The following is a 144,179-nucleotide window of genomic DNA, read 5'->3' on the forward strand; positions in this document are numbered from 1 at the left end:
CCAGGGAAACCAACAGACGGGCGGGCACGCCCCTCACAGCCCCTTTGGTGAGAACAGTCACCAGCTGGGCCTGCGGCAAGTGTGGAGGGAGGTCAGTGAGGTGAGTAGGGTGCAGGTGAAGCAGGTGCTGGTCAAGCAGGGGACACGTAGACACAAGAGGACAGCAATCTTGACTGTCCTGGCCAGACCCAGCATCACACTGATTTCTTGACTCTCTGAACTGGAGCAGCATCTCAATCTAGCTGGTAGTAATTAAAATGCCATACATCTAGCTATCTGACGGGCAGCTTTTACATTTGATGTACATTACTGTACAACCACTACCTATGAATGAATTCCATGTGCAAATGGCAAAGTGAGCTTGAAGAACTGATTTGGGTAAGTCCTTTTGAATCTATTACCCCGAATGAAAGCCTCAATGACATTGTCTGCAGCTTAGTATTTTAATTATTTTTGTAAATTGGAAAGACAGTCTTTCCTGAAACTAAGTATTGTCTGCTTCTCAGACTGGAGGAAAGAGTGCTGCATTTCTACATGGATGAACACCTGTGCCCACAGTGATGGGTTTGGCTGTGTTTCTTTTCTAGTCTTAATTTTGTTATTCTCGATTTTATTTTTCACCATGAAAAGAACTTCATATGTTTTCAACTAATGGAGATAAAAGTAAAGTTTTTCAACTGGATCCAATTATGAACATAATTTTCATGGTACAATTGAATTTAACTTACAGTGTGTTTTAGAGTAGGGAAAAATAAAATACAAAGAGAAATTTTTTTTTTTTCTAGAAAGTTCCTTTCTTTCTCTGTTCTCTCCTTTAGTAGAAGGTCTATTTTCAAAAGTTAGAAGCCTCCTATGCCTTAGATATTCTTAAAGGAGCATATCTGACATTATGAATAAAGAAAAACAGCCAATGCTAAAGGTAAACAAATTTCATTTTGTCTTATTTGCACAGTGAATTTCTCTAAGATCAGAAAGTCTGTGTTTACTGTTTGTTGCTGTTTCGTTTTAAAAGGTCATTCATCATAGGCTAAATTGACTTCTAATACCATGAAACTCTTGTGAATACCTGCCACAGAAAAGGCATTTTGTAACTCTTTATTATGAGATGGCTAGATGGCATCACCGACTCAATGGACATGGGTTTGGGTAAGCTCTGGGAGTTGGTGATGGACAGGGAGGCCTGGCATACTGCGGTTCATGGGGTCACAAAGAGTTGGACATGACTGAATGAACTGAATTGAACATGCAGATGACACCACCCTTATGGCAGAAGCTAAGAAGAACTAAAGAGTCTCTTGATGAAAGTGAAAGAGGAGAGTGAAAAAGTTGGCTTAAGGCTCAACATTCAGAAAACTAAGATCATGGCATCCGGTCCCATTACTCCATGGCAAATAGATGGGGAAACAGTGACAGACTTTATTTTTTGGGGCTCCAAAATTACTGCAGATGGTGACTGTAGCCATGAAATTAAAAGATGCTTGCTCCTTGGAAGAAAAGCTATGACCAACGTAGACAGCATACTGAAAAACAGAGACGTTACTTTGCCAACAAAGGTCCATCTAGTCAAGGCTATGGTTTTTCCAGTGGTGATGTATGGATGTGAGAGTTGGACTATAAACAAAGCTGAGTGCAGAAGAATTGATGCTTTTGAACTGTGGTGTTGGAGAAGACTCTTGAGAATCCCTTGGACTGCAAGGAGATCCAACCAGTCCATACTAAAGGAGACCAGTCCTGGGTGTTCATTGGAGGGACTGATGCTGAAGCTGAAACTCCAATACTTTGGCCACCTCATATGAAAAGCTGACTCATTGAAAAAGATCCTGATGGTGAGAAAGATTAAAGGCAGGAAAAGAAGGTGATGACAGAGGATGAGATGGCTGGGTGGCATCACCAACTTGATGGACGTGAGTTTGGGTAAGCTCTGGGAGTTGGTGATGGACAGGGAGGCCTGGCGTGCTGCAGTCCATGGGGTCACAATGAGTCAGACATGACTGAGCTACTGAACTGTCTGAACTGAAAAGGGTGAACAAGTGAATGAAGCCTTCCTTGAATTTACTGTATGATTTTGATATGAGAAATTATTAAAATCTGAAGGGTGAGCACCACATTATAAAATTTATAGCTTGAGGTACCTTTAAAAATCAATACTCAGTGCTACACTGACTTTCAATGGAAACAATTATAAATTTTATTCTTAAATAACAGGTTTATGGAATTAGACCTAGGATGTTCTCCTGCTTTAATCTTTTCAGCAATCAGAATTGCCAACCTGAATATGGTAACGTTCAAGGCAACCATGAATCTTCAAATATTTTTAAAGCGTTTCTTTTTCTCAAAAATTAGTTTCGAGCACTTACTATGTGCCATTGTGCTCTGTCCTAAGTCGTGTCCGACTCTTGCGACCCCATGGGCTGTAGCCCTCCAGTCCCCTCTGTCCAAGGTTTTTTCCAGGCAAGAATACTGGAATGGGCTGCCATTTCTTCCTCCAGGGGATCTCCTGACCCAGGGGTCAAACCGTGTCTCCTACATTGACAGGCGGATTCTTGACCACTAGTGCCATCTCGGAAGCCCTAAAGGCAATGAATTGAGAAGGGAGTCATAGAAGCAAGATGTAAGTCTCAAACGTAACATTCTAGTAAAGGGACGTAGGTGATAAGTAGAAAGTAACATGTAGGTATCAGACAGCCACGAGTGGTGGGGAAAAACCCAAAGAGGAAAGGGAGATGGATATGAATTAACATATTGTAATTAGGAAATGCCCATTGAGACTGTGGCATTTGGGAAAAGAGCCGAAGATAAAGAGGAAATGGGCCGAGGAGAAATCCAGGGGGTGCGGGAACCCGAGCAAGAAGGTACAGTAAGGAGTACACAGGCTCTGAGGCAGAAACGTGCAGAGATGTGAGCAGGCCAGTGAGACTGCGTGGAGTGAGGGAGGGGGCAGTACGAGAGGTTGGGCTTCCCCGGCGGCCCAGTGGTAAAGCATCTGCCTGCCAATGCAGGAGACCCTGGGTTCGATCCCTGGGTCGGGAGGATCCCCTGGAGAAGGAAATGGCGACCCAGTCCAGTATTCCGGCCGGGAGAAGTCCATAGATTGTATAGTCCATGGGGTCGGACACGACTGAATGACTCCCTTTCACTGGGACTAAAGGGTTGTATTTTAGGTCTAAACTGGACCCAGATGACCTGCGTGTATTTCTCATACTGATGATCATCCTGCAGACCCCAAGAAAGGCTCCTTGGTGCAGGAGGTGGGGTAAAGAGGCGGGCAGGAGCCTGTTTCCATGTGTCCAGGCCTTCTTGCTAGTGCCAGAATCAGAGCTGACCACCACCTGCTATCTGACTTTTCAGGGAAGTCTGGAGACCAAGGGGAAGGAGTGCATGCTCGGCAGTGGAGGCGCCGAACAGGGAGATTGGTGTCCCCTCCCACTGAGCCCTGGAGCCTGGACTTTAGAAAAAGGCACTGCTGGGGCCCCTGTGTCCCAGCACAGTTACAGAGTCAGTGTGGACAAGAAGTTTCTGCCTCAAAGGGGTCCACAGACCCTTCCCTTCAAGTGAAATGATTTGCATTTTGGGTCATCTGCAGATGGTTTCTAGTATTTTTCTTATTCAAAATGGAAAATAGAACAGTTTAGATTTAAACACATGGAGAAACCTTTTTGGTCCAGAGTGCTTATGGCCTGAGTATTGTGGCCAATGCTAGATTAGTCAGTGTGAAGAACTAGCCTCATAGAACACAATTTTTTTTAAAGCATTTGATAATGGATTGAAAAAGTATCAACTCAGCTCCGAGACTTATTTTACTTTCTTACAGTTGTTTTACTACATAGTAGTGTTTCTATTTTTTATTCTATATAGAAGGACACTATACATTTTTAGGGCTAAATTCTCTGACGAAAGTGCTTCTTGCCTGACCCGATCTAACTTATGTTCCTCTTTAAAGCTGCAAAATTTTTGTGGATAACCTAGTGATATTAATACATAATGCTTCACAGTAAGAAATTTTGAGATCTTGAGCTGATCAGATTTTGAGTTGCAGCAGTTGGTGGAATGGGAACAAGATAATGCTGCAAGAAAGAAATAGTTAAGCAACTTCTGTTGAGAATACAAAGGTGACAGAAAGGATCTGATCAACACTAATTGATGGTTAACAGTGAATTCATTTTCACTTATTCATTTCACTTATTAGTTTACTTACTGTTTATTAAATATCAAACACTACAGTGAGAAAATAATCTCAAACTTCAACATTTCCATCATTAATTATTATCTTTGTGTAGAATCAAACACCTCCTCAATTGTAAAACTATAATTTTAGGTGAAATGAAAGCAAAACAAAAGAAATCTCATGATTAATCTATAAACACTACCAATGCTAAAAAACACTGACTTTGGAGATGTTAGAATATTAAAATATGCATGCCTTGGAATCAAGGAAACATGTAATTAAGTAATTCATCTGACTAAAAGTACCACAGATCTGCGTGCCAGGTACTCTGAGAGTCCTGAGAGGAGCTCCAGTCATAACACACAGAACTGATGCGAAACAATCTCTGTCCCCAAGCTGTCACCGTTTTTTGCAAATTCAAAAAGTAACAATAAAGTTTGGACACTGCTTTTATATGGGAAATACAGTTTGATGCTTGAGCTGAGGCTCAAATAATATACAGATTCTATTCACATAATATGTGGTGGGTGCTAGGAAGGAGGTTCTAGCTAAACAGAATAGATAGACCAGAGGATATAGAGGGAAAAAAAGGATGGTGTTGAAAAAAATGTAGTATTACTAGAACACACTGTTTAGCCCATGAAATTTAAGTGTCAAGAATGCAACTAAAGAGACCAAAAGATACAAGTTCTTGAAGGGTTGATAAGGAAAGAGTAATAGAAAGTCACAGTTAGACTTATAGTAGCTATTGTTTCATACAGTCAGGATCCTAGTCACCCTGAGTTCATCTTCTACTTGAGATACCCTTTTTCCTTTGGAGTGAATGGAATTAAATGTTTGTGGTAAAGGAAATGTTTACATGGAGGATCAACCTCTAATTAACAGAAACTTTTGACTTGAGGCTTACAGATGGGCATGTGGAATACACCTTAACACATGCAGAGAAATTTCATGCTTGCATTTGGAAACCTGGAGGCAGGATGTCAGCTGAAAATTATTCAAGTATTCCAACAGACAGGCTATTTGAAATTTATGTTCATAGAACAGCATACTAAATAGTAGTAAAAATAACTCACATAGTGCCTACATGCATCAACATAAACATAGACCATACCCATATCGTGCTTAAAGAAAAATCCATCGGTAGAATGATCAAGTATGATTCCACTTTTACTGAGATTAAAAGCATGCACAATAAACGGTATATTAATTAATAATATAAGCATATAGTAAAATTATCTTAAAAATCAAGGGTTCGTATATTCTATTTTGTTGTGAACATGCGTTAATATATATGTTAAGGTTTCTAGTGACAAATAAGATGATTATGAGAAACTAGCTCCTTTGCAACATTTGTAATACCCAGTGCCCTAGGGCACAGTACATCACACATTCTTCTCACCAGTAAAATTATTTTCTATTAACTATCACATCTTAGCATATCTAGGTGTCAGACTCTTATAAGGGTGTGATTGTTTTCTCTGGTTTACAGGTAGCTTGAAAAGTAATTTCATGGCAAATAAGCACAAGAGCCAGGCCGGGCTAAGTCTTTTGTCTACAGCCCTGGAGTCCTTCCTGCATAGACACAACACAACAATTATTGACTGTGAAAGTCGCCCACAATTTATCAAAGAAGAACTGTGTGGAGCTCTGCTCTCCAAGTCAATAGTCACGAGCTCTGTGTTGCTATTGAACACTGTAAAGTGGTTCAGGAAAATCTTTGAGCTCAATATCTTGGGAGGAGTCAACCTATGTGTCCCTGATATTTTTGCCACCTCAGTTCAGTTCAGTTACTCAGTAGTGTCCGACTCTTTGTGACTCCATGAACCTCTGCACGCCAGGCCTCCCTGTCCATCATCAACTCCTGGAGCTTACCCAAACCCATGTCCGTTGAGTTGGTGATGCCATCCAGCCATTTCATCCTCTGTCATCCCCTTCTCCTCCTGCCCTCAATCTTTACCAGCATCAGGGTCTTTTCAAATGAGTCGGCTCTTCACATCAGGTGGCCAAAGTATTGGAGTTTCAGTTTCAATATCAGTCCTTCCAATGAACACCCAGGACTGATTTCTTTAGGATGGATGTGTTGGATCTCCTTGCAGTTCAAGGGACTTTCAAGTCTTCTCCAACACTACAGTTCAAAAGCATCAATCTCTGGTGCTCAGCTTTCTTTATAGTCCACCTCTCACATCCATACATGACTACTGGAAAAACCATAGCCTTGACTAGATGGACCTTTGTTGAGAAAGTAATGTCTCTGCTTTTTAATATGCTGTCTAGGTTGGTCATAACTTTCCTTCCAAAGAGTAAGTGTCTTTTAATTTTATGGCTGTAATCACCAGCTACAGTGATTTTGGAGCCCAGAAAAATAAAGTCAGCCACTGTTTCCACTGTTTCCCCATCTATTTGCCATGAAGTGATGGGACCGGATGCCATGCCATGATCTTAGTTTTCTGAATGTTGAGCTTTAAGCCAACTTTTCACTCTCCTCTTTTACTCTCATCAAGAGGCTCTTTAGTTCCTCTTCACTTTCTGCCATAAGGGTGGTGTCATCTGAATATCTGAAGTTACTGATATTTCTCCAGGCAATCTTGATTCCAGCTTGTGCTTCATCCAGCCCAGCGTTTCTCATGATGTATTTTGCATATAAGTTAAATAAGCAGGGTGACAATATACAGCCTTGATGTACTCCTTTTCCTATTTGGAACCAGTCTGTTGTTCCATGTCCAGTTCTAACTGCTGCTTCCTGACCTGCATATAGGTTTCTCAAGAGGCAGGTCAGGTGATCTGGTATTCCCATCTCTTTCAGAATTTTCCAGTTTATTGTGATCCATACAAGTCAAAGGCTTTGTCATAGTCAATAAAGCAGAAATGGATGTTTTGCCACCTAAGGACCTGATTTTGATAAAACAAGTCTTGTTGGTGAAGAGTTCTACATTCTTTGAAGCTGGGTTCTTCAGATGGCTAAGTTTTGGGCTAGGTCTTCAACTTTCTCTGGCTTTAAAAGAATGCATCTGTCTAAGCTCCTAGGGAGTCCTTTTATTTATCACTCATAATACTTTTCAACTGCCTGTCAATTAGACATTCAATCCCACTGTCCACTGTCATCTAAATGAATTCCCCCTCTACCTCTTACTGGAGTTAGTATGTTATCTGAATTCTCCAGGTGGCAGAGAGTTCTACATCAGCTACCTCATGGTCTTAAAAAATACATATTTATTTATTTAGCTGTGCTGGGCCTTAGTGGTGGCATGTGGGACCTTTAGTTGCAGCATGTGGGATCAAGTTTTCTGACCAGGAATTGAACCCAGGCCCCCTGCATTGGGGAGGAGTTGTCTTCACCACTGGACCACCAATGAAGACCCCAAGTGCTTCTTTTTTAAAATTTTTATTTATTTTTTATTTTTTGGCCATGCCATGAGACATACAGGATGTTAGTTCTCCAATCAGGGATCAAACCCACACGCCCTGAAGTGGGAGGGCAGAGTCGTAAGCACTGGGCCAGCAGGGAAGTTCCATATCAACATCAATGACTTCTGATGAACTGTTTTTAATCCCTTAGCTCACATCTATGGCCTCCTAGGGAGTTCCCTATGACCACGTGACAAAGGGAAAATTCTGGTCTGGTTCTCAGATGGGCCAGCCTACCAGTCTGATGTAAGCTGCAGATACCTGCTGCAGTTCCACTCAGCCTAGCTACAGCTCTACAGGTCAGTAGTGCGAAAAGACCCTCCCAGTGGGCAGAGCTGGGGGTAGTATCACTTGTCATTCATTTTGCCGAATTGGGACCTAGACAGACAAAGATTGGAAGACAGAAGGAAGGAAGACCGGAGTATTATATGCTGAAGGATTTGGGATAAGGTACAAGGCTTGTGGATTATTGTATGTCTCACATTAATGTCTGGCAGACACAAAGCCTCTTTGACAGAAGAGAATTTCAGCTGGAAGGTGGACAAGATGGCCCGCCAGTCAGCTTACTTCTCAGCCAGCACATTGTTTGTATAATGGGCTGATGGATAGAGTGTCCATTAGGGCTGAGAGGGAGCTATGTGTGAACCCAATGGTGTGGGTTCCCTCTCACTCTGGTTGTTAGCTATCGTGACCGCACTGAATGGATAAACTGTCAATGGCAGCAACCAGGGCCCTTGGTGGGAACAATCTGGCCCTCAATTTGAACTTGGAGGCACGTTGAAATTAGACTCTTTCAACCTTGGAGGAGGCAGCGATTTAATCTTACTAGCACTGACACAATTTTGGATATGGATTTGCTTTCCCACACACAGTACTGGGCCAACCTTACCATCTAGGCTCTTACAAAATGCCGAATTCATCAGAATGAGATCATACAAACTTCCTCCTGTGCACAAGACAACTTATGGCAAATCTACTTGTCTCATTATGCACCTTATCACCACAAAGTGTCAAACTAATGGGATGAGGGGACTACCTAGTAACTGTTAAGAGAAATGAATGCTCAGAGCCTCAATACCATGCAGGTTTTGTCTGCTGTCCTTGAGATGTGCCTTATGTGTTAAACTAATTGCCGTTATTCAGTGCAGGGTCCCTCATATCTATAACATCAGTTCCATAAGCAATATAAAGATACTATTGGCTCTCTCCCCATTACCCTTGTCAATCCACTTTGAAAACTGTATTTCATGTACTCACAATTTAGGCTCTTTTATAAATTTTTATTTTTATTGGGGAAATGTTTCTTCTGGGGAACACAGTAAAGATCTCAATGAACCGGAAGCTAAAAACTAACACCTCATGGAATTGGGCTGCTCATGCCAATGAGCCAGAGGTGCTGATGCTGGCAGGGTATTGACACTGATCATGACAAAGAGTCGGCGTGCATGCTGTTTGTTGGGGAAGGAGGAGGGCTTGTCTGGGACCAGGAAGATTCACTGGACATGTCATGGTGTTTCAGGGCCCAGAAATAAACCTGAGTGGATAATTGCAGCCATTTAGGTCCACCACACACTGTCGGACACAACTGAAGTGACTTAGCACAGAACACAGGTCTGCCACAGCCAAGTCAGCCAAGTGCCGGACTCCTTGAAGGCTGGGTCACCCCTTTGGGCAAGAAACCCACACGAGCTGCATGAAGGAGCTCTAAGAAAGGAGATGATGAATACCAGTTATGACTTGGAACTGTTTACACACGATAGAACTATAGCTGCAAAACATCTCCCCACGTAAACTCTTCTGTAAAGCTTACAGCCAGCCAGCAGTTTGGAGAACTGCATGCCGCTTGGGTGCTTTTCTAGCATATGTTTCACCTGTGGGAGCTAGCTGAGAATTCATGTGTGCAACTCAGTTCAGGGAATTTACGACTTATAAAGGGACTCTCAATGGGAGACAAGATCTGATGGGTAATTGCTGCTTCTTTACATTCCCTGAACCCTGAGATCCTTACCATAAATTTCCGCAGATAGTCCAAGTGGGATTACACACTCAGTATTCACAGAAGTCAATTTGAAAACATATATTTTATATAGGCTTTTTTTTTCTCCTTTATTGTTACACTTTCCCCACATCTTAGCCCATTCAATATGCTATGTGAGTGTTTTTCAGTCAGTTGTGTCTGACTCTTTGCGGTCCCATGGACTGTAGCCCACCAGAATCCACTGTCCATGGGCTTCTCCAGGCAAGAATACTGGAGTAGGTTGCGATTCCCTTCTCCAGGGGGATCTTCCTGACCCAGGGATCGAACCTGAGTCTCCTGCATTGTAGGCAGATTCTTTATCATCTGAGTCACTAGGAAACCAAATATAATAGACTAGGTGGCTGTAATAGAATAGAAACCAAATACAATAAACAACAGGCATTTGTTACTCACAGTTCTGGAGACTGGGAAGATCAGATTCAGACCACTAGCAGACTGGTGTGAGGTGAGGGCCTGCTTCCTGGTGCAAAGATAGCCACCTCCTTGCTGTGTCCTCATGAGAAGCTGAGGTTAGAGAGCTCCCGGGTGTTCCCTCTATCAGGGCACTAATCTCTTTTATGAGTAACCCACCCTCATGACCTAATTACCTCCCAGAGGTCCTCCGAATACTGTGACACTGGGGATTGAATTTCAACATAGGAATTTTGGAGGGATACAAATACTGAGTCTGTGGTACCCTGGTTCCACACTTCTGCTTCTTGGGAGCATTTGTCCATTTGACTATTTGCACTAAAATCCCTTTGAGCTATGTTTTTAAAAGAACCTAGGCTGAGACGGTACTGCATCTGCCTACAATGCAGGAGACCCAGGTTCGATCCCTGGCTTGGGAAGATCCCCTGGAGGAGGAAATGGCACCCCAACCCAGTACTATTGCCTGAAAAATCCCATGGACAGAAGAGCGTGGCAGGCTACAGTCCATGGGGTCACAAAGAGTTGGACACGACTAAGCAACTTCACTTTCTTTCTGTACTGTGAATATGACATACATATGCACATTTTTGTATGAATAGAGTCCTTAATTTTATTTCCTCCACATGTCCGTACATCTTCTGTTTTACAAAGCAACCGACTAGATAAGATCTCTAGGGGTGTGGAGATTAAAGAAGACAAGAAAAATCCTACTGAAACACATTTAAATAAGGATGTAAAAAAAGGAGCCCACAGAGAAAGAAGGTGTAGTCATTCCCTGAGAGGTAATGCTAGAAGGCTCACATTCCACATCTTGGAAAGTCTAGGCGCATGGGATTTTGAAATTCTGGCATTATCCCAAAATCAATCTTAAAATTCACGCTAATTTGGAAACATGTACTGAAATGAGAGGAATAAATCACTTTAAAAAGTCATTACTTGGAAGTAAGCACAAGATGCTTTCTTTCATGTGCATTCCTTCAAGCTGGAAACAAAGTAAATATTGAAACAGGGACATTTGGAGGTGGAGGCTTTTGTGTGGTGGATAATTTCAAAAGGTCTGTGGTTACTTGGTCTTGGTAGTGAGTGCTTGTTTTAGGGTGAATTTCAGCTTTATTGAAACTTGTAATTCAACAAGGATTCTGGGGAAATATGGTCAGGAGCCGGGGTGGAAACTGTGTTATTTCCATAAGCAAGGACTGTTGACTGTTTTTGTTTCTTAGGGTAATCGTTTCTCAATCTGTCTAGATTACAAACACAAACAAACAAAAAACCCACAGCTAGATTCTGTTCTTTGGGTCATCTGTGTTAATGGAGTATTGCTTGTCTTGATTTGACCACCTGACTACAAATCACACTCAAAGTAGCCTGTGTCCTCTGCCTGGCCCCCGCTGTGGTCCCCTAACTCTCTGGGCACTCTCGGAATAGAATCCGTGCCACTAAAGGATATGATTATTTATTTTCATGTTTGTTTCTTTCATCTAAATTTTGATAACCATGAGGAAAGGCATTCCTCATGTTTCATGGAATGCCAGTAGGGAGTATTACTTTATAAATGTTGAATAAATGTAACTATTTTATAAGATAAATTCTTTTTAGATAATACTTGCATATTTTATATAATACTTGCAAAGATAGACATATTAACAGAGTTTATACACTCACATAAAATATGCCATTAGTGTCTGTAGAATTAAATAGAATTACCCCGTAAATGAATGCCTATGTATTGATAAAAAAAAGTGGGACCGAGAACCATGAATACAGATGATTATTCTAACAACTCACAAGAACACTAACAATTATAACGATGTCCATTGTCCATAGAAAAGTAGAAAATATGCCTACTTTTCTTTTGCTAAGCCTACTTTTGACCTTTGAGAGCTCAGCAAATAGGGTCTTACTAAAAGCCCGTATTTTCAAAAAGAAAAATCTTGACTTATTAAGAGTCTTCAGAAACATTTCTTCATATATGCACATGGTAAATATCACACATCGGAGCCTGCACCTCGCTGTGATTGTTCTGTACCTGGGAGACAAATGATGTATTTGGACATGCCGACCTCATGCCCAATCACGGAGATAACGCACATCAAACTCGAAGCAGAACAGCTCTGGAGGAAGTGCTCTTTCCTGGAAACATCTGCTGCCAGCCGAGTGTGTTTACATTTTGGCAGCCCCGGCAGATGGGTTCTTAGACAGCCCACCTGTGTGCGGATGGAGGCTGGAGCGACGGAAGCTGGGCGGGCAGGACAGACAGCAGAGAGACCGCTTTCTGTGATGCACTGAGTGGTTCTAGAAAATGCAAAGTAGCGCCTCAGAGAAGGCTTTTTTTTTCCCCTTCCTGTGCTATTAACGTTTCAAAGCTAACTAATTTGTGTGTTGTCTGGAATGAGTCATAAAGTTTAGGTTTGAGACTGCTTAGGAATGTAGTAGAATTACTATTACAGAAAAGAGAATAACTGCTAGTAAAAATTAATATAAAGAGAGTAGAGAACAAATATATGCTTAAAATAGTTTCCTGTTTGAAAATATTCTTCCAAACGACTTTACCCAATGGGAAAAGAAAAACCACTGCGGGTAAAGGAAGCATCAGCCTTTCTAACCGAGGCTCTTATGTTTTCTCTGTACTGTTATTTATATATTCATAAGTGTTATCCAAGAAGCTGTTCTGAAGAACACAATTTCATATTTAATAGGATTTTTATACAAATTATGTATGACTTTTCAACAACAGAAATTTCTTCCTTTATTGCAAGATTTTGCCGATCTTTTCCTATGTTAATATATGTTCTGCATCTCCAGGGAAGAGACAGGCATGCAGAGCCGTCATCCATCCAGCACATTTATGTGGTGTGAGTCCTGGACCAGTGTTCGCTTGTGTTTACCTGAGAAATTCCACGTTGGGGACTGAGTCAGAAATCAGAAATCTGGAAGCAAAAATATTTTTAACAGCAAGATACTTATGTTTGCATTTCATAATTTGTTGATTGAGATTTCAGAAATTCAGCACCTACATGACCGAGATCTATCTTTTAGGAACAGACTGAACAATGCTGATATTCTTCTATCTGAGATCTTTTTATATTTTTGCTTTTATGGGCTTGTGCATGATGAAGCCAGTATGTAGGGGAAATCATTAAACTGCTCCTTAATTTGGAGACTAGGTTACTTCCATTCTCAGGAAAAGAAGGAAACTAATAAAAAAAAATCAATATAAAATGGACAAACCTAGTCATTCGCAGAATTTCAACCTCAAGATATTTATGTAAATATTTAGTGCTAAATTGTTAATGGAGAGGAAACACTCAGATTCAATCAAAATGTTTGTATAGAAATCTCATAATTAGACTTTAAATGCAGTGCAATATATTTTGTGATACATAAAGTCAAATTCTAACATAAGAGTAATCCAGCTTCCCTGGAAAAACATAGGAAGCAAGAATTAACAGTATTTATGAAGAACCATACAGGAGACACTGCCCTGGAAGGTACAGCTCTGTCGCTAGAGATGATCATTCCTTTTTCACTTATTAGACTGCTCCCAAGTCTAAATTATGATGCTGCCTATATGACCCTGCCTGTAGTCCGTGAAGAGTTGGACATGACTGAGCGACTGAACTGAACTGATAGACTTACCTCAGCTTTTAATCTGTGCTCACTAAATAATGACTTACTTGCAAACTAAGTTTCCAAGGGAACTTCTTGCCAGTTAAAAAGTATAGGCATCAAAACCTGATGGTTAAGAATGTGTACACTGAAGTCAGACAGACCACTTGAATTCAAATCCTTGTTTTCTCATTTCTGGGCTTTGTGACCTTTAGCAAATCACATAATCTCACATCTATAAAAATGGGATATTGCAGCTTGCATCTCACGGGCTCATGTTGAGGTCTGATTATATCCCAAGAATAAACAAGGATTGCCCACTGTATATGGATCTTTGAAAGAAAAAAAATTACACAAATACCAACGAGATTGATATTCACCAACCCTTGTTCATGGTTCACTGTTGGTCTCTAGCAAATGTTTTAAAATTACAGAAGGCAAAAAGTGACCTCATGAAACTAAAGTTAATAATTTCTGGAGAAAATAATGCAGTCTGAAAACAGACCAGTCAGTTCTAGAAAGCCATGAAAGCTTTAAAAATGCGGTTTTTAGGATCATCCTTTGGAAGATGAACTGCAAACAAGAGCCAGTGGGTGCAATAGCATTTGCAATCACAAGTCACAGGGCAGCCGTAAGAATGTGTAAGGACCTGCTGGCTTCTTCGGCCATGAAGCTGGAGTGACTCACTGATAGCAGTCACTGGGAGTACAAATTGGATATAAATGACTGTAGCTTATGTAACATTCCATTCCCTCAACTACAAACGCAATGCACCACACACACAAAAACTGTTCAGGATTTCCGGATGTCCATGAGGGTTTTGATATTGTCCATATTGCTCTGAATACACTTTAAAGAAATGACTGGCTAAATTGCAAATTGCTGGGGCTGACGGGGAGGGGAACCAGGAACCCTAGGTAAAGCTTGTTAAAGCTGGTATCATCTTAGGTTGACATGCAAAGTGGAATAAACCTTGTAAATATAAGAGATAAGAGAAAGATGAAAAAAAAAGGGGGTTTAATTTATTTTACAGTTTTACAAATGATAAAACAATAACACCCCATTGCTATACATAAACAAAAGGGAAACAGTGTTGAACAGAATGAACTTGACAGAATAAACCTCATCTTTCAATTCCACAAATGATATAAGAAACAGTAGCAATTATTCTGTGCAGCAGTACTATCTCTGTAAACTCTTTTTTTTCCACCCCCTGCTATATACATTTGAAACTCTTGTGCTTTTGCCTACACAAAGAAACAGTAATTATTAAAAGGTGCTACTTAAATGCGGAGACAATGGTTCTGGAGCCACAATCTGAAAACTGCAATTCAAATACATTGCCAGCTTGAAGACTTTTTTTTTTTTTAATTTTTTTAAAGATTTGGATATACTAGACCCTCATTGTAACTCTAGGTATGAACAACATAGAATTCAGTTACAAAGTAGATCCCTTTAAAGCAGGTTAGCAACTGAAGTTTCAAAACAACTTCTTTATTCTAAAGAGGTTTTATCTCCAGGGTGCTTCACATCGCAAACCCTGAAGACACGAGCGTAACACAAATCCAGTGTGTGTATATTACAGACTCTGTGTATACACACAGACACACATATATAGCATTGTATATATGTATCACACGTCTATTTGTACTATGTAGATATATCTATAGCACATATATAATAAAATATCTATTTCTAGGTGGGCTTTATTTGGATTTTCTTTCAACAAATAGGAACAATAACCCTCTCTCACTCAACTTGTCAAACATTGGTATACTGATCATGTCTGATGGGGAAACTCTCAAACTGGTAGAGGTCACAACTAACTATACATAACTCTTCCTACACCCCTTCCACAATTATAGATACTCCCAACAATAACCACATAAAACAACTCTTTTATGAACCAAATACCACACTGTGTGTATTATGACTAACTGGCTCAATCAGAAATAAATTACTCTGTTCACCCTTTTCCTGCGTAGTAGCTTAATAACTAGTTGGTATGTACACTACCTACAGCATTATTTAAATAAATTGCTTCTGTAAGCATATATGTAGAAATTCCCATTAGCAACTGATATACATTTCATTTCATATACAATACATAAACACATTTGAATGCCCAGCACCTTCTTTCAGACAGAAAAACTTCCAGTCATTTCATCAGTCCTGTGGGCTCAATCATCAGATCTGCCCAGAAAAATCTGTTACTGATTTATTATTTTTTATTCCAGCAACTTAATATTAAGTATAGAACAGGCTGGGTAATAATGATGAAAATGTTTCCATGGCCTCTTCATGTCAACAGCACAGTAACAACCATGTTCTCAAAGGGACAGGAGTGTTTCACAGTCAGCTGCCTGAGTGTTGCCAGGTACAGGTTTAAATCATGAAAAGGAAATAAAATATTAAAGCTGTGAACATAGTATCAGAGGAAAAAAAAACACTCAAATATTTCAAGTATGTACTTCTAATTTGATTTCATCATGATCGCTTTTGCCCCCTGATTGGTTGGATCGGAATTCTTTTTCTTATTCTTGCCTTGAGCCTTCAGTAATCTCCCTGCCCCACCTCTGTAAGAAGGCCACAGTGGATGGTGAAGGGGGAGGGGAGATGGAAAGCGCTACAATAGGGAATGGACTGGTCTTGTACAGGCTGTCTTCTTTGAACACCAAACGCCTTTAATTGAATTCATTCTTGAGTATTGAAAGTTCCCTGAGATGAACACAAGTAGTCTCAGTCGATACTGAAGCCCTTTTTATATGCTGAGAATTTTGAGACTGGGCAACGTATTTAGAGAACATAAAGTACAGGGTACCAAAGCAATGTGAAGCTAAAAAGGCACTACCCAATGCGTTTATGAGATAAACATCAATGCGCGGAACAGTGCGTGTCTGGGATGCTTTTCTGTGGCCTTCAAATTGTCTCAACACATTTGTTGAAAGCACAGTCAAAATGGCAAGGTACCTTGATGCTACTTTTTACCTTCAATGAGTTCTGAGATGTATCTTATCTAAAAGAATTGACTTGTGACTTCAAAATTTTTATTGAATTTAAATTAAAGACTACTCAAACAGCTTGTCTGCAAGTCCAAATTAAGTAATCACCTACTTTTGATTAGTTGGGTATATCAGACTTTTCAAGTTTACATTCAACATATGGACTTAATCCTTTAAAAACTTCCAATAATAAGAGGTTCAGTGATAAATTACATTATATTCTATCAATTTTTAGCTATGTATCTCCTTTGTGGGTTCTATTTTGTTTTATTAGAGACACATAAATTCTCAGAAAAAATAATCTTCTATATCCCAAGGTTCTATAATATTTTTAAAAAGAATACCACATATTATTAATATATTGAGAACTGTATTACTATGAATATCCTTTTTTTGATAACATATATATATATATGTATATTCTTTATGCTATTTATTCTTTTTCAGGCCTTCTTCTCCAAGAAACAAAACATATATATTCCTCATACTATTTCTTCTTTTCACAGATTGCCTTCCCTCAGAAACAAGAAGTAATCTATTTTGTTTTAGGGCAAGAGTAGAAGTGGGAACGTAGCACTTCTGCTTTCTAAAGAAACAATTTACCATCAGAATTACCTACCAGTGTAGTAATTACCAGAAATTGGCCTGTTGGTCAATTCTGTTATATGTTAAAATTTTCAAAAATCACTTTATTAATAATTTCATGTGCTTCTCTGACAACACATTAATGTGATAATGTGAATAAATTTAACTCAGAAAAAATATTGGTCAATTTAATTAATCTGAAGTTCAAAATACTGACATACAGTCTCATTGTTAAACCTCTTAAAATTATCTCTGTGATGAAAACAGCACTCTATTAATCATTTCTGCATGAAGAAATTTTAACAATCATCTACAGAGCAAGTCAATCTTTCCATCTGAATTAACAAGTGGGATATCAAAGAACTGGAAGTCACATTTCAGACCTACCAGTCAAACATTTACTCTAATGGGCAAAATGCTTCCACAAAATCATTATGAAATGTAGAAGCCATGGAATCTCCTTTTAAACAAAAATGATGTTTGAGTTTGGAAAATTTAAAATACCTAGAGACAATTTTAACATTAGTAGCATCCTAATATACTAATATGTTATTTTCATGAAAGGAGACTGGTTTCTCGTGTAGACATGTCAGTATAATCTTTGGTACCAAAAGTAATTTTTTTTTTCCTGCTAATTTTACCATCTCAGATGACACAGAGTTTGTCTTCCCTTTAGAATGGTTCAAGATTGCTGAGTGATACAGTTTAGCTGGTACCTTCTACACCATTCCTGGAGAAGGAAATAGCAACCCACTCCAGTACCCTTGCCTGGAAAATCCCATGGATGAAGAAGCCTGGTAGGCTACAGTCCATGGGGTCGCAAAGAGTCAGACACGACTGAGCGACTTCACTTTCACTTTCACTTTTTCTACACCACTGGAAAAAAAACTGGGAGGTTTACAGTTGTGCAAAACAAAACTTTTTTTACAAAGTTACTGTGTGATACCTGTTTAAAAATATAAGAACTTTAAAAACGATCACTTAAAGATTACTTATCTCATTCATATTTATCTCAAAGGATTTCAAAGCACCCCGAATACCCAAACAAAAAGAGACTCCAGAAGGCAAACAAGAACAGAAACAAAACATGAAGTTCATCATGATCAGACTCAGAGTCCTGACTGAAGGCATTTCCTTGAGTTGTTTGACCTCACGGATTTCCCTGCTCAAACTGTTTCCATCGTGGTTTCTGCTGACAGGACAGTTCGGTTTCCCCAAGGGCTGAGTGGTGTCCCCGGCTTCCTCTTCTCAAGCTTGGCGTTGCAGTGCCAGCCCAACAGTGATGAACGTTTTTGCTTCGTTAACTCATGATGAGTGCATTGTTGGATCTTGTAAACACTACTGATTATACATTCAAACTGTGTTCTGAGTGGAAGTGGCACTTACTAAGGACCCTTGAAGTCAAAATACTTAATTTTTAGAGCACTTTGCAGGTATTTCGTCAGCTGGTAGTGGATTTCTCATGAATGTCCTTTAATCACCTTTCAGGTAAGTGGTGGATGCTGCAACCCAGTCTTGTATTGGATCCTGTTTTTCAAATCTTAGGAAGCATCTTCAGAAAAGAAGTGCGTATTCAGTTTGTCTGTATGTTTTAGGCGTGCTTTATTGCTTTATGCACTTTCCTGTTGTCAGTTTCAGAGCTCCTCTATTATGTAGCACATTTAATGTTTTGAATTCTAATGGCATTCTATGAGGACTTGCATTGGAAAAGTACCTATATTTTAAGTCATCATAGTAATGATATTTGACAGCTTTCCCATTCAAATCCTTAGGGAATGGCCAGAATCCATACAGGTGAATTTCGTCACAGAATCTCGTGGCAAGTGTATACATGAGTAGACCTGTGCTGGGCCTTTTGATGGGGACTTTGTTTGTCAGCCAGTAACTGGGAAGAAAAAACATACACACAAGAGAAGAATTTAGAGAAGCATTCAATATAACCTATAGCAAGCATACTATGTATAAAGCAAATGAAATGTGAAAAGTAACTGTATAAGTGACATTAAAAAGTTGCTGAAGAAGTAATATATTTCTCATGCATTTAGAAAATTGAATGCATTTATTTTATCTTTCTTATCCTTTATTTTCTTGCTTATTTTGAGGTCACATGAATAGCCAAGGGGCCTGGAATGTGAGTAAATATTACTGGGGAATCTTGTATTAAAAAGAACTAGAAGAAAACTTTTATAGAACCTCCAGAGTAGAATCTTCTCAGAAAGGGTTAAACATGACTGCAAAAGCCATAGTAATTGGGCAGTGATTAAGCAATTTTTTCAGAAAAAGAGGATTTGAAACTATGCCTACAGGTTTTCAAAATCTTTCATATTTCAATTAAAAATCCAAACACAAATGGTTTGCCTGTACTATACTTACTTATTCAACTCCAATTTCTAAGTCACATTTTACTAAAGCTAATTAAGAATACTGCCTCAACCCACAGAAGAACAACAACATAGAACAAGTAACAAATATTTGTAAAGCGTTCACTGCTTATGTTGTTTAAAATTTGATTAGATAGAAAAATATTTTTCAATGCTGGTAAGTATTTTATACTATTCTTTAAAAAAGGCAATAAAATACTCCATAATGTTTGATCCACTTTTGTTGCCAAGCTTTGTTCACCTGAAAAGCATGCACACTCACAAGTTAATCATCATCTCAAACAGGAAAGGAGGTATCCCAGCCTTCTTGCCACAGTCATGATCTTATATGGGATCAGCTAAAGTTAAGTACTCTTGCCTGGAAAATCCCATGGATGGAGGAGCCTGGTAGGCTGCAGTCATGGGGTCGCTAAGAGTCCGGACACGACTGAGCAACTTCACTTTCACTTTTCACTTTCCTGCATTGGAGAAGGAAATGGCAACCCACTCCAGTGTTCTTGCCTGGAGAATCCCAGGGATGGGGGAGTCTGGTGGGCTGCCCTCTATGGGGTCGCACAGAGTCGGACACGACTGAAGCGACTTAGCAGCAGCAGCAGCAAAGTTAAGGAAAAATGTGGATTTTCTTTGATATAAAAAGTTGTCTAGTTACACTGCCAGAGAACTCCTAATCCCAGGAACTATTAATTAGTGAGAACTTCCACAAAGGACTATACCTGCATACAAAGCTCATTAGCACCCAGCTGCCAACGGCACCCCATGCAGGACGCCTCTCCCAAACAACAAGCAAGAAAAAAACCCAGAAGCAGTCATCAGCAGATGGGATTCCCACAGACACCCCAAACCATACCACCTCACACAGTCCTGTCCACTGCAGGGGAAAAAGATAAACTCACCCCCTCCCACTAGAATGCAGGCACAAGTCACCCCCAAATCACTGGGCCAACCTTACCCACCGAGGGCAGAAACCAAAAGGAAGAAGGAATACAACCCTCGAGCCTGGGAAAAGACCTCAGACGGAGCAAGTTAGGGGAAAAAAAAAGACAAGACAGAAATATGGTGCAGATGAAGGAACAAGGCAGAAACTCACAAGATCAAAAGTTGTCTAGTTACGAATGAATTGAATACATTTTGTTTTTATTTTTGTTTTTATTATTATTTTCTATTCAAGGAAATATATAACTGGATATCCAAATATGCATGTAAGATTGTTCTATTCTGGTCATTGCTGTGCTTAAATCCTTTCCTTAGATTTTACATGATGTTTTCTTTTTCTTTTCTAGAAAGTAATTTACGATGTTTTCCTGGCCGGATCAAATACATCTACACTAATGAATACAAAAACCTAAATTTTGTTTCACTTAATTTGGTTAAAGAAATATTGGACTTTCAAACCTCACTACAAACATCCAGAACAGGGAAAATATACTTAGCCGTTATGATTCCTGTTTTTCTTTTTTTTTTTCCTTCTTACCCGCCCCCACCCCCCCGCCCCTTTCTTTGAACCAGTATTGACCTTTTACATTTTTTATTTTCTTGTTGGGTAAAGGGCACCTGCTGAATGTGGTGAGAAACGTGAAATGCGTTATCAACGTTCTGTTAACGCAAGTGTTTTGAGAAAGCATATTCTCAGTAAAGAAGGTTATTAAGGAATTTTTAGAGAAGAACATCTAAGAATTTTCTCAAAACCCAAAGGCATGATCAAACCCTGTAGCACATATACTGCTAACATCATGAAGAAACCACAGAAGGATTTCGTGCAAGGAGCATAAACTACAGCTTTGAAGAAACTTTGATACAGCCTGCAGCTCTCAGCTCTGAGAAAGCAGGTGTTGCTAAGATGAAATGGTTATTACAGGAAAGTTTTGTGAGCATGACTTGTGTGTGGTTACAAATGTCAGCTGAGGCAGTTGGTTAGTTTAAAAAGTGCGTTTATAAATTTTTTAAGTGAGTGAAGTAAGTTCAGTCAAAAAATAAATAATAAGATCATTTCCATCAGGGAATGTCAATTACGGGAAATAGTTTGGCCATATATGGGCTTCCCTGGTAGCTCAGACCGTAAAGAATCTGCCTGCGATTCAGGAGACCCAGGTTCAATATCTGGGTCAGGATCCTCTTAGAGAAAGGAATGGCAACCCACTCCAGTATTCTTGCCTGGAGAATTCCATGGACAGAGGAGGCTGGCGGGCTACAGTCCATGGGGTCACAGAGTCAGACATGACTGAGTTACTACACTTGGCGGTATATTGGTCATGCTGAATTACCTTATTTCTAAAGTGGGAGAAAAATAGATAGGAGAAGAAAATGTAATGCTATAGCATTTGTACGGGACATCACGGTCACATTATGTGTAATTACAAGATCATATTATAAATAACCTTTGTGATGTTTGGCTTACAACAATCTGAATAATTTTTTAAAAATTGACATTTTTTGAGAAATAATGAAAATAAATAACATCTTATTGACTTCTAGAAAGAAATCACAGGGAAAAAGGCCTTAATAAATGGCATCAATATGTAACAGATAAATTGAAACAAAATCATCTAAAGCAGGTCAAGAACTAAAGTCATAATTATTATAGTAACATTCTGTGAAATAAAAAAAAAAAAACATAAGGAGCCAATCCAAACACAATCAGTAAAAATTTGCTGAGTGTTTAATATAGCTCTAATGTTATGCTTGAAATTGTTTAGGCCAACCTAAGCTATCAAGATTCAGTATTTGTCCAGGAACACAGTACAATTTTAAAGAATCTGTTGAGTATTTACTTATATACAAGCTGGCATTTAAAAACTATAAATTTCTTGTGAACAGTTCATCGAAATAGACTGTTAAGTTTTTAACTCTAATTAGGAAAAATGATGGAAAGCAATTAACTGATAAAATAATGAACTATTCATACTCCAATTCAGTACAAGCTGTTCTAATTTTTATTTCAAATTCATATCTATTATAGTTTAAAATTCAGCAGTGTTTTCAATTCACCAAATAATCTAGTTTCCATATATCTATTTCTTTGAAATGAATGCAGAAGAAAAAATATTACCTATACTCCAAACACAAATTGGTAATTACTGCCACAAGGTGCTGAATCCTTTTGTTTCCCTAGCTGTTTTGAATCAATATGTATTAAAACCATTCATAGACATACATAGGATATTTTCTATCAGCTAGGCTCAGTTTTATTTCAGAAACTATTAATCCCCCTTTCCCTCCCTTCCTTTCTACTTTAATATTCTAATGCTCTGTCTTGTATGAAACAAACTCACCCTGGATTTGCCGTGTAACTTTCTATAGATGTAAAACCTTCCACAGTTTTTACTCCTTCCCAGGAAGGTATCTAATCTACTCTTCCTCCAACACATCAGTCCCATTTCTTATTTCAAACAAAGACAACTTGAAATGCCTTTACTCATAACATTGGTGTGCTATATAGAAGGCCAAATTTATTGTCAGAAGTTATGGGTGTGAATCCGTAATATAATGCTTATGAGTCCTTGGGAAAACTACTTTACTTCTTCAGACTTTGGTTAATACTATTTAACATATAGCATCATTATAGCTCAGATGGTAATAACTGCAATGTAGCAGATCTGGGTTGGTTTGATCCTTGGGCCAGGAAGGTCCCCTGGAGAAGGGACGGTCTACCCACTCCAGTACTCGAGCCTGGAGAATTCCACAGACAGAGGAGCCTGGTGGGCTATGGTCCATGGGGTTGGAAAGAGTTGGACAGGACTCAGTGAGGAACACAACATTGTTAGGATAGAGTGAAGAGGCAGTGAGGACATAAGAACACAGCATAAAGCTCGACACACAGCGGGGGTGGTGGTTTAGTCACTAAGTCATGCCCTACTCTCGCAACCCCGCGGACTGTAGCCCGCCAGGCTCCTCCATCGATGGGATTCTCCAGGCAAGAATCCTGCAGTGGGTTGCCATGCCCTCCTCCAGGGGATCTTTCCGACCCAGGAATCAACCCACAGTAAGGAACAGTAGTTGAACTTCCAGGTAGCCCACAAAACCCATTCTTCAATCCCACGCCCACAGACTACCTTCTCCCGGCAACATCTGAAACTACAAATGGGTTGGATGTGTTATTTCATCTCAGTGGTGTGTTTCCTTAGCTGAGAAAAAAAACCATCTGACCATATATATGGCTTTAGGGTTTCCTCTGTTTGTAAGATTCGATTGCTGTTTCAAATCTTCTCTCTCCGAGAAACTGCGTGCTCCCTGAAGCCGCATGAAACTCTTGTTCCAGCTCTAGCTTCCTCCTCCCCATTCTGTTCCCGTTACTTTCTTTAGTGTTTAATATACTCAAAGCAAATGCATTTGATGACCAATTGATATTATAATGGGTAATCACAAGCTTAAAATACGGAGTTGAGAGGTCACTGCGGATCTGGTCTCAGACACATCTCTGCACCACTGAAAACGTCAACTGTCTCTGAACTGTACCAGGCCCACGCTCACCACCAGCTGTGTTCTGAACAGCATCTGCCAGCTGCAGCCTCCAGCTCTCAAGGTCTCTCCCTGTAACTACGCAACTATTTCGGATGCCAACCAAGCTTTACTTAACAAGCACCCTTACTTCTTGCCAGGTCCGATTATAATGATTGATAAACAACTCATGTAACTAGGGGCTTCCCTCACAGCTCAGCTGGTAAAAAATCTGCCTGCAATGCAGGAGACCAGGGTTCAATTCTTGGGTCGGGAAGATCCCCTGGGGAAGGGGATGGTGACCCTTTCCAGTGTTCTTACCTGGAGAATCCCATGGACAGAGGAGTCTGGCGGGCTACAATCCCTGGGGTCGCAAAAGTCAGACACGACTTGGTGACTAAACCAGTGCCACTCATGTCACTAACTGCAACCTTGAGGTTTTTGCCTTTATAAGCTCCCTCCATTGTATAGTTCTGTGGGACGCAAATCAAGTGTTTCTTGAATATATGTCTCCTGGGCCACAGTCCTAACAGATAACACCAAATAAACACCTTTTTATTTCAATCAGGTCTCCGTTTCTAAAATTCTGCCTAACATACTTAATAGATGCCTCTTGATTTCAAAGCCCGCAACAGGTTCCATTTTATCTCATGATCAATTAGATAATAATCACCTCAGGAGCCAAAAAACACGATTGTTTTCAGAAACCCATGTTTTTGAAATAAAAGCAAAAAATATTACATTCAAAGTAGTATTTAACATGCTGATGATAGCTCACACTCAACACACTGGCAAACAAGGAATATTAATTTGTATTTATATCTAAACAAAGAAGCCAAAAAGTTTAGAAGTAATATCATATTTTTTTCCTCTTAAAATATTATTCTTCCTGAAATCAACCAAGAAAATTTCTAGAAGAATTTGAACATAGAGAATGAATTCCCACTGTGCCAACAGATTTAATATTATATTATATGCAAAATATCCATTCAAGAGTCCAGAAATTATTTTCTCTGGGATGGGAGCTGGAGTGCACAGTCCAGGGTGCCTGTGCATTCTGAGTTCCAATGAATCTTCTGTTTTCTCCACTCATACTGACCTTTCCGCAACCAAACCTGGAGCTTGGCTCCAGAGGAAGATTCTGTTAAAGGTAAATAATGTGGCTTCTGGCTGTACAATGTCTGCAGAAATCTCAGACATTATAAAAGAATTCGTCTTCATCATCTTTGCAGAAGATGTTTGCATCTTACCAATTCTACACTCCACTCCCCTAAAATAATTCTTTTATAATATCTGAATATTGTATTCAGGATTGTGTCTTCCACGCCTATCATTATTTAAGTTCATTGTTAGGAGGAGTATGTGTGTTCAGATTATAAAGTTTAAGACTTCAAAGCAATCATCCCTAGGCATACTGAAATGGAATACCGCTGCTGTTTTATTTTCAACTATTCAAATTGTCCTTTCATTGTATTCCCAGTCTGCAGCATACTATGTAACATGATTCGATTTTAAAAGGGCATAAAACTTATTTTTTTCATAAAACTCTTGTAACCTTCATGATACCTTTTAGGATTATTGAGATAGCTTGGCTTGTCACAAAACTAGGGTTGGTGATCATTTCTTAAAAAGAAAAGCACTTCACTGAGTTCTCACTGTATTCATTGAGAATAATTCAGTCCGCCATGAATTAATTCCTCTATTATTTCAGAGAAGCAAAAAGTGATGGATCTTATACCTAATTCTTATGTGAGGAAACAAAAGGACAGAGTAGTATATTTAATGAGATTTGGCAAGATAGGAGTTAAGCCAGGAGTAAGCGATTTATTAAAAGGTAGTAACAGTAGTAATAAGTTGTTATTTATAATGTGCCAGAGACAGTGTTAAGAGCTCCACATATGTCGCCTTCTTCCTTTAACCCCCACCACAAACCTGTGCATGTATGTCACAGATGAGGACACCAAGGCTTGGGGAGATTCAATCACCAGATTAAGGTCATAGAATTTGAGGATGACAAGCCCACATCTATCTGGCTATGATGATTTCAATTTCAGCTAAAACAGAATAGGATTCCTTAGCTTCTACAAAGCCTTCATCTTGGAACAGCAAGCCCTTAGGAAAATCTGCAACATGGAGTTCACATCAGGAAAATTAAACAACTGCATGGTGTTCTGGTGATTGACAGTCTAGTTTCAATAGTGATGTGCTTTATGCAAGGAACTTTCTTGGCTTTCTTTGTTTTTTTCAAAGGTAAATAAGAGCTGACCAGTATAAAGCACCCACTTTTCCACATAAGCACTCTCAAAAGTGTTTGAAGTCAGAAAATGATTTCGTAGTTTCAATATGTAACTTATTTAACCACACTGAAAATGCCAAAGGCAGTGACACTGAATCAAAGGGTAGGGATTTTCATGCAGATTTGAATAAGGCTTCTTAAAGTATTTTGAAGTGTCATTAAAATGAAAGCAGGAATTTGCAACCTCAAGAGGTCAAATTTTTTCTGTGTGTCCTTTATATGCAGAGCTCTGTGCTGAATAGGTGATAAAAAGAAGACAGAAAATTCTTTCTGCTGAGTATACAGTAGTATATGGAGTATACTCGTAGTATACATACAGAAAATATTTTATCCACCTTCATAAGTCTAATTCATCAGAGGCATAGAGAACTCAGAGTTTGTGAAAGGAATAGGGTTACTATTTTTGGCGAATAATCTACATTGTATTCGGTACCTATCTGTTATTTGATGTGTACTATAGGAATCAGTCTTTTGCCTGATTCTTTGACTCTGAATTCACTCTTCTTTTCATCTGGCCAGGTACACTGTCAGGTTGAGCGTAAATATGGGGTAAGAAACTCTAGATCCACTTACACTACACTGACTTTGCCAAGAGTCTCATGTTTTATCACTGAATATGCAACTCTTATCATTGTGACATTACTAATTTCCCTTCATACAGTTTCAAAGAACTCTCACATGTTCCACTTAAATCCTGCAACAGATGCTATAGGATATATTACTATCCCTGTTTCACACAGGTGCAGTTAATAGCTCAAGAAGTAAAAATAACCCATCCAATTCTGCTCAGTGAATGCTGGTGTTGTTCACCAGCCTGTTGGTAAATGTTTTAAAGCAGACACTGGCTAGAGGAGAGAGAGAGTTGCATTTTTGTAGTGCCTGCCAATTTCTGTGGTGTAAATATTCCCATCAGGGCTAATTGCAACCGACTAAGCTGACATCATACTGTAGGGTCCGTCTAGTCAAAGCTATGGTTTTTCCAGTAGTCATGTATGGATGTGAGAGTTGGACTATAAAGAAAGCTGAGCACCGAAGAATTGATGCTTTTGAACTGTGGTGCTGGAGAAGACCCTTGAGAGTCCTGTGGACTGCAAGGAGATCCAACCACGTCCATCCTGAAGAAGATCAGTCATGAATATTCATTGGAAGGACTGGTGCTGAAGCTGAAACTCCAATACTTTTGTGAAGAGCTGACTCATTTGAAAAGACCCTGATGCTGGGAAAGATTGAAGGCAGGAGGAGAAGGGGACAACAGAGGATGAGATGGTTGGATTGCATCACTGACTCACTGGACAAGAGTTTGGGTAAACTCCGGGAGTTGTGAGGGACAGGGAGGCCTGGCAAGCTGCAGTCCCTGGAGTTACAAAGAGTTGGACACGACTGAGTGACTGAACTGAACTGAAGCTGACATCAGTTAGCACTGAGCTGGGGGAGGGATGGCAAAATCAGCTCTCCCAAGGCAACACAAGCCAGCTTCACTGCACTACTGATGGTAGAAGAGAGACGGAAAATAGTCCTCTAGACCTGCAATCTCTTTCCGTTCGCACGATAAAACTCAACACTAAAGAACCTTGCTTTAGAAGGAGTCCCAGGTAGTTATTTATATCCTATTTTCAAAGAGAGAAGGTGGAGGTATGACGTGTATCTTTGTAAAGATAACCAGTATATCGTAAGAGGGAAGTGTAACTTTATTATATAAAGCACAGTGCTCGCTTTCTATTTTGATCGCGTTGTGTTTAACTCAGTGCTAGACACACACTGAGTACTTAGTAAGTGCTCACTTAATGTATTACTTCTGGCCCCTTACAGATCTGCAGTGTTAATGAGATGGAGCATGCACGTGCTTTGGCTATCTCCGAGTGACAACAGTCATCAGTGGGAAACTGCACCAAATGTTGGTGTCTTGGCTTTGCTTTGTGTTCAGCAAACTATGTGGTCTTGGGCAAACCACTTAAACTTATTCAGCTTTGGCTTACTTACCAGTAAAATGAGATTCTACATACGGCTTCTCCTACACTTAAAGCTCTCATGTGTAAAAGGTCACAAATAATACCTGAAATCTGCCTAGGAACATGAGTGTTTACCCACTAGTAGCAGCAGCCCAACCTTTATGTCTTGCTATTAACTATTAATCATTCCGACTTTGATAATGTGTCATGTGACAGATATGCAGCCTCTTCCTTCAACAACATTACCCAGCTCTTTTATAAAAGTCGTCCCTGCTGAAAAAACAACATCATTTCTAGTTTCCTGTAATAGTTGTAATGAGGAGCAGACGGTTTTATTTGCTCTCCAAATCACAGTAAAATGATACTTGTTATCTAAAAATTATAAAATCATTCAGCACAATTTTAAGCACTAATGCTTAAAATCTTGAACTGGCACATGGAGGCTATGGTAAAAAAAAAATAAAAAAAAATAATAACATGGACATAATGTTACAGGCTTTAATGAGTTTCTATTATAACCCAACTGATTTCTGAAAGACAACTGAATATATAATCTAAACTGCCAGAATGAGGAAGTGGTGACGCCCAAAAGGTGAAATATTGGCAACATAGAAGAGGGACAGTCTTTTGAAGTATGATGAAGGAATTAAATGAGGTTAACGCTAAAGCGCTTTGTGAATGGTCCTTTTCATGAGGGATCAGGTGACTTTTTGAAAATGAAAAATTACAGAAAGTTTACATTTCTCCTCCTAAAATTAAAAGGAAGCCGTGAAATCATTTCTCATAAGACAGGGAGTCTTACAAGAAAAGAAAGAGGAATTAAGGGTAAGTAGAGTAGGTAATCCTAACACTTATCAAAAATGGCTTAGATACTGGCAGGTGAAAATGATAGCAGTGATTCATCCATGAGATTTTCCCCTTTACATAAACATTTACTCTAAGCAGGCACTTAGAGATCACACTTCCACATTCCCCAGCCAACATAAGTGAGGTTTCTCAACAGAAGTCCATTTTGCTCTGCTCCAGTAACAAAATGTAAACAGCTCTTCTAATGGCCTGATGATCTTATTTTAGCTTCATTTGGACTATTTACAAATGGATACGCCCAGTTTACATCAATAAGTCAGGTGACATTAACCTTCCAGATAGGTCTGGTGCTCAAATCTATTTTAAGAGGAGTAAGGAGCAGCAAATGCAGGCTATGATCCATTCAATAATAATGTGATCTATAATCCACTAAATAATGAAAAATGCTTACTACCAAAGTGTACAAACTAAACATCAGCCAAAGATCAGAGTTCTTCTCAAAACCCAGTGCGAATCAGAATCAAGATAGTCATAAGCAAGTTCAAAGAACTTCTTTTCAGCTTTCTCAGCAAGTATAAAAACAACAACATCTGGGGAAGGTAGTCAAATATAGATCACTATTCTCTATTTTTACTCCTGTCATAAAGTGTGTGACGCTGAAGAGACAGACCATTTAGAAAACAACCTTGTCCTTGGCATGACGTTATCACTCAATAAAGAACTTTCTACGAGCATGTAAGTTGAGAAAGGGGTTTCTGGCTGAGAGAGGAGTCCCATGAAGGAATATTGCTGAGACAATGCCAGCAAAGCAGGATTTATGGCCTGTGGTGGTGGCAGTGGTTTAGTTGGTAAGTCATGTCCATGTCTGACTCTTGCGACCCCCATGGACTGTAGCCTGCAAGGCTCCTCTCTCTATGGGATTTTTCAGGCAGGAATACTGGAGTGGATACCCATTCCCTTCTCCAGGGGATCTTTCCAACCCAGGGATCAAGCTCAAGTTTGATTCTTCACTTGGAAGATTCTTTACTACTGAGGCAGAATTTTTTTACTACTGAACCACCAGGGAAGCCCAATATGCTAAAGCTACCTGTCACTAGAAATACTATTGCTGTAATTCTGTTCCACAAGTTTAATTAGGAGATAATTTAAAATTTTTTTTAAAACTTTGAAGGCAATAGGGTGATAAATAATATTTTTCATTATGTCAAATATTAATAAATATTTGGGGATTTTATTCCCTCCAGACGTCAATGTGCAGTTGATGAAAAGTCCAATCTAATGGAATCAATGCTAAGTGTCCTATATTTTCTTTCTTAGTCTTACTTAATGCTGATTCCTTCAACATATTTATAGGCAGAATCACTAAACTTATAAATCACATTTATTAAATAGTTGCTGAATAGAAGACCATTAGTAGATATCAAAAAGATAATGTTCTTCTGAGGAAATAAAATAATCAGAAACTCAGCTGTAAACACAATTACATTATGCAAATACTATTCTTTGCAATGGAAAAGTGCAAAAGTGAAAAGAGCATTACAAAATCAGGCTATTGTGCAACAAATTATACCTTGCCTAGGACTTCCCCTTATTATAATGCTTGTCATAATATTCAGTTAAAGCGCAAGGCTGAAAAAACGAAGCTGGACCCCTCCATCATACTACATGGAGGAAATAACTCAAAATGGATCATAGACTTAAATTTCTAAAACTCTTGGAAGAAATATAGAATTAAAATGCCATGACCTTAGGAAAAGCCTTCTTAGTTATGATACAAATGCTCAAGCTGCAAAAGATAAAACAGATTAGATTTCATCAAAATTAAAATTTTTTTTTGTGTGTGTGTGTGTTGCTTTACCATTATTTCTTTTTTTTTTTCCATTTATTTTTATTAGTTGGAGGCTAATTACTTTACAACATTGCAGTGGTTTTTATGCCTCAAATGAGGCCATGAAAGTTAGGAAAAATCCCACAGAATGGAAGAAAATATTTGCAAATCATATATGTGCTGAGAGGCTTGTATCTAAAACATAAATAACTTCTACAATTCAGTCATAAAAAGATAAAAAACTCAGTTTGAAAAGTACGTAAAAGGATAGCCGTTTTTCCAAAGAAGACATACAAATAGTCAACACTCACACAAAAAGGCAATTTACATCATCACCCATTAGGGAAATGTGAGAGAATCTTGCAGCAACTAGACGGTTACAATAAAAAAGACAAATGATGATACTGTTGATGAAGATGTGAATAACTGGAACCATCACAAATTGCTAGTGACTATATCTGAGAGGACAGTGAGATAGCCTCTTTGGAAACTGTCTGCAGGGTCCTCATGTTAATATGGAGTTATCTGATCATGCAGCAATCGCCCTTCCCTCAGCTAGGCCTCTACTTTCTGGCTTTCTGTGCTCATCTTTGGTGAGGCCAGCTTTAGCAAAGACCCTGCCAAGTTAGTTTAGTGAGCATCCCTCTATCACTGCTATTTGACCACCACCCACACCCCAACTTTGATGTCCAAGTTCTTGGCCTAGGTTTAGCAGGATCTCATTAAGCCTATCAGGTAAGAATTACCTCCCTGAACCCCTTGTCTTCTTTTAGAATTTTCCAACCCTTACTCTACTCAACGGCTGTAAATGTCTACTTTTTTCTTTTTTTTGGCTGTATTCAGAACTACGCTCAGTTTGATTCTGAAGTCTCTTTTCCCTTATGGCAATAGTTTCTGAATAAAATCTGTTATCGTTTTGGCCAGTGTCTGTCTGGCTCAGTTTCTCTTCCATAATTATCAAGAGAACAGAAAACATTTGATCATATAAAAATTTTCACACAGATATTCAGAGTAGTAGTGTTCATTACAGCCAAAAAAATGAAAACAACCTGTATTTTCATCAGCTGATTAACAGATAAGTAAAATGTGGATCAATCTATACAGTGGAATATTACATGACAAATAAAATGAAATACTAAAACATGCTACAAAGATGTGGATGAGTGGTTGCCAAGATCTATAGTTGGGGGTTTAGGGGGGAATAAGTATTGACTGTTTTGGAGTGAAGAAAATGTCCCCAAATTGATTGTGATAACAGTTGCCTGAATCTGTCATTATAGTGATTTAATTGTATAATTTAATGACTGAATTACCTGGTATGCGAATTACGTAGCAATAAAGCTGTTATAATAAAAAAAATATATAATAATGAACATCTATACCTCATATTGGGAAGGAGATAAAGTCCTAAGTCAAAAATTATTTTCCTTTAATGTTATTTATATAAATTATTCACAACTCAAAAAATTAAAGGGTAGAGAACTATAAGTCTACAGGACGTAAATAACAAATAATTTAAAATTACAGTATCTATCCTCTATTTGGGCTTCCCAGGTGGCATTAGTGGTAAAAACAAACAAAAAACCTTCCTGTCAATGCAGGAGACACAGGAGATGTTGGTTTGATCCCTGGTTCCGGAAGATCCCTTGCAGGAGGAAATGACAACCCATTCAAGCATTTTTGCCTGGAGAATCCCATGGACAGAGGAGCCTGGTGGCTATAATCCGTGGTGTTGCAAACAGCCATACATAACTGAGCACATAAGCACATCATCTATCTCAAAACAAGAAATGGGAAAAAAAAGCTCAGAAGCAACTATGAAGCTGATCTTACTGTGCTGTACAACCATGCTGCTTTGGAACTACGGAAACTCCGAGGACTTGAAACAGAGCCAGCTGTCAGAGTGTGTTCTGCTCAAAGTGGAATCTGCTTTGCGAGATTCAGCTGCTGTTTGTCATGTCTGTTTCTGTTTCCTGTTCTTCAACTTTGAGCTAGAACATCTTACCTTCTGGGAATATCGGAGAAATTGAATATGATACAAATAAGTGTTCACCATGAACTCATATACAAATTAATTTTAGGACATTGCATGTGTGCTCAGGTGTGTCCAACTCTTTCCCAACCCTATGGACTGTAGCCCACCAGGCTCCTCTCTCCATGGGATTTTTCAGGCAAGTGTATTGGAGTGGGTTGCCATTTCCTCATCCAGGGGATCTTCCCCACCCAGGGCGAACCTACATCTCCCGCATTGACAGGCAGATTCTTTTCCATGGATCTACCCGGGAAGTCTTATTATATTGATGTGATTGTATTAGGCAAGATCAGTGACATTACCTGTGCACACACCTAAGTAACACTCAAGTTGAGTTCAGTTTAGTTTATTTTGTTTAAAGAACTTGTTGAATTATTGCCTGCATTGTACAACTAGGACTCAAAAAGCATCTAGCAAAACAAAATAAAACAAACAAACAAAAAACCCAATAGTTACTTCCTTTAAACTTGATAAATTTTAAGAGGCAGGAAGAAGTAATCATTAGGTTTCCATCCAGAATATGAGCTATACAATTCAACTGAATATAGCAATCATGAAATTCACATAAATTTAGAGGTACTGCCTAAGACAAACATTTATTTCCCAAGATTTGTTTTCTTTTAGACATACTGATATAATAGAAATTCAGGAATGAGAGTCACAAAACTTTTCTTTTCACTCTTTAAACAAGAATATAAGTTGATGGAGATAATTACCTCAGACTTCATAACAATAAACTTATCAAGAGGGTGAAACATAACTCTCTTTAAAATGAAAATGTAATTGAAATGCCTTTTTGTTGTTGTTGTTGTTCAAGAGGAATATTTCCATAATAAAGAATCTCAAATCACTTCTCTGATGATTGATTCTACTTGGGGGGAAAAAAAGTCTCAAGATAAGCAATCTGTGGGGGTTGACTTACAAAGCATGTATACAGTATTCCCGACCATCTGCTTCTCTTTGTGTTAACACATTCATGTAATATTGTTTTGTAGGCTGACCTAAGTTGCATTTATAAACTTCATTAATACATGAAACACACATAGAGTGCAGAAAGCAAGAGATGAATCTGGGGAATATACAGTTTCAGAAAGAGAGTAGGCACTTCTGGAGATAAATTACATTTACATTCTGGAATAAGTGATCAAGCTGAAAATATTGAGAAATCTCACACTGAATCTCTAATGGTTTTGCTTAACAAATAAAACATCCTTGAAATGTCTCAGTTGCTATCTTACTATTCATCCTTTCAAATATGGAAGATAAATGAAGTGCAATCCCAGAAAGGCTGCAAATCATTAAAATTCACGGAGACTCTGTTGTAAGAGCTGTCCAGAAGGTCCTTCATTTTGTACCGGCATGAACACAAGCCTTTTCATCCTTGGTCTAACAACGGTATATGAAAGCAAACTCAGGAACTCAGGGACTGAGCAATATATCTGAGGAACACTAAATTAGGTTAAATAAGCTAAATAAGCACTAAATTATAGACTCTAAGAGAACAAAAGGAGTCAACATAGGGCATTCTGGAGAGTCCCTCGATTAAGTAAGAAAATATACCTAATGAGTTCTTAAAAATGTCAGCTTACATGAGAGACTTGGTAAATAAGATCTTTAACCAGCTTCATTAGAACCAGTGATTATTCACGTAAGAAGGGGAAACAGGTAGATTTTTGGAGTGAAGTGAAAATAGGAGATTAATAAATATTATAGTTGTTTTGACTTATGGTTTAAGTCATACCATTTATTTTGAAATTGCAAATATAATTACAGGGCATGAAATTTTGTGGGTTTTAAAAGGGGACAAAGTTTAAAAATGCTTTGAGGGTTGTCTACACATTCTACCTAAAATATTTTACTATATTAACATTAAGCTTCCTAAATGATTTTGAAATGTAGTAATAAGCACAGACACAAAATGTGTATGGATAACTGTCTTTGATAACTGGAGCTCCCAAATTCCTAAGCATTTAAGTATTCTTAATCCTCAAATCTAGACCGATTTCTAATTAATTTAGTCTCAAAGACCTTAAAGAAATTTAAAAACATTCATTATAATTTTTCTTCTTATGGCAAGAACTATCAGGTCAGAGACAGGCTCTGGAAGTATAGGAACGTGACTGAATTCCAGACATTATAAGGGCTTTTTAGGCCCAGCAACTGACTATGGTGAGAAAAAGAAACTATACTGTTTGCAAATGCATGATCAATGTATAGATACATATGCATTTTATAGCTATAGAATTAAGACCTGTCTTAATAGGTAGATTTTTAAAATTATTTTTTTACAAAAGTATATTTGATTTATAGTTTGTGAACAGCTTTTCCTGAAACTGGGTTGCCAGTAAGGCTCAATTTAAGTTGACTATATTAAGGTCAAAACATAATTTTAATTTGTATAGTTTACTTAAAATATAATTTGGCAAAATAAATCAAATCCTTGCCAGAAGGATAGTTCATTTCCTTTTCTCTTAACATTTCATCAGCACTTTCTGCATTTCCAGAACTCTAGTTCTTTCAACAGTATTTTAACCAAAGAGAAAAACAGGCAATTTTTACACTAGCTAAAAACCATCTTTTCAAGATGTAATAGAAGTGTGGTTAGTCTGGAATGACCTGAAACTCTTTTTTACATGTGGTTCTATAGACGAAAGAAACTGGAACTGTGATGCAATGCTAAGTGATGATCTTCCAGATTTTAGTCACATACTCTGACCAGTTTTCCTGTTGACTGTATCTTGTCCATATTTAGGAGATGACTACATATTCCAATGTGGGAAAACACTATTCTTTTTCAAAAATGAAGTTCTACTCTAAATTTTAATTTTCAGTTGACTTATCAAAACAAAGCTGGTTCAGAAAGGGGAAAAATTATAAATTTCTTACATCTGCTCAACCTAAAACATTATTCATAATTTGCCAGTGATGATGGCTAAGCCATCTGGGGAATATGATGGGTACTTGGGGGAAAAAGTCTGTCACAGTGCAATGAAGAAATGACATACGTGAAGGTCTTAAAGTTACCTCATAGTTCAGTGATGGAGTTCAGGTATTTTGGAATAGACAAGTTCTGAATTTATATACACACAAACCACAAAACATTTATCTATTCAACAATTTTACACAGTAAGCAGGGACATATTTGTTAATAAAATGAGCTATTGGAAGCAAGAAATAAGTGAGTGAAACAAATTAATATAGGTTATGATTGGGAAATAGGACATTTTACTATAATTAATAATGTGAATCTCCCTACAAGTATACTATTAAGTATGGCCATATTATTTATATATGTATATATATATATGTATAGTTATATGGTGCATATTACACTTACAATACAATTATACATTAATATGTAGGAATGCACATGTAAATAAACATATATACATGAGTATGTGTAATATGCATCATTAGTTTACTATGCAAAGATATATACATACAAATATCTCACATGTGTGCATGCTAAGTCACTTCAGTCATGTCTGATTCTTTGTTACCCTATGGACCACAGCCCGCCAGGCTCCTCTGTCCATGGGATTTTCCAGGCAAGAATACTGGGGTGGGTTGCAGTGCCCTCCTCCAGGGAATCTTCCTGACCCAGGGATCAAACTCGCATCTCTCATGTCTCCTGAACTGCCAGACAGTGCCACCTAGGAAGCCCACAGACATCTCACAGGTACATTAAATATCAGAATATGCAGATGACAATATTGCCTTAAAATAAAAAATAGTTCGAGACAGCAAGACATTTGAACTCTAGTATTAGTTGCATCAAGTGTTTCTCTCATTTCCTTTTTGCTGTTAGAATGAAGCTTGTTAGTTGACAATGCAGATCTGCATAATTCCTGATAAAACTCTGGCACTTTTGTTATGAGACTCACTTCAGCCAGTTTTATCAAGAAAATGACCCTATTTCCTACTTTTTAGAAGCTTTAAAAATGAAATTAAAAGAAAAGAAATTTGCTCTAAAATTGATTTACTGTCATCTATTTAGATACACTTGAGGGACCATGCATGTTAATTCCCTATTAATAAAATGCTTATATATAATCACTCATCTTACTCACTGAACTTCTCTTGACATTAATGGTACGAGTGAGAAGTTTGCAAACCCTATTTTAAGTTTTGGTTTTAGTACTATAAGTTGATAAAAACGTTGACAGATTAAGTTCCATATCAAGGAATAAATATGAAATAATTCTTTAAAATCTGGGTTATGGAATCATCTGTTCGGCAAACATTTCTTTAAAACACCTTGGGGGAATCTAGCAATTTTGTCTTCATTGAAGAAAGAAGGACACCAACGTGTATTTTAAATCTGTCTGGCTTCCAAACACTGCCTAACCCTCTCAAATACAGATGGAGCGAAATACTGAACAAGTCTGCCTCCAGAAAACGCTCAGCAATCAGAGATGATAAGAGGCACTGGGGTCACTTCTAGCCATCTGCATATTTAGTGCAGACCATCCTGTTGGAAAAAAAAAAAAAATTCACATTCAAAAGTGACGGAGCCCTGCATTTGTATTCATTCCACCATGGAAACGGTTCGAATGCTTTTCTCTGGAGACTTATGTGTCTCCGTGACAGCTGCATTGCCACAATATGCTGAAGTGGCTCATCTTGACAGGTCATATCCTCGATTTCACATTCTGAATGGCAGCTGGGATACCAGAGTTTTCTCGCAGTGGCTCGGCCCTGGCTTTAATCAGACCCTCCCGAGCTTCTGTGACAAAGCTGCACGTGCGGCTACAGGCCACTCTGAGAAGTTCAAGATGTCCCTTTTTCATTCCCTAAATAGCAGGGACGTTATTAGAGCCTTAGAGCCTGCTAAGCGTCTTCTATCATCACGGATTTCCTGTGTCCCACTGTAGCGCTTTTTCCTGATACCACACGCACACTGTTGGGAGAGACTGGTTAAGCGATTCAAGTTTCAAACTGAAGTCTGTGCCCCACATCCATTTATTTCTGTCTATACAGAGGTATAAAGAGAAATTAAAAAAAACAAAAACAAAGCATCTTAATTTAGTTCTGAGACACCTTGCCAACCACAGCAAATCGGTGATTGTAATAACAAAACATGAGTCTCCCCCCCATTCACGGGAAAGAACTACATGAGTCTTTGCTTCCTTCACTCCTAGAGCTCCTTACCAACTGGGGACTGCATAAACTAACCACGATGCAAGACCCTAATGCGCCGATATATTTAAAACACACTGAAGAAGTATTACTCTCAGCTTCTCCGCCCCCACTTTGGGCCTGAAAGGCAGCAACCTCTTTGAAAACCTCTCTGAAAGAGGCTTGTAAGGGGAAAAAATAAAAAATTTCTATGTTAGAGGGGAATGTAGGTTGAATTTCTGATTTTGAAGCACATCTTTGCAACAAAACTCCTTTTGGGTCAGAAGTCTAGCCTGGGTCCTAGTTTTTCTCACTTGAGGGACTCCAGAGACATCTAAGGCTGTATTTCATGATTAAACGTGCAGTTTGCCTGTGGCAGCTCTCGGTAGATGGCTCCCACATCCGAATAGAAAGGATGAGCAATCTGCACGGGGTGTGAAAGATGCTTAGTCCACAGGTGTCAATTCAAGTCAGCAGAGGTAAGGGGCTTCCGTTCACGTGAAAAAGTGAAAGTCGCTGACTCCTGTTCAGTTCTTTGCGATCCCGTGGACTGCAGCCCACCAGACTCCTCTGTCCATGGAATTCTCCAGGCAAGAATACTGGAGTGGGTTGCCATTTCCTTCTCCAAGAGATCTTCCAGACCCAGGGAATGAACCTGGGTCTCCTGCATTGCAGGCAAATTCTTTACCGTTTGAGCCCCCAGAGAAGCCCCTTTCGGTTCACACCTCTCCCTAACTGAGCAAAATATGAGAGCTTGTGAACCGAGAGTTCTTGCCCGGTACTGTCTCTTTTCCCCTTCAAAGCCATTATCTTCAGGCTTGAGGCTCTCTCCTGTCTTTTTTTTACCCTCTCCTGGATTAGAAATTAAACCTTAGTCTTTTTTCAAAGAAGCACATATATCCTGTTTAATCCATTTTTCTTAACTCCTCCCAGCTACTGCCTAAATGCTTTGATAAATCTTTTCATTTACTTGAAGCTTTTCTTTGCCTTAATTCTATTTTAGAGTAATAAAGAAAAGGTTGAAAAGCAAAAGCTATGGACAGTGATAGATCTGTAATAGGGAAAGGAAAGTCATAAGTTAAACAGAAAATGGACATAATAAATCACTTATGCTCCTGACCTCTAAAATGCTTGAGCATACCTTTCAGAATTACCACAATGCTTCTATCTAGCAACATATTCTCTGTTAGGCAAAACTAATCTTTCTAAAGTGCAATTAGAAAAGGAAGATTTATATGGTAGTATCTATCTATTATTTATGCTGTATGTACTATTGAGCGCAAAAATATAGACACAAATGTAAATTAAAATTAATTTTTAAAAGAGATACAGACAAATGATTTCTACCTAGGATTAAGTACACAGTCATATGTATTTATATAACCATACCTGCATATGACTTCAAATCTAAGTATTAAATTCTATTACATTTGCTTAGGTTGTAACTATGTAAGTAGTGTTTCAAGAACAAAATGCTAAAATACAGTAAGGCCATTAAGAACATTAATTCTTAAAATTTAGACCCACTGTTTCTCAAAATAAATCTTACTGTAAATACAGATAGGACTGACTTTGAGTTACATTGACAACTCTCTTTAATAATATAAACTGAAATTGAAGTTGCTGATTTTACTAGTGGATCATTAGTAACATTACATAATTATATTTTAAATTTAATGTTATAAATTACTTTTGGAAATATTTCTCTTTTTTGCATTTTTGCTCCAGTCCTTAAGTAACCACTTAGCTCTGATGGTCTACTATCTTCCAGGTACTCTGCTGGGGAGCAAGTATAGAACAAGGTGGGCTCTTATCTTAAAAGGAGACCTATAAATGCATGCATTATCCTATTATGAGGATTAAATGAGAAAATAAATGATCAATAAACAGTTATTCTTATGACTGTTGTCCTTCTTCCCAGGCAGAGACACACACTCTCCTCCAGCATATTTTCCCATCTCTCGACCTGGTTCATCGTATCCATTTTTCCTTCCTTCTCTGCTCGTCTGCTACCTAACCTTCCACTGGAGGTGGAGTCCAGTTATTAGCTAGGTAGACTATAAGGAGATCCAACCAGTCCATCCTAAAGGAAATCAGTCCTGAACATTCATTGGAAGGACTGATGCTGAAGCTGAAACTCCAATACTTTGGCCACCTGATGTGAAGTGCTGACTCATTTGAAAAGACCCTGATGCTGGGAAAGATTGAGGGCAGGAGGAGAAGGGGATGACAGAGGATGAGATGGTTGGATGGCATCACCGACTCAACGGACATGAGTTTGGGTAGACTCCAGGAGTTGGTGATGGACAGGGAGGCCTGGCATGCTGCAGTCCACGGGGTCACAAAGAATTGGACACGACTGAGCGACTGAACTGAACTGAGAGTGCTCCGAGATGGGTGAGATGTGACCATTTTTGAGGGGACTACCCAAAAAAATCATTTTACTTAAAAAATGCTCATCTGACTCAATGTAAATTTTCTACATTTTTTTGAGGGGGGTAGCTGGGTGACATAGGAATTAAGACATAGTAGGAAACTATATATGCAAGCGAAAAATATTTGAGTACACTCTCAGGATCTAGAGCCAAAATTCTGTTTAAAACGTTGATTCCTCAAAACACTCAGAATTTATCTTTGAGCTCTAAACAGCAACTAGTTTTGCCTAAAAACAACACTTCATACTGGTCTACACAGATACCAGTTATCAGTAGCGGAGACTTCCTATCTAGATAAGTTAAATGTGCTGTGTTCATTCACACTTAAAACAAGAGCTTGGATACAAATCAGTCCACACTTTGGGTTTTAGCTTGCTTTCTTTTTTTTTTTTTTTTAAAGTTAATTCCACATGGACTAGTTTTTCCTTTCGAGGCTCTGTGGGCGCACCACAGTTTTTGCAATTAGACCTCAAATGTGCTACTGTATATCTGGGACATATGCCTGAGGGAAGCCTTCCCAATTCTTAAAAAATATTGAAGATATTTCTGTATCACAGATGTTTCATAATTGAAGATATTTCTGTATCACAGATGTTTCATTTTCAAACATGCTTTGGACCACAGTAACTATAATAATAAGAGGAAAGATTTGCTCTTCTCATCAATGAAGTGAAGGAAATTGTTCTTATTTTCAGTGTGACTCACTCTCTTTCAGATAATATAGGTTAATGTACTGAAACGTATCACAGTGTTCTAAAAATTCAATACATCCTTAGCTAAGTTTCACATCTGTTTCCTTCTCGTATTTATTGGCCTTCTTTAGACTATTGGAAATTTGCACACAGTTTAACAAAACAGCCTTTAAAATATTCTTATAGGCTCTGGTTACCCAAAACAAGGCTAATTTTATGAAAATACTGCTTTGATCTGATCAGTTCTCGCTCACAAACCTGGGCTGATTCTCTACTTTCAAAAGAATAAATTTCTTTGTTACAGGATTCGAAGCTTTCTAGAAATTTACTTTAGTCAAACTCTCTTGTACATTGTCTCACTCTCTTAATTATTCTCCCACTGTTCTTAGTTATTTCTACTCTAATGATTTTGTTCATCTCCTGTATCAAGCAAGTTGGTTTCTTTTGTTTTTTTCTTTTTTACATTTTTTAGAGATTGATCTAACCATCTCAGATTAGGGAAATCTAATTCATACTTCAGAGCTCAAATGCTCCCTTTTAACTAAACAGTTCATGATTTACACCAATGAAAGTAATTCTTCCCTTTATAACATATGGTTATAATCAGTCATTCTGTGTTTAATCAGATGTTAGACATTGTATGGTGAATTCAAAGGTGAATAAGGCAAATTCTCCGCCCTCATATCACACAGGCGTCTATTTGGTTGCATTTGTTGTAAGTCTGATATACTGTTTTTAGTTAACATCTCACTTCCCTGGGCAGAACTGAGAAGCCCTGGAGAGCAGAGATTAAATGAATTGTGTCCCTCGGTCCTACCAGAGAACATTGCATGTGGAGGAAGACAGCAGATCTTTGTGGAAGTGAAGTGGATTCTTGTTCTGTTATGGATTTCTGATTCATAAGTGACACACGGACTTTTTGGTGATTCATATTATTTTAGCTACAGTGAATTGGTCTCTAAAATAATTGTACTGGTTTCATTAGATTCCAACATGAATACCTAGCATACTAAATTAAAACTGAATTTTAATGCCTTTCCAGTGTAAAAGACACTGAACAGTACAGATTATGAAAACAGGCTGCATGACTTGCATTCTGGCTCTGCCTTTGAGTCGTTGTGTAAACTTGAGCAAACTTCTTACTTTCTCTGTTTCCTTATTTGGAAAATGAAAGAAATGGTAGAATTAGCTTAGTGGATTGTTTACATAGTGTAAAAATCACTTGTAATAGTGACTGGTACATAGTATTACATGAGTGTTGTAATATTATACAATGAAATAATTGCAACAAGGCATCTGTCTTTACACATGTCATTTTCTCTGCCTGAAACACCCGCCCCCCCATTCCTTTCATTAACCAACCAATTTCAAGGCTTCCCTGGAGGCTCAGTGGTCAATAATCAGCCTGCAAATGCAGGAGACACAAGCTGGATCCCTGATCTGGGAAGACCCCACATGCTGAGGAGCAATTAAGATCTCTTGTGCCACAACTATTGAGCCTGTGTTCTAGAGTCGGGAAGCGGCAACTACTGAGCCCGTGAGCTGCAACTGCTGAAGCCCCCGTACCCCAGGACCCTTGCAAGGCAACAGCAGGAGCCACTGCAATGAGAACCTGTGCGCCGCAGCTAGAGAGGAGCCTCTGCTTCTCGCAGCTAGAGAAAACCCGGCACGGCAAAAAGAAATAGATCATTAATTCACTAATAAATAAATGAAGCACCAAATTCTCCAGCAGGTCTTTCGCTTGTCATCAAGCTCCCGTTCTCATTTCTTTTAGAAGTGATCCTCCCACAGCGTCCTTACCTCCCCTTGCCATAGCTCTTGTTACATGGCAATATAATTACCTGGTACTGATATAATCATGAAGACGAGAAACTGTATTTCTTTAGTCCAAGTTTGAAGCCTAGACTGAGCAAAGAACCTAGCATATAGCATATGTTCAATAAAAAAATGAACAAATAGGTGAAATTAGAAAAGACCGTTAAAGTTTAAGAAATCATCTTAGTGAGTACTAATATAGCAAAAAGGGATATTAGTATAAGATGCAATCTAAACATATAGACGTGTACAAAATGTGCAGGTGAATATAATATTGATGTCTACTTTTAACAGAATTACAAGAGTCAAAAAAGAAACATAATAAATAGACATGAAACATGAAATCCTACAGTGACAAAAGGAGCAATTGTTAATCTGTGGGGCACAAAAAGAGTAGAGGGACTTCTCTGATGCTTCAGTTTTTAAAGTGGCCTCTGATGACTCAGTTCGCATTTGCCTGCAATGCAGCAGCCGCAGGAGACATGGATTCGATCCCTGGGTAAGAAAGATTCCCTGGAGGAGGGCATGGCAATCTACTCCAGTATTCTTGCCTGAAGAACCCAATGGATAGAGGAGCCTGCTGGGCTACAGTCCAAGGGTTGCAAATAGTTGGACACAGCTGAAGGAAGCTAGCAACACATGCAGAGAGAATAGAAGAGCTTAGGATTCAGCATTTCTTAAAACTTTACTTGGATATTTAACAAAGCAACCTCAGGGTTGCTATCTCACATAAAAGAGAAATGTGCTTAAACTTGACAATGCCTGTAATTTGCTATCTAATGAGGACATTTCACAACAAACTGTAGAAAATTCTTAAAGTGAAGGGAATACCAGATCACCTTACTTGCCTCCTGAGAAGTCTGGATGCAGGTCAAGAACAGTTAGAACTGGACATGGATCCTGGTTCAAAATTGGGAAAGGAGTACATCAAGGCTGTGTACTGTCACCCTGCTTATTTAACTTAAATGCAGAGTACATCATGAGAAATCCTGGGCTGGAGGAAGCACAAGCTGGAATCAAGATTTCCAGGAGAAATATCAATAACTTCATATATGCAGATGACACCACCCTTATGGCAGAAAGCAAAGAGGAACTAAAGAGCCTCTTGATGAAAGTGAAAGAGGAGAGTGAAAAAGCTGACTTAAAACTCAACATTCAAAAAACTAAGATCATAACACTCAGCCCCATCACTTCATGACAAATAGATGGAGAAACAATGGAAACAGTGACAGACTTTATTTTCTTGGGCTCCAAAATCACTGCAGATGGTGACTGCAGCTATGAAATTAAAAGACACTTGTTTCTTGGAAGAAAAGTTATGAACAAGCAAAAGCATATTAAAAAGCAGAGATGTTACTTTACCAACAAAGGTCTGACTAGTCAAAGCTATGGTTTTTCCTGAGAGTCATGTAAGGATGTGAGAGGTGAACCATAAAGAAAGCTGAGCACTGAAGAATTGATGCTTTTGGACTGTGGTGTTGGAGGACTCTTGGGAGTCCCTTGGACTGCAAGGAGATCCAATCAGTCCATCCTAAAGGAAATCAGTCCTGAATATTCATTGGAAGAACTGATGTCGAAGCTGAAGCTCCAATACTTTGGCCACCTGATGTGAAGAACTGACTCATTGGAAAAGACCCTGATGCTGAGAAAAGTTGAAGGTGGAAGGAGAAAGGGACGACAGAGGATGCGATGGTTGGATGGTATCACTGACTTGATGGACATGAGTTTGAGCAAGCTCCAGTAGTTGGTGATGGACAGGGAGGCCTGGCGTGCTGCAGTCCATGGGGTTGCAAAGAATTGGACATGACTCGGTGACTGAGCTGAACTGAATGGGGGCATAAAAACATATTTGCTGGAGGAATTATTGTGACTTACTTAATTTGATGGCTTTGAATTTTCTGAATGCTTAAATGTTGTTTTCTCATTCTCAAGTGATGATTCTTGATGAAATTGACCTATTCTTCTTAAATTAATTTTTAAAGGCATAAACAAAGAAAAATGGGAAGAAGTCTTTCAATTCATATTCTTTCATGTATAGCTATAGCAATTTTGCATCTTATGCTAACTCTGCATACATTTTATCAAAAGTGAATTCAATTGTTGGACATATCCTTGGTGTCCAAGGAATTAGAGAACTGGTCATTCGTATCAGAAAACACTCCAGGGCATACTGTGCAGGGAGTTAGTCAATTGTTTATGGAAGTGTTAGATATTCTAACAGCCAAGCCTGATTACTTATTTTGAGTGATGTTGCCATATTCCCCAAACATAATCCAATTATGTGGGTGAAGAAATAGAAAAATACATGGGAAGACCATTAACTTTGAAAAAAAAAATGTTTTTCACTCACAACCTATGTGGCCAGTTGAAATTGGAACACGTATGATGTTACGGAAGGTAAACTCTGGACAATGTGCTTCCTGCAGAATTGAAATTACTACTAGTTGAAGCATGCTTCACATTTATTCTTACTAAATGTTGCATCAGAAGTTGTATTTGTCACTCATGTGAAAGGTCTAAGATGAAGTTTAAAATGGAAAAAGACGTTATGGATGCGCTGGTTGCCAAATAGTATTTCAGAAATAACATAGAAAAGATGAGAGAGGTTTCCCAACAACAAATGCAGATCTGTTTCACCTGCCAAGTTTAGAAGAGATGCATTTCTCCACTTAGTATGCAGTAGACATATTCATCCATTATTAATATTCACCAGAATGGAAAGATAAACATCAGTTAACTTCAAACCAAATTGAGGGAGTTATAGAAGTGGAGAGGAACACAAACACAGACATCTGGAGTACCGTACATTCTGATATCAGGGTAAGGCATAAGATGTATTAATAATTACAGGATCTCCTATTATTTTAGCTAAAGATTTTCATTTATTTCAATATATTTTATTAGAAATACCTGCTATTAATTTAAATAAATCAGCAGAAAGAAGAGGTTGGAAGCAAAGAGAGGGATATTTGAAGAGACAAATAAGCTTTTCTTTACAGCAAAGGAAACCATAAACAAAATGAAATGACAACGTACAGAATTGGAGAAAACATTCTCAAAAGATGCAACCAACAAGGGCTTACTTTCCAAAATCTGTATACAAACAGCTCATTCAACTCAAGAACAAAAAACAATCCAGTTGAAACGTAGGTAGAAAGATCTAAATAGACATTTGTGCAAAGAAGAAACAGACACAGACAATAGACACATAAAAGATGCTCAACGTCACTAATTATTAGAGAAACGCAAATCTAAAGTACAATGAAGTACCACCTCATGACAGCTGGATGACTATGATTAAAAACTTTACAAATAAGAAATGCTGGAGAGGATGGAGAGAAAAAGGTACCCTCCTACACTGTTGCTGGGAATGCAAATTGGCACAGCCATTATGGAGAACAGTACAGACGTTCCTCAAAAACTAACAGAATTACAGTATGATCCAGCAATCCCTTTCTTGGGCATGTAACTGGACAAAACGAATCTAAAAAGATGCATGCACCCCTATGTTCAAAGCAGCACTATCTATAGTAACTCAGACATGGAAACAATCTAAATGTCCATTGGCAGATGGATGAAAAAAGAAAATGTGTGCACATGTACAATGGAATACTACTCTGCCGTAAAAAAGTACAAAATATGCCATTTGTAGCAACATGGGTGCAACTAGACATTATCATAGTAAGTGAAGTGAGTCAGAACGAAAAGGCAAATACCATTTGCTATTGCTTATATCTGGAATCTAAACTATGAAACAAATGAAACCACTTACAAAACAGAAATAGACTCATGGAAATACATAACAGACTTGTGGTTGCCAAGGGGAAGATGTTAGGGGGAGGACTGGAGAGGGAGAATAGGGTTAGCAGATGTAAAATATTGTTTACAGAATGGAGAAACAACAAGGTCTTACTGTATGGCACAGAGGATACATTCAGCATCTTCTGATAAACCACAATGGAAAAGAATATAAAAAAAACAATATGTGTGTACACACACACACACACACACACACACACACACATATAATATATATTTACATATAAAAATTTAAATAATTGAATTTATATAGATTTATATATAAAAATAGATAATATATATATATATATATATATAATTGAATCACTTTCCTGTACAGCAGAAATTAACAGCACATTGTAAATCAACTATATTTTTTTTCCAACTATACTTTAATAAGAAACAAATAAATGTTTCTTAATTACCCAAAGGGTAATTTATTGAACCTGTTTTTTGGGGATCTTTTAGTTAGAGCCAAGCCTTGTTTAGTACTTACAATGTGTCAGGTACTAATCTCTATGCTTTACATATAACTCAAATGATTCTCTCAGCAATGTTATAAAGTAGATATTCTTAATAGCCCCATTTTACAGATCTGAAACCTGAGGCATAGATGAGCATGCAACATCAGCCCAAAGAGTGAGCTGGTACTGGGAACTGGGAAATAACAATCTCCCTTCAGAGTTTGTGCCCTAGAAACTAGGTTGAGCTGAATCTTAGTAAAGCTATTAATCTGGCCAAGCCATTTTTAATTGGCATTACATCAATTCAACTGGAAATAAAAAAATTAAATTACTAAAAAGTAAAATGTGTCTGAGAGTCCTATACTCATTCCATGTTAGAACTGTTGTGGGTATTATTCTGAGATTAGTTCGTAAGTATGTTACATTAACTTATAAAATGCAGAGAAGTAGGAATACTTCTAAAATCTAGCATAGAAAAATAGGTCAATGTGCTTTTCTTGGTTAAATATATGGCACTCTTATTAACTGTAACCTAGAATTAAAAAAACTTTCACTTTTCTATGGCAAATGTTAAATTCTAAGTTTACTTTATACTTGTCAAAGTTATCATTCTATATCTCTGAAGGGGGCAAATAATTTTAGGAATAAAATAAACAATATATTTGAACTATGCATAATTAGAAAAACATTTTCTAGGAAGTTATTTTATCATCTCTGGATTTTATTTTTACTTAAATTCGGCAGCAGTAACATTGACACTTGAAAAAGAATAAAATCCATCAGAGAAAACTGCCACTGTTTTGCACTGACATTAAAATGGAGTACTTTGGAGACCGACTCTCCAATTTCCAGGCAGAAACACTCCCATGTCAGTTATTATCACTATTGACTTTACTCACAGGAGCTCTAATGGAAGTTCAGGGAATTTTGTCATTAGTGCTAAAACACACACACACACAAACACACCCATTATACCTGAGGGAAATAAGAGGTCATTCTGACTATTAGCTCTCCTTTCACTTGGAAAATCCAAGTCATCATGTTAGAGGTACTTCGGGAGTCAAGGCTGAATTGGTTTACAAAGAAAAAAAAAAAAGAGATAGGGCAGGTATAAGATAGATAGACAGTTTAATAGATAGATGACAAATAGGTAGGTAGAGTCCTGCAGCTTTATTTTCAATATTTTCATCAAATTTGGGGAGAACACATAAAACACAGTCATAAGCCAATCTGTTTCTTAGTCTTATGTATCCAAGTTCTGTCTTGAAGATAATTCTAAAATATTAAAGCACAGGCAATTTTACTTTTCTTTTATGTATTTTTCTTTCATATATTGTTCACCCCAAACTCAAAATCCTAACCCTCTCCAATGTGTGTGTGTACATGTGTGTTGAGCAAAATAAATTATTTACTTTATGTGATAAGTGAAGAACTATAAATAACAGAAGGTGGTAGAGGTCACCAACTGGGCCAAGAGAATCTTCCAGCACAGTACAACATACACCACAATGCGTGCGCACACACACAAATAGACACGCACGCACGTTCTTCCATTTGCCAGCGTTCTCCACAGAAAAAAATAAAATAAATGGCATCCATAGGCCCTGTAAGCATCAGGAACATTTCACTAGGGTTTACCTGTTCATCTCCAAATGCTCTGTTTCTTGCTTTCCCTAAATCAAATACTATGTCTGTTGCTCCTTATTGCTTCTTCATCAGCGTAAAAACAATTAATGGAACAAATGGCACGTATCTGTTGTCTATAACATTTACCGGTTCTATGGCATTGAGCAAGCCCTCTCCAGGAAGTAGCAAAATGTTGGAGACGCGATAGTTACAATGGAACCACATTTGAATGAATTTAAGAGGTCTTTAGATAAAACACCCACTATATTATTTTCCCCGAGCATGCTTGCTTGCATGCTAAAGTTGCTTCAGTCGTGTCCGACTCTATGTGACCCTGTGGACTGTAGCCTGCTAAGCTCCTCTGTCCATGGGACTCTCCAGGTCAGGATACCGGAGTGGGCTGCCATGCCCTCCTCCAGGGGATCTGCCCAGCCCAGAGACTGAACCTGTGTCTCTTACCTCTCTTGGGTTGGCAGGCGGGTTTCTTTACCACTAGAGCCACCTAGGAAGCCACTATTTTGCCTGTACAGCTCTATACAGTCAGTTTTTTGAGAAAAAATCATCCTCCTCAATTAAAATATTAAAACTTCTAAAAAGAGAGTAATGGTGAACTGATGATTTCAAGTATTGGAAAAGGTTTGGTTATAATTCTCTTTACTGAGAAGCTTTTATTATGAAATAAGAAGAAAACAATATTTCAGTTTCTTAACATAAAAATCTCTGAAATAAATAACTAGTTATAGTAAATCATAGATTAAACGAAATATTTTTCCTATAAATATGAACTGCTACTTCACACATAAACTTTTTTTCTATTGTCAAATGAGTCTTAATCTGTATTAACAATTATTTCCATAGAAGACTGCATTAGACTCCTGGAATATCTAATATAGAATTGGAAGCACAGTTACATGCACATATATATTTTAATCGTGTATTATTATATCAAGTATTAAAACTTACTTCTGCTTTCTTTATAATATTTTTACCCAAAACTATCTTCCTGTATTTTTCAGTTATAACTAAAGGAAATGACAATAAAATTTTACTTACTCAGGTTGTTCTCATTTTTACATATTATCTTTGTTTTCATGTTATGTCATTAAGAAATCAGAAATTTCAAATTATGTGTAAACAAATCTCTTACTTATGAGAATCAATATCAAAAAGCAGTATAAAATGGAAAATTTTGACTCTTGTCAAAATACTTTAAAATATTTACAGTAGAGAAACTAGAACATAAGAATTTTGCCATATTGTAGCTATCACTAATAAGATTAGGAGTTCTTACATTAAAAAAACCCAATATTTAGATAAATAATAAAAAGTTTAGAGTACATATTCATTTCTGACAAACAAAATAAAATTGAACGCCATTCAAAGCGTTTAGCCAGACCAAACTCAATAGCAGATAAAGAACTCGAGTAGTTTTTCCTTAGTCAATAACATTCAAAGACTCCACTTTAGAAATTATCATATAAATGATCCATTATGCATGCTTATATTTGGTCAGAATAATAAACCAAAGAGATGAATTATATAAGAGTGATTGATTTTGCTTTTATATGTATCAGTATTGTCAGCGAATTTCCACTAGCTGATCTAAGCCATGATAACAGGTAAAATAAAAAAGAATATATTTTCATAAGTGAGACAGAATTTTTGATAAGGGTTGCCAGTGTAATAGAAAGGACTTTGTTTAATAAGCATGTATGTTAGCCACCTGAGTTTCTCTAATATACACAAGATCCTTGAATCATACATGTATTCTGGAGGGCTGGATGTGGCTCAGTGATTGACAACAGCTATTGCTAAATTTTCTCGAATTTTATAAGCTGGTTGATGCCTCATCAGTAGCTTGAAATTGAACACGGTGGGATTATTTACATTATCAGCAAATGCTATAATCCAGGTTTGTTTTCCCATAGAGTTGATATTAAACATTTATTCACACACACTGCCTGAAAAGAAATTCTACTGGTGAAATGCTAAGTAATTTTCTGCAACTATTTCACAACCAGTTTCTTAAGATGGTGAAAAGGGCATGATATTTAGTATCAATAGATGGATAGTTGAGACTAAACTACTATCTATATACAAATCTTAGCAAGCCATCTAACCTGTCCATATATGCATCAATGTCATTACTTTTAATGAGAGTTTTGGTTAGATGACATGAAAAGTTTTCTCCATTTCTAAGATTGCCTGAATCATGGCCATATATGCTTACATTTCATTCTCCTCCCCCAAAGTAGCACAGTGAAACTAATGGTTAAGAGCTGGATAAAGCTGAAAACTGTGATAAGTGAATCAGGCTGTCAGGTTGGAAGAGACAAGGGCCAGTGTGAATGGTGAAGAACAGGACAACGACCTCTAGACACGGAAGACAACAGTTCAGTGCTGGCTCACAGCCATTCTGAAGAAATGAAGGACCACGTATTGCCAGATTTTATAAAGAATCAACAGAAATCAAAATTTGTATAGGATAGTTCAAGGATCTTAAATATTGGCAACAAATTTCATTTTAAAATATCTGTGTTGTTAAACAGATCAGTAGACTGGAATCAAATTGTTAGTCATCAGTTTGATATCCCTCGTCCATAATCCAAGAAGAGGAACAGAAAGAGTGATAGGGTGTTTCTACAAGAGAAATTAAAGAAAGGAGGTGTTTTAGTGAAGTATGAAGTATGAAAGTTGCTCAGTCTTGTCCATCTCTTTGCGACCCCATGGACTTGTAGCCTACCAGGCTCTTCTGTCCATGGAATTCTCCAGGTCAGAATACTGAAGTGAGCCGTTCCCTTCTCCAGGGGATCTTCCCAACCCAGGTGTCGAACCCAGGTCTCTCACATTGCAAGCGGATTCCTTTACCATCTGCACCACCAGGGAAGCCCAACATTATATTACTGATACTACTAGCAAAGAGATGAGTGCCAAATAGATACCATAACAATACGTTAAAAAAAATCTGCTTTGACCGGAAATAATATATAAACTATATTTTCCTTATTCCAGTCCAAACATTAATAACAAATTATGTTGGGTGCACTAGAGAAAAAACCTGCCAAATCACACACTAAAAGAGAAGTCCCAGCGTAACTTGCCATTTGCTTATTTATCTATAAGAATTCAGTTAGTTTAATCTGAATTTCAAATAAATACAGACTTGAGTCCAGAGACTTAGGTTTAAGTCATCAACATTGCAGCTACTGAGAATACAATCTCTGACAATTGTCTCAGGTATATCTTCATGAATGATTGCTTTGTAGGGAATGATAAATGTATATAATAGAAAACACAGGTCGTCATTGGGTATTTTCAGTCAGTTGTGAAACAGTGTCATCCACAATAAGCTTCCCAGCAAAACTGTTTAAACCATGTGAACAAAGCTAGTTAAAAAAAAAAAAAACAGATTATTTTTTGTTCCTATAGCCTTTCACCAATTTAGAATATGTAAGATGTGTTATTTACTTATGATACAAATTTCACTGATTCTCTAGGCAAATAATTTTAAAGTTCCTTAACGGGTTTCAAATTTTGCTTAAAATATTTCAAATATAGATGGTTTGAGGTTTACAAATAATATGGCACAAAATCATTCAGTTTTATAGAAGAGATCTTGATTTTGCTCTGCAGAAGTCAGCTGAAAGCCTGGGTAGATAAATGAAGTTCAATTTAATGAAATGCTTCAGAACCCAGCTATAGGATTTGTGTTATTTCTTTAAGAGTTGGAAAAAAAATGGAATTCAATTTTAGGATTACTTAAGAACTTGTGTCTGAACTTTGGCGTGTAAATCCTCAGCAAAACAAAGTTTCCTCAGTTGTTTCCTCTTTTTGTCTATGAAAAATAACATTCTTTTATCTCTGGCCAGGAAACACAAGTCAGAAACAGTTCAAGATCTGTGACAAGATATAAATAGGAATGCACTCACTTTTTGAATATCATTCTGGCAAAGAGTACAAAGCTACATAAATTAACAGTTTTATTATAGTCAAAAATCATACATTCAACAGGAATGATAAAATGGTGTAATATTGCCAATAAAATATTGTCATGCTAATACAAAGTGACATTCTTCTATAGAGATATTGCTGGGAAGCGAGTTGCTGGAATCAGCAATACAGGTTCTGTCACTAATTGAATATCTACAAGTAGTCTTGGATCAGACTGGGTTTCAGTAGTCTGCTCTATAAAATGAGGGGTTTATAGCTCAATTATGTCTAAGGATCAGCCTCTTTGATATATACTAATTATCTATGTATAAGGTATCTCTATATTTAAAATCATATTCTGCCTAATCTTTGATAGGGTTGTTTGATTTGTTTGTTATTGAGCTGTGTGAGCTGTTTATATATTTTCCATATCAAGCCCTTGTTGGTTACATCATTTACAAATATTTTCTCTTGTTCTGTAGATTGTCTTTTCAAATATTTTTACCACATCTCAAATCTTTTTAAACTATTCCTGATCCGGAACTTTTAAAGTGTGGTTTTATCAATGACACACAACAAAATTTTTCTGATGCGTGAAATGACAGTCTGAAATGCTTTTCAAATGAGTTAAAGTTTTCTCAGCGGTTATGCATTTCCTCACACCTTCTTTAACATTTTAAAATATTTTCTACTTATTTTAAGGAAGACTATAGTGATATTTTTAAAGAAATACAAATCAGAGGATACAGTTGCTTTAAGGTATGCATATAAATGCATGGCAATTTTAGAGGTTCCTTTAGACTCTTGAGAGTCCCTTGGACTGCAAGGAGATCTAACTAGTCCATCCTAAAGGAGATTAGTCCTGAATATTCATTGGAAGGACTGATGCTGAAGCTGAAACTCTGATACTTTGGCCACCTGATGCAAAGAGCTGACTCATTTGAAAAGTCCATGATGCTGGGAAAGATTGAAGGTGGGAGAAGGGGACGACAGAGGATGAGATGGCTGGATGGCATCATGGACTCAATGGACATGAGTTTGAATAAACTCCAGGAATTGCTGATGGACAGGGAGCCCTGGCGTGCTGCAGTCCATCGGGTCACAGAGTTGGACACGACTGAGCAACTGAGGGTAAAATATGGGGGATTTTCAAAGAAACTACAAAACTAGTTTTCAATATATTACTCTAACAGAACGAAGAACAAGTTATGAAATTGTTCCCTAAAATCATCAACCATTAGCTTGTTGAGAAAGTCCCCAATCAAACCTAAGTGTTAAAAGGTCCAGAAGATTGAGTGAGGATGCCAAATTCCCCAAACAGTTCACTTCATCGTGAGTCACAGGCTTGGGCAATGCAGAGTCATTTCCTAGCACACTAACTGCTGGGGAGGAAACCGCACGGCTCCATCATCTCCTGGCCAGCTGGGACAGCATCACATCTGAATAGTTCAGTCTGCTTTCAGTCCCCTTCCCAGACAGGCTATGTTTGTGTTTGTGATTTCCCTGTCCCCAGGAGTCTTCACAATACAAGAAAACCAGTCTACAAAGATTTCCTATTATTTAGATCCAAAAGAATAAAGTGAGTGAAAATAGTGGGGTGCCACTTTTTTTTTTTTTTTGGTAATTGTTTCTTCCTCTTCTGTTTTCCAGTAAATCTCTGCCCTCCATGTAATCTGTTTGCAGGCCCAGTATGCCTCCTCATCATATTTAGTGCCTGGCATGCTGTGAAATGGGCTTCCCTGGTGGCTCAGAGGGTAAAGCATCTGCCTGCAATGCAGGAGACCTGGGTTCGATCCCTGGGTTGGGAAGATCCCCTGGAGAAGGAAATGGCAACCCACTCCAGTATTCTTGCCTGGAAAATTCCACAGACAGAGGAGCCCGGTGGGCTACAGCCCATGGGGTCGCAAAGAGTCAGACATGACTGAGCAACTTCACTCACTTCACTGCTGTGAAATATCAATAACCTCAGATATGCAGATGACACCACCCTTATGGCGAAAGTGAAGAGGAACTAAAAAGCCTCTTGATGAAAGTTAAAAAGGAGACTGAAAAAGTTGGCTTAAAGCTCAACATTTGGAAAACTAAGATCATGGCATCCGGTCCCATCACTTCATGGGAAATAGAAGGGGAAAAAGTGGAAACAGTGTCAGACTTTATTTTTCTGGGCTCCAAAATCACTGCTGATGGTGATTACAGCCATGAAATTAAAAGACACTTACTCCTTGGAAGGAAAGTTATGACCAACCTAGACAGCATATTAAAAAGCAGAGACATTACTTTGCCAACAAAGGTCTGTCTAGTCAAGGCTATGTTTTTCCAGTGGTCAAGTATGGATGTGAGAGTTGGACTGTGAAGAAAGCTGAGCACTGAAAAATTGATGCTTCTGAACTGTGGTGTTGGAGAAGACTCTTGAGGGTCCCTTGGACTGCAAGGAGATCCAACCAGTCCATCCTAAAGGAGATCAGTCCTGGGTGTTCATTGGAAGGACTGATGCTGAAGCTGAAACTCCAATACCTTGGCCACCTCATGCAAAGAGTTGACTCATTGGAAAAGACCCTGATGCTGGGAGGGATTGGGGGCAGGAGGAGAAGGGGACGACAGAGGATGAGATGGCTGGATGGCATCACTGACTCGATGGACATGAGTTTGAGTAAACTCTGGGAGTTGGTGATGGACAGGGAGGCCTGGTGTGCTGCAGTTCATGGGGTCAAAAAGAGTCGGACATGACTGAGCGACTGAACTGAACTGAACTGACGCTGTGAAAAGTCCATGGACTTAGATCCTGTGCACACCAAGTGAAATGAGAAAACCAGAGCAAGGGAAATGTCAAGCCCACCATATATCATTGTGGAGAAAGAAGAGAGACACATAAATCTATTTGAATATAATTTTGTTCTGTCACCTTGAATTATTTCTAAACAGGTAACTCTCTTTAGTAGTTGTATGCATGCTAGTCGCTCAGTGGTGTCCGAATCTTTGCAACCCCAAGAACTGTAGCCCGCCAGGCTCCTCTCTTCATGGGATTCTCCAGGCAAGAATACTGGCGTGGGTAGCCGTTCAGTTCTCCAGTGGACCTTCCTGACCCAAGAATCGAACCCCAGACTCCTGCATTGTGGGCGGGTTCTTTCCCGTCTGAGCACCAGGTTCTATACCTATTTCCTTTGACACCTTCCATCCCTTTCTAGAAAAATATTTAGTGTGTGGAATCACTGTTTAGATCTTGCAGCTTTTTGTAAACTGGGATTCTAATTAATAGTCTTTCATTAAAAATCAAGCCATAACGTATTGAAGTCTTTCTATTTATTTCTCTCGAAAGAGGACTATGATGCAGTATTTAGCTATCAGACAATTAGAGAACAGGCCCTCCTGTGAATTCCTGGTCTCTTCTTTCCCAGTTAATGTCTGACCCTGCTTGGAAACTGTTTTGTGCATCCCTGCTCCGTGAGTCCATTCAGCCCATGTATCCCACTGGATGTTCCAGGCATCTGCCAAATTCGCGAACTACCATGTGTCTTCCTTATATGAATCTCTGGATAATGCAGGCGGGGAATCCATCACTAGAGGAAACGCACACTTCTGTTACTTTCTTTGCAGTTTCAGACCCCACCCAGCTCCTGGAATAGGTTGCATCTATAATCGTTGAATGGGTAAACATACAGAAACACATCTGTTCATATCTTCCAAATGTGGAATTATGTGATATAAAGTATTTTGCTACTTTAATGTAAACATTTTAATGATAAATTTTGTATTTCATTTTTTGTCCAGTTTGATAGGAATGCCATGTTTTTTGCATTACTAAAATATTTGTCTGAAACATATTTTGTGTTAATTATTTTCCATGAAATAATCAGCTTACTAATTTTGAAACTGATAGTTAATACTGTTGTAGGCATCTGTTCTAGGGGATTAAGAAAGAAAATATCTTCCAGCTGAATAAACTACAAAATGTGCTAAACAGCACTGATTTTGCCTATTAGTGACTTTTATCAATGGAGACTTGTTGATAGGTTATATGACTACATCTCTGTGAATTCTACAAAGTGTCAATTTCTTTTGTTGTTTTTTCTGGTGACTACCATGAAGCAAAAAGAAAGATGAGAGTTTTGGGAAACTGCCAATTTTCCACTCCAACTGTTTCTTTAATTTTTTATTATTTTAAAATAGATACTGCCAAGTATTTATAATGACTGTACAATTTTCCCAAACTCTACTGAAAAATAGATACTTTAATATAAGATCAGGTTGTCATATTGTGAAAATTTTATATATAGCTATAAAGTAATTTCTGTACAGAGTTTACAAAATTCTGTTGATATGAGTAAGATGATTTAATGAAATAAAATGCAAAATCATGACTTTAGCTATAATAATTTTGCTTTAAGCAAGATTCACTGAAGCAAAGGAGAAAATGAAGTTAGATTCTATTAGACTAAATCATCAAAAAGTATTAACATAGAATCCCTCGCATTCTAAATCATGGCAAGAATATCCAGATGTCACATGATTGTTTAGCTATTTAATTTCACCCAAGTGTGAACTGAAAAGACATCATATGGGGTACCTGAAACAAGGAAGCTCTAAATCTGAACTCAGTTGCTTGGAGCTACAGCTTCATTAATTTTGGCCAATTTCTCTGATTTTCTGATAAAGGCCAAGGAAAGTCAGTACATATAATTCATTCAATGGAATCTATACAAGCTAAGTATCCAAGAATTCCTAGTTACTTTATTGCACTATTCCCTAATTACATTTTATTTATCTTTTAAAGGAGAAATGGATTCTCCCACTGATTTTACTATCTCTAGAATGACATCAAAGGGTGATATTTTCTTCAAAAAGCCTGCTTTAAATGAGTTATTCGAGAATAGGACAAGCAATATGACCCATACTTCAATTATGGTGAAACAATTTGGTGTTGAAAATGGAAATGTATACTGCCTGAAATAAAACCTGTTACATGTTTAGTAAGGAATTAATGATAAGATAGCAACTGCCAGCCTAATCTCTGTAATGCATTTCATTTGACCACCACCATGGTCGTTGAATGATGGTTTTGAGGATAAACGTTAAAGCACGGTGAAAGTGAATGATTGTGAGTCCTTAATACACTAGTATTTGACTGATACCCTCTCCAGGAACATTTAATCAGGGAATATAGCTAAATAATGCCATTGCTGTGGTTACAAGGTCCTGAGCTGAAAACTCACACAAAAGCAAGAATGCAGCAGCTATTTATCCAATACAGAGCAGTGACTTGTCACCGATAGTTTTTTGTACTAACCTTAACTGAGAGATCTACCTTCATGATCCAGTTGGATAAAGACACACAGACAGGCTAAGAGCAACAGGAGCACAGAAATCTCAGCACCGCTGCCCCCACTGTATATTCACTGGGCCTTTATGATTACTTTCCTTTAATCCTGGGGCTTCCCCGGTGGTTCAGACGGTAAAGCCTCTGCTTGTTATGTGGGAGACCTGGGTCTGACTCTGGGGCGGGAAGATCCCCTGGAGAAGGAAACAGCAACCCACTCCAGTACTCTTGCCTGGAAAATTCCAGGGACGGAGGAGCCTGGTAGGCATGGGATCACAAAGTTGGACACGACTGAGCAACTTCACTCGTTCCTTTAATCCTAACAATTTATTTGCCATTAAGTAAAAATTACTTATCAGTTATGTATACCTTACTGTTTATCTAAGCTGCTCTCTCCTGAATATCTTAAATTTAGGTAGCTATTTTTCTTTGAGACAAAAATCTGTTCAAATTGCACAGAAGTAAAATCCTTTGAGGGATGAGGAATCCTCATGGCATATACAAAAATTATACCAAACAGAATTTTACTTTATGGATGAGTCATAACAATAGTGTATTAGGCTAAAATTCTTAGGAGATGATAAAAACTGTTTGTAAGAATGGAGAAAATACTTTAGGATTTTATCTTCACTTAGGCCCACAAAGTGAGAGTCCCAATACAATATCAGATGGTGAAGAATTTGCCTGCAATGCAGGAGACCCAGTTTGATCCCTGGATTGGGAAGATCCCCTGGAGAAGGAATGGTGACCCAATCCAGTATTCTTGCCTGGAGAATTCCATGGACAGAGGAGCCTGGTGGGCTACAGTCGATAGGGTCCCAAAGAATCAGACACAGCTGAGCAGTTAAAACGTTACCACTTTCAAGAAACTGTATATTTTAAAAGATTTATGGGACACTTGATTCAGTTATATTCCTCAGCAAACTTAGATAATATATAGTCATACTGCTTAAAAATTTATTATATATTTTCCTTTTATTTAAAATTCACAACTAATTTTTTCATGTATATAAGAAGTCTCTGAATGTAGTTACTGCTAGATCACTTGAACTTAAATTAGAATAGCTTTATGCAGATTAATTCAAGACAAATTTTGCATAGTGATCAGTGTTCTTCTTTTTTCTTTAAAGGTCAGAGAAACAAGGGGATTTCTCATATTATTTATGTGTTTTCTACCACTCATTACAAGCCTGGGTTTTCAGAGTAGAAAGGAATAAAAGAACTAAAAGCAAGTAATGAATACAACCTATGAAATAAATTCATGAATGTTCTGTGTAGCTCTTAAAATAGCAGAGAAAACCTTTGTTCTGAATACTAAGTGTCAGTATAGGAATTTTTAAAAATTATGAAAATAAATTTATTACCTTCATTACAGTGTGTAAAATAAACATTTTCTTCTAGAAAGCATCATAAACAATAATAGACATTAATATAAATACACATATATATATATACATACAGAGAGAGAAATATTGCAAAACAATAATCAAGAGATAACATTAAGTTACTAAATTATGGAACAAAGACAATATTCCTCAAGTGACCAGGATGAATTTGTAGATGTGCCGTCTGAATGTTCCCGTGTTACACTTCATTATTATGATCCATTTACTTTTTAGTTAGAACTTATTCTTATATCTTCATTCTAACAACAACTTAGGCAGGTAAAATTTAGTAAGCATTGCTTTCAGAATTTTGTGAATACTGAGCACAAGATGGTCCTTGATGTGTACCAGTTGATTAATTAATAAATCGTAGGAAAGACAAGTTATTCTAGTTTTAACCTCATTATTTGAGTTGCAAGCCTTCCTTATTTCCAAGATTTCCTTCTATTTTAAAATAAACTGAATGGCTAATGTGATTCCCAGTGGTATTCAGATTCATATTTAAAAAAGTCATTTCCTCCTTCTGCTTGCCGCTTTACTTCTTTGCTCTAAATAATGAACCTTAAACAAAACTTCAAAGTCTTTTTTCAGCACAACTTGGCCCTTTTTCGTGAGTCCATTCTCCATCCCCTTGCACCCAGGCCCCAGGCCCCAACATAATGAACACAGGGCTTTCATACTTTTTCCTAGGTATACAACGGGATGAATAAATCAACCTTTTCTTTCATGAAATATGCAATATAAAGACACAGAACAATATAAAAAATAATCATACATTCTGAGGATTGTTCTATTTGAAATATACATCCCTTCTGAAGAGAATACAGAGAAAAGACATCCAGGTTAATTTCAGAGAAAGGGACAAGATTGAGGAACTGTGTCCAACCGGCTCTTACCTTTAAACTGAAGAAGCAGAATGTTCTAGGTGGAGAAAAGAAAAAAAAAATGCCTATCAAGGAGAAACTCCAGGATATGTCAATATCAGTGAGTGCCATGAAGGATTCTCAACTCCCAAAAGCACTCTAGACACTCTGCAAAAGCTTTAGTCTCAATGAGAAGAATCAAGAACTGGAAAAGAGGCTGGCTGAGGGCAACCTGGCAACTGTCTCCCACAGGGTCCCGTTGAGCCATGCACCTATGAATGACTCCTCAGATATAAACTATTTCTACTGTCACATTCCAGTAAAATATGAATGATGGAAGCTGCCAGAAAACAATACCACGGCTCAAGGCCAACTAGATTAAGATATCAAGAAATCCTGCAATGCGGAAGCGTGGATATCAGAGTTGCTAGTAAGAGAAGAAATATTCCATCATGGAAATATCATGATGTTTAAAACACCCATTAAGCAGTTTCTAGCTGCTCAAGGCATTAAAGAAGGATACATACTTTACAAAGAAGTATTACAGCTGCGTTGCTCATTAGTCAAAATCGAAACCATATGGAAGTGTTTTTGGCATAAAACTAAATTTAAAACAAGTAAGCCATTTTCAGAAAGTGTTTGGAGTGAATATCTCCATTTTCAAAGTTGTCTTTTAAAACTGCTTTTCCTTATACAATTTTGAGTTGATTCAATACTCTAAAATAATCCACTTGTATAACAGCGGTAAACTCAAGTTTCCTGAAGTCTATCTAGTATTGGTCTATGTCAGTGTATTTTGTTACCGACAATTCTGTTGGAAGCCTGGTCTGATTCAACTTCTTCTGCAAGTACATGTCATTCACATGAGTTTAGCCTGCAGAGGATCAACCGAATTTCATATAGCCTTTTATCTTCACACTCATTTAAAAATGACAGATTTTAACATCTAAAAGATAAGTTCAGGAAATAAAGTCATTGATATGGTATTTTTGTGTTAGTCTTACTGGAATAGACATTGATGCTGAAACATGTATGAAAGTACAACATGTTTATTTTTAAGAACCATTAAGAAACATACATTGTAAGAAAGGAACTAATATGTGCTTCTTTTCATAGAAAAGTATACTTGAGCAATGAAATAGTTTATAACAGAGAGAGAGCTACACAGATAAGGGGTGAGTTAGACATGTCACTTGATATCATTTCTGTAAGGTGTATTGTTCCTTCCTACATTGAAATCCACAAACTAGGAATTATGACTTTACTCACTGCATTGGGAATTAAATACTCAGCTATAATAGCTTACAGGCTGCATGCTAATAGAAAACATTAATGATTCAGCAAAACTCTGAGAAACTTGGGAGGTTATATTAAGTGATATCCCATTGTTCACCATAATATTATTTAATAAAAAATGAGGAAATAAGTTTACTGATCATGAAATATACAGATAAACTAGAATATATCTTATATTCTGAATAATAAGAAAAATTCAAGTTATTTATACACTTACAGTAATAATGTAATAGAAATAATGCAAAGAAATAGAGGAAAACAATAGAATGGGAAAGACTAGAGATCTCTTCAAGAAAATTAGAAATACCAAGAGAACATTTCATGCAAAGATGGGCACAATAAAGGACAGAAATGGTAGGGACCTAACAGAAGCAGAAAATATTAAGATGAAGTGGCAAGAATACACAGAACTATACAAAAAAGATCTTCACAACCCAGATAATCATGATGGTAAGATTACTCACCTAGAACCAGACATCCTGGAATGCGAAGTCAAGTAGGCCTTAGGAAACATCACTACGAACAAAGCTAGTGGAGGTGATGGAATTCCAATTGAGCTATTTCAAATCCTGAAAGATGATGCTGCAAAAGTGCTGCACTCAATATGCCAGTGAATTTGGAAAACACAGTAGTGGCCATAGGACTGGGAAAGGTCATTTTTCACTCCAATCCCAAAGAAAGGTAATGCCGAAGAATGCTCAAACTACTACAGAATTGCACTCATCTCACATACTAGCAAATTAATACTCAAAATTCTCCAAGCCAGGCTTCAACAGTACAAGAACTGTGAACTTCCAGATGTTCAAGCTGGATTTAGAAAAGGCAGAGGATCAAATTGCCAACATTCGTTGGGTTATCGAAAAAGTAAGAGAGTTGCAGAAAAACATCTATTTTTGCTTTACTGACTATGCCAAAGCCTTTGACTGTGTGGATCACTGCAAACTGTGGAAAATTCTGAAAGAGATGGGAATGCCAGACCACCTGACCTGCCTCTTGAGAAATCTCTGTGCAGGTCAGGAAGCAATAGTTAGAACTGGACATGGAATGAAAGACTGGTTCCAAATAGGAAAAGGAGTATGTCAAGGCTATATATTGTCACCCTACTTATTTAACTTATATGCAGAGTACATCATGAGAAATGCTGGGCTGGAGGAAGCACAAGCTGGAATCAAGATTGCCGGGAGAAATATCAATAGCCTCAGATATGCAGATGACACCACCCTTATGGCAGAAAGGGAAGAAGAACTGAAGAGCCTCTTGATGAAAGTGAAAGAGGAGAGTGAAAAAGTTGGCTTAAAGCTCAACATTCAGAAAACTAAGATCATGGCATCTGGTCCCATCACTTCATGGCAAATAGATGGGGAACAGTGGAAACAGTGACAGACTATTTTGGGGGCTCCAATATCACTGAAGATTATGACTGCAGCCATGAAATTAAAAGATGCTTGCTCCTTGGAAGAAAAGTTATGACCAACCTAGACAGCACATTAAAAAGCAGAGACATTACCTTGCCAACAAAGGTCCATCTAGTCAAAGCTATGGTTTTTCTAGTAGTCATGTATGGATGTGAGAGTTGGACTATAAAGAAAGCTGAGTGCTAGAAAATTGATGCTTTTGAACTGTAGTGTTGGAGAAAACTCTTGAGAATCCCTTGGACTGCAAGGAGATCCAACCAGTCCATCTTAAAGGAATTCAGTCCTGAATATTCTTTGAAAGGACTGATGCTGAAGCTGAAACTCCAATACTTTGGCCACCTGATGCAAAGAACTGACTCATTGGAAAAGACCCTGATGCTGGGAAGGGTTGAAGGCAGGAGGAGAAGGGGATGACAGAGGATGAGATAATTCAATAGAATCATCGACTCAGTGGACATGAGTTTGAGTAAACTCTGAGAGTTGGTGATGGACAGGGAGGCCTGGCGTGCTGCAGTCCATGGGGTTGCAAAGAGTCGGACATGACTGAGCGACTGAGCTGAACTGAACTGAGTAACAATATAGAAGGAAAATTAGTCCTCCAACACAAGATGAAATTACTAGAAATAATAAATTCAAGATGGCACAATAAATGCCAACAATATAAATACAGAATAGGAGACTGCTCTATATTAAGCAATGTAAGACAATGTATTATTGAGTATTGTTTGACACACACAAGGTCTAGCAAAGCAACCTGCATGGAATAAGTTGTTATATATGTATTATTAGTATACTGTACTTTATATCTGTATATATAAAAGTGTATTACACACTATTTAGTCAGTAAATATATGTAAGGTATTAATAATATATTAATACATTTTAATGTATTATATAAGAATGTACTTTGTGAGAATGTATATGTAGCATATATGAACATTACTTTTATTTTTCATATATGTAAGAAATAAACACTTCTCCAGCAATAATTTTCCATAATTTGCATTTATAGAAAGATCTATGCTTTTTAACAATAACTGCAGAAATCAAAGAAGGAATAATTCAATAGATAAATGGCCCCAGAAGAAACATATATAATTATCTCTTCTATATTTGCATATATGCACATACATATTTATGTGTGTATATTAATGTGTTTGCATGTGTGTAATATTCTGATGAGGATCTTAACTAATTTTGGTCTTGAAAGGCATGAAGAGTCTTTAAATTCCTAGACAAATGACTTTAAAACAGGAATATTTTAGAAAGCTACCTCAGTTACTGTGAAAATCAAAAGTTAAATGATGCCTCCCTTAAGGTTATAGAGAGGATATTCCTGAGGATATTCATGAAAATTCAGTACAAATGTTTGTGGCATTTTGAATATTCATGTGAGTAAGAAAACTAAAGAACAGAACCAGTGAAACTCAAAGCCCATGGGATCTCAATGATTATTTATGTCAACATCCACATTTTATAGAATATAAACCTGAAGCTCAAGATTGTAAACAGTCTAGTCTATGGTCAGAATAAGAAAGGTTTGCTTTGACTGTCTTTGGAAGTCAAGCTCCTAAGTGATTTTTAAAAATTCTGTAAGCCAGTGTTCTCAGTCCAGATCAATATAAAAACATGTTTTGAAGAGAATAAGTATTTTTTTCTCAGAACCTGAGAAATGCATCTTTGAACTCCAATTTGTGCGATATTGCTGTAGGTCATGAGGGTTATCCCAAGCATTTCAAATGGAAATTCTTAATTCCAAGCAAATTTAAAGCAGTCATATAGTCAACTTATCTCATACTTGCACATTTCTTTTATAGTTGCAAAATTATCCTTCAAAGAAAAAAATCATTTGGAATATTTCTCAAATACAAGGGTAGATACATATTCTAAGCTAAAAGTTAAGGAAGAAAGTCATAAAGAGAATTCACATAAAATTTTAAGGAATAAGTATGAATTGAATTTATCATTTCCTTAAAAATTGTTTTGGTGAAGATATTTGTTTACAAAATTGTTGGATAACTTCAAAATTATTAACTATGAAGGTTATATCACTGAACACTATGCATGTTTATCAATCTCAATGATCACTAGCAAATCATCAATCCTAGTATTTATCTTGATTAATATAAAGTATTAGCTTGTCAACATGATGAGTATAGTCTTTATTATTGTATTTATATTAAAAACAAATTATTAATTAGAATGTGGTGACAAAAATAGGGTAATTGACTTTGTTTTGGTAGAATTCAAATAACGAAACTGGATCATAAAAATTTATAAAATAATTAAAGGGGATGTTTTATTTTTGGTTTAAGTACTTCTATAACAGTTCATAATATTTGCCAGGAAGCAAAGCATTCAAATAGAAATGTTTGAATATTTTTCCCAAAACTATTTATAAACAAATCTAAAATTTAAATCAATTAATCTCTTTAAGGGGCTTCCCAGGTGGTGCTAGTGGTAAAGAACCTGCTTGTCAATGCAGGAGACATAAGAGATGTGGGTTCGATCCCTAGGTCAGGAAGATCCCCTGGAGGAGGGCATAGCAACCAACTCCAGTATTTTTGCCTGGAGAATCCCATGGACAGAGACGCTTGCAGGGCTATAGTCCATAGTGTCCCAAAGAGTCCACAAGTGAATCACAAGTGAAGTGATTTAGCACACACAAGCTCTTTGACATAGATATCTGAACAAAGTTAAGCACATTCTAAGGGAATACAGTTGAGAACTACAAAGTAAACTCTTCAAAGTACAAAGTCAAAAGAAACTGCAGAAAATACACATGATTCTAATCTAGAACATTTTACATATAATATATTTATGCATACAAAATATAATTTCAAAATATGCTCATTTATTTATTGCCTGGAATTCTTAAGAAGTTATCCATTGTAGTTGGTAGTGGAACTAAGAAACTACTTTATGCACTGTTCAATTTTCTTTGACATAATGATAAAAACAATGAGAAAATAAAAGTATAATCATCCCATTATTAAAAACAGCACTTGACTATCATGAATCAAACTATGGTAATTATAAAAATAGAAATTTTTGTCTAACATTATATATTTTGCAAAAATATATTTAATATATATTACAGAATAATTCAATTGCATATTAAATCACATTATTAGGTTAAATTCTTTTCAGATTTCAGGTTATACATTGATAATTTTGTTATCAATATATAAAGAAGAAACCTTGATTTTTATATTTTGTAATCACATTTTTAAAGTTTCAACAAGTCATTTTAAAGTTTCAAAATTTCCTCTTCACTCTTCAAGTCTTAGGAAAATTGTTCCATTCTTCACAAAGGAAATTACAAAATAGAAATATTAGACATGAGAAGCTTCAGAATAAATACAAATGAACAGCTTGCAATCCCAAACCAGTGTAACATTGATGAATTCACTTTAATTTGTAATTATAGTTTTTTTTTAATTTTCCTCATTAGACTACTCTCATTATTTTGTAAGACTTTCAAAATTAGAAAATAGAAATAGTTTCCCCTCCTGTTTCACTTAACATGACTTGGGAAGAATGACCACACATTAAAAACCATCATTAAGTTTTATGATTGATGGTTATATTTTCAGAGCTTTAAAACACATACAATTAATTTGATGCTTAAAGTTGGTAAGCCATCATAATTTTCAGAGAGGAAAAGTTTAAATCGTGAAGCTTGACAATACAGAAACTGAATGATTCTCATGGGTATTCAAGGACTTTTTTCCTTTCCAAATCATTTAAAATTTCTACTTTTAACTGTAGTACTTGGAAGAGGCTTCCCATTTTAACACTGTGATGGCGTGCACCAAAAAATGGATGGACTGCACAAAAGCCCTCTCATGAGACACAACAAACTCTAATAATCCACAGATGATACAAAACTCTCTATTTTCCTGAATTGTATTAACCACAGGGTTTCAGAGACATGTGAAAAAATACGTAGACAATATTTCTTTGGGGAGTTTACTCATGGTTTCATATCATGTGAATCTTTTCTGTTTCATCAGTATTCCCACTTCCTTATTTTCTTTCTGAGTCTCGGTAAACTTATAGAGTACAAATATTATGTTGAAATGCCACATTTGCCTGAATCAGTGTGTTAATTTCATTAGTTCCATAAATGAAACAACCTTTCACAAACATCATGTGTACAAATTTCCAATGTACTTGAAAGGTGAAAGGTAAATTTAGGGCTACTTTTTATACCCCAGGCCACAGTTGAGAACTTGACCTTGAGGTGAAAGATGCTCATGTATAAGCATGAAAGTAGCAAGTTAAGTTCTTTCTGGAGAATACAAAATAAGTCTTGTCAAAAATACCTAAAGTACAGTATTCAAAAGAAAGCATATCACTGATTTCACTAGTAGTCAGAAGCTTGACTTTGTTGTTCTTTGGAATAAAATGTTTAGAAAATGGTGGGATATTTTATATGTATAATATTTACAGAAGAAAAGTGAATAAGAAAAACATAAAAGGGGGGGGACTGATGAACTAACTAGTAAAAAGTTTTGTACTTTCTATGTTTAAAATAAATGCAAAAAGGCTATATGAATTTACTGTTGTTAAACATATGTAATTCTATCTAGATTCTAACTTATTGAAAATGCCCTATTTCAACCATTTCTCTGATTAAGTGTTTTGCTGTTGTCAGTAAATGGAGCGAGAAAAACCAGGACCTAGGGAATAAAGTAATAAATCCAAAGTTTATGCAGAGATGCAAAAACCCAGAATAGTCAGCACAATATTGATGGAGGAATAAAGTCAGAGGACTGACACTACCTGACTTCAAGACATACCATAAAGCTTCGGTATTCAGGACAATATGATGTCGGCAAAGAACAGACAAAACAGATCAAACGAAACAGTTAAAAAGCTCAGAAATAGACCCCCCCCCCAAATTTAGTCAACTAATGTTTGAAAAAGAAGCAAAAGTAATACAAAGAAGCTAAGGCAGTCTTTTTAAGAAATGGTGTTGGAACTATTGGCCATCCTCATTAAAAAATGAATCCTGATAAAGAACTTGACATCCCTCACAAAAATTAACTAAAAGTGGATGATAGATCTAAATATAGAATGCAAAAACTATAAAGCTCGTAGATGATGACTCTTAAGACAATCTAGATAACTTTGGGTTGGTGATGACTTTTTAGATACAACACAAAAAGCACAATGAAAAAAATAATTGATAAACTAGACTTCATTAAGACAATGGGAACAGAATGAAAAGACAAGTCACTGTCTGGGAGAAAATATTTTCAAAAGACATATCTGATAAAGGATAGTTATCCAAAATACACAAAGAAACTCTCTACTAAGAAAACCAACTTGACTAAAAAAAATGGGCCAAAGACTTCAACAGACATCTCACTAAAGAAGAGATGCAGGTGGAAAATAAGCATATTCTAAGATGCTTCACATCATATGTTGTAAAAGAAACGTAAATTAAAACAACAATTGAAAGTGAAAGTCACTCAGTTGAGTCTGACTCTTTGCAACCCCATGTACAGTCCATGGAATTCTCCAGGCCAGATACTGGAGTGGGTAGCCTTTCCCTTCTCCAGGGAATCTTTCCAACCCAAGGATTGAACCCAGGTCTCCGGCATTGCAAGTGGATTCTCTACCAGCTGAAGCACAAGGGAAGCCCAAGAATACTGGAGTGGGTAGCTTATCCTTTCTCCAGCGGATCTTCCTGACCCAGGAATCGAACCAGGGTCTCCTGCATAACAGGCGGATTCTTTACCAACTGAGCTACCAGGGAAGGTACCACTATATACCTATTAGGATGACCAAAATCACCTAAATATAAACTGAAAACACCAAATGCAGAGAAGGATGTGGAACAACAGCAATTCTCAGTCATTATTAGTTTGAGTGTAAAATGATAGTCACTTTGGAAGACAGTTTATCCGTCTCTTGCAACATCAAACATACTCTTATCATAAGATCCAGTAATCAAACAAGCTGAAAACGATGTCCACTCAAAAACCTGCACATATATGATTTTAGTAGCTTTGTTCATAATTGCTAAAACTTAGAAGAAATAGATGAATGAATAGACTAGTAAGTCAAAACAATGAAGCACTATTTAGCCCTAAAAAAGGAATGAGGTATCAAGCAGTAAAAAGATATTAAAGAAACCTAAATGCATACTATTAAGTGAAATAAACTAATATGAAAAGGCTACATACTGTATGGTTCTAACAATATGACATTCGGGAAGAGGCAAAAAACTATGGAGAAAGTGAAAACATCAATGCTTGCTATGGCTTAATGGGAGAAAGATATGAACAGTCTGAACATAGATGATTTTTAGGGCAAAGAAACTTTATATGATATTATAATGGTGGATACATGTCATATCACATCTGTCAAAAGTCATGGAATGTACAATTAAGGGTAAACTCTGGAATAAAGTATGGACTTTGGGTGATGATGATCTATAAATTCAGGTCCACTAATTATAACAAATGTAGGTCTCTGGTGGAAGTTTTGACCCTGGAGACTATGCATGTGTAGGGGCAGGGAGTATATGGAACATCTCTGCACCATCTTCTCAATTTTTCTGTGAACATAAAACCACTAAAAATAGTCTATTGGAAAAGTACTCGTTCACAGTAACCTTGAATTTTATTAGTTTCCTACAATCGAGTACTTAAAAATATTTGTATTTAATCCTAATAAGATATCACTCGTGTGTGTGTATGTGTGCATGCTAAATCACTTCAGTCGTGGGCAATTCTTTGAGACCCTTTGGACTGTAGCCCACCAATCTCCTCTGTCCATGGGATTCTCCAGGCAAGGATACTGGCATGGGTGGCCATGCCCTCCTCCAGGGGATCTTCCTGACCCGACCCAGGGATCGAATCCACATCTGTTATGTCGCCTGGCAGGCAGCCAGTTCTTTACCACCTGGGAAGCCCAAGTGTGTATATGTATGCATATGCATGTATGTATATGTATGTGTATATGTATATGTATGTGCTACACTGTGTGTGTAAGACAGGACAGAGTGAGTTCTTTATTTTCCTATGAATCAGTGATACTCAACTTCAACACATTAATATGGATAAAAATATAATTTTCTGACACCAACAATGGAAAGTTAGTGGGGAGAGAACTTTTTGTATGTTACTGAAGTTCAGCTGGTATAAATTCAAATAAAAGTGGTATAACTTTAAGATTTCAAATGAAATCCCCATGGTAACCACAAAGAAAATAGCTCTAGAATACACACAAAGGAAATGAGAAAGAAATTCATATGTTTCACTGCACGCATAGACATACAAAATACTGAAAAACAAAAGACAGTAATAGAAGAACAGGAGTGACTATACCAATGTCAGACAAAACAAATTCTAACTTAACAAAAATTATAAGAAACAATGAAGGACATTACACTAAGTGAAATAAGCCAGTCATAAATAGACAAATACTGTATTATTCCACTTATATAAGGTAGTTGGAGTTGTCCAAATCATAAAAACAGATAGTAGCATGGTGACTGCCCGTGAGTGGGGGGAGAAGGGAATGCGGAGCAATTGTTTAATAGATAAAGAGTTTCAGTTTGCAAGAGGAAGAGTGTTCTGCATGTGGATGATAGCGATGGTTGTTCAACAAAATGAATGCACTTAATACTACTACACCCTACACTAAAAATGGTTGAGGTGGCAGATTTTGTTATGTGTGCTTTATCACAATTTTTAAATGAAGGAAATAATATAGACCAAATTAGCTTTTGTTAAAATTAAATTCCTCTGCATCAAAGGGCACCATTTAGAGAGTGAACCGCAAACCACAGACTGAAAAAATATTTGCAATACATGTGATTAATAATGAAATTAAAAAATTAAAAAGATATGCTCCTAGCACAACACATTACGAAGTTGCTCTCTATTAAGAACACATCTTTTTTTTCAGACTCAAACTGTAATTACAGGAATCAGTAACTTAAAAAAATTACTTGTCTTCTAAATGCACGTATTTTATCTTTGTTGAAACTTCATGCCAAATGTCAAGAGAATGAATGCTGAATAACCAGGATCTTATTGCAAGAATGCAATTTAATTGTGTGCAGAATAACAATTAAAAAAAAAAAACAAACCTGTCTCAAGGTTTAAACAAAGAAATGGCAAATTCCTGAAGGCAATTATTTCAATAACAAAACAAACAAAACAGAAAACACCTCAGCCCAGTCCAAATGACAGTGTATAAAGTAAGCTATTTTTAACTCTGAGTTTGGAAAGAGTTTTCTTTTGGGACTTCTGTCCATTGTGTTTAATTGGTACCTTGAACTTGCCCATCGTTTTCATGTCCACTGACTTTGCTCTATATTTTTATCATTTTATGAGTAAATTAACCAAATGCCTGTAAGGTCTTCGTATCTCTAGCACTTCTCCTTGCCAATACAGTCTGCAGTTACAAGATTTAATCTCCTAAATTCACATATCTAATTGTGCTTCTTGAAGGATAAAACTGATTATCTTCTGAACCAGATCACAAAAGTTATTTTGTACCCTATCGCACCACAATGGACTCCATTATTACACAAACTTACAACACAATTATTTTCCTGCCTCAGTTTGCTATAAAGATGCAATAAGATTTCCTTCTGGTTTCTTCTTTTTTCCCCTGACAATCACTTTGAAGTTCTTAAAATCACTTCTTGCATTAAAACTTTAGTTTAGAGGTTAGATTTTTAGGACTTCTTTGTTAACATGAGGAACAAATTCCACACTTCAGCCAATAGTCCCCCTTATCATTTGTTTATGCTCACTGTACAGGCCTCTATTTCTACCATAAAGCCTATGCATTCCTCTAAAGCAGTGATCAGCTCTTCAATTTTAAATCTACAGTATCTGACATTCAGTAGATATCTAATAAATATACAGTATTGCTTATATTTGTGTTATGCATGTTACACACACATATATATATGCACGACTGAATTTAGCCTTTTGGTTATTTGCCACTTTGAAACAAGAGTCTACTTCTGAGGTCTTTCTGTTGAGCTTGTATTAATAAAAGGAAAATATTGACATAATCCATAAAAATGGCATCTGTGACTTTAGTGGGGAAGCATTAAGGCATATTATCTCAGCTTTATCACTCATTGGCCTCTTAACTACAGATGGGATTTAATTACTTCTTACAGACATTTAACATTTAAGCTTCCACAACATTGCCCACTAGCTATTTAGCACTTCTGTTCATAGTTTTTACCCCAAATTCATCAATTATACTATGAATTCTTATTATTCTTTAACACAGCAAAATATAAAAATCAGTAGTTTGTTCATAAGCAGATAGAAATAAGTGCCAAGATCATATGTTTGCCTTTTCAAAGAAGAGAAGCACTAAAATAAAATAGTAGGTAAATAAAATTCAAGTTGGTAAACAGAGTAGCCATTATAAAACAATGGAAACATATATATATATATAAAAATTACTGAAGTTCCTTCTAGTCTAGGGAAACTGTGTAGGTATATGCACCATTGTGCCAAGGACAGACTGGTCCTTTGCAGACACTTACCCTCTGACAGCATGAATAAGTCTCAGTGACGGATAGGCAGTCCGCACTTTCAGTTTATTCTTAAGGATTAGCGCATTAACCCACTCCACGTGCTTCTCTCCTCCTTTGACCATGAAAGCAGGGATCCAAAGAACACTGTCATTCAGCATGGAAAGTCTATGCACAAATTTTTCTCTGTCACTCTCATTCCGAAAGCCTCCAAACGCTCTTTGTACAACTGATGGATTCATGGTAATAAAATCTGATTTAGTTCCCACGTCTGCAGCAAACTCCACCACAGGGGCTAGATTACACCTGAAGAGGGAAAACATTAATGGACAAACGAAAAGTAAGTATGAAGCATTCACTTATAAAATGGCATTCAAGAAAAGAAAAAAACAGAATGAGCATGTTTTTTGTTTTTTAGTTTTTTTAACCAGGTAGGGAAAAAAAGAAAATCTGCCTGGTAAAATTACATTTTCAGCAAGTCATCACACTTTCTGGAATACAGTATTGTCTTCAATAAGGATTACAGTGGGGCTCAAATTGTCATTTATACTAACACAACCTGTTGTTGAAGAATATTCATTGCTATTATCTTCATAAAACCACATGATATGAATTCCTAATAGGGGAATTTATGATGGTAAATTCATAAGAGCTCTGCCATGCAACAGGCAGTCTAAACCACATTCTGTTCTAGAAGGAAGTAAAACACACTTGACCTGATAATCTAATTTGCACCGCTTGTCAAGCGTAAGACATTTCAACAAGTTTCTAAACATATGTAAGTGGAGATGGCTTTTCTGTACCCTGAGGTTAAGGGGAAAATACAACTGCTTGCAATATTTTCCACAAACCTATTTGTAATTGCTTTCCCTAGGCCTAAATGGGGAGGAAAAGTAAGAAAATGGAGTTACTGCACTTAATATGCCTCTTTGAGATGTTACCATAGAAAAATCCTCTACCAAGGGATCAGATATCTTTCTGTCCCCTTTCTGTCCCTTTTGAGGACATCCTCAAAATGCCTGCCTTCCTTTCTAATCATGAGCACTTTGTGGAGGAGGACCCCTGTTCTCAACACCTGAGCTCCTGGGCCTCATGAAGTACCTGGTTCTGATTCTATTCTTGTAACCTGATTTCTGCATTTTAAGAAAGCTTTGGAAAGCACCTGGAATTTGTGTTCCATTTGTGATACTTCGATTCTGACACAAAGAGCTCTGGATTTGATGAAACTTAAAAAACAGGTTTTAAATTTTACAATAGTTTAACTTGCTAAAAAAAAAAAAAGGACACATTTTAACTAGTTGATCAGTGAAAAATTAGATTTTCAACAAACAAGAGTTTGCTAGTTTGGAAAAAAAATAATTTGAATCTATACATTCATGAAAACACACTCTCACATGCACAGATTTTTTTTGTTTTCTTTTCTTTTTGGTTGTTTACATCAGCCTTTCAAGTGAAGGGAAGATAAACTAATTTCCTCTTGCTGCATTTTTGCAGGTTTGACTGCATTGTGAAAGTTTCTCTCATTTCGCTACCTGGTGCATTTCTCCACATTAATTAAATTCTAAAACCAGTTAAATTTAATTAGAAAGTAAAGTGTGTGTTCTTCTACTAAAATTATTGGCTTATACATCGTTCCTTATCTCTCTTAATTAATATATATGATTACTTCCTAGATCTATGACAACACTTATCTAACATAACAGATATCTTTTATCTCACACAATCAAGCAGTCTCTGTTATCTAGGCTGAGCTACTGAGAGAAAACAAAGCTAACACATCATATTATTTAGAAATAATCTCAAGTCATGTAACTTTAATTATACCCACTAGATTATGTGATAGAGTATTTATCTGTCTCCATCCATGCTCCATGCACTGTTGGAGATTAGTTATTACTCATTCCTCTCACAGTAAGAAATACGAGCGATGGGACTGCCCTGGGAAAGAACAGCTACATGTGAACGTAAGCAAACGGAACATCTCACAGGGTAACTCACAGAAGACTAAGGATATGATTATTTTTAAAGTCTTAAAATGCGCTCCACATCAGCTTCAAAAACAGTCTAAAATTCTAACCAAGCTGATTATAAGATGGATTTGGAAACTGTGGAAACACATTCTGAACAACACGGGTACAGACACTTCCCCTTCCTTAGGGAAAAAATAGACAGCACTTGCTAACACGACAGTTAACATGTTCCTGTCTGGGGAGATAGCTTCAGACAGATCTTTCTGTTGTAACGATACCTCAGCCATCCTTTTCAGAGGATTTTATCAGAGGGAAAACAATATCTATAAATGTCATTTTCTCTATAATTGTGCAAGTAATCAGAGTCAACCCTGTTAAAGACAGCCAAGATAACATCCCAATGAAATATCTTTTCAGGAAAAAAAAATGACTTATTTTAGTTTATGCTTTTCATTGCTTTTTCTTATCACATGTTTAAAAGCCCCTCCACATCTCATGTTCGCAAACACCCACTCTTTTAAGAACAGCCTCAGCTCAGTTTCTGAAACAGGACTGTCTGGCCAGGTGTTATTGAAGAGTTAACAAGGCAGTCATCAATAAAGCTGGGTGCTGAAAGACAGGGACTTTCCACCTTGGGAACAAATGGAAACTAACAGAATAACAAGATTTCTGGAGAACAGGGGTGATCAAGAGGGAACTAACGTATCTGAGGTCAAAAACGCTAAGTGGCTGTGATGCAAACCGAAAGGGCACCGGGAGATCAAAGAATCATCAGTCTACCTGAGCTTTACTGGAAAGTTTCTATGACCCAAGCACAGCCCAATCAGGCTTTGCGAAGGATGGAAGTGGAAGTACTGAAAATAGCATGACAGAAGGACACACCATAACATCTAGACTATGCTGGCTCCACAAGCCCGCTTGTTCTTTTTGTTTGGAGTGCCTGTGCCTAAGTTTTTACTGGAAGGAAAGGTTAGTATCATGTCCACATGTGGCCAGCATATTAACTTCTCTGCGGTTGGATTAGATATTTAGTCATATAATTAACTGAATGTCACATAATCAGGGCAAGTGTTAAGGAAGCCAAAATAACCAACCAGCTGTGTTGTACCCCAGCAATTCAGCCGACTTGTTGTGAACTTCACAGTCTTACTAGTAGCAATGGTGCTGATTGAGCAAGATTATAAATAGGTTTGCAATCACACATTCTTCATCTTTTTTAATAAATCTTCTCAGGGATTACAATAATCAAAAGTAGCCAGAATGGGTAAGCAAGCATTTATGAAGCATTATTTCCCACTATTCTTAATCTTATAAAATTGAAGAGCACTTGATTTTTAAATGATGGATTTCTATGAGTCAAAACTACTGAGTATGCGAGAATAGTTAATGCACTCGAGTTCTGCTTCTTTAGCCTAATTAAATTTGTGTGTGTGTGTTAGTTGCTCAGTCATGTCTGATGCTTTTTGACCCCATAGACTATAGCCCACCAGGCTCCTCTGTGCATGGGATTTCCCAGGCAAGAGTACTGGAGTGGGCTGCCATTCCCTTTTCCAGGGGATCTTCCCGACCCAGGGATGGAACCCTGACCTCATGCATTGCAGGCAGATTCTCTATCATCTGAGCTACCAGGGAAGCCCCAAATTTTTATACTGACCCACTATTTTGACATATCAAAAACATGAAACCATATCTAAGAACTAGGTATGGTGGCCAAACTCACTGCTTACTCAAAGCTGCCCAATTTTCAATTTGTTTGTTTTTCTTTTTCAAGACTGATTAAAAACCTTTGGGAATGCAGCTGGCTCCATTTCCACCCTAGTCCTCTGAAATTTCTTCTGTGATCTCAAGCTAGATGTGATGCCCTCTCAACAGTCCTTCTATGTAGAATTGAAGGCACTTTCACTTATCTCACAGCCATATAAAATATTCTTTAATGCATTTTAATTTTAATTCATTTAATTTTTAAGGAAAGCTGTGTTTATTCCACGATAATCGCTCAAGACCACCTAATTCTCCAGCAAGACATATCTTTCAGACTTGTCAATATTCTCTGCATTTCCCTTAAGTTATAGATGAACAGTCTAAGCAACTAGGAGGTCCCTCTTTCGAAAGTTCAACAGATATGCCTTAAGAGTTCATGGTGCAAATACAACACATTGCTCAGAATTATTTTCTGGCTATTTTACTATTTGTGCTAGTTGGCAATGATGTAATCTGGCTAGAAAATGATCCTGACATTTATTATTAGTAATAGGAATAAGAAAATGCCCAATTAGCCACATGTTTACATATCCCACAGTGTGTTATATACCTTTGTGCGACCTACCAAACTAGTCATTTGAGATATTGAGGTGAAACAGCATGCACTGTGATACAGGAGGATGTTAACAACAACTAAGTGGATTACAGCCTTATCTTTATTTATTCTTTCTCACATTAAACTTCAGACAAGTTCCAATCACATAATTTTACAAACACATCCTTTTTTCCTGTTAGCCAATTTCACTGTGTATTTTGCTGTACTAATACTGAAATCCCTTAACTCAAACCATCATTACCTTGGAACCACAGTTGTCAACTAACCACGAAATGGGAGATGACCTCTTTTCTGCCCTTAGAGGAAGCATATGGCTCCTATCTGCTCCCATCCTGTTTTTGACCTTGAAGAGTCAAGAGAACACTGAATCTCTAATACCTGGTTTTGTTCTAGGCTTTGTGGTTACCTTGTCAAAATTGCTAGGGGAAGCCAAAACATGCAACCTCTGAGCCTCTGTCACTTTCCTGAGGTGAATGCGGTAGAACTGAAGCCAATACTTTTGCCATACTTTGAGGTCAGGAGTGGTATTATCTCCACCGAGGGGTGAAGGGAGGCCTGGCGTGCTGCAGTTTATGGGGTCACAAAGAGTCGGACATGACTGAGCGACTGAACTGAACTGAACTGAGGGGTGAGGAACTAGGTCAAAGTGATGAAGAAACAAGTCTAAGGACACAGTGTATAGAATATAAAAGCATAACTATTTAAAAATTATTCCAGGACAGGGGTTTTCATTGACACAATTTCTACACTGATTTCTTTCAGAATCAGTGAAAATCTCCACAGGTTCATCTTTCACCCAACCTTCCTGTAAGGAAAAGAATGCCTTATCATTTGGTCTTAAGCATATCCTACAAGGCCACTCAGTCACAACATTCCCCAAACATTGAGCAGTGATTGAACAAAGGGGTTTTAAAAACCTAACACAGGAAAACTATACGTACACCTCAGGCCTCTTGAGAGAAAGGATTTTTAAAAATGCTAGTAAAAGAATTAAATAGCTAACTGATGTCACTTTTTTTTTTTTATTACATGTATTCCCCATCCCGATCCCCCCTCCCACCTCCCTCTCCACCCGATCCCTCTGGGTATTTTTTTTTTTTTATTACATGTGATGTCACTTTTGAAAATATGAAGCCTAGGGTTAACTGATGACTTATACGTGGTATGTTATTATGTAGAAGGCAAAGTGTAAGAAATGGAGATGAAGCATCATGTTGAATATTTGAATTTTCAGTATAGTACATGAACACAAAAACCCAGAAACACACATCGTACATTATGCTTGCTGATAACAATGAATAAAATCCTCATGTTGACAGAAATAAATGCAAATGACACATGTCATGAAAATGACTAAGTGACTAAGTAGAAAAGAGGTTTCTTTTCACAAATGCAGATTTGTTTATATTACTGGCAAGGGTGGGAAGAACAGTGTCATATTATTTCTAGAGGAATCACAGAATGAAAAAAGTCAAACTCATTCTAGAAGACAACAATCCATGTAACAGAGAAATATCTTAGATTATGTCGTTCCCACACTTCAGTCAAAATCAAAATAGCATTACCCATTTGGCAAATTTGCTATAACTGCACAGATATTATTCAATAAAACTTAGTTTTTTTCTGGGGTGGGGGGAGAAGGAAATGGATGCCAAAGAATGAACATATTGTGCTTAAATCAAATGAATTTCCATGCATGTGACTGTTTTCTTTTTCACAAAAGTGAATATATATAGTTGCAAGACTAATATTTATTTGAATTATAAATGTAAGTTTCTTGAAAATGCATATGAAATGAATATTAAGCATACACTCTAAATCCTCCCTTTGTAATTAAAAGTGAAGGATCATTTTAAGTTTTCTGAAAGGGGTATAAAGAAAAAATTCTGGCAAAAAATTCCTGTTGAGGAATTCCTTTTTTTCTGGTAAAAATTCATTACTGGAAATATTTAAGACAAGGAAAACCAAGCAAGATACTTAGGATGTATTTCTCAGCCCTCTTGTCCTAGTCAGGGAACTGAACCACTCCATTTATCAGGGGTTGCTGAGAAGTTGCTATATTTTTTTTACAGAGGGAAGAACTGATTCAGCATGGAATTTATGTTCTTAAAAATTATGTTGTATATTAAAAGGAAAGAAACAGCATTCATGAAATATTACGGCTGATACTTTAATCACCCATGCCAGAAAACCAAGGCAGAAAAACTATAACATTTTCTCTTTGCAATTCATAGTGTTAATAAACTAACTGCCCCGTGACCATTAGAGTGGTGGTGGGAAACACGCCTGAATTTTCTAACACGTAGGGATGATACCAGCAAACCTGTCACAGTAACATCACGCTGACACAACTTCCTTGTTTAAGAAGACAAAAACATTTTGACTTGTCATTCTAAACTACACATGTACTTTTTCTTTTCATTTCTTTTGATCCAAGAGTAAAAGATGATTTCTTACTTAGTATATATAATCTATCTGACACATGGTCCTGGAAAGACGGTTGATATAATGTTCAGAAGACTCAGGTATTCTGATGCTCACCAAGCATTTAGAAAAGTATTGTACCACGCGTGGATAAAAATGAACGTTTCATTTGCTAATATCACAAGGCAGGCCAAGGCAATCTCACATTAATTACATCATATTTATTATAAGTGGGTCTTTCTCTATCTCCATTTAGCAGAAAGTCGCATTTTGATGGACTAAAAGGACTTGATCTCCGCAATTCTTTTATCTTCCGTATCTGATTCATCATAAAGCCCTAAAAATTCATCTCAGAAAATTTCTCCTGAGTATATTCTCTCTTCTTTATTCTTATTGGTATTTTCAAAGCTTAGGCACCACCATGTGCTTTTGAACTATCACTGGAATAATTTCCGAATTAATTATTACTTAGTTATAACAATTGATGAATCATGAATTGATCTGCAATTTTTAAAGAACGAAGAAGAATAAGATGGATTATAACAGAACATGACAGTGTTCCATGCACATCACCTTATGGAAATTTATTTCAGATTCACATGTGTGTAGCATTAATGATAGCAGCTGGGGAAGCAACAGGAGGAGGGTATCATGAGGTAAGTTGTATTTCTTGCTGTAATATTTATTAAGCATTACTGAAAAACACTGCTCTCACCAGTTCTATAAAACCGAGACTCCAACTTGATCCATCTGTTTCAAGGATGGTATCAGCTTATTAATAAGAATATTTGATCACAATACTATCCTAACCAAAAATCTTCAGTGCTATTCAGTGATATCCAAGGGTTTTCATAACTTGTGCCTACCCTTACTTTCCAGAATTTTCTCTCTACGTTTGCCTGTCTTGTATCCCAATGGCATCAGGCTACTCCATGCAGTTTTATGTCTGTGTCTCTTTATTTTAGATGAATATCTCTGACTGAAATTACTCCCTCCCTAAGACACTCTAGCCTCCAACCTCAAAATGTCCTATCTCTTCCTAAAACTCAAAGGTTAATATCTATTGCAATGCTTTACATATTTTTTTTTTTGGCAGAACCGACTGCTTCTGTAGCACTGTTCTAAAATATTTACCTTATCTTTATTCTATCATATATGGAACTCCATTACATTTAGTTGCTTGTGTAGGGTTGCTATCTCTTTAATGCAATTAGTTAAGCTAACTATAATAATAATGTCGATTACTCTGTGTATGTGAATTGAGAACCTGTTTAATTTACAATGGTTATTTGATCTTTCGGTCTTCTAGCAGTGTTGCGAAGGCTCTCAACCAAGTCCTGAAAATTCATAGTCCTCTGGGTCACAGGTTAACATAACTCTGAAAAATGGGCAATTTTGCTGGGCTGTTTCTCCATTTAAGGGGACAGGCTCTTGTGGGCTTGCGATGATAAATGCCAAACAGAACAAAACTACCACTCGGTTTGTGCCCCAAGGGGCTCAGTTCGTGAGCTTTGCACTAAATCTTCTGATTCTCTGTACAATCACTTCAATTTTCACTTTTAACATGTTTGTTCTGTTAAATAAGTTACAGACGTTTCATTAGAAAGTTGATATAGTGTGTGTTTTGGGAAGTGAATTAAGGAACACCAAACATACTAATAAACATACGTTAAGCTGAAAACTCTGAAGCTGATAAAATGTTTAACTCTCAGAAGGTGTGCTAACCAAAATACACAAAAATTGAAAAACAATCATCCTCTTAAGTTGGATTTAAATTACAATAAGAAATGCAATCTGTTTCATTGGTGCTCCTATTCTAGGTGATTGGCATTTTCTGTGTGCAGAACTATCATCATTCAGAACAAGAAACGAAAGGCTAGAGGAGTTCTAAAGGCTGATAATAATTTTTCATTCTGATTTTTAAAAACTCTCACAAGTCAAAATGTACCTATAAGAGAATACACAGCGATGATACGTAGAAAAAAGAAACTGCTGCTTAGCATTCAATAACGGGTAGGATCGCCTCTCCCTTTATTATATTAAAGTCTCACAATTTCAGTTGGTGGTTTGTATAAATGGTATTTTGAGTTCTACTTTAACCAAAACAGTGTTCTGTTTTTTTGTTAAACATCACACAAAATGTTGAGATATGCTTAAAAGTCTACTATACATGAAAATTACCCAAGACTCTGAAATCTCAGCAGATAATTAAAGAATGGATCAGAAACATCTTTGTGTTAAAGGAATTAAACAATGCATTCCAAATGTTAATAGCTTTCTTAAGTTACATACAGAAGATCATGCCTAGGAAAGTTGAAAACATAAACTGAAGGACAAGGCATGTGCGTGTATATGTTTGAAAAGTAAGTAGGATTATTATTACAATCTCAATCACTGAAGTTATAAAGCATGAAAAGCATACCCATGCAATCCTTCGATAAGACGGTGTACGCCAACAGTAGGGGCAAGAATATCCATACAAACACAACATTCCTGGATCGGGGCTATCTTCCTGTCCCAAGTTGAACAGGCTTAAAACTCAGTTTCACTCATTTTTATAATTAATTTCTTTTGTTTACCTGGCAGCAATGCTATGTACTTAGTTCCATTTTTACTGTTATTATTACTGCTACTGTCCTATTTTGTTATTCCTCTCTCCATAAGACTGTCTCCTCCATCAGACTGTGAACTTCAAACAGAATAGACCATGTAATTTATCCCTATATCCCGAATACAGACTGAAATCCCTCAGATCTTGTCATCTAGTGGCTGCTTGATAATTATTAGTTGAATGAAGAAATACTTGCTGATATGACTACAAATTAATGGAGTCACTGCTTCCATTTGAAACTTCAAGTAAATGCTTTTAATTTGATATTTAGGAGACATGTATTTGTGTCTAATGTGATTTGCATACTTACAAAACAGTTGTGGACACTAACTCTGGACTTCTTTTCTAAAAAATTATTAATCACAATAGAAAAGTTCCTCTCAATTCTTTATAGGATCACCATGCTGTTGACATTGTCCAGTCTGATCATTTATATAATTCACTAAACATAATAAGAGCTATCATATACTACCTTATGGCAGATACTATACATATCTGTTATTCAAACTTACAGAACATCCAAATAATGAAGTATAAGTAAGTAATCATATTCTACAAATGAACAAAAAAGTTTCAGTTTACGAACCTTCAGAGCTGGGATTTAAATACAACTTCGTATCTAAAACACTATGAACCCAAAATTTACTGCACAATACTGCATCCAAATGATTTTCATTGCCTAAAATACATATTTATTTTCTCCCCACCCCCACACACTACACTTGGCACTAAAGACAGAATACTAAAAACGACAGACTACAAAATCTGTAAGTTGCAGTTTTATGTGTTTGTTTAAAAAAATATTTCCAGATCACTCAGGTAGTGATAGAGCTGTAACATGACCCCACATCTCCTAAGCCCCTGTTTATCACTTGTCTTATCTATACCTCAGGTTTTTAAGATAATGTTCAAAGTTAAAATTGTTCTCATCTCCAATTTAAAAATAGTATTGGTATTCACTACATGGAAGAACATGCACACACACAAACACTAACGAGAACAGAAGCCAAATCACTTTTCAAACATAGGACACTTGCAAGTCTCCCCCAAAAGCCGATCACTATAAACACTTGGTACCAAACTGAATTCTAATATTCTAAAAATAGTTTCCATTAATGGCATAAATCAAGCTGTAGTTCCAAGAATTTTGGTGGATGACAATGAAATAGATGGGAAATTCTGAAAGAGATGGGAATACCAGACCACCTGACCGGCCTCCTGAGAAGTCTGTGTGCAGGTCAAGAAACAACACTTAGAACTGGACATGGAACAACAGACTGGTTCCAATAGGGAAAGAAGTTCATCAAGGCTATATATTGTTACCCTGCTTATCTAACTTATATGCAGAGTACATCATGAGAAACACTGGGCTGGAGGAAGCACAAGCTGGAAACAAAATCGCCGGGAGAAATATCAATAACCTCAGATATGCAGATGACACCACCCTTATGGCAGAAAGTGAAGAGGAACTAAAGAGCCTCTTGATGAAAGTGAAAGAGGAGAGTGAAAAAAAATGGCTTAAAGTTCGACATTCAGAAAACTAAGATCACAGCATCCGGCTCCATCACTTCATGGCAAATTGATGGGGAAATAATGGAAACAGTGAGAGACTTTACTTTTTGGGCTCCAAAATCACTGCAGATGGTGATTACAGCCATGAAATTAAAAGATGCTCGTTCCTTGGAAGAAAAGTTATGACCAACCTGGACAGCATGTTAACATGCAGAGACATTACTTTGCTAACAAAGGTCTGTCTAGTCAAAGCTATGGTTTTTCCAGTAATCATGTATGGATGTGAGAGTTGGACTATAAAGAAAGCTGAGTGCCAAAAGATTGATGCTTTTGAACTGTGGTGTTGGAGAAGACTCTTGAGAGTCATGAGGATGTCACAGTCACAGAGGATAAGATGGTTGGATGGCATCAGTGACTCAATGGACATGAGTTTGAGCAAGCTCTGGGAGTTGGTGATGGACAGGGAAGCCTTGCCTGCTGCATTCCATGGGGTCGCAAAGAGTTGGACATGACTGAGCGACAGAACTGAACTGAACTGAGTACAGTATATAATGAGAAGTGGAAGGTCTTATCTCCCAGAAAAATGTCAGGGGCCTTTCCCCAAAACCATACAACATGATACTGCTGTGAAACAATTTCTCTCTCTTTTGATAGTACTTTTATTCACCAGTTCTTTATGTATTTTGTACATATGGGGACTTCCCAAGGCCCTGATCTCATCTCACTTAGAATAATCTGTATAAATCATTAAAACTTAGTCTTGATCCATAAATAACAAGCTTATGGAGGGCTACCGTCCATCGGATAGCAAAGAGTCAGACACGACTGAGCGGCCAAGCATAGCACGTAGTTATCAAAGGCGGACGGTTTATGTATGGAAAGTTGGATCATTTTGCTATACACCTGAGTCTAATCCAAAATTGTATATCAACTATATTTCAATCAAAATTAAAAAGAAATTGAACAAAAACTTAGTCTTGTTTTTCTTTGGCTGAGAAGTAAAACCCTTCCCCTGATTTCAGGTCTCACATACATCAGGAGAAAAGGCAATACTCCTGGACCAGAGGAAACAGAAAACCAGATTAAAGGATATACAGTATTAAGCAGAGAATGCTATTTATACAAGTTGATTGATGAGAAGGAAATTTATTCATAGAACATGACAACCAGAAGGAAAAAAATTCAAACCACAATGCAAGTTGACAGGCTCTATTCCAAAGTCGTCTATTGAATCATAAGAAGATAGCCATAGCGTTTTAGAGCCAGAAAGGAATTTATGAGTCCATCTAGTTCAATGGCTAGATTTGGCATATTAGGAAACTGAAGCCCAAAATGGTTTACAGTATTTGTTCAAAGTCACACAGCTATATTTAGAGGCAAAGCCAGCCAGGGGATCCAAGTTTCTGAACTCTCTGATGGGTATTATTTTAACTGCACTTCATGAGAGAATATGTACTGCTCAGCAACAACAACCATTTAAGCACAAATATTTACATCTTCCTGTGTACCTGGGTCACAGATATAATTTTACCACCAGGAGTATACCACCAATATGTTAATCCTGATACCATCAAAAAGGAAGGAAGATCTATCTACATTTATGGAATAGCTGATGTGTATTTGGATTTATTCTGGGCAATTTCACACATATTATCTATACCCACAGAAAAAGGGAAGAAAGAGATTATTTTCATCATATTACATATAAAGAAACTGGGGTTTAGAGAAGTAAATAAGTCACTTAAGACTGAAAGTAAATTGGATGGAAAAGATGGAAATTGAAACCAAATTTATCTTATTTAAGGGTTTATCACATTTGATTATCTAAGAGACAAGGTCATGAGTCTCCAGCTCTATTATCTGTCTCTAGAATATTTTGACATATTTTTGGCACACAGCAGGTGCTTAGTAAAAGAAAAGAATTCTTATTGGATGATCCACAGACCACAACTGGAGAAAATGCTAAATATTATAAGGTTGGTTTGGTGTTATTTAAGTTTTTGTTGCTTTTTTTGGTAGCATTAGTGAGACATAATTGACATATAACATTGTATATGTTTAAGGTACACATGGTTATTTTATACTTGTACATATTGTGAAATGATCACCATATATAGTTACCATTCACACAGCTTTCATGTGATTTTATTTGTTGTTCAATTTGCTTTGTTAACCCAGCCTTTGAAGAATTGCTGGTACCTCGTGGAAATGTCAGACATTAAAAACGGCCTTCCCTCTTCTGTTTTACGTGTTTTGTCATCAAAATTTGAAATATATCCTAATTAAGATAATTTCTCACTGGTCTCCACATTCAGAATAAACATGCAATCAAAACACTTCACACTCTAGTGCAACACTATTATTTCTAATTTAAAAAGATGTGTTTTCAGGGACTTATTGGTGGTCCAGTGGCTAAGACTGCGCTCCCAGTCCAGGGAGGCCTGGGGTCAGTCCTCGGTCGGAACACTAAATCCCACACGCCACAACTAAGAGTCCGCAAGCCGTAACTTAAAGACTTGCATGCTGCAGCGAAGACTGAAGACCCCACATGCCACAATTAAGGCTTGACCAGCCAGCAAAGAAACAAAATTTAAGACAAGCGTTTCCAGTCTTCATTTAAAAATAAAGTATTAGACTCTGAGTATGAGAGGAAAAAGTTCTGCTGTTTCCTTCTTCAACTTACTGTGTATACTCAGGAAAGTCATTTAGACTCTCTGATCTATGAGAAAATGTGTTAGCATATGTCGTGTGTTAGCATAAGCCTCATTAGAAAAGACCCCGATGCTGGGAAAGATTGAGGGCAGGAGGGGAAGGGGATGACAGAGGATGAGATGGTTAGATGGCATCACCGACTCAATGGACATGAGTCTGAGTAAACTCTGGGAGTTGGTGATGGACAGGGAGGCCTGGGGTGCTGCGGTCCATGGGGCCATAAAAAGTCGGACACGACTGAGCGACAGAACTGAACTGAACCTAAGCCTGACTTTTTCAGAGGAACCAATGGAAACCAATTTGGATTATTCAAGATCCATTTTCTGCCATCCAAAAATATGTTACGTTTTGAAACATGGCTTATTCATGCTCACTATTACTTGCCCTTTCCATGAATTATTTGTTGTTGTTCAGTCTCTAAGACATATAGAATTCTTTGTGACCCCATGGACTGCAACAGGCCAGGCTCTTCTGTCCTTCACTGTCTCCTGGAGTTTGCTCAAATTCACGTCCATTAAGTCATAAATTATACAATTCATATATTCTTTGATTTTCTTAAACTTCCTTCCACCATGTATCCCTACTGTCACTCTCTCACTTTGCCCCTCATTATCTCCATATTTAGACTATTTTCAGTATTTTCTCATCCTCTGTCATCCCCTTCTCCTCTTGCCTTCAGTCTTTCCCAGCATCAGGGTCTTTTCCAATGAGTTGATTCTTCACATCAGGTGGCCAAAGTATTGGAGCTTCAGCTCAACATCAGTCCTTTGAATGAGTAATCAAGGTCGATCTCCTTTAGGATGGACTGGTTGGATCTCCTTGCAGTCCAAGGGACTCTCAAGAGTCTTCTCCAACATCACAGTTCAAAGCATCCGTTCTTTGGCACTTAGCCCTTCTTTATGGTTCAGCTCTCACGGCTGCACATACTAGTGGAAAACTACAGCTTGGGCTATGTGGACCTTTGTTGGCAAAGTGATGTCTTTGCGTTTTAATATGCTGTCAGGTTGGTCATAGCTTTTCTTCCAAGGGGCAAATATCTTTTAATCTCATGGCTGCAGTCACCATCTGCAGTGATTTTGGGAGTCCAAGAAATAAAATCTGTCACTGCTTCTACTTTCTCTTCCACCTATTTGCCATGAGGTGATAGGACCGGATGCCATGATGTTACTTTTTGGGATGTTAGTAGGCAGGTAACAAACGCTTTAACCCCAAAACTGAAGCTATATTTTGAAAATCTATGAAATGGTCAACTGCCCACTTGCTAATGCTTCTCTGGAGTCAGGGAAGCATGCTCTCCACCATATTTTATATTAGTGTGACTCTTAACATCGAAGTCTATCATCTTACTCTGTCCTGTGATTTGTAATTCATCACATTTGCCTCCTCTAGCATCTTAGTGAGTGCTCTTTCTCTTTCTTATTTTTGATTTATTCATTATCATGGTCTTTTCATTTGCAAATATGCTCATACTTCTTTACCTCTATATTCCTCTCCTGCTTAATAGGAAGAACAAAATCCCAACAAGAACAAACAAATAAACAAATAAACTGCAAGGCCATCTTTTGGCCTATAGGATATCATGTGAAACCTTCATGTGAAACAATCCTTCACGATTTAAGGCCAGCATACCTTGCCATTTCCCCTTCCACAGCATCCCTTGTTAAGAACCTAATAGCAGAGGAGTCCCAAACACTGCCTTCTCCTAAGACCATTGAAAGCAATTGTCTCTGTGCTTACTCATCTCTGCCTGAGATTCCTCTTTTCCATGTGCTGAATGATGTATCATCCACATGTACAATATGCACTCATCCTTTTCTTGCTCTGAGTTATAAAAGGCATTTACACTTAAATAGGAGTTCACATTTGGGTAGATTCCTAGAACTGGAAGTGGTAAATAAAGCAATCTACTATTTTTAAGGCTTGCAGGACATTGTCAACCTGAGTTTTGGGAAAGTTGTATCAGTTTTCATTTTTAAAAGCATTCATACGAGTGCCAATATCAACATAACTTTATGCTGAATATTAAGAATTTTAAATATCCTTGTTGGATTGATAGACAAGAAACTGTATTTAATACTGCATTTTTAGAAAATGAGATAAGCATTTTAAAATAATGTTTTAAAACTTAAAATAGCTTGTCAATTCATTGTTACTTCCATTAAAAAAAAATTTCTTCTGGATTAAATCTTTTCATCCAAGGAGTCACATGATTATAAGGAAAAAAGTTAGAGTCTTATCTCACATCAGGTGTGCTTATTAATCACTTTATGTCTGACTCTTTGTGATCCCATGGACTATAGCCCATCAGACTCCTCTGTCCATGGGGACTCTCCAGGCAAGAATACTAGAGTGGGGTGCAATGCCCTCCTCCAGGGGATCTTCCCAACTCAGGGATCAAACCCAAGTTTCCTGCACTGCAGACAGATTCTTTGGCAGCTGAGCCACCAGTGAAGCCCAACTCATATCACAATCCACAAAAATTCCATATTTAGTTTTAAGTTAATTTTAAAAACCATAACTAATTAGAATTAAATAGAAATTCTCATTTCTATCTAGAATATGAATTTTATGGTTAAATCAATAGAAATAACAATGGTAGTTTCTTGAAAACTACAAAAATTTCATAGATCAAAAATATGAATAACATACTGAATAATCAATGTTGCTATTTCTAAAATATAATTTGGTCATCTTAATCAATAAGAATTAAAAAAAAAAATCTTTCTAATGCCTGTACCAGATTCACTACCAGAAATTAGTTGTTTGCAGTTAAAACACTTGAGTTAATGACAAACATTCTCAGTGAGAGTGGAAAGAAAAACAAATAAGGCCATTTTTGTGAACACATGGAAAAGCAAGCATAATTTTTTCTCCCAGAAAAGATTCCATTTTGCTATAAAAGAGTTAGCATTTATAGAAGGTCAAAGAGAATGATTTAAAGTTTCCCATAAATTTTCTACAAGTGGAGAATGAAACATTGATTGAGTTATAAAAATGCATTGGGATCAGTCAATGTAAGTCAGTTCTTCCATCTTTTCATTTTGTGAAACATCTCATCCCTTCTCTTAGGAAGCTAGATCATCATAAAGTAAAACATTTTTATCTTATACTTTGGTTTCCTGAAGAAATATATCTCTTCACTACAATTATTTCTAATTGTATAACTCAGATTTTATAGACACTCTTGAGTAGTGTTCTTGTGTCTTCATATTATCTAATATGTTATTCAGGGTCGACTATAGACATATTTGATAAAGTTGACAAGTTTGGGGAAGGTCGGACTTCTTGTTTATGTAAGACAAAGAGAATCTGCACTTCCAGCCAATGGTCATGGCTATTAGAAAATGCAGCAACAAATTTAACTTTCAACTATGACAGTTAACTCAAGCAGGATATGCTTTAATATCATTCATCATTAGTTTAGATTTACAGTTTATACATTTCTTTATTATATTTCCCATGTGATACTTAGAAAATCACTTTGAAATTATAGGTCTATTATTATCATCATCACTGGACACTGGAAATAATAATGTTTAGAAATTAAGATATTTGTGCAATATTACATTTTCTGGCTTTATTTCTTCCATTTTATTTTTTATTAAATTATAGTTGATATACAATATTATATTATCTTCAGGTGTACAACATAATGAATCTAGTAGTTGTCAGAAGCCCACCTTTCTTGATTCTCAACATCTAGTACATTTCATTGTACTACTCATATTTCTATATTTTCTTTTTAATTGTAAAGGTTTAAATGACCATAAATAACCTTATACATGACTGCTCTTACATATTGATTTTGAAATTCAGTATTGTATACATTTAATACAATAAAACATGAATACAAAACAAAAATTTCTCAAATCCTACATTAATTCTTTCATTCAACAAACAGCACATACCTCAATGTACCAAATTTGGTGCTAGATTCTTGAAAATACAGGCTACATAAATCAGACATACTGGGTATCCCCAGCTTCTCTAGAGCATGCTGTTTAGCCATATTGGGAATGCTAGTACATGGCAAACCTTAATGCACGAAAGCAACCCCTAGGTACTGTGATCAAATGCACATTCTGACTCAGCAGGTCTTTTGCAAGTTTTGACATTCTGTATTTCCAAACAGCCTCCAAGTGATGTCAATGCTGGTAGTTCAGAATCTCAATCTGAATGGCAAAGATTTATTTGTATAAATATGTATATATTTAAAGGGATATTTTAAGTGATCTTTCCTTGCTGTTCCTGTGTTTTTTTAGGAAAAAAACATTAATGAAAAGGAAATTAGAAAGGAACTGGTCAAACAAGGCAGGAGTTGAGAACAATGATTAACAGGAAAAATGAGCAAAGTTGTCTATTCAAGAGGAAGAGAGGGACAAGACAGAATGGAGAAATGAAAGGTGGAAAGAGAGAAATCAATAAACAAAATTAACTGCAATCCCAAGCAGTCAGAACAACAACACAAAGTGTTTTGCCAGCTCTTAGTTAACCATGTCCAAATCACTTAAGTCTTACTCATTGCTTCTAGTACCTGTTTAAGCACAGTGGGGAGAGAGAGGAGTGGCAGCTGATGATGAAAAATATCAGATGCGAACTATAACTGTTATTAACTCCTCCCTCACCTCCTCCAGGCTTCCCTGGTAGCTCAGCCAGTAAAGAATCCGCCTGCAATGTGGGAGACCTGGGTTGGAGACCTGGGTTCGATCCCTGGGTTGGGAAGATCCCCTGGAAGGCTACCCACCATGGACTATATAGTCCATGGGGTTGCAAAGAGTCGCACAACTGAGCGACTTGCACTTGACTTCACTTCAGTGTCCCCCATGTGGCATCAAAGACAGCATACTGTGGGTCTCAGTTCACTTTAGATGAGGCTGGACACTGTCCTATCAAAAACCAGTACTGGTAGATGCTTGACACTTCCTACCATCCGCACCCACCAGAAAATGGAAAAATGCACGATCGCCTCCACACCACGATGAGGGGAAGAGAAGAACCAGGGAAGATGGTCTTTCAGCACCTTTCAGCATCAGTATTAGGAAATACCTTACTTTTCTGGTTCTCATTAGGAAAAACCACTCTTGTTGGTGGGATGGGGAGGGAGGTGGGAGGAAGGTTCCGGAGGGAGGGGATGTGGGTCTACCTGTGGCTGATTCTTGCTGATGTATGACAGAAAACCACAAAATTCTGTAAAGCAATTATCCTTCAGTTAAAAGAATAAAGTGGCAGAAAAAAAAGAAAGCCACTCTTGTTAAGTCTATGAAATTATTGAGTATAGACAATACAAATATTATAATGTACTTTTTTTGTAAATACACATGGGACTAAAGCATCCAAAAACTGCAGGACAATTGAAAAGCACTTTAAATATCATTTTGCAAAATCTAACTTTGACCACTAAAGAGATATATTCTTTAGTCTAAGATGTGAACTGTTGAAATAACTTTATACCTAACACAAAGCAAAGGGAAAAAAAAAAGACCCAAGAAAGGATTTAAAGATATTTTTAAATAGATTGCAGGAAGGGAGCTTTCTAACCCTGTTTTCTTTTACTTATACTTATACATAAACAATGCAAGATGTCTTCCAAACTCTAAATTCTTGAAATTTTACAGCATACCGTTAGATGAGTATATAGGGTAAATTTAGCACCAAGATTGTGCAGAGACAATACTATCACTCTAGGCTCTATGAGTAGGTAAACTGTAACACTTCAGGAATAGAGAAATAGTTCACACAATAATATCAGTTTCTAAATTATAAAACTAAAGTATAGAAAGGTATACAACTTCATCTAATATCACAGACAATGAATTCTGCCTGAACTCTTGGACTCTATATTGGGCAATAGGGTTCCTTTGAAGCATTGAGTCTCTCTCTCTCTCTTTCCAATATTTAGCATGTCAGGCCATCCAGATATAAAATACAGAATTTAATATCAATAGAACAATGTTTCTAATGCTTACAAGGTGAGAGAAGGTTTATATCTGACACATTGGTGCCAGATTAAATTGAATTTTTGCTTATCTGGAGCTATAAGACAAGATCTTTAGCATCACAAGAACTTTATCATCCTTAATGAACTTTCCCTATCAGACAGGATCTCAAGTCCTGAAAAGCAAGATATTTTCAATTTGAGTGAGTGACTGGCCACCTGTATTCTGTCCCAGCCTCTTCCTTGCAACGTGGTACTCACCAATTGAGGAATTGCAGATTAGGGGTCTTTAGGGTAGCACATGTTGACAAAATGCTAATATTTGAATTATGATTTTAGGCATTTTTATTAAGAACTAAAAGTATTTCTCTTATGAACATTTTTATGTTTTTTAGGTACATGTGAAACCTAGATTTTACAAATCAGTTCAATATTTAGTCAGTAATTAGAGAATCAGAGTAAGGTTTTGATTTTTCTGACCTTCATTTTTTCCCCTTTAAGCATCCTGATATTGATCGAACTCCCATTTTGTGTGATATCCCTGCAAACCCAGCATTTAATTTAATTGATTAACGTCGAATACAAATAGCCCGAGGGAGTATCTCTTCTAAGAGAAGAGATGCATGACAATGTGTGTGCGCGTCAATTCTTATGTATGGCTGTCACCACATGTGCAGACACGGAACACGAGCAGTTTTCAGCAGCTTATTTAAAAATATTGTGGGGCATTAAAAGTAACATTCTCCCAAAATACCAATACATTACACAGGACAATTATGCCATGTATCTGCAGCTTGCCTTCCTTCTCAATAGGACAACTGTTTGGAGCAAGAGATTCCTGTTTGCATGTGATAATGCATTCTGAACATCATTAAACAAAGAAGACAGCATTACATTTCTCTAAAGCACTTTCAGAAAAAATACAGATAAAGTTTGAAATCTAATGTTGAATGAATATTTTATCTAAAAAGAATGCTTTGCTTCATGTCAGAGGTCAAATTGAACATAATACCTGGGTAAATCTGATCCTTGAGGGGTCACTGAACCAACCGTGTCCTCGGCAAGAGATCAGACATAAGTTATCTCTCCCATAACAAACTACTATCTAACAAGAAAAGAAGAAAAACAAACAAACTGGGAGCAATAGGCGATACATGCAAACAACCAATTAAAACTATATACCTATGCAAATGCACATACATACAATATAGCTCTGAGAAGATAAGAAATTTGAAAGGTTTTTTAAAATCGTTACTAAAATCTGTGACATTTACCAGTTTGACCTGGATGGGAAACTACTGATGTTTCAAGGAATGGGGTTTTGATTGAGTTTTAAAGCAAAAATCCTTTCTGCTGTTCTAAAGTGGAACAGACACTTGTACACTCACAAAAGGCCACATACACTTGGGGAGGGAAAAGATGCAACAGATGATGAGCCATGTGCCAGGGGGAAGATCTGAGTTTTAGGAAGGGTGGAGGGCTGGTGTAACGATGCATCACTGAAATCTCTTGTGTCCAAGAGACTCAAAGGAATGGATTTCCAAACTAGCTATTATGACCAAAAAAACAGGTTTCGCTGCACGGATTATCTGTTTCCAATGTTAAATGTATTCTTGCCAAAATTTTTCTTGGAAAATCAGAAACCTATCTGTAGGCTACACTTTCCTAGTACATATTTTAAGGTAGAACATTCCAGTTTCTAGTTTCAGAAACTAGTAAAAATAGAAGCAAAAGAAAAAAAAAAGGGAATTCTGGCAATAATCTTATGCCTTCATTGAAATACTTATCCTCAGTGTTTTCTATTACTTGGTAAGACCATAACACACTTCTAGATGCTAACTAAGGATTGACCACCATGGTGTTCTTGTTAATAAGCTTTTAAAATAATCATAGCTTAGGAAAGTATAAAGAACTTCTGAAGTTCAGTTCCTAAAAACACTCTACATTTGCAAATGCTCAAACATCAGCATGTGTTAAGTCGCTCAGTCATGTCCAACCCTGTGCGACCCTGTGGACTGTAGCCCACCAGGCTTCTCGGTCCATGGGGCTCTCCAGGCAAGAATAATGGAGTGGGTTGCCATTTTTCCCCCTAGGGGATCTTTCTGACCCAGGGATTGAACCCAGGTCTCTCATGCCTGCTGCACTGGCAGGGGGGTTCTTTACCATCAGCGCCACCTGGGGAGCCCACAAACATTAGTGAGTGACTTGCAACAAACACATAAATTCAAGAGATCTAATTCAACCTAGTGACTATAGTCACAATACTGTATTACCCACTTCAAAGTTGCTAAAATACAAGATCTTAATTATTCTCACCACAAAAAAGAAGAGATAATTGTGTGCTCTGGTTGAGGTGTTAGCTGACATTACAATCCTAATTTCAGAGTTAGAGGTGAGGCTGAACCCAGTGCGTCATGTAGATCTCAATGCTGAAGTTTAAAGAGATGTAGGAATAAGGAGTCAGTCCTTATTAATAAGGATACAGGATACATTGTATCCCTCCAGTATTAATCATCTTTACAAATTACCTACTTTCTGAAATTTCTACTATACTCTAAAATCTTTTCTTCCTCATCTTATCTGAGATCTGATTTTAATCTCTCCAGAAATTCTAGAAGCCTTACTTTTTCTTTCCAACCATACTTCATGCAGACATCAATGTCTGAAGCTCATTGCTTCCATTTCCACCATCATTCCCTCATCAAACATTTTTGTTTCCTCTTTGGACACAATTTTGTTTGTATAGCTGCATGTTCACAAGGTTTTTCTCTCAGTTCAATTGATTTAAAAGCTCATGGTTTTAAAGGATCAACTGATGTCAAATCAATCACTAACCCCACATGTGACTGAGAAAAGTAAGATACTTATACAAAATGTTTGTAGTAATATTCATTGCTATGAATTGTATTCCCTGAGTGTTCTCTTATGATTTTTCATGGCTATTATTGTTTTATTAAAAAAAAACCTGTGGCCTATTTATGATTAATACTTATTAAATTTATTTTTAATACCATAGTCCAAAAAAATTTTTTTTCAAGATCTATACTACCACAAGCAGGATTCCCACATAACTTCAAGACTTCAAGCTATTTGTCAACATGGCAAATCAGCATTCTTTCCTATCTATCTTTATATTGCAGTATTTCATATTTCAATATATATGTTTCATTTATTTAGCAAGTATTTCTGAAGAAATAAAATAAACCAACAAATCTATTTTAAAATAATAACTGAGAATTAAAAAGTACTAATTAATATCTATGTCATCATTACAATCCTGTCTACTGTTGTCTTTCTTTCAGTTAATCAAAAGCTAACCAAATACATGATTCATCAAATATCTGTTGAACAGCAATGAAAAACAAATAGCTATGTTTAATTCCATGAGAAAACTAAAATATCAAAATACACTAACATTCACAAATATCACATATAAAGAGTGATGAAATCAATTTGGCCCAAGGTATCAAATATAAATTTGCTACAGTATATTCCTAGAATATGCTAAATAATCATTATTAAAACAGTAAAATTAAGTTACATCTGTTATATCATTGCAGAGTAATGTTCATAATTTTGTGAATAAGTAAAATAATTTATTGAATATAAATGGATTATAAATAAAATTAAGTGAATTAATTCATTCATGAATAGAAATAATTACAAATATATTAAAAATTATTCACAAAAAACTATTCAGGAATAGAAATAAACAATTATATAAATTAAATTATAATAAGTAATTACTTCTATTAGCAAACAGTTTTTCTGTGTATTATATGTAATAAAATTATCATTTGGCCAAAAAAATAAAAAAAACAAGCTGGTGTGAATCTCATTGCTACAGCTCACCTTTTCTTTCATTGATATAATAATTTTAATTTGACATTTCAGGGTAAGTAAATTTGGATACTACACAGATAAAGATATTGTAGATGAATGTTAGGTTTAGCTTTCAGTGATTCTTAGTATTAATATTAGATTTAACTATTTCTGCCAGTGGTCTAGTCCTAAGTAAAAGGTCTTTGAAGAAATGACACATTTTAGGAACAGAAGAAAACTCACCTTATTACAAAATTGTGACTGTCGATCTCTTTTCCACACTCACTATCTAGCAGAATGCCAGAGTTTCCAACGACTGCGCAGGTCTTAAATCTGCGGTTTTTCATTGGTGAAACTTCAGGTAGGAGGCTGTGCAGATCCTGGGAGATATTTAGCGTCCGACGTCTGTCCAGCACATAGTGTATGACGTCTCCAGGCTTAAAGCTGCTCTTGACGACGGAGACATCTCGTTCGGCATCTAGGAAACGAAGGATGTTCTTCCTGTATTTGAGATACAAGCAAAGTTTCCCATTAACGACAATGCGTCCAAGGACTGGTGACACGTTATTGACGATGGGGGGGGGGGGGTGGGTGGATTTTTGTAGAAATTAATGCCGGTGGCAAGTAATTTGTTATGTAAGTGAAACTGAAACATCTCTGGTCAGTAATGTTCAGGTAACAAAACATGTCTCTGGTCAATAATGAGGTAATATCATTTATAAAGGAAGATATTTGGTAATTAAACCCACCAGGCCCCCTATCTATCAAACAGAAAATTAGTTTATTAAATGAAACACTATTGCCATGACTTGACTTTCCTGAGCCTGATAGTATTCTGCCAACCTTTATTAATTATCCATAATCATCTATTTTGTTCAATATAGTTAAGGTGCATAGAAGAAACTTGAAATTGTTTGGGATTATACTTTAGTTAACTCTATTAAAGGACTGGATGTTCCAATAAGATTATTGACATTTACCAAATTATGTGTATATCGTTATTATTTGAAGTAATGTTAAAAATACTGCAATATGTACTTATGAAAGTTTTCCTCCAAGCTCAAGAATCTTGGAAATAGGATGGCTATACTAGAGGAAAACATGGATAGATAGAATACTGGACCTTGCAGGCAGAGACAACTCACTGTTCCTATATTCTTTCTTCCCTTCTCTCCTTTCCTAATCAAACCTTCTAAGTTTTACTTGGGGACACGGATGCTCAGCTAGAACATGCCCAAGTTTTCAAACCCAAGTATAGCTGGATTAGGTCATCTGAGTTACTTTTCTTAAACAGGATATGAGTGGATCAAGTATATTCCTATAGGAGAAAGAAAGAAACTTCCAACTTGTTTGACTGGCCCACTGTATTTTTTAAAAGTTTTAATCGGAGGATACTTGCTTTACAATGTTGCGGTAGTTTCTGCTAAACAACAACGTGAATCAGCTGTAAGTAAACACATCTCCTCCCTCTTGAACCTCCCTTGCACCCACCCACCCATTCCACACCTCTAGGTCATCACACCACCCAGCTGAGCTCCCTGTGACCCACTGTATTTAAAGTCTCCTTTCCATGGAAGCTTAGCCTATCCCCTAACTACTAAAGAACTTGGTTAACAGATGTGAGAAGCTACATAAATATACATGCATTTATGTTAAGTTAGATGATGGAAAATGAGAAAGTAGATACAGCTGCCTGGAAAGCTGGTGACTCCTGGCATGATACAGGATAGCACCTGCTAAAACTGTGGTCTGTAATAACCCGAGAGTCATATTCTACATATAATAGCTTGTTGCTCTTGTATAACTATGCTGGTACCCCTTTCAGCAAGGCACTAAAAGAGGTTAAGTCAGACACGAAACAGCCAAGTTGCAAGCTGAGATAGAAGGAAGTAACTCTAGCAGTGGCTTACAATTTAAACTGTGTGAAAGTTCAGTAGTAGGGACCTCCCAAATATCTCCAGTAACACATGGACAGAGGAGCCTGGCAGGCCCCAGTTCACGAGGTCACAAAGAGTCAGACATGACCGAGTGACTTTCACTATATGTTAACAAAGAAATATTTATGAATCTGGCTTACAAAAGTCTAAGATTGTTTGATCCTCAAGTTACCAAACAGAGACCCGCAAGAAGCAATCTGAGAAAGCAGTCTTCTGAGTTGGAAGTTGGATATTATTTACTGAAGTGCTCTTAACTGCAAGCTTGAATTTTCAGAAAGCACAAAACAATGTCCTTATTATAATATTCATGATAATGATAGACACATTTTCCTCTAATGATATTACTGTTTAAGCTTCATCACTATTTGTAAGTTTTATTATTGAGCAAAAAATATGATCTCTTCCTAACACTCCACCAAAAGGGAAATTCCCTGCGAATCCTACCTATGAGCCAGAAGCATGACTAGCAAAGAGGGATGTAAAACAACTCATATCTTTGCTTATCACCACTCTAACGACAGAAAGGAAAGAGGAACTAAAGAGCCTCTTGATGAAGGTGAAAGAGGAGAGTGAAAAGGCTGGCTTAAAAGTGAACATTCCAAAAACTAAGATCATAGCATCTAGTCTCTTCACTTCATGGCAAATAGAAAGGGGAAAAGTGGAAGCAGTGACAGATTTTATCTTCCTGGGCTCCAAAATGACTGAGGATGGTGACTGCAGCCATGAAATTAAAAGACACTTGCTCCTTGGAAGGAAAGCTATGACAAATCTAGACAGTGGGAACTATGCCTTTTCCAGTAATCATGTACAGATGTTAGAGTTGGACCAAAAAGAAGGCCAAGTGCTGAAGAACCGACACTTTCGAACTGTGGTGCTGGAGAAGACTCCCGAGAGTCCCAAGTCAGCAAGGAGAGCAAAGCAGTCCATCCTAAAGGAGATCAGTCCTGGGTGTTCATTGGAAGGACTGTTGGTGAAGCTGAAGCTCCAACACTTTGGCCACCTGATGTGAAGAGCTGGCTCATTTGAAAAGACCTTCATGCTCAGAAAGACTGAAGGCAGAAGGAGAAGAGGGCACTAGAGGATGAGATGGTTAGACAGCATCACCGACTCAACGGTTATGAATCTGAGCGAACTGAGAGTTAGTGGAGGACAGAGGAGCCTAGTATGCTACAGCTGCATGGGGTCACAAAGAATGGGACATAACAGCTACTGAACAACAACAATCTTTCCTTTTCACTTATTTCTTAATTGGAATATAACTGCTTTGCAGTGTCTGCTCTACAACACGAATCAGTTATATGTATACATATATCCTTCCCTCTTGAGCCTTCCTCCAACCTACCCCATCCCACCTGCCTAGATCATCACAGAGCAACAAGCTGAGCTCCTTGTACAACAGAGCAGCTTCCCACCAGCTGTCTCTTGACACGTGGTAGTCAAGGTGTAATTGACATTACAGATGTCAGTGCTACCCTCTCAATCCGTCCCACTCTCTCCTTCCCCTACCACCTCCACAAGTGTGTTCTCCACGTCTGCCTGTCTATCCCTGCCCTGCAAATAGGTTCGTCAGTACCGTTTTTCTAGATTCCATATGCATGTGTTAATATGTGGTACTTGTGTTTCTCTTTCTGATTTACTTCAATCTGTATGACAGACTCTAGGATTATCCATATCACTACAAATGGCCCTCACACTGGTCAGAATGGCCATCATCAAAAACCATCAAAAACAATCAATGCCGGAGAGGGTGTGGAGAAAAGGAAACCCTCTTGCACTATTGGTGAGAGTGTAAATTGATACAACCACTATGGAGGTTCCTTAAAAAACTAAAACTATAATATGACTCAGCAGTCCCACTACCGGGCATATACCCTGAAGAAACCTTCATCCTTTGGTTTTATTTTGGTTTGCTTTAAATACATCCCACTTTAATGTGTGATCTAATTAGAAAACCAGATGGCTGAATATTTTATTTGTCCAGATTTGATACACAAGGAATATGCCCATCCACTTCAAAAAAAAAAGAACATTTTTTTGAATTTTTATCAAATATTTGTATTATCAGTTTCCTAAGGAGTAAAATTTATACAGGAAAATGTATATAAATGCCCTACAAATGAAAATTTAAAATTAACAAACATTATAAGGCATCATAATAGTCATCTTAACAAAGTACAGACTACATCAGAAGAGAATCGCTGGTGAAATCAGCAACCATGGAGCATATGAATTGCAGAAAATTGAGAAGACTTTCATTATGCTAAGCACGTGTGATTCTTCATAAAAGTTAACTAGCGCTAAGAGGAGCAATCAACTTTTGTACATATTAACTCCCACTTACTTCTCTGGCGAAAAAATTAAGTAATGCCTGATACCTGTATTTTAACAAATTTTTTTTTTCATTTCCTGTGAAAATGACAAGCTTGACTTTAAAGACTGCACGGATGTGGTCGAATTGACAAACTAGATGATGTTTATCATTTTCCTTTGAACTAATTTAAAGGAGTTGCTGCAGGTATTTGAAGATGTAACTCAGGAGTTGTGGTACGTTTGCAAGCCTAAGGTGAACAGATTTCAGGTCCAGCTTTGAAAGAGGACTCTTCAGCTTGGAAATCCAAAAGGGGAAAATCCCCTTACTCATAACTTAATGAGTTATGAGTAAATGCCTTTAAATTAAGTAAAAACTTAAATGCTTGTCAACTGATGGCAAGAGGGACTTTCCAATTGCAGTATCTTTTCATGCTATAAAAAGTTAGCAGCAAAAATATTTTCCAACACAGGTCCCTAAATCCCTGAGTTTATATAAGAGAACACTTCAATTTATTCATTCTTAGGGAAAATTGATATTTAAAAAGTAGACTCTATGAGTTCAGGAAAAAATAATGCTTAATGTGATAAATAAGTATTAAGTACAGATGATATTATTGTATGTATTATTCCAATGCTGTCCTACAGGCTCAACAGTGTTTGTTTGTTTTTTTTTTAAATGGAAGCAGTAAAAATAGTAAAAGTACTTTACAAAACAGAATACAAAACACCAATTCACACAGACTAATTGAAATATGAAAATGTAAGCTTCTTAGATAAAACTCAGAACAATTGTTGCCATAGAATTCGCTTTTTTAAACTGAAAAGGGGAGGTGGACCTTGAATGTCTCCAGCTTATTCTTTTTCCTACACTGAACCAAACTTTTCATTTCTATGGGCTTAAACCTATGCTTTGAAAATTATCTGAGCTAAAATTCTTGGTGTAGGGTGCAATAAAGACTGAAAATAATTACAATGAGTGAAAATATTGATGAAAATGCTTGATATTTGTTTGGAAACAGTAAAGAAAATTTAGTTGTTGTTTTTTTTTTTTCCTCCCCAGTAGGCTGTAAGTATTTTTTAGATTATAGATTTTATGTACTATAAAAATTCTATGGATTTTGCTAGGTCTAATTATTGTTCAGACTATAAATCTATTGAAGAAAAAAACAGAAAAAAGAAAGTGAGTGGGTGCTTAGTCGTGTCCAACTCTTTGCGACCCCAAGGACTGTAGCCCATGAACCTCCTCTGTCCATGGGATTTTCCAGGCAAGAACACTGGAGCTGGTTGCCATTTCCTCTTCCAGGGGATCTTCCCAACCCAGGGATCGCACCCATGTCTCCTGCATTTCGGGGAGACTGTCTACTGCTGAGCCACTGGGAAAGCCCCAGAAAGAAGGAGACTAGGGCTTGCATGTAATTAACTGAACGTCATTGGAAGCCTGAAAACTCGTGTACTTATGTTGAACTGAAACAACATGTTAAGTGTTACCAGGGGGAACATACATGCTTTACTCAAAAGATAAAGCTGACATGAATGAAAACAGCTTGTTAAAAAAAAAAAAAAAAACCTTCAGAAAGAGAATACTCCAATTTCTGGACTTGGAAGCATGAATCAACAAAAGCTAATGTTGAATATGCAGGCTGTACCAGTGTAAGCGCTCCTAACATGTGGTCAATGTATCACCAGCTTTTTAAAGCAGAGAATTGTGTTGTCTGTGTGTGACTTCAAAGAACACAACAGAAGGATTTCATCTGAGCCACCAGAGAAGCCAGAAGGATTCCTTACAGGCCTTTAGCTGTTATTTTGTAAGCATAATGTAACTTCTGAAACCCTATTCGAAAAGCAAACACCTAAAGTCAGCAACTGTCTTTTAACGATAAACTGACACAATCAGAAAATATGTCTCACTTTTGGTAAGACTAAAAAGTTAGTCATAAAGATAATATTTTGTTAGGCAATGTTGGCTTAAGCTGAAAGACTGGTTTAGCCTGTGAAACTGACAGGAATAGATTCTATACAGAAACTTTTCAACTGAATTTTCAACTACAACTTCCCTTTCAACGTCACCCACCACTTGAAATAGCAGCCGCAGAGTCCTGGGGAATTAATTTACTAAACATTGTTTTCACTTGTGAAATGTTAAATATAGCTAACCTATCACCAGGTGCCACTCTTTCTTCTCTGTAGGTTTCCTGTCAACAAGCAAGCACACGTGCCGTGGCAGCTAAAATTTAATTTAAATGACATTGTTGACTTCATCAGTAAGTATTGTGAGGCAAATCTTACAGCTGGAATGCATCACACATTGAGAAATGAATTAGGTGCTGATACACATATATTAGGAATCAGTTTTTGCAAACTTTTGACTCTAGACAAAAATCACTGAATCAATTCGATTGTTTTCACTGAAAAAAAAGAACAAAAAGTTTAAGAAATGCCAAGTGTTTCATTATACCTATGAAAAGCAGAGAAAACACAATTTTTTGTCTCAAAAGATTAATTCTGCAAGGCAACGGTGCCTTAAAGCTCTGAAAAACAAAAACAAAAAACAAAAACATAACCTTGTAGCTTGTTAGGGCTTCTGAGCTTAGGGTTCTAGCTGTTATAGGAAAGATATTATAGTGTTAAAAAGAAAAAACTCTGAACACAACCAAATGAAAAGGCAAAACTGTCTCAAAAAACCTTGAAGAAAAGCCTGTTTTAGTTTAATTTACACCTCAGGTAGCCATTTGATATTTGGTTCAGCGTTTGGTAACACTGGATGAATACTGTTACATCTTATTATTTTAGAGCAAAAAACTCCACCTTGTCTACTTTACATAAAGATGCATTTTAATAGTATGCACTCTAAGTATTAAACTTGAGCCTTCCAAAAAATTTATCTCTTAATAAGAGGCTCTGGTTCCACAGTCAGAGAGGCCTGGCTTTGAAGAGTAACTGGGGGACTAATATGCTGTTACCCAAAATGGTCACTTACTGAACAAGTAGAACTGTATGTGGACCTTCTTCTAAAATAAATCAATGCATGCAACAGCAAATTATTGTTGACAGCTGAAGCACATACAAATTTGCTGTTATGGTTAGTCAACCTACCAACTTTATCCATTGAAGAACTTTGATATGTAATGACACTAAGAGTTGAAGATATATTCGCTGACTAATCATGATGTGCTTATTCTGGTCCTGATGAGCAGTAGGTGAGCTCATACATTTCCGTACATTTATATCTGGTATTGGAATTCTTTAGATTCCTATTCAATATATGAAAAATGAGGGAACAAAAAGAAACAATACAAAGAAGGAAAAAAAAAGTCAAGTCACAAATGTTGGACATGACTAGGTAATTTCTCAGTACAGTGTTCACGGATTGACTCACAACATCTGATGCATCTTAAACATGTCATTTCTTAGCTTACAATACAAAGAACAAGCTACTAACAATAAAATCAAGTCTTTAACCAAGTTAATTAGTTGAATTGTGAAGTTAGCTGTGGGATGCATAAACTTCCCTAAATCTCGATGAGTTTTCAAAGTACAATGAACTTTGAAACCATCTCTCTCAGATGACTCCCTAGAGGTACAGTTGTTTGATGAATATGAATCCTTTCTTGATGTGCATATGCAGGCAGCAGAGTGTATGTAGGGCTGGAAGAATTAGTAATAAGAAAGAAAATCATGTCTACAAAAGTAGGGGAAAACAATTTATCTTCAGTGACTGTTTCACATTTTAATGCAAATAGATAAATAATTTACTAGGAATGTCACAAGCACATTATAAGTGTAATGAGATTTCAAAAATGAGAAAGATTTGTAAGCACTGTTCAATCCTGTAAGATCAAAATTGATTAGTTGTAATGTCTTAATCAAAAACTTCAAAGTAGAATTTTGAAAATACTTGTAAAATATGCCCACACCCACTCGCATACACAAATTTAATGTGGTTCTTCATAAATGCTATAGATGTGGGGAAAAACAAAGGAAAATAACCAAAATAAGATTAGTTTTAGGTTGGACTTAAAAAGAAAGTTAAGCCACTAACTAGCTATTTTATATTCTATATTTTTTATATTAGGTGTCAAATTGATACTAGTCACTACGGTGATAGGCAATTGTACAATTTTTATAAACTGTACATTGAGCAGTAATGGTTTTATAAATTATTATTTCCTTGAAAGGAAGTGACACCTTTGTATGTCTTATTCAATATTTGCTCACTGTTTAATTGTTTACTTCTTTACCTGTTAAGGAGAACCAAGTGAAAAGAGTATTAACATTTCATTCCCATTATGAGCTATTATAATTGAAAATAAATCACCCTCAAAGATATGAATGCAACTCCCATTAATTTGTAAAGCTGTAATAATAAATTGCTTAGGTCAACTTATGTTAAATACTTTTAGCTTGAATATCTTAAAAACAGCAATAGATGGAGCCTCATGCCCCTATGTAGTATTCATTTTTTCAGAGATACTAAGAAGGCATGGCCAGATTTATTGATTAAACTATTGTTAATTATGTATTTATTTATTAGACTTTACCTGATTTATTATTCAGCATGGCTAGATATATTCATTACATTAATTATTAGATATAATAATTATATTAATTATTTCAATATCTGATCTTACTTTATTTTCTCCCATTACTTCCCTTTTTCTGATCTACAGAACCTTACGTAATTGACACCTTTCTCGCCAAATCATTCAAACTTAAAAGTTTTCTTTCCAGGCATTCTTGTAGATCATATATTTTCTTTCTAATCACTCATATATATATCTCTCTCTGATCTACTTCTAAGAAATATAAATCCTTACTCCATTCCTAACTCAAACACACTGTACTCATGGCCCCTATGAGTTCCACATCCTGTAGCTTTTCCTGCGTAATTATCTCATATCTTACAGTTTCTAAATTTAAATGTGGGCATAGGAATATGAGATAGTAAGGATGACACTAGGTAGGTATCATGAGAAAACGGAGCCAGGGTATAAAACTGTCCAACTGGAGAGACCATGATTAGTGTTAGTTTCAGCCAAAGAACTCTCAGGAGGAATACAGGTCCAGAGTTGTCACATTTTTCAGTCTCTCAAGAGAATATGAAAATCTGTACTTTTATAAGGAATCTGCTAATTTATTAGAACTGTCTGAAGTTTCCTTTTACCCATTGGAAATAAATATTGATTACTGCACATACTCTACCCAGAAGACGTTGATTTATAAACTGTCAGAATTGTCCTGCATCAGTCAGATGCTACCCATCTCCTTGTTCTTGTACTCTGTCTTCAAAGTTCACCCTCAACTAAAAACAACCAGACAGACACACTTGGCACTGCCATGGTTTGATTCCTGTTTCCATTCCAGTCACACTGAAAGTTTTAAAACAAAAAGGCCTACCAATTCTTGCATTTCCATGGCACCCATCTCTTTAATTTCCAGCCACTCTTTCAATTATATTTCAGCATGTAGTGAGTGTCTTTGATGCGATGCATTCTATGAATTGCTATACATACACTGAAGATGAGGGTAGTAGACTCTTCCTTCAAATGGCTTATTCTACATCATATATAGATGCAAGGCAAGGAGAGAGGAGGTAGAAACCCAAAGAGATCAGCCAGCTTACCCTCTTAACCACTAAACCACTCTTACAAAATCTATATGTTAAATCCAGTCATTGAGTAATTAGCATTTTACCAATGCTAGAAAAATGCAATGTTTTATTATGTAAAGGATGGTTGTTCTCTTGAACTTTTAAAGAGTTCTGATTTACTGAAATGCTCTGATTTAAACATGCTAACCAACACAGCAATGAAACTATAGTGAAAATGATCCTGTTTCCTCCATAATTAGGAAGGCCCTAACTTTCTTGTTAGTTATAGAATTATAATGGAAGAAAACAAAATATAATGAATATAGATAGGTGCTGTATTTGATTTCAATTTGATTTCAATTTGATTTCAAATATAAGAATCTTACAAAGAATAAACCTCTACTCTAGAAACCTTATTTGCTAATTTTCACCTGTTTAGGATATAATTATTGAATAAGTACTCATAGAATAAGTAAAATTTACTTATAACTGTTGGCAAAAATAGCAGTTGAATAGGCTCTACTTGTATCCAGTATGAGAAAACACAAGATTTTATTAAAGACTTTAGAGAAGTTAAAGATAATTCTAAAAATATATGTTTATCAAGATAAAAATATGTTAAATATTAGGGTTCTGCTGAATGTTTTATTTCATTAGTATAAAGACGGTATGTTAAAAACTCACATATTCATCCTTATATTTCTGAGTGTATAGTAATTTCAGTTTTATGACTTCACATCTTTCAGCGAGCAACATTAAGCACTGGTTCACTCTTACTGAAGTATTCATACTTAAACTATAAATCAAGCATTCAATGTAAGTTTGCCAAGTCCAGTGTATTCTCGAACATGATGTGAGATTTATTATGCCTTATTAAAGAAACTCACCTTATTTCTAGGACCAAAGAGGAATTGATTTTCCAACCTTCTACTGAATGCTGGAAGATTGAAGAACCACCCTTTCGAATGATTTTATCCGAACTATTGACAAGGGATCGACTCAAACACAGCTCACCATCTCTGGAACAGAACATAATAAAAGCTTTGTAAAAATAAGAAACACTTTGCATAACATCATAATACCTGATTTAGATTACTGGTGACAACTTACAGATACAACACTTTCTATATGTTAGAAGAAGAAGTATAAGCATGATGAAAGGTATTATCAAAATTAGGTGAGTATGACTTTATTGGGCAATCATTTACACTGATTATTTCACTTACTATTTTTAAATAAAACTGTTTTCATGTAAAGAAAAGACCTTAAAGAAAAAAATTCTCATCAAGGTTCTGCTCCCCTTTAATCCCTCCCTCCCTGCTGTGTGTAACAATAGAGACAGGATGTTTGGCCAGTTCTCCCGCATCTGTGTAACTGTGACTCCTAAGATAGCAATTTTATTTTCACAGAAGACATGAGACATAGCGGAAAGAGCTTTGGTTTTGGAGTAAGACGACGCTGGCTATCAAGGGATCTAGGCATGTTTGTGATTCTGTCTCTCGCTAGCCCCTAAGTCCTTTGACCATATTCTCTTTCCAGGCCACTGCGGCTTTCAGTTCAGTTCAGTCGCTCAGTCGTGTCCGACTCTTTTGCGACCCCATGGACGGCAGCACGCCAGGCCTCCCTGTCCATCACCAACTCCCGGAGCTTACTCAAACTCATGTCCATCCAGTCAGTGATGGATGGACCATCTCATCCTCTGTGATGAGGTGGCTTTAACCTTACCTTGAAAATTGCAAAAATATTAACTAATATGCTTTGACTTTGTGAGGATTAAATGGGACTCTGCATGTGAAAGTAATTTATAAAACAACTGAAGTGCTAATTCTGAAATTACATTGGTCTCAAAAAATCTCAACAATGAGGTGCTTTCCTGATAGTTGTTTGGGGTGGGGAGATAAGAGATTGCAATTGGGGAAATACTCATTCAGTAGCCATTATTATTGGTATTTTCAGTTATATCAAGAAATCAACTGTGCTGCCCCCACCAGCCAACAGCTTGGGTTAAGTATATCATGAGGCATGCTAACATCAGGGGTCATGACTGGAAGTGACAGATACCTATGATGGCATTTAGGCCCTTAGGGCCTTTATAGTTGAAACTGTTCATTGTTCAGTAGACTATTTCTTGGCATTTTATTGATGTAAACCCAGACTCAGAGAATAAAAAAAGCCACCTGTCTATGGCCTAGCCCTTTCAAATCTTTATTTCTTTACATGTTACCTCTTAATTTTTTTTTTTTTTTTAGAATCTAAAGAACATAGTTGAAAAGCAACATGGCTATTTGCTCAGTCACAAAGTCTAAATCTGTGTTTATTATGTAGGCAATCCCCCCCTACTATCAACGGAAACACTGCCTTTGCAACAGCTGCTAGATGAATTCTGTAATTGGAGGCTTACAGTTTGGTATTTTGGTTTGCATTCTTTTTGAAACATGTAGTTCCAATTTGAAGCAACTCAAAGCATCAAATGCAACTACTCCCTGTAAAATTTAGAACTCTATAAAAATTAATATTTTTAACTGTTCTACCAATGAAAACAATACACTAGCATGCCTAGGCATGGCTAATAATAGTCATTTTATAGAGGTCATTTACGAGGTAGGGAAACAGGGTGCAATTACTGTTCAGTGGCCCAGAGTCAAATTTTATATTACATGTCTAATCATGATAACTACATATGAATGGAAACATGGATGTACAGAGTTAACCTTCATACTTTTGGAGCTGTGCTTCCAAGGGTATGGACACAGACATCTCTAGGGGTCAGTATCTTTCCAATCTTCATCTTGCTAATAATTGGCCTGTCAATTCATCTTTTTCTAAACACAGATTGCTACAATTAAAGTAACCATTTTTGCCACCAATAAACTTTTATAGAAGAAGTAAGCTGGCATTTTAAATACCTGTGGAAGATTGCTTTACTGACAGGTAGATAAAGATACATTTTTATAAAGCAGAATGATTGCTATGATATCATTTGGAGCCTTTTGAGAACTGCAAAGATTTAAAGAAGTGCTTTAAAAGTTTAAATCAAGTTTATTAATATATTAATGAAATGCCGCCACATTACTCTGCTCTTTGGATTGTTTTGTTTTCACTAAACTGGTGATAAGCCAAGCTTCAGACTTTTATTACTGGAAAGTATTTTGAATGAAAGTATCTACAGCTAGTCACATTTCTCCTTGAAGTCAGTGGAACTCTGTGAGAAAGCCAGGCTTCCAGCAATCTGAGGCTCTGAAGCAAACTTCTTTATATAAAGTTAAACAAGTCCCAGGGAGTTTTTCTCTTGTGACCTTGATAGTACTTGGTCTTGGACAAGCCTTTTCCTTCCCGTGAATGCAAGGCATGAAGGATGTTACCACCCCCTCCTAGCTTCTCATCCCAGATCCAAACAGCTGCACTGAAAACATGTCTTGCAGGGGGCTATATACAAGATGATTCAATATGTACTTATAAAGGGATAATTACACACCATATAAAAGAAATAAAGCAACATATAAAGTATTCCTGCATATACGCAGCTAAAAAACCCACTTAGATGGCTATCTATGTAATACCAGGGATAGAAGCTAGTCAGTAGTTATGTTGATAGACTTTACAAATATTTTTCTCTTTGAAATATGAGTTGCCAGGCATCACTATAATTTATTCTATTAATTCTGCAGTACCTAACACGTAGGATTAATTCAGTTTCATGAAATTAGGTACAAAAAAAAAAAAAAAAGAAGAAGAAGAAGAGAAATTAGGTACCCAAAAGCTCTATATTCCACCTCATTGTAAACCCTTCTTGACTTGGATTTGGAATGTGTTCTCTTAGGTTAAACTTCCTATTTAAAATGAAAATGTAAGTTATTTACGCAAAAACAACTTGCATCAAACTAAGCCTCAACAGAAATAGCAGGCAATTTTGTGTTTTCATTACCTAAGTGTAAAACAACTAGAAAACAATGAGATATGCTACCTTAACTTACGGCATATGGCTTTTAGTAGAATTCCAACTATAACATATGAAGTAACATGCAGATTCTGGTTTCCTGAGTTACCAGAGTGTGTTCTGCCCTAGATCAAACTGGAATGAACACTGCTAACAATGATAAAATACTCTTAAATATGAATACTTATCTCCACTGTCAATCCTACCATAAGTTTCAGAACTAATACTGGAGATAATCTAGTGAGACAACCTAAAGTGCACAGTCAAGTGAAAAAGGAGATCTCTAGATAATAAGAAAAGTAAGTTAAAGTGCCATTTAAAATTCACCATTAAAAAAGTATGTGGCAAGTTTTAAGGAATAACAGAGCAAATGTCTATTTGGTATTCAAGTTTGTTACTTTCCCAAGTGCATTATTTCATTAAATGAGTACACCCACATAATTTTATCTGTAGGACCTTTAAGTTAGCATGTTTCTAATTATATCCAAAGAACACAGAGTCAGTAAAAGAATATGCCAACTGAAAGGCAAATGCCATTTTCCCATTTCCCATTTGGTGGGAAGTAAGTATTTTCCCATTAAGTAAAAATATCAGTTAAGAACAGACTCCTTTATACCCCTAAATGCCCTTTCAGTTTAACTTGATTAACTAGCCAACAGATCAGGTAATTAATAGGCTAGCTTTGAAAGAAACAATTCTGAACATCCAATAATTAGTCGACCTATTCTTCAATCATTACTTATGACAAACATGCTGCTGGAATTCCTCTGGGGATTTGTGAATGTGGACGCTTGGTGTGGGAAGCTGAGCGGCTGTTTCTTCTTTTCACCCTGTGTGGAATGACTGCTTGACCCTGTATATAAGAAGAACCAGGTCACATCGACTCTAGGTGGGACCTCCAGTGTTAAAAGGCAGGCAGGTGGAATAAAGAAAGAAACTACTTGTCTGCTGCCAAATGGAAGCAGGGACGCTAAATCCGAATCCGGAAGGATGTTCTAAGATCCAAGGTCTATGAAATTGCCCTTCACCGAATCTACGGCCCACTCACAAGGTACGCAGCGGCGCCCCCAAAGGTCAGAGACTCTTGTTTACCTCTCCGGCGATGAACCGGCTTGGGTTCCAGCGGCCAAACCGCCAGGCTGGGTTACTCATCTCCAGAGACCAGCCCCTCCACGTGGCTTGGGCAGAAAGAGCGTCAATAAGAAGAACCGTTGTTTGGGATGAGTCAACCCCGCCACCAGAAGCACTGCTCAGGGGAGTTGAAATCCTCAACTGCTACCCCCAGCTTTTCAGGGGCACGCTTCACCGAGGGGAAAGCGCTGGGGCAAGGGTGCGCTGGAGGGGACCAGCTGTCCTCCCGGTGCGCCCCCGAACCCCGGGCAGCGCCAACTCCCAGGTTTCAGCGACCGGCGCGCGCCACCCCGCGTGGCCGTGATTGCGGGTTTTAATTAGGGAGGAGGCGCGTGGGGGCCGACTGGAGCAGTAAAAGTTATTTTTTTATTTGTAATGGGCACCTGATTCTTGCAATAGAGGCTGCTTCCTCCACCCGGGCGGGCAGCTCTCTGTGGGTGAGGGGTGGAGGGAGGGGGAAGCAGGAGAACCCCCCTTCCGCGCACCCCTCTTCCTGTTGGATGCGCCCGCCCCGCGCATCCTCGGAGGGGCGGGCTCGGCCCGGAGAAGGTGCGAGAGGAGCCCCGCGGGGCTGGCCCGACCCGCTGGCCGGAGCCTGCTCGCCCCCCGCCTTCACCCTCCTCCCCTCCCTAGCGCCCTGGCCTGCGCCCACCGGCCGACGGAGGCCACAGGAGGCATGTCGCCCAGGAAGGGGGGAGCACCCCAGGACTCGGGGTGCGCCCCGCCTTCCCACCGGCGGGTTACAGAGGCCTGGGGAGAGGGCTCCCCGGGGGACTCCCCCCTCCAGTCTCGCCCCTCACCACCCCCAGGGTGGCCCGCCGCCGAGGCCCCGACCCTCGGAGTCCTGGCCGAGGACGCGGCCGCTTTGTCTGGGCTCAAGGCGCGTCTGCGGAGCCCACCGAGCCCGGAAGATCACCGAGAGCCTCGACCCCCCCACCCCCAAGCCCAGCCTCGGCCTCTCCCCCTCGGGCGCCGGTTCACCACCTCCCTAAATACCCCCTTGTCAGTCTGCAAAGCCCCAGGTCTACCCGGGGATGCCCACCGATTCACCGCCCCCACCCCCCACCCCCAGTCCTTCTCTGACAATCGAGCCAGGCTGAAGGTTCAGGCCACCCCCTCCCAGTGTGAAGGACCTCACCCAGTTCGGGGACCCTCCTTCCCGAATAGGCCATTTGGAGATTTATTGAGGCATAACAACCATCCCGCACATGCCTCTGGCTTTTTCATTCTCTTCCAGTCCCCTTCGACTGTACTTCTGTGTTAATTTTCTATCAAAGAACAACGTCTTCTGTACAGATAAGCCGGCGTTTTGCTCACTTAAATTTTCCTTACTTAGGCAGGAGCAAGAATATTAAGAAATGGAGTGCGTTAAGTTTAGTGTGTGTGTGTGTGCGCGCGCACACGTTTTAGCCGCCCTGTGCCCCCGCCTCCCCGCCCCAACACGCAAGGGTTCTATCTTCGTCCTCATCTTTAGGGAAAAGAAAAACCAGGCTGGCATCTCTGCCAGTGTGGAGTTTCAGATAGCGACAGCAGACACCTCCGGATGAGGCAGGATTTCCGAAACAGGACTTTGAGCAGAGTTGACAACCAGGGGTCACATCCTCAGAAAAAAAAAAGAGAGAGAGAGAGAGAGAACGCTTCCAAGCTCTGTAAGCAACACAAAGTTGCAACCACCTCCTGGGTAAACTTCAAAGTCACAGAGGCTGGGGGGGGGGGGGGGGGGGGAGAGAGGAAGGAAGTGTGATATTTAGAGAACTAACTAGGGTGGAGGAAGATTCTGAACTCATCTAGACAAACTAAAGAAAAAGCAGAAATCTAGTCTGTGTGAAGTAGGACCCAGTTTCCAAAACTGTAACCATGACGCCTATGCATTTGACCCACGGACAGCAAAGAAGGAAGTATCATTGGTTGACCTGGAGCTTCTAATTAAAATGATGATACACAGATCTACTCGACGCCAAAAAAAAAAAAAAAAAAAAAGCCCAAACAAACCAATTCTAAAGAAGAGACGCATTTCCTACTTTCTGGGCTTTAACTTCAGCCTTTCAGGAAGCCAGCTTCTGCTGGTACCTCCCTTTAGAGCTAGCAGAGAGAAAGAAAGAAGGGCAATAAAGACATCTGGACCGAGTTCTGCCCTGGGAGTAAAAAGGGCAAGAGTGGCCGTTCTTTGTTGACACTCTGCGGGGACTTCTTTGGCTTGCGAGCCCCGGCACCAAGGCAGCTGTCACTATCGCCGCGCAGGGCAAGCTGAACTCCTACTGAGAACCCGCCGTGGAGAAATCACACACCTCCACAACATCCTTTGTTATTTAATTCACCAGACTAAGCGCTCGCAGGCGGACCCCACCGCCAACACGACCCCAACCCTCACGCGATCGCTTCTATTCACATCTCATTCACGGCTGGACTTTTGGTCAGATTCTAGAATGAAGCTTTGCATTTACCCGATGAGTTGCGTCTCCTGGTGCTCCTCGGTCCGTGCCATCTCTTTTGTCTTATAAAAGATCAGGAGCAGACTGATCGTGCAGATCGTCCACCTCTTCCTGATGGAGCGCATCTTGGGTGCCCGGGAAACTCCTGGTGGCCCCAGCTCCCTCACCTCCTCTTCATAGAAGGATTCCGTTCCGGGGAGAGGTAGTCGCGGGGCGCGGGGGGTGGATCTGTAAAAGCCGAGGAGAGCGTGGAGCCGGGATCTCCCCAGCAGGTCTCGAGGGTCCCCTGCGGCCGAGCTCCGGCTGGTCCCCGAGGGCTGCGCGGGGCGCTCTCTCTCGCGGTTCCCTCCAGCTCTGCCCGGGTCGGTCCAGCGCCTCCTCCCTGGGGCTTCGGTTCCTTTGCAGGAGAGACACCTTGTGCATCGGAGGTGGCGGCCGCTTCTGCAGCGGGGTTCGGGGGCGTCACTGGCCCTTCCCTTTTTGCTAGCATGGAAATGATGAGCAAAGCCAGCCAATCACGGCGCCGAGGGGGCGGAGGCTGCTGTTGCCTTCGGTCGCCGGCTGCTGCTTGCAGAGTAACGTCGCCGGCATTGCCTGCGCGGTGCGTAGAGAGGAAGCTCGCGAGCTCAGTCGTGTACATACACAATCGCGCGCTCTCTCTCTCACACACACACACACTCACGCACGCACCAGTGCTCGCACACCGTGGGGAGAGAGCAGCGCCTGAGGAAGAAGTCACCTCGCCCTCTCGGGACAGCAAAGCTTGAGCTCGATCTGGGGACCAGGGTGCACCTAGATAGTCTTGCCCGCTTCCGCGTGGAGAGGACCCCGCGACTGGGGACACAGATCGGAGACACGATCTGAGAGCTGGGGGTGGGTAGCAAGAGGGGTAGCCGCTTCCAGTCGTCTTTGCTAAATATACACCCTCGCGCGCGCACACACGCCAAAACGCACGCCCTCCAGAGGGGAGGGAATTGGGGGCGGGAGGAAGAGGGGGTTGGAGGACGTTTGATATGCTGGGCGCCGCTCCATCCCGAAAGGGCAAACACACGCGCGCTCAAGCCGATCTCCCACTCCAGGGGAGAGGTGGTGGATGACCAGCCCAGCTCAGAATCTAGCAAGGAACCAGTGATGGCAGAGGTGTCATCGGGGACTTGATGGATATTTAGGAGGGACGATCGCTACCATTTGAAAACTCCTCACGCAAAAGTCAAGGAAACTCCAATCCCACTTTAACTTTCCTGCGGAGAGATCAGAGTCTGAGAAAAGCAGAATCTCCCTTTTAAAACGCAAGTAGACTTACACACACACACATACACGCATACACACATGCACACACCCAGGAGAAAAAAGGAGGGGAAAGAAATGAAGGGAGGGAGGAAGAAGGGGGACAAGGAAGAACAGCAAGCTTTTCTCTCAAAGTCTTAGGCATTTGTATTTAGCCTGATTTTCACCCTCTCTTTCCCTCTACTGTTTGTTTGTTTGACTTCTACTGTATTGTGTGGCGGGAGCACTTTTTCCTTCCGAGCTTCTAGTCTTCAGTTAGAGTCCCTCTCCAAGTCTTGGGTCCCCTAGCCTCAGCCAGAGAGAAGCTTGCAACTTAGTTTGCCTTGGTTTGGATTTTGTGTGGTGTGGGTATGGTGGAGGTGCGTGCGGGAGCCAGTTCTAAAGTGAGACAGTGCCTGGAAGCCAGAACTTCCCCCATCTATCTGAGCAGGACCCAGACTCTCTGCTTCTAGCCCTCCCCCCAGAGGCTCTCTCAATTCAGTTTCTAGCTCTTCAGGTTGAGCAGCGGCTTCTGTTGTCATCCATGCTCGGCCCCTAGGACTTCCACCTCCCTGAGCCTAGAAATGGTGAGGTTCACCGCCAACCCTCTGCTGGAGGGGAGCAATAGTGGCAAAGCAAAGTTTCTAGTCCCTTGACAGCGTAAAATAACAAGGATAACAGCCAACACCTTTGCTTTAAAACTCAGGATCCCTGGTGATGTTTGCCATTCTCTGACTAAGATGTAGAAAGTTAAGAACCACTCAGGTCTCCAGCCTCCTATTCACAGCAGAGTGAAAGGAAGTTGGGTCTAAAAGCTCAAAGGAGCAAGTAATTATGAACCTTTATTGACACTACAAGTGGCCCACCGGGAGCCTTTCGAGTTTATTGATGTCTCGGGAAATCCCGCTTGCATTAATGCAGCTTGATCTTGCAGAAACTGCAAGAATAAAACAGCTTCTTATTTAAGTGAGAAGGGTACTGGGATGCAGAGGAAGTGGGCAATGCATTGTTAGGATGTTAGCTAAGTTAACTTCTGATGTTTAAGCAGTAAACAAACATATTCTGAATTTCAAATAAAACACTACTTGCTGCTGCTGATGGAGTAATATGTATAATTTAAGTCATCCAACATTTCTTAAGCAATTACTATAGACCAGAAAATACATAGGTGCCTGGGAATACAGAAGTGAATAAAATATAGCATCTAAGCAGACAGGAAGAGTACTCCCTCAGAGGGGACAGATTGAGAAAAAGAAATCAAAGTAAATTGCAATGTGAAAGTGAAAGTTGCCTCCGGCTCTTTTGGACCCCATGGACTATACAGTCCCTGGAATTCTCCAGGCCAGAATACTGGAGGGGATAGCCTTTCCCTTCTCCAGGGGATCTTCCCAACCAGTGCAGGTCTCCTGCATTGCAGGCGGATTCTTTGCCAGCTGAGCTACCAGGGAAGCCGAAGTTGCACTGTGGCACCATGAATTAACAGTAGGGTTTGAAGTACGTATCTTGGATGTAGGTAAGCTTCTGGATGGAAGCACATAGAGTGCTTAAGTTTTTGGAAGCAAGGAAGGTAAGCTTCCTAGGAAAGGGCACACATAAATGGAGTTTACAAAGTAAAGAGGTAATCCGGGCAGAGGGCTGAACATTGCAAGCACAGGAAAGATATGTGTACACAGAGAGAAATACCATGCTGGAGCTTTGGAATAGATCAGTACTGTTGGGACAAGAATCGGAAAGGAAAACAGTGGGGCACAGTCCTCAGTGTGATCATAATAATCTCAACCTCCACAAACTGTCTTCTAGTAGGAAAGTTACAGCATGAAAATCTTCAAGAGGACAGTAGGTTTAATTCACAAATTAAGCTTCTGGTTTGGTGAAAATGTTCACACGGCCCAAACAAAACAGAACAAATCCATCAACAGCAAAACTAAAGCAAACCAAGAACTAGTTATGGGAACACATAAGACAAAAAAGAAAAAAATAATAAAAAAAGAACTCTCCAATTGTATACTGCTGCTGTTTCTGAATCTGTTAAGCAGAGTACTTTTTACACAGAGGTGAACACTTCTGAATGGCTGATAATGGTTCAGCGGAATTCAAGAGATTCCTTCTTTCCATATTTGAACAATTAAGCATTGAGAGTATAATTTAACATCATTTATTTCATCTTATTAGATTTATGAAGTATGCATCCACAATAATTTGCCAAGTTTAGAAATGCATAGAGACCAACACTTTGGCCCAAGTTGAGAACAGCCTGATTCGTCTCAATGTGCTATTAGGGACAAGAGCCATAAATAGGTATGTTGGGTAAAAACTCTTATCCACACAAGTGTCTTTTGAACTTACTGCCCTCCATTAGAATGCTGGTTTTGATGATCCTGAAAAATTAAAGTTGCTCCTAAATTTCCATTCTATCTTTGGACTGTAAGTTCTTCAATAAAGAGAACACATTTGTCTTTATTCAGCACAAATCTGCAATACACAGTACCCTATGAATAAATAACACAAGTAATGGCAGCTGGCTTCAAAATGCAACTTTATCCTTTAACTTAATGTAAATCATGTTTTAATTACTGCCTGTGCCCTCAACTTCAGCTGGAAAGAAATGAATAGACACATGCAATCTCACAGTGGGGTTTTTTAATAGCCCATGACATTTTTAATAGGCTATTTTTTACAGCAGTTTTAGGTTTATAGAGATATTGAGTAGAAAGTTAGAGACTGACCATATATGCAGTTGAGAGGTGGAGATACTGAACATCCTCCAAACTGAGAAGGAATTTTGGAGACCAAAAACCAAAGCAGGAAGTGCAAACTATGAAGTATATTGTGGGTAATTTACAGAGGATCCTGAGACATTTGAGACTGCATTCCATACAACAAAAGCGGTCCTGGGGGACTCAAAGGGACCAACCCTAAAAAACAGAACCTGACCGCCCAGTGAGACGCACATAAACAGGGACTGGGACCTGGGGTTGTCCCTCCCCCGGAGGTCTCATGACTGTTAGCCAACTGCATTAGCAAAAGGCATTCTCCCAGTTTTCCTATCTGGTGAAGGCAAGGGTAAAAGTTGATAGGGAACTCCTTTGGCTTAGGTGCAATCCTTATGAGTAGACAAACATTCAGTCAAAAGGAAACGGGGCTGGCTAGGACTGTGGGTCAGTCCTCCAAACATGCACAGCCTCACTGACTATCAACATCCCACAGCACAGCGGTACATTTGTTAAAGTCAATGAAAGTACACTGACCATCATTGGCACCCACAGTCTGTAATTGACATTAGAGTTCACTCTTGGAAATGTACACTCTATGGTTTATACGTCTAATTGCTTTGACAATTGTACAATGATATCCACCAATATAAGGATAAGATAATATCTAGGATTATCATATACAAGCAGATTCACTGCTCTAAAAATCTTCTGTGTTCTGGCTGTTCATGGCCCCCTCCCCAGGCAACCACTGTTCTTTTTATTGTATCTATGGGTTTGCCTTTCCCAGAAGTCAGAGAGTTAGAATGATAAGTATGCAGCCCTTTGCTTCTTTCACTTAATAATATGCTTTAAAGGTTGTGCCGTATTTTTTCATGGCTTGAAAGCTCATATTTTTAACACCAAATATTTCATTATCTGGGCTTCCCCAGTGGTGCTAATGGTAAAGAACCCACTTGCTAATGCAGGAGACATAAGAGATGAGGGTTCGATCCCTGGGTTGGGAAAGATCCCCTGGAGGAGGGCATGGCAATCCACTGCAGTAGTCTTGCCTGGAGAATCCCATGGACAGAGGAGCCTGGTGGGCTACAGTCCATAGGCTGCAAAGAGTCGGACACGACTGAAGCAACTTAGCACTCACACACATTCCATTATCTGCGTGTACCACAGTTTATTTATCCAAATGCCTACCGAAGAACATTTGGTTGCTTCCAAGTTTTGGCAATCATAAAGCTACTACAAACATGTATAGGCTTTCATGTTTGTGTGTGGGCATGTTTTAAATATTTGGGTAAATACCAAGGAGTGCTGTTGCAGGTAAGACTGATGGTGGCTCAGTGGTAGAGAGTCTGCCTGCCAAGCAGGAGATGCAGATTCAGTCCCTGGGTCGGGAAGATCCCCTGGAGAGGGAAATGGGAACCCACTCCAGTATTCTTGCTTGGGAAATTCTATGGACAGAGGAGCCTGGTGGGCTATAGTCCATGGGGTTGCGAAAGAGCTGGACATGACCTCGTGACTAAAGAATGACAACAACAAGACCATGATTAGCTTTGTAAGGAACCTGAAGTGAAAGACTTCCAAGTGGCTGTGTTACTCTCTGTTTCATCAGCAAAGAATGTGTTTGTGTTGCCCACATCCTTACCAGCATTTGGCATTTTGGGTTTTGGCCATCTATTAGGTATGTAGTGATATCTCACTGTTGTTTTAAATTTCATTTCTCCAGTAACATACAGTATGTTTATTTGCCACCTGTTTATCTCCTGTGATGAGATGTCTGTTCAGATCTTTGGTCCATTTTAAAGTTAGGTTATTCATTTTCTAATTGCTGGGTTGAAGAGTTCCTGTTTATTTTAGATAACAGTCCTTTATCCCATGTCTCTTGCAATATTTTCTTCCAGTTCATTCTCTTGACTTTCACAGAGTAGAAATTTTTAGTTTTGATAAGTCCAGCTTATCGACTATTTCTTATACTGATCATGTCGTTGACGCTTTATCTAAAAAGTCATCATCAAATCCAAGGTCATCTAGATTTTCTCATGTGTCACTTTCTAGAAGTTTTATAGTTTCCAAAATTACACATAGGTCTATTGTCTATTTTAAGTTAATATTTATGACAAACATACAGAAGGTATACTTGCATATTGATGTCTAGTGTTTCAGCATTATTTGTTTCGAAATGACTATCTTTTCCGAATGTTGCTGCTTCACTCCTTTATCAAAGATCAGTTGAATACACTTGTGTGGGTACTTTATTTGTTCCATTGATCTGTTTGTCTATTCTTTTACCAGTATCACACTGTCTTGATTATTAAAGCTTCATAGTGAGCCTTGAAGTCTTGTAGTTTCACTTCTCCAACTTTGTTCTTCAATATTGTGTTGGCTATTTTGGGTTTTTTATCTTTCCATATAAACTTTATAACTGGTTTGTCAATATCCTCAAAATACCTTGCTGGGATTTTGATTGAAATTGTGTTGATTCCGTTGAAAGCTGAGAAGAACTGACATCTTGGCAATACTGAGTCTTCCTATCCATAAATATGGATCATTTCTTCCTTTACTTAGTTCTTTTGTGATTCCTTTCATCAGAATTTAGTAGTTTTCCTCATATAGATTTTGTACATATTTAAATTTATACTTAAGTATTTCATTTTTTGAGTGCTAATATAGGTACATATATTTTTTTTCCATTTCAAATTCCAAGTGTTCCTTGCTAGTACCCATGACATTTTAATAGCAAGAATGCTGGTGTAGTAGTCAGGAAAAGAAACAATAGAAAGTGTGTATGTACAGAAGTAAAGAGATTTATTTTAAGGAATAGGCCGCATGATTGTGGAGGCTGGCAGTTTCTAACTCTGAAGGACCAGCTGCCAGGCTGGAGACTTGGGAAGAGGAAAGAACTGATATTGCAGCCCCACTCTCAGGCCATCTGGGGGCAGGCATCCCCCTGGGGGAAGCTTGGTCTGCTTTTCCTTAAAGCCTCCAGTTTACCGGCTAAGGCCCACACTATGGAGGGTAATTTGCTTTACTCATAGTTTATTGATTTAAATGTTTAGTGGCTAAGTCATGGCTGACTCTTTGCGGCCCCATGGACTGCAGCGCCAGTGGTGGACCATAACCACCAGGCTCCTCTGTCCATGATACTTCTCAGGCAAGAATACTGGAGTGGGTTACCATTTCTTTCTCAAGGGGATCTTCCCGACTCCTGCATCTTCTTGCATTAGCAGGCACATTCTTTACCACTTAACCACCTGGGATGGCCAATTTAAATATTACTCTCATCTAAAAGATGGGCTGCCCAGGCGGCTCAGGGGTAAAGAATCTGCCTGCCAAGCAGGAGACACAAGAGACAAAGGTTCGATACCTGGGTCGGGAAGATCCCCTGGAGAAGGAGAGGGTAACCCACTGTATTCTTGCCTGGAGAATTCCATGGACAGAGGAGCCTGGCGGGCTATAGCCCATGTGGTTACAAAGAGTCAGACACAACTGAGCAACTAAACAACCGCCACCACCGCCTCATCTAGAGGACATATCACAGCAACATCTAGACTGGTGCTGGGATCAAATATCTGGGTGTTGCAGCCTAACCAACTATCAAATTAACCATCACAGATGAGCTAATTGAAGATCTTACTTATGACCTAGCAATATAGTAAGAATTATTCAAACAAATCCTTTTACCCATGAATCAATGATCAATAAGAGCAAGAAGCATATTAATGAGAAAATTCAGCTGTTCACCAATAGGCAACTCAACCTCTTTGTTTCTAGACAAAAATATCTAATGTTTAAATTTCATTCTAAATTAATTCATTTCGCCCATGTAAAAATTAATAAAATCTTCACTTTTTTATATGTATATTCACTGCCTGTTACTATTTTCATTCATAGTAACCAAATTTACTGGGCTTACAGCACAAGAGTGGTTTTGGCTTGAGGTACCAGATACAATCATGAATCTAGTATAACTGGAACAACAGGAAAAATTCCACCATTGCCATTCTCAATTCTTCCCCATTATTTAACACATTATTTAAGTGATGCATGTCACTTACATCATCCTTTGCTTTTAATACTTAATTGCAAAACATTAAGTCCTTAGAAGAGACAATTCTTATGTACAATTCTTATTTATGTCAAATATTCTTTAAGTTGTAATATCCATTTGAAATATTCTATGACATCTTTTAACTTCTGCTTGTCAAACATATCTCCATTGGAAATAAGCACTTCTCTTGCTCACAGTTCACATTTTAATTGTTTATAAACTGTTATTTCTTTTAGTTCTATAGAGGTAGTTCCTGGTGTTTTATTTCCTACTGCACACACCTCTGGAATGTTAAAATAAACAGACACACATCCCACGCATGTTTTGGCAAGTTCCAGATGCCCTGCCTTGTTACCTTGTGATACATTTTGTGTTCTCAATTTGCTGCTTTTCTGTGCTTAATGGTGATGGGAGAAGCTATCTACTAGGACAAGAATAACCATAAAGCTCAATATTACTTCAAACTGCTCAGCTATTGAATAGTGGTCAATTCAAAGGCAATTTTCTGTGTCACCACCTAGGGAATTTACTATTTGGGGTTGCAATTTCTTTAATCTTTTTGTACCTTCTAAAAGTCTCACTTGTATCTGATTCACCCAATTTATCTTTTCTTCTCTTATTATCTATATTTCCTAAAATTGCCCAATCTAATCACCCACTTAATATCTTCTTTAATGGAACCCACCTTCTTTTTATATTACTTTCCATTCATCACAATAAAAGCAAAAGAGAAATAGTAATAAAAATTGTTCAAGGCTAAAAAAATAATTTGTGTGAATCTATCTCTTCCCAGATATCTATATTCATGTAATTGCTTTTATAGTTAAAATAGTATTCAGTGAGTATCTCTGGAAAATATTGCTTTGATGTACATATTATAACATAGAACAGTCCTATGTAAATTGAATTTTGTAAAGCAGACATTTCAAAATGACAAAATAAAAATAATTGTCATTTGAAGATTTTAAAGAAAAATAATATTGAGGTAATTATTAACTGGCAAACTCCTGATCAACATAGCCTGTAAAAGGCATTTTGTTTTCCCACAAAATGGGGAAATGACTGAAATAAGATACACAGACACAAACACACACATACACACACAAAATAGTTGTCAGTACTTCAAATTTCTTTTCAAAAATATCATAAGACTTGTTAATATCAGATTCACCTATTCTGATGGTAATAATTAGGTGAAGTTAAGCAGCAGCTGTTTCATCTCTCTCTAGTTTGTGTTTATTCCAAAATTTTAAAATTCATGTACACTTTAACTTCTTGGCCCCTGCAGGTATTTGATTTGCAGCCCTTCAAGTAAATGATTCTTTTGAAAGATGTATACTTCATGATTAACCTGTCTAATGTATTTAACTTTAGACAAGATCAGCTTTTTTGTAAAGTAACCAAATAAAGCTCTTATTAACCAAATTTCAAATGCCAAGTCTACAAATGCCTGTCAGAAGAGAACGTTGCTCTGGGAGAATGAATCAATAGATATTCCCTAGAGGGCACCTGTGGGAGTAAAGGAAAAATAATGAGTCTAATTAACATATGACCTGTGCCTCATAATATAAATAATTGATCTGTCTTCTACATTACCACTAGGGGCTTTCCAGGTGTCTCATCGGTAAAGAATCTGCCTGCCAATGCAGGAGACACAGGAGACACAAGTTCAATCCCTGGGTCGGAACGATTCCTGGAGGAGGAAATGGCAACCCACTCCAAGTATTCTTGCCTGAAAAATCCCATGGACACGGGAGCCTGGTGGGTCACCACAGTTCATGGGGTCACAAGGACTCAGACACGGCTGAGCACATACACACCCTGCATTGCCACTATTGTATATCCCTGCATTACACCAGAAAATTTTGTGTAAATAGCTATGGATAATGGAGGCATTGTGGCTAACCACATGCTCACAAATACACAGCTTATCAAATTGTGATAGCTTGTTAATTACAATTATGATCCTATCCTTAGAAAAATAAATAATTGTGTTTTAGAATTCTACTGGGAAGATAAAAAAATATCTGGGGATTTTATCCCTCCTGTGTGACCTAAGTGTGAAACTCTTCACCTTTTTGACTACACGTCTTAAAAAGAGGGGTACAGATGTGTAAAGTCTATAACTCAAGAGGATGAAATTTCAAGACAATGAAATAATTTTAAAGGGCTACAGGAGAAAGATCAAAAGGTGAGAGTCAGTGCTCAAAGAGTGAGATACTAACAATGTGGATTTCAGGGGAAAATAAGTTAATGGCAGGGTAAAATACAGAATCTCTCTGGGAATGGGAGACTAAGTTGAGGTGAAACCAGATTTTGCTAGAGATGAAAAAAAAAAAAAAAAACGCAGAGAAAGACTAGGGTTTCGGATGGATCATTTAGATGACTATTTGAAGTCACCAAGGAGGACAAGAGGAATAGTTATGGACTGTGTGCGTTGAGCAGGCCTTTAATTACCGGGAGTGATTAGGTGTTCTGTTCAGTTCAGTTCAGTCGCTCAGGCATGTCCAACTCTGCGACCCCACGGACTGCACACCAGGCCTTCCTGCCCATCACCAACTTCCGGAGTCTACTCAAACTCATGTCCATTGAGTCAGTGTTCTGTAGATGACAGCATCAGAGTTGGTAGAGGATGATGGCATAAGCATCAAAGGATATGAAGAGATGTTTTGTATATGTAATGGAGAACCAAAAAGGATATTTCTCCTATTACTGCCCATGATTTATATGACGTGTTAAAGAAGAACAACTTCCACTTGTGAGGACTTGTTGGAGAAAGACAGACCTCTCTTCAAATGCTTGGAAGTGTTCATTAAGAGATGGGAACACTAGTTACTTAATCTTAAATAATTAGAACCAAAAGACAAAGAAACCATTTTTTAGCAACTCTGGATTGTAATTGCTACCATATGTAAGATTTTTCTTATTTGTATTAATGTGAATTTTAAATTGCTTTATTATTTTTGCTTGCGTGTGTGTTAATCGCTCTGTCGTGTCTGACTCCGCAACCCATGAACTGTAGCCTGCCAGGCCCCAGGCTCCTCTGTCCGTGGAATTTTCCAGGCAAGAATATTGGAATGGGTTGCCATTGCCTTCTCCAGAGGATCTTCCCAACACAGGGATTGAACCAAGTTTTCCCACATTGCAGGTAGATTCTTTACCAACTGAGGCACCTGGGAAGTCCTATTCTTCACTCTTAGGTGATATATCAGCTAAAATGGGTTCAAATTTGCTGTCACAAGAGTTCACTTTAATTATTTCCTAATTCAACATGTGAATTTTATTAGTAAGCTTTGTTAATAAAAAGTGACCCACCCAAATCACAGTGGCTCACGACAATGTATATTTAGGTCTTGCTCATGGTAGGTGTCACTGGCCTGGGTCAAGTTCTGTGGTCCTGATCCACAAGTCTTCTCATTCTAGATTCAAGCCTCAGGGAACTGGCCTTATTTGGGACATTCAGAAAGGCAGCTGGTAGGAACTCTTGATGTCTCCTAAGGTTCCCTTCAGATATTTCTGTACGCTATGTTTTTTCACATTCCTTCAGCTACAGCTTATACTGTAGCCAAGACCCAAATCAATGAATTAATGCTTCAGGGGCCTACGTGCATGCTCTGTGTCCGTAATGAGGATGGGTAAATCCCTTACTAGGAAGAAAGTGAAAATTTAGCAGAAAAATAAGATCTACCACCAGTAGATCTAATACGTGACTCAAAATATAAGATTTAATAATAAATCATTAAAAGACGAATACTCCAGAGATAAATCTATACTGGGCAGGTAGAGTTGCATCTATCATGGATAGAGATCCAAGCTGACAAAGTCTGTAGAGTCTGAAGGGATACGAGATTTAAAGACAGAATAAATGTTAGCAATATTTTTTTCTCTAAAAATTACAGAAAATAAAAACAGATGAAGCAATGGGAATAATACTGTTAGAAAAGAATGGTTTGTCAGTCCATACCTTAAATCTTTCACAAAATAGCAACTCTTCCATGGTAAATTATTCATGATCCAACATCTAGCCACCAAATTTAGTGACTCTGACATATTAATTTTGTCATCACTACACAAAAGCTCTATGTGTCAAAGAGCAAAGCTTTTTTTTTTTGTCTCAGCATAGTGATGTGGGCCAATGTATTTGAAGGCTGATGGCCAAAGTTCTCTTTCCTTAAGTCTATTCCTTGGCTGATAAAACTTTTATTTTCACGTTTCTTCTATGTAGTATTTCTAATTTAATCTTGACCCTTTCTGATTGGCACACTTCTTATTTAGCAGGCTTATCCCATTTAAGTTACATTTATAAAGTCACAGCTAGGTAGCTGTCCTGTAATTCTAGAGAATTCACATAATATACATGTCTTCCTGAATCTTAAACTTGGAGAGTTTTCCCTTGACTATATTGCCTCATCAAATTAATAATATTTATATGTAGTAATGGGCTTCCCTTGTGACCCAGCTGGTAAAGAATCTGCCCAGCTAGGTTCGATACCTGGGTTGGGAAGATCCCCTGGAGAAGGGAATGGCTACCGACTCCAGTATTCTGGCCTGGAGAATTCCATGGAGAATTCCAGCGGGTCCTAAACAGTCAGACACAACTGAGCAACTTTCACTTCACTTCAAATATAATAATATAAGTTAATATGCTTATATCTTTTGAAGATAGACTTCAAAACTTTTGAACATCAAACCAACAACACTAAATAATTATCTGATGAAGCAGAAAGACTTACTTAAAGGAGCAATTAGACTTGAGAATTGAGGTACTCATAAAAGCGTAACAATGAGTTAGCTATTTACTCTCATGGTCCATTGTGGACTTTGGCAAGAGTCATTTTTATTTCATTATCAGTAAATCAATACATATATCAAAATATTTGACAGTTGGTGAAATGTACTATTATGAAGGGTACAATTTGATGAAATTGATAAAGTCTACAAGCAATAACCGTCACTCTGATCAGAGCATAGAACATTTCCATCATCCTGGAAATGCCCTTTGTTCCCCTTTCCAGTCCATCTCCATCTACCATACACAGTGAATCTTTGTTATTTATCTCACTATACATTTGTTTATCTTGTTCTTGAGCTCCCTAGGGATGAACTTATGCAGTAATATTCTTTCCTAGCTTGGTGTTGAGAGTTTTCAACTTTGTATTACAGCAAACCATATTCTGTTTAGCTTCTAATTCCTTACACTTTAATTCAGAAAGTGGCATGCCCTCAGCAACTAGTGAGGACATGAGGCTCACCTCAAGCATTTCTCTTCTCTTAGGGATCACAGATGTGTTAGCTCATTTCCTCTGAGAAGCAGAAGCCAAGACAGGATTAGACATGCAGAAGATGTACTGGAGGATGGGACCGTGAGGAATACCAGGAGGCAGGGGGCTGCATCAGACTGTTATGCAAGGCTTAGCCCTTGAAGAAAGAGGGGAGGAAGGAGGGCTGGGGAGGAACATAAATGTCAGCCTCCAGTACAGATCTATGAGAGTTTCAGTCATGCCTATGGAGAATCCTGAAGACAGAGTCGCCCACTGGAAGGCATCCGTGTTTGTGCCATAATCATTCGTTGGCTGGAATCAGCTCATGGGAAGTGGGGTCCTGGCAGGACTGTGGTGGGGAATTGTGGCAGTGGTTGGTTAAACAAATAGTGTCTGTTATTGCTGCTGGTCATAGGGCCACACCCTGTACTCATTGTCACCTCCCCCTTTCAGCCTTGGCAGGCACTTTTGAGAGTCTGGTGGCTTACCGAGTGGTTTCATTCAGACCTCCATTCATGATGGTTCTAACCTCTTGGTGAGCATCATCTTCCCAGGACAGGTTTCCTGCTTGTATCTCTTCACAATCACTTCAGAGGAACGTTGTGACAGGAGCGTCCAGGTGGGTGACTCGATTCCATGTTGACGCCTCTCTGTCCCCATCACACCTGCAAAGGCATTCTCTTCTGCAAGACCGTTTTCACAGATCACCACCTGTGTGACTATGAGGGCTTGGGCCACGTCTCACGTCAACATCCCACCTCCTCTTCAGGATTGCATTTCCTCTGCTTGCTGGGTAGTGACGGAGTCAGTCCCAAGTCTCAGTCTTAGCATGGGTTTGGGGGAGGCTATACCAGTGGTATCTACATTATTTCACACTGTCCAAAAGGTAACTGGTATGTGGCAGCCGTACCAGTTTCACTACTCATCATGGCAGCTGCACCCAAGCTGCTTCTGCTGGGTAGATGCTACCTTTAACCTCTGTGTTTTCAAGATTCCATCATCCTTCTCGTCTGCAGAGGACACGGTTCTGACAGTATTTATTGCCCTGAGACCTACCAACAGACAATAGCTGTCCTCGAGTTTCTCAAGGATGATGGTGTTCTGACACCAGAGTTTCACTGTTGCTTTTATAACTGAGGGGTATCCCAGGCTCTTCCTCAGGACCTGATTAACTGGTGGGTTTTCAGGCCATATTTAATCCAGTAGCTTGGCCATTTTTATTAATTTTTAAAATTCCCTTTTGCCCACGTCTTCCATGGCTGTTTGGGCTTTTCTACTCTACTTATTATGGGCTTTCACTGTCTCCAAGCTTCCAAGAACTATCTTAACATTGATTTGACACTATTCTTTGAGATCTTGTCAAGATGCCAAACCCTTAATAGCAAGACAGTTCTCCCCTTCTTAATAAATTAAGGAACCATTATCCAATCTCATGTTCTACTATTTTTGATACAGGACCATCAGGATGCAGTCTCAAAAAGGTTCTCCCAGCTCCTTTCAGTGTATACTGACTAAGTCCTGCAGAACCACTAGAAGTCTGCTGGGAGGTGCCCTGCGGGTCATAATTCCTTGTCTCCCTTCACCTGCCCAGCACTTCCCCAGCTTGGAAGCTAAAATGGGAGCTAACAGCCAGGTGCTGAGGCATGTTCATGTTTCCTTGTGAGGCAGTGATCACTCAGTAATTTCCAAGCAGTGGAGGCATGCAGGCCCTTATTAGGAAGGAGCAGGCCTCTTCTTCAAGTCAAGATGATTTAAGGGATCTGGAGTTAATATAAAGAGTTCATCAACCCAAATGTCCCCAACTCGAGCCTCAGGATCTCAGTCTTTCCAACCAGGGATCTATCACTGGCACAACCTTTGCAGGAAAGACTGACAAGTCAACCTTCTCTGGAAGGCTCTCTGCTATTATTGTAATTAATTCCTGGGCAGAACACTTGGTTTTTTTTCCTGTCTCTAGCTGCAAGAGATAAGAGTCCCTTTATAAGCTGCCAAGGAGGCCCTCTGAATTTATACTTCACCTTCAGTTGGTGATTAATCCCTCACGGCCTTTTATTGGTTTTCTCCGATGCATCAAAGTCATGCAATAAGAGACACCCAGTATGATTTCCTTCTAACAAACACTTTCCTCAGCCACACAAAAGCCTGAGATACTGTACCTGTGAGTGTATACCAAACCAATTCACCATAGGTAAGAGTTTTAACAAATGCACTGCTATAACTGTAGGACTGTGCCTAGCACCAGTGATGGAGTCTTCCTTAACCAGCTTGCTGCCAAAGCATCCAGCTTCAACAACTCATGTTAAGAACTATTAACCTGGACCACTGCTGATACATTGTTTTAAGTCAGAACTCTGGAAAACAGACCATGAGTGGGAGATTTACAAGTGGAAAATGTTTGGGGGAAAAAAAAAACCACACAAGGTGTCTTGGGCAATGCCCTCAATACCAATATTTAGATATAAACACTCTAGAACTGGACAAAGAGAGAACTTGAACTTCAGTGAGTTACAAAGATAAACTCATAGTTTCATAGGAAGCACTGGAACTGGGGTGGTCCTTTAGAGTGGCCTTGCCTTGAGACCATTTGTGGATGGGAGCTGGCCTGAGTTTAGATGCTTACTTGAGCTGAAGGAAATTTCTAGAGAGGGACACAGCTGTTGGCATTCCCCAAAGGTTAGCGAATGAGGGTCTCAAGTCTGGCAGGGGCAGTCTGGGTGCACACTGTATTATCTACTATATAAAGTGATTGAAAATGGCACTGCACTGTTTGGTCATTCCTTGATTTTGCATTCATAGGAATTTTAGGACCTTTATTTTCCCCTGTTTTTAACTGTAGTTTCTGAGGGTATGAAGTTGATTCAAGTTTTACTAGGTTTATTCTGTACTGTCATTAATGTTGACACACATGACAGCTATTTTAACCTACGAATGTTGGAGTTTTGCTACTTAACATTTTTCCGAGGAAGACAATATATTCCTTTCAAGAAACCCAGGTTTTTACAGTAAAAAGGCAGATTATGTCTGACACTTCTTACAATGGCTAATTTCAGCAAGCCCAGTATCCCTGGTAGGCTTTAGAAAAACGGGCTGTTTAATTAATTCTTGGAGATTTAAAGGAAAATAAAAAGAAGTGAAGGAAAAAAAAATACCACCTGTAGTTTGAAGTGGGTGCTCTTCATCTTGCTGTGTGAAGCAACGCATTGTTAATTTTGGAAATGCTTTGCAATGTTTAATTTTCAGATCGCCCTTAATGACACTGAGATTTACTAACTGAAGGAATGAAAGTAAGAGACACGGATGTAAGTGACAAGCCCCTCTGTTCTTCCTTCTCTTTGCCGTGGGATAACAGAACACAGGTCCACTGATCCAGACAGCAGTGCTCAGGAGCATCCCATGGCTCATAGCACAGAATCCCAAAGAGGATATGTGCAGAATCACACTCTAATACTGATATTAAAAGCCCAATGGTAAGGCAATATGTAACATTATGGTTTGAAGAAAGAGGATACTTTTTGTGCGAGATTGCACATTCAAACATATTGAATGCTCAATGTGGCATTTATTTGGATGGGCAATGAAAGATTCATATAAATGTTCACGAGGTATCACACGGCTGCACATAACATTCACCAACACTTACCTAAATGTTTTCATATTGTGGGAGATAGCTTCATCGGGAAAGCCTGAAAGTGCGCATTTGAATGGATGATTAATGAAAGTAGATCTTGTTGATATTTATTGCAGCATCATCTACTCACTCTAATGTTTACATGTGTCTTTGTATTGTTTCCAAACATTGACATAGAACTGTGGTAGGAGAGCTATAAGAATAGTCTGCATGCTATTCTGAAAAATGAAGGAATAAAACGACAAATGAATTAGGAGCCATTTTATGATATGTTCAGAGATTAAAGAGAATGTTTGAATGAGTGTTTAGAACCCTGTGCTTACGGAGGTGCCTCAGTAACCCCTGGCTACCTGGGAGAGTACTGTGTATGACAAACCCAAAAAGCACAGGGTCCTGTCTCTACCCCTCATTTCACACAGTGTGACTGCAGAGTTGGACTAAAATGTTCCTAATCACTGGGTAGGGCACTGATTTTTGAGGGTGGAAGACAAGAATCAAGGGAGCACAGGAATTTTACATATTCTAAGTATCCTGAGAGAAGAAAAGAAAATAAGGTAGCCAGGGAAAATTCCTCACAAATCAGTCAGGAACACATTCATTTTTTTGGCTCCTGCCTTAGGACTGATAAGGGAGATTAAAAAAAAAAAAAGCTCAAAAAAGATAATCAATCTGATTGCTGTGGATTGGGAGGCAGAATTGTCACTGTTGTTTAGTCGCTGTGCTATGGCCAGCTCTTTTGCGACTCCATGGACTGTAGCCCACCAGGCTCCACTGTCCATGGGATTTCCCAGGCAAGAATACTGCAGTGGGCTGCCATTTCCTTCTCCAGGGGATCTTCCCAACCCAGGGATTGAACCCAGGTCTCCTGCATTGTCAGGGGGGATTCTTTATCATCTGAGCCAGCAGGGAAGCAGTAGGCAGAATAGGAACTCCTTTAACAAAGTTTAATTATTTAATCATCACTGTATATAATATGGCTTTCTCTTTAGTAGTGTTTACACCAAAAGCGAAGACTAAAAAAGTCTCTTAGCCCTTGTGTGACTTAAACTGCTAATTAATTATCACACACAGTGACTGTAGGGTTTTCACATGTGACTCAGTATCTGCAGCCGTGAGTGCTCACAAGGCTTCACAGTTCTCCTTCTGTGCCACTGGCAAGTAAGGCTTTGAGACAGTAGGTACTTGATCGAGATTCAACCACAGAATATGACAAATGCGCCATTTTCCCTTTATCTCAGCCTCTTGAATATTTCCCATTCTAATGCATTTTCTTTAACCCACACCTTCTCCTCCTCACAATACCTCTTGTCATTTCATCCTGTAAAATGAGCGTGTCTTTGTTAACTTATCAAATGTTTTTACGGTAAGTTGTCTATTTCTCAGTATTTTAATAAGCCTAAGGGATTAACATTAAATGTTCTTGTGATGGCTGCTTTTATGTGTCAACTTGGAGGGTTTTGGATGAAATTAGAATTTAAATTAGTAAACTTTGGGTGAATCAGATAGCCCTCGATGACCTGAGTGGGCCTCTCTAAATTAGTTGAAGAGCTGAATGAAGCTTTAGCAGACCGCCTGTGGACTTCACCTGCACCACTGGCTTAACTGTGTCTTCAGCCTGTTGGTCCACACTGCAGAGTTTTGACTCACCAGCCTCTGTAAGTGTGTGAGCCAATTCCTTATAGCTAACTAATCTCTATCTCTCTAGACATATCTCATTGGTTTTGTTTTTCTGGAAAACCCTGGACTAACACAGGTATCATATGAAACTTGGATGTTCAAAGTTAGGTAAAAGTATACTTCAGAAATTTTACTGTGATTACAAGGTTACCTTCTCTCTCTGAGTATAACTAGACTCTTAAATACTGTCTGCATGGATAGCAGAGCCTGCTTAATGGAGAGATTACATCACTAATTGCATAGCCAGCACAGGTTTATTACTGTACACTAGTGATCTCTCTCAAGAAACTGACAATAAAAGCAGTTTATTGAATATCTGAAGTCCTCAAAACTAGCAATAGCAAATGGGAAAGGAAGAAAGAGGGAATGACATAGAGGCGGAGCTCTGGAAATCGACAGAAGTGTGTCTTGGGGTCTTAGGCTGAACACCAATCTGCATGTCTACAGTGAAACTCCAGGGCAGCAAAGAAGAAAATCCCAAGGAAAGAATAGTTGCCAGGTACTCCTAAGAAAAACAGATACTCTTGCCATAAACACCACCCCTAGCACAGCCTCATACAGCTGAGAAGGAGCTCCCAACTCCCACCTCCCACCTTCACTGAGGTTTGTGTCCATGAAACCTACAAGATCACAGCAAACAAGGAAACAGTTGTTAATGAAGGCAAAGGCAGCCCCATTCCTGCGCCTTTCCTACTGTACCAAGGCTCAACGTAGAGGGAACAGTTAAAATCGCCTATCTCCCAGTCTTTTCCTGAAAGGGGTCCATCTGCACACCTTGAAAGCACTACCCAAGAGCTGGGCTTCTCTAATTCAGCACACATCTCTGTTTCTCTCTCTATTTATCTATATATCTTGTGTTTCCTATTTCTATCTTTAGATGTCAGAGCTTTTGTGATTTTTCATTCTCATTTACATATATGTTCCCCAGTGATTTTTAAATGGAATTTGGAAGACAGAGAATGAAATACTGTTAATAACCTTCCTCAAAATCGAGAGACATAATTTACTATGTTTTTGATAGTTGTTTTATTGGCCTCATCATTGTCTTAAATTTAATGGTTATGGTGCAATATTCAACTTACTAAGAACTGTTCTGAAGTATAATTAACAAAATGAGGTCTATCCAATAGACCATTTCTTTTAGGTTTCTTCCCATTTTCCCATAGAATGTTGGGAAGGTGATTTGTATGCTTTGGCTGAATATTATTATTGTTACAACTTTACCTTTATATAGTTTAATACACTTACTTGATAAGTTGTATTAAATTTATATTTTAATATGAGGTTCTAATTTTTCACTGGGCTTCTCTGGTGGCTCACTGGTTAAGAATCTGCCTTTCAATGCATGAGATGTGGATTCGATTCCTGGGCCAAGAAGATCCTCTGGAGAAGGGAATGGCAATCCACTCCAGTATTCTTGCCTAGGAAATCCCATGGACAGAGGAGCCTGGTGGGCTACAGTCCATGGGGTCACAAAAGAGTTGGAGATAGACTCAGCGACTAAACAACAACAATTTTCACTAGATTACATAAGTCAAGTACTCTTTCCTGAAAGGTTTAGCTACTTATATATTAATTTTTGCCCCAATTTTACCAACCCTGTGCTTTCTTTAAAAAGTTCATGGTACCTAACTGGTAACTGGTAGTATATTAAATGACCTCAGACCCTGGTATGGAAGACATATTCTGAATCAAGTTCTAGTATTTTGTCTGAGCTGTAACAATGCAAATTATAACACTGTACTAGAGCTCTGAGATGTACTAAAAAAATAAGAGGCATAACACTAATTGTGGCAGGTGGTGCATTTCATTTGCAATGACAAAGCTTATTACTATACAAAATGAGTTTACTGTAAAAGAATGTTAAAAATTTCTATCTAGTGCATTACCAAGTCTTTAATTTCCCCTGTTAATGCACCTTCAATAGCAATACACAGTTCAGAGAAGCTACTAGAATTAAATATTTAAATGATATTGTGCATTTTTTATTAAAGGGAGTATTTAAATAAAGCAAAAGTAACTTTATATCTAAGAAGCCTCACTTATGTGATTAAAGATTAAAGCAGCGTATATTCTCTCTCAGGGAACTTGATAGCAACTGCTGAATTACTTTAATAATGAAAAATTGGATTCAACAAAATTTAAACAATGCAAATAATCATGTATTTTAGTGGTTCAACAGTTTAGTGTTAATTACCTTCAAAGATATATTCTGCCTCAAAGCCTCCTTGCATGCCGAGGAACATCTTGAAGAATTATAAATGTGTCGTGTAAAATATGTTGTCACATATTCTTCAGTAACTGGGTTTTAGAAAAACCTGCCCAAGGCTTAAGGAAAAATGAAAGAGTTTAAAGTGTTATTTGTCTGCATCAAAAGCAGTAGTTCATCAGTGAAATGAATTATGGTAACTTTGTGAAATATAGAAATTAAGATGCATCTGTGTAAAAGAATAATGGGCAATCAGTAGAACAGTATAAGATCTTAAGTTATTAAAATGTTCATGATATATTAAATAAAATACAGTTGATATAAAACAACATGTACCTTATGTTAAAAATAGCATGGGTAAATGCTGTATGCATGCATATGTGTATATAAACAGTGTGTGTAGAAATTGAGAAAAGATTGCTAGCTTACATCTTGAAAGAATTGTAAATGAATGGCAACAAGCATCATCTGGGTAGTGGGGTTCTGTGTTCTTATTTTCCTTTGTGAGCTTTTAAACATTTTTAAAGCTTTCATTATGAATGTGTATGACCAGTACAATAAGACAGTAATAACTGCAAAAGAAGCAGTACCATTAATGTTTGTAAAAATAGTTATTAATTATTTAATACATACTATCCTAATAACTGCCTATTTCAGCAGAAAAGAACTTTCTTTTTGCTAAAAAGAGACACAAGTATTAACCAATTATTATCATCTCCTATCTAGCAGTAAGATACTATTTTATATTATGATTATGATAACACTTAGAACCATCTTCTTCATTGTATACTCATTCTTTTATTTATCTTCAAGGAAAGAATCCTGTTCATTGCTGCACCTCGAATTTCTTTTAAGTTATCTTTTCCAGTTACTCCCATAAATGCACCTGAAGTTTGTGAGGGGTGTTGGGTGTGCCTCAGGAGACTCATTCCATTAGAATCCAGGAGTGTTGCATGATGGTGACCAGCAACAGAGTACTTCCCTCCGAAATGCCTTTGTTTGAAGGGAGGTGAGGCACTGAGATTTGACAATTCCTCTCCTGGAGTGGCAGAAAGTGAAGTAGAACTAAAGAGCCTCTGATGAAAGTGAAAGAGGAGAGTGAAAAAGTTGGCTTAAAGCTCAACATTCAGAAACAAAGATCATGGCATCCAATCCCATCACTCCATGGCAAATAGATGGGAAGACAGTGGACACAGTGGCTGACTTTATATTGGGGGGGCTCCAAAATCACTGCACATGGTGACTGCAGTCATGACATTAAAAGACACTTACTCCATGGAAGAATAGTTAGGACCAACCTAGACAGCATAGTAAAAAGCAGAGACTTACTTTGCCAACAAAGTTCCATCTAGTCAAAGCTATGGCTTTTCCAGTGGTCATGTATGGATGTAAGAGTTGGGCTATAAAGAAAGCAGAGCGCTGAAGAATTGATGCTTTTGAACTGTGGTGTTGGAGAAGACTCTTGAGAGTTCCTTGGACTGCAAGGAGATCCAACCAGTCCATCCTAAAGGAGATCAGTCCTGGGTGTTCATTGGAAGGACTGATGCTAAAGCTGAAACTCCAATACTTTGGCCACCTGATGCGAAGAACTGATTCATTTGAAAAGACCCTGATGCTGGGAAAGATTGAGAGCAGGAAGAGAAGGGGATGACAGAGTATGAGATGGTTGGATGGCATCACCAACTCAATGGACATGAGTTTGGGTGGACTACGGGAGTTGGTGATGGACAGGGAGGCCTGGCGTGCTGCAGTCTATGGAGTCGCAAAAGTTGGACACAACTGAGCAACTGAACTGAACTGGACTCCTGGAGTGGCCAGAGTCCAGCGACGGCTACTGTGGGGCTGGGGATGACTAGCCCCTGTGCCTTGATGCCTGGCTTCTCTCAAGGGCCGTGCTCATCTCAGGTCTCCTCTGGGGTCATCTGAACCTTCTGTTCTAACTGCATCCAATTCCTCCCTTCTCTCCTCCAACCCTGCCTCGTGCCTTCCCTTACAAATTCTGTCCTTCAGAACATGGCTCAGTACAATGTCTGCATACACATCTCTGTTTCTGGGTCTGTTCTGTAGAGAATATATCAAACTGATGTTAAAAAATTGCTTCCAGGAAATATTTATCAGAAAATGTAAGGCCCTATATCAGAAGGGCAACCCACTTTCAGTTCAAATCCCTCATGAGAGAAGTGTCTTTCTTTTGCCCTCTCACTTAGCATAGCAAATAACCCTGAGGTAGGCAGAGAATTTCAGAACAGACAGAACTGCTGCCAAAGCTGCCAGACAGACATTGCTCCTCTGGAAAGCAAGTCAGACTGTCAGTCAGCATATTGCAGAACATCTCAGAGGGAAGCAAAGTCTCTGTAGAAATCAATCGATGCAGATTCTACTTAAAGTGAACTCTGGTCTTTTATTGTTTCAAAGGCTAAATATTTAGTGATAATGGCTCATAAAATCATTGTCAGAAGGAAAAGGATCAGCAGAGTTGAGATAATTTAATTGGATTCAATTAAAGAAGTGCTTATCATATTCTTATTCCTACATGTTTTTGGCACTGTTCTGATGCTGGGAACAGAGAAGCAAGGCACATAGAGTAAAATAAAAATCTGCTTCATTACTAATGCTAAACATGAAGGGGAAAAACAAAACCAGGAAAAGAAATAGGTAGTTCTAGGTGGAGTTGGGGATTTAAATAGGATAAAGAAAGAAGGAGTAGGTGATATTTGAGTTCACACCTGAATGAGTTGGCAGAGTGAAGCATCTGGTTATCTGGGGAGAAGAAAATGAAAAAATGAATTTTAGAAAAGAATGTAACAGAGATTTTATGGGAAGAAGTTGGGAAGATCCTCTGGAGTAGGAAATGGAAACTCGCTCTAGTATTCCTGCCTGGAAAATGTCATGGACAGAGGAGCCTGGTGGGCTACAGTGCGTGGGGTCACAAAGAGTCAGACACGACTGAACACCACCACCAATGTGGGTTAACATCTCTTTACTTCCACAGTGAGATGAAATGCAGCGCTCCCTACCTGTCCAGTTCCTCACCCACTTCTCATCATTCAAACCCTTCACTTGCTTAACCTGCATAGTAGCAAGCACTCATCCAGTTCTGTCTTACATGCCCACAATTCTTGAAGCCTGAGAGCTAAATTTAAATACTGGTGGTGGTGGTTTAGTCACTCAGTCATGTCTGACTCTTTTGTGAGCCCATGCACTATAGCCTGTCAGGCTCCTCTGTCCATGGGATTCTCCAGGCAAGAATCCTGGAGTGGGTTGCCATTTCCTTTTTCAGGGGATCTTCTGGACCAAGGGATTGAACCCAAGTCTTCTGCATTGCAGGCAGATTCTTTACCACTTTGCCACTGGGGGAGTCCATATTTAAGTAGTATTCACCCTTAAAAAAGAAGATAATCCTGCCAGTTCTGACAACATGGATAAACATGGGGGACACAATGCTAAGTGAAATAAACCAAAGTCACAAATATTACATGATGTTACTTATATGCGGAATCTGAGAAAGCTGAACTTAGAGAAACAGAGTGAAGAGTGTTGGCTTCCAAGGGCTGGGGGGTGGGTGGAAATGGGGAGATGCTGGTCATAACAAACAAATTTTTACTTTTAAGAGGAGTAAGTTCTAGAAATCTAATGTGCAGTGTGGTAACTACAGCTAGTAATCTACCATATATCTGAAATTTGCAGAGAGTAGATCTTATGTGTTGTCACCACATACACACACTCACAAATGGTAATTCTGAGGGTGTTATTATTGCCAGGTCTGAAATCTGCCTTTCTTTTTAATGGCATGAAGCCCACTGATCTTCAGGTCCCAGCATTCATGTCAGTTGCCTTGAGAGACATTTCCTTGACCTAAGACTATGGTAGTCCCCATGGATAAATGTGTCCTTAGCAGCCTAGGTCTTCTGTAATCTTATTTAATCATTCTATTAGGCAATGGATTAGTTGGGGTTAAGTCAAGAAAAGAGTCTGCATGACATAACTTATAGAGATCTGGGGAGAGCTAAGAAGACAAATAGAGCTAACCAAGGTACTAGCGGCGACTGGAATGTTGATGAACAAAAGGAAAACGTGGTGCTGTGAGATCCCAGTATCCAGGATGACCAGATGAGACCTGAAAACATGCAAAGGAAGCGCTCATGAGACCATGGTCTCCTATGGGACCCTGTTGAGAGTGGCCACTTGGAAGAAGTGGGAACCACTGAAGGGAGGTAACAGAAAGAGCACAAAGATGATCCTCACTTCTCTGTCCCTCCGACCTCCCACCAGTACTGCTCTGAGGTGGGACTGGGACGGGAGTCCGGCGATGTGAGAGCCGGGGAGATGCTGTGAGCGTCAGCCCCACTGAGGCATGCAGAGCACGGGGAAGGAGGGGGATCCATAGGACCGGCAGTAACTGTATGTCTCGAGAGGAGAAAGATGGTGTTTCTCTTGTTTACTAATTTATTTTCAGAATACGGCCTTGTGCCTAGTTCACAGCAGGTGTTCATAAATATTTATCTGAAAGATTAATGATACCAGTGTTCCCAGATACCTGTGTGTATTTTATCATACACATAATTTATTTCCAGGATTTCAGATATTCTCAATAAACTTTCTTTCTTCGTAGTACATTGGTAAGGGGTTCCTCTAGAGACCAGTTTGATAGTTTCCTGTTCTATATCTGAAACCTACTTGTCAATGAACCTTCAAATTCAGGTATCTAAAACGGAGAAAACCAGATAAGCCCTACTCCTTTACATATACCACCCTAATTCGGGTTGTTTCTGCCTGAGCTTCTTATGTCTCCACCGTTTGCTTCCCTTCCTAATGCACCCTTCACTATCTTATTCCCTCTTTCATCTGTTTCTTGGGGTGATTTTTGCATCCTTAGCGAATGCCATCCTTGATACTTTCTTTCATAAGACTCGTGTCGGCCCAGGACACAGCAAGTTATACTGGGTTTTCTAACGTGTTTCAAAAGCTCCAGATTGCATTCTGACATCAAAGAACCAGAGAATGATAGAATGACAGTCCTAGATTGTGCTTTGAAAAATCACCTGCTTTAATCCCTCTCCCTCTAAAAGGTTAATAACTGCAGTCTAGGTAGGTCCATCCTATACATTTTTTTCTTCTTTTCCTCTTACTCAAACTGACATGGATGCCATTTCCACCATCTCTTAAGTTACCCTATCCCAATATTTAAATACTGACAAACAACTCCTTCCAATTTTGTCTCCTTCTCCTTCTTTTAGGCATACTTGCTGAGCAGTTTACTTTGCCCAAACATTAAAACATGAGGAACAACTTGTTAGTCCTGCTGTCATATAATGCTACTAACTTTATATTATATAAGATGTTTCATTATATTATATAAGATGTACAATAATGTACCATTATCGGATTGAGGTGTTTTCACTGGCAGAACAGGTACAAGGTTTATGCTCTGCAAACACGAACTGCCAAAGACGTTTTTCATAAATGCCCTGAGGTAGTGCATCCTCATTTCTACTTTTATTGAAAAACACTGGTGCCCACTTAAGGTAAAAGCAGGTCCTCTCTGTCTCTCCCTGTCTCTGACTCTGCCTTCCTCTCCCTACTCCTCCCTCTAGTCTAGTGGTTAGGCAGTCAGTCCAGTCTTTTCCAGTCTCCTTCATTACTTTTTCTCCTCTCTTCCTAGCTTGGAAGGTGATGAGGTGGGCAGGGGCGTACATACCAGCAGTTAAACTGCCCTCACCTTTGTTCTCCCGTCACCTTGACAGTGTGACTACAGCTACCTTTACCCAATAGACAGGCATCTTCATGCCTACTTTTCTGCTCCCACCCCGATCCAGGGGATGCAGACTACTTGGAGACGGGAAAAGGTGGTGGTGATGCGTAGAGAGTGAATTTTTAAAATGCCTTTGTTTTGCTTTATTTGCTTTTGATAGTTTTATCTCCTCGAGTTGTACATGGTATACAGATAGCCCTTTTCTTTATCCCAGAATCCTTAAAAATTACATGGATTTACCTCCTGACATCAACTTTCCTAAAAACCCCAAAGGACGGGGGGATGCAAGTTTGCTTTCTGTATGAACATCCACTTTGAGTCTCAATCTTCTGCCTCACATCAGCGTATCAAGCTCTTTTCTCTTTCGGGCTTGGGAAAATGACCTCACATTACCATAAATTTGCCTTCAGCCTCTGGTGTCTAGCAGAAAATAATTTTGGGGCTGAGTCATCCAGGTCTGAGAGTGCTGTGAGTATCGGCTCAGGTTCTGCTCCCATGGACTCCACGTGGGTCCACAGTTCTTGGTTCTGAAGTTCCAAGTCCACCTGATTGTCAGTGTATGGCCATGGGGTTTTCTCCCTCAGTCTTGCTGTTTCCTCAAGGTACTGTCTCTTTAAATTTGCCCAAAGTCACCAAATTTACAACCTGAAATTTTTTTTTATTAGAATTAGTATTTCTTCTTTACTAAGACACTGTTTTATTGTCTAGTGATACTTCCAGATGGGGACTACACATCACCAAGACTCATCTCTATGCGTATATATATATTTTTTGTTTTGTTTTGTTTCACTTTGTTGTGTTCTGTGAAGCTATACTTTGCATAATTCATTTGAAACCTACTGAGTTCCCTTTAAATGCCACAGTCTATATCTCATAATGTATTACACTGCTACTAACTCAGGGGTGACAAAAATGCTATCATCTTCAATTTTACACAATGGAAATAATAGTTGTATAACTATTAAGGCTTTATTTTCCCCACAAAGAAAGAACTTAATTTGTTAATTTTCAAACACTGGGTATACTGAAGGAGACATAACTGGAGGAAATGAGAAAAGATGTGAAAACCTGCTGTTGTTGTTTTTGTTGTTTTTTAACTTTTTCTCTATTATAAAAAAAGTTTTTTGTTAGGTTCCTTTATTTTCTAGCTTTGAATACATTTAATAGGAATGAAATGGACTCAGTATATATTGTATTACATATATGCTCTGTCATGTACACTATATTTATCTTATCTCTGTCTCTCTTGGTATCTATGCCCTGGGTGTGTCTAACTCAGATGGAAAAGCTGCAGTTACCTTGGTTCAATCTCAAGAGTGGTGCTGGTGTCAATAGAATGCAGCTTTTAGTCCAAAGTCATCCAAACAAACAAACAAAAAACTTACATTCTTAATTAAAAATTTTTTTTCCAAACATGCTAGAGGAGAAACATTATTCATATTATTTATCTTTCTTGGTTCTTAGTACAAAGTTGCTTTCCTTTAACTCTTTTTTTTTTTTTTTTTTCCTTTTCCTTTTCCTTTATCCTCCTCCACCAAAGAAAGAAACTCTTACACCCATAACCCCAGCCTTCAGGGCTCAACCTGAGGCAGTTGGGTTCTGTAGTCTGTGCTCTTAGTATAACATTATTCTATTTTTATAAGTACTTCAACTTATATTTGGGGGCTTTCCTGGTGGCTCCTGTCAATGCAGGATATATGGGATAGATCCTAGGATCGGGAAGATCCCCTGGAGAAGGAAATGGCAAGGCACACCAATAATTTTGCCTGGGAAATTCCACACACATAGGAGCCTGGAAGGATGCAGTTCATGGGGTCAAAAGAGTCAGACACAACCTAGTGACTAAACAACTTACATTTATAGTTTTATGAAGAAAGTCTAATCAATGACATGCATTATCTCTTCTGACAAAGTGAGAATAGGACTGCAGAATCAATTTTCAAAGTAAAGCTTGAAATTTGATATAAAATAGAATATTTTTGTAAACAGATCACTGAATAATGACCAATGCTGATTATATGATTCAGATTTTTTAATTCTAAAACAATCCTTAATTTAAAAAGATTATTTTCCTATATGTGAGTTGCAAACATGATTTACAGTGACAAATTATTTCACCAATACTTCTACAAAAAGCTTCAAAAAAGTTTTGAATTTTAGTATGGAAAGCTTGCATACTACTTTTCCTCCCACTGATAAATAACTGAAAGAGAAATACGTTATAAAAATGTTGGCCAAGAAAATGAAAGATAATTTATCCTAGCTTGTTTTAATCATTCTCTTTAGTTAGACTGATGCCAGTAAATTGTCTGTGATGCAGAAAAACCCTATAAAATTTTTCTCTGACTGTTACCAATGGATTTTCCTGTGAACATTGCAAAAAAAAAAAAAAAAAAGCTTTTGTGTGTATGTGTGTTTTGCCCTCCATTGGTAATGGTGTTTTCCTTATTCACTAGCATATCATTTATAGAACTATTCTTAATCCCTCAGTGTTGCTTCAAATATATTTGCTAGACTGGGCAATTTGCCTATTTATTTTCATTTTTATTACCAGTATGGCATCCCAGGATGTACTGAGAAAGTATCTGGATATTATTAATTATCTCTATAATTTAGTTTAATATTCATTTTTATTCAAAAATATTACAGGCTACATCTTGAGGCTCTGGTTCCTCCCTTAAAATAGTTTTAGTTATCTTTTAAGGTTTTTCTTTTTTAAAAAAGTGTCCCTACTTAAGAACTTTGCTGCATCCTACACAATTTGACTCCTCTTGTTCTCATCTAGCAACTCAGCTAGATCTGCCTGATCAGACACTTAGCCCTCACGTGCGTGAGGCAATGACATTCTCCTACTAAACCTGCTGTACTTACCCATTTACAGTCAAAGCTGGGCACGGAGGCAGAAGAAGGTTCTGTGAAAGCCCTCACGGTGAGACAGCTGCCAAGTTCCTCTCAGGGAGCCAACATGGCGGCTCCCTGTCCGCCTGCGGGCTTCTTCCCACAGGATCCGGAAGGGGCCAAGCAGAGACCAGGCTCAAATCTTTATGAGGGTCTTGCAAACTGTCGAGAGCATCCTCCCTCTGGAAAACAACATCTCCAATCTATAAAGGCCAGAGGTTCCGGGACAGGAAGCACAACACCACTGGGAACGGTGGCAAGCAGGGTGTGGAAAAAGGATGTAGCTCACAGGATCCCCACCCCCTAGCGTGATACCAGTGACGGCTTGCAAAGCAAAGTCAGATGGAGTTAAAATTGCTAATCTGTTGTCTTTGACACAGATTTATCCTGTACAATCGTGGTTCTTGAAAGCAAAAAAGGTGAATCTGGGGAGAGGGGAGGAGAGAGTGAGATGTATGGAAAGAGTAACCTGGAAAACTTACATTCAGTTCAGTCACTCAGTCGTGTCCAACTCTTTGCGACCCCATGAACCACAGCACAGCCAGGCCTCCCTGTCCATCACCAACTCCCGGAGTTTACTCAGACTCATGTCCATCGAGTCTGTGATGCCATCCAGCCATCTTATCCTCTGTCGTCCCCTTCTCCTCCTGCCCCCAATCCCTCCCAGCATCAGGGTCTTTTCCAATGAGTCAACTCTTTGCATGAGGTGGTCAAAGTATTGGAGTTTCAGCTTCAACATCAGTCCTTCCAATGAACACCCAGGACTTATCTCCTTTAGGATGGACTGCTTCCATCTCCTTTAGTCCAAGGGACTCTCAAGAGTCTTCTCCAACACCACAGTTCAAAAGCATCAATTCTTCAGCACTCAGCTTTCTTCACAGTCCAACTGTTACATCCATGACCACTGGAAAAACCATAGCCTTGAGTAGATGGACCTTTGTTGGCAAAGTACTGTCTCTGCTTTTTAATATGCTGTCTAGTTTGGTCATAACTTTCCTTTCAAGGAGTAAGCATCTTTTAATTTCATGGCTGAAATCACCATCTGCAGTGATTTTGGAGCCCAAGAAAATAAAGTCTGCCACTGTTTCCCCATCTATTTGCCATGAAGTAATGGAACTGGATGCCATGATCTTAGTTTTCTGAATGTTGAGCTTCAAGCCAACTTATTCACGCTCCTCTTTCACTTTCATCAAGAGGCTTTTTGGTTCCTCTTCACTTTCTGCCATAAGGGTGGTGTCATCTGCATAGTTGAGGTTATTGATATTTCTCCTGGCAACCTTGATTCCAGCTTGTGCTTCTTCCAGCCCAGCGTTTCTCATGATATACTCTGCATATAAGTTAAATAAGCAGGGTGAAAATATACAGCCTTGATGTACTCCTTTTTCTATTTGGAACCAGTCTGTTGTTCCATGTCCAGTTCTAACTGTTGCTTCTTGACCTGCATATAGGTTTCTTAAGAGGCAGGTCAGGTAGTCT

At 38.2% G+C, this 144,179-nt stretch overlaps 1 protein-coding gene across 1 annotated transcript; it reads right to left on the reverse strand.

Annotated features, from left to right (window-relative positions):
• Window positions 1-14,628: 14,628 nt before the first annotated feature.
• Window positions 14,629-113,694, reverse strand: ST8SIA4 (ST8 alpha-N-acetyl-neuraminide alpha-2,8-sialyltransferase 4). The gene is given in 6 exon segments (XM_020892805.2): window positions 14,629-19,100; window positions 72,632-72,925; window positions 96,166-96,423; window positions 106,644-106,775; window positions 113,269-113,627; window positions 113,629-113,694. Coding segments are annotated over 6 exon segments (1,377 nt in total). The 5' UTR covers window positions 113,680-113,694; the 3' UTR covers window positions 14,629-18,817.
• Window positions 113,695-144,179: the final 30,485 nt, after the last annotated feature.

The sequence above is a fragment of the Odocoileus virginianus genome, chromosome 3 (genome assembly GCF_023699985.2).
Source record: "Odocoileus virginianus isolate 20LAN1187 ecotype Illinois chromosome 3, Ovbor_1.2, whole genome shotgun sequence".
In the NCBI taxonomy this organism is placed as follows: Eukaryota; Metazoa; Chordata; class Mammalia; order Artiodactyla; family Cervidae; genus Odocoileus; species Odocoileus virginianus.